The 120,918-nt window shown below is 34.8% G+C and overlaps 2 protein-coding genes across 2 annotated transcripts; one reads left to right on the top strand and one right to left on the bottom strand.

Annotated features, from left to right (window-relative positions):
- Positions 1-36,062: 36,062 nt before the first annotated feature.
- LOC138307311 (dynein light chain Tctex-type protein 2B-like) lies at positions 36,063-65,835 on the bottom strand. Its single transcript, XM_069247982.1, has 5 exons — positions 65,674-65,835; positions 53,598-53,731; positions 45,081-45,150; positions 42,343-42,406; positions 36,063-37,146 (listed from the first exon to the last, which is right to left on the bottom strand). The coding sequence occupies exons 1-5, from the start codon at positions 65,760-65,762 to the stop codon at positions 37,099-37,101; spliced, it is 405 nt and encodes a 134-aa protein (XP_069104083.1). The 5' UTR covers positions 65,763-65,835; the 3' UTR covers positions 36,063-37,098.
- A 9,916-nt stretch (positions 65,836-75,751) lies between these two features.
- Positions 75,752-113,597, top strand: LOC138307522 (dynein light chain Tctex-type protein 2B-like). Its single transcript, XM_069248312.1, has 5 exons — positions 75,752-75,915; positions 85,791-85,925; positions 96,092-96,161; positions 106,126-106,185; positions 112,513-113,597. The coding sequence occupies exons 1-3, from the start codon at positions 75,827-75,829 to the stop codon at positions 96,102-96,104; spliced, it is 237 nt and encodes a 78-aa protein (XP_069104413.1). The 5' UTR covers positions 75,752-75,826; the 3' UTR covers positions 96,105-96,161; positions 106,126-106,185; positions 112,513-113,597.
- The last annotated feature ends 7,321 nt before the right edge of the window (positions 113,598-120,918 follow it).

The raw sequence follows: 120,918 nt of genomic DNA, 5'->3' as shown, positions 1-120,918 counted from the left end.
AATTATTAGCCAATAAAACTGTCATAACAGTTCCATTTCATTGATTGTCGTTTGATTGGAATTTCTTATGTTTGAAAAAAAACAACCCCCCCTAAAGTTAATGTCAACCCCAGCTTTTCCAGTAGTCCCCAGTCATAATAGCCAAAGTAGTTAAGATTAACGAGACAATTTGAAAATAACATGTCAATTTACATAATATAATAATTGAATTATAAAAGGCGTAATACATATGTTTACTGCATCTTATATCTATCAAGGATGATGAAAAGCTTTCCTTTTTTCTCTCTCTATCAATTCGACTGAATAATCCCAATGTACCTGAACTAGTATTCAAAATCGCCAATACTGATACAAAACTTTCAGGAGATGAAGGTTATAAAATTTACCCATTTTTTTCGGTTCCGGCCCCCCCCACCAGCCGGCCTCCCAAAAACAACCCCATCCTTTTTGATTGTCGTCTTTCGCGCCCGATTCTTTCTGGGACTAATGTTGTCCTGTTGGGTTCAAGGCCTCAACAACATCGAAAGAAGATCTCCTACTTTAAAGGCCATCATCTATTAGCCCGTCTCGACCATCCCAGAAAGAAATCGAAAAAGGTCACAAGACGTCCTTCATGTCTGAGAAAAGATCAAAAAAAATTTGTTTTTGCTTTGTCATCGTTCTCAGGTAACGAAATTAACAAGATAATACAACGCATACAATTGAAAATAAAAGGCAAATAATTGTTTTTGTCATCATATTGGAAGAAAATGTTATTAACAATAAAGCCCCCGCCACACTAACTTTCCGAAACAAGACCTAAAAAGATCTTTAAAAAACAGTAATACCATTCTATGATACTATAATCGCCTAAAACGGAAAAAAATAAAAAAAAAATAATAAAAAAAAAAAAAAAAAAAAAAAAAAAAAAAAATGCAATGCACAAGTCTAAGTAGTTCCCCTCGTAATCTATTTGAACATTGAAGATTTCATTTCGCTATTTTGTCGCCAGGTGCAGTAGGATAGTCAACTATTAGGTGTTAAATAGAACGACGACGGGAAATATCAGACGACCCTCGGTATGAAAATCAAAATTCAATTTCTTTAAAATGAAAGATATTTGCCTAAGTGTAAAATGACGAAAGTGACAACTGCAAAGGGGTTCATTAAGACATGTGATATGCCTACATAGCTGTTTGATGATAGATAATAATAATTCAAACACCTTGCCTTATATAAGTTATCTGCCCTTGGAGGTACAGGTATCGATTGTTACGTCATTATTTTGTAAGCGCAATTTAAGTCGATTTCTCTGAAATGTACTAGGCGTTACGCATGCAAACACATGGCGTCGCAATCAATACCTACATGTGCACGCAAGTAATATGCAAATACAGAATGCATACATGCATATGCTCAAAATACTATCTGTAGCCAAAAAGCGTTGATTTTAAAGATAAATGAAATTTAAAATGTCCTATGTACAGCCTCTGTATTTAGTATATAAGTATGGTGGGAAACAACATGACAGCACGTGACGGACCTGGGTGACACTTGGTTTATTAGAATTTTCAATTCAATTTTAGATAAATTTTATTGACAAAAGAAAATGAAATCAGATATCAGATATTGCCGATATAGATCTTCTCCCTAAAGAAGATATTTTTATTGAGATGTATGCTTATATTAAGCAACACAATAACACAATCTATAAAACTATGTAAATTAAATTTAAAATTAGATAACCGTAAATGGCTAAACAAGCTATGTAATACATACATCGAAACGTAACTAGATATAGAATCCGTCAACATCATAACTTGTTATACACTATGGGCACAAAACCAATTAGATTTTAAATGATCTAATGGTGCAATTTTTTTAAAGTTTATAATGTCGTTCCCAGATCGCTGGACAGGAAAATCATGTACATGTAAGAATGAAAGGCCGCCCTAGTTTTGGGCTCTACAACAGTTGGCTACCAAATGCGAAAAAATGCATTACTGTAATTAGTTTTATAATGCTATTCCAGATCGTTTAGACATGATAAGCAGTCAGAAAGACGGCCTTCCACCTCGTTAGAGAAAATAGAAATTAAATTTTGACATTTTTTGGGTTGGTTAATTATTTTTATTGATTCCAATAATCGCGAAATTCGAAAGGTTCACAAGTTATTAATTGGTTAAACTGTTTCGTATCATCCTTATACACAGGTCAAATTGTGTTTTGAAAATCGATCATATTAGGGACCATTAAACATGTTTTTTTAAGGCAGGTGTTTCTGTTTCACAAAAACGGCTCACTTAGACAGTTTTTGATTCTATTGAACACTTCTTCAAGGGTAAAATTCTTACTGGTAAGATAAAACAGAAGGTTGTAAAAGCCCACCGTAGTCCCCTTATGGTAGTATTCCCTAGACCATTGTTCGTTGTTAAGAAGGAAACATGTCGACATAACAATTGTCTTGTACAAACGAGGGAACGGTTTATTTATTGAGGCGAGACGATAGAGGATAAACTAAGGTACACTATTTCCTAGTACCCGTACATTCTCTGATGGGTTTTGATCTGACAAAGATCCAGTCTTAGCAGATGAGTCCACAGCATAAATTAACCTGGTCTGAGGTTCAATATCTCCTCGACTGTTGCTAGAAATTCACTCAGGCTATAATGGTGATTTACTTCACATATCGAAATAGAAATTCTTGCAACGATTTTGCACCCATTTCTTCGCCGCCTTGGTCTTGCGCATAATCACCTTTGTGTTTTGCTTTTTAAAGAGCAATTTAGTTGTATGTAAGATCCAAACCCGCATACTATTTTCGAATTTTTCTTTCGAGATTGTATTTTTCCAAAGCTTCGTGAGTATGTGGACAAGATTATTCAGATTTATTTCAGCTTGTGAAGTAATATTGATTATATATAGTAACATACATTTTAACTTCAAGTAAAATAAAATATCCTATTCGTTTCCATACAGGGCCCAGTGGCCATGGCAAATTTTTTTTTCGGGATGCAATTAATTTTTAATAGCTTTTATCTTGAACATTAAATATAGAATACTCAAAACTTTTTCAATGCCGGGATCGTTTTGAAGAAAATAACTCTTACTTTAAGAAGAAAAATTAAAATTCCAAATGCTCCTCTGTTTGATAGGAAAATAATACCATTCGTCGGCGGGTGGAAGCATTTTTAAGAACGGAGTAACACCAATCCGATTCTATACATTGCCCTTATTGTTTTTATTTCCAAAAGAATATATCCTTGTGATACATATAATGAGCCCTTCCTAAAGGCCAAAGCAGACCTAATGTTTTATAACTGTAGTCCAATCTATGAAGTCGAGAGATAAGTTACATTTTGATATGTAAACACAACTAAGTTTTTCAATGCGAAGCTGTTCATAAATAAACATTTGATTATTTTATTTGTTTTACTATATGTAAGTGCCAAGTGCATACATAATGATTACTACAATTAATAGATTGTTAGAAGTACATGTACAACAACTTTACGAGAGCTGGGTGGGTCCTAATTTTTGAAACTTAGCAAACCGACGACAGCAAGAAGAAGAAAACAATCTCAAAATGATTAAAAATTTCTTGATAAATATTCTCTGGAACGGTATGCAAGACGGCCGGGCCAGCAGGAGGATGGGCCGAACAGACACACCAGATAGTCTTTATAAATAGTGATGTATGTAACGTCGCTTCGCACATAGCAATCATTTTACCCACAAGTTTCTGCTCCTCGCGATATATAGCTGTAGACTAAACCACATTGTTAGTTTTACTTAAGATTCAACACTACATGTCATTTATTTCCTTTACAAAGATATCAAAATCTAGTTAATGCCAGTTGTGTTTGCAAATACAAATACGAATTGCTTTGAGATAAAATTGGATAAGATACTCCTGTGATTATAGAACTGATAGAAGCAGTTTTATTAATCGAAATTCAAAGTTGGAATGAAGAACGCGTATGGCCTGGACGTTGTAGTTGATTTATTCCCTATTTTCAAGATAAAAAATGGGCAAAACGTCGGCGGCGATAACAACTCGAGATTGCGAAGAAAAGGTTTCCGTGATTTTGGCTAGGCTGCCAAGAATATTGGTTTGCTTACCACACATTTGCGTTTTGTCCCATATATAAAGCAATTTTCAACACGTCAAGTTATGATATGCAAAGGAGTGGAAGAAATACTTAATCGTCTAACTCGAATCTTTGAGACTAATATCTAAAGTTTTAAGATTACCATAGCGGTGAACTGAAGTGAAGACTTGAGATAGTCGAGACACCAGATTTGGACCAACTGTTAATATGGCAACCTTCGAGTCAGCGAGCTTCACAAAGATAGACCTTATGTTCGCACAGCTTGGGAGGGGGTGGGGAAGATTTTGTAGGGGGGGAGGGGGGAAGAAGGGGAGGGGGGCGGGAGGGGAAGCTTAAGTTAATGATAACGTTGAAATCCAATTAATAAAATGGATAATGAAGAGAATTAGTACGTGTCAACATGGAACCGCTAAAGTACGGAAAGACCTGGTTCTTTGATGACTACGTACGGTCGGCATAATGTAATTAACGTAGAAAATGAAACTGAAAGAAAAAAATATTGATAGTATGATCAGTTTAAATATAAGTTTATTTGGTGGGCAATATATGAATATCGTCTGGGGGCACTTCATCTTGGAACCTAAAATTTATAGTAGATGAATTATATCAGGAAAGTAGGATTGAGCATCTCAATGCTTCTATCTAATTATCGAGAATAGAGTTATAAAACAAAAGGCAAAACACATTGATGCTGTTTTTAAAGAGAAGTAACACAGGTGTGTCCGCATAGTAGACGATTGCAATACATAAACAGTATTGTAAAAATCAAAGTAGATAACGGAAGCCCATGGTAAAAATAAATTCAATACATGTGAGTCACCCATTCAACTAGTGTTTCAAACCTATAGCGACAACTGCCATATTCTTGAAACAAGGATAGTTAGGTATACTGTATACTAAAACTCATCGTATATTTTGACGATGCTCTTAGCAGCATTTTATCAGATTATACAATAAACAGCACGAGGGAAATAAAATGACGAAAAAATTCTCAAGGTCAGAAAATCAATTAAAAAGTTATTTTTGTCTTCCGTTAAAAATAAGAATCGTCATGTTTAACAACTGAACTCAAAATATAACACCGGGTGACTTTTTGTAGAACTTTTAGCATCGAATTACACCACTAAGTTAACCTGCTTTGCACAATGAAAGCATTTCGAATCTTGATTCTGTACGCTAAAATCAGCAAATTCCTGAATGGCCGGTGGGACAAGTTGAGAGACCAAAAGCCCTTGTTTTAAGCTTCACATCTCTGTTAAATTATCAGCCTTTAATCTAAGATTGTTTTATGATCTATTGGAGAATGGTTACCAAATTAATCATATTCGATAAACAACATTTTGTTTATCTCTTTTTGAGTTGGTTTCGATATTATTAGAAAATGTTCGCAGAATGACCATTTTGTTTTCGAAAAGAAATATTTTGATTTCCTTCTACCTTACCAATCAGTTATAGTATCGCTGTGACCAACTTCCTATCTACGATTTTTGATCTAATCCGGAAGGAAGCACTCTAGCGACAGTTGTAAAAGAGTGTGATGTAGAAATTGGTCCATTCTCTGTAAAGAGATAGAAATAAAGAATTAGGTCTGTTTGGACTATGAGGGCAATCCTTATTGACGTAATACCGTCCAAACAACCAAATACAACACAGCTCATTGGCGCGCGATCACATTATACTGACAACGGGTAAAACCAAGTCCGCCCACAACGACTTTTATGCTGAGCGCATAAGCAGGAATAAATATAGTTAGATATATTAACGTGATGTTTCGGTCAGTGGATAAAAACCGAGGGCTTAAACTCACATCAGCGAACGACTGGATTTCGACGCAGAATGTGAGTACCGTTTCAAGGAGACGTTAAGAAGAAAAAATGTTGGTTTTCTGGAAGAAAATAAAATAATCCAAAATTAATCGCCTTACACGACCATACAACTCGGGCAGCAGGTACTACCTGCAGGGCAGTTGCTTTTTTTGTAAATGCATTCGGGGAACATGTTAAACAAATAATGTTGATGTACATTTATCAAAGTGTAATTAGGGAATCTTTTTTTTGAACAATGACGTGATAGATGTCTTTATGTGTCTAGCGATCCTCTTCGAACGTTGGCAAAGTTACGTAAGATGTCGAACATCATTAGAAGCCTTAGATACCAATAGACGGCCAGGATGGATAGTACTACGTGCTACATCTCACATCCCCTCATTTATCTTTCACATCCAAACACATAGACCTAACATCTATCTTATATACTGTAAATGTGGAATTATTCACTGTGTGCAGATTTTCGATTATTTCTTTAAATCTTATTATCAATATACATGTTTATCCACCACATACGAACATAATGACAAAGCAATTGTATCATTTGTTTAGGATAAATATGATAAACCTTGCATTCATTCGATTGACAATCTGAATATTTCAAAAATGTTATGTTGAAAACTGGCATCCGTCGCTTGTGTTTATTTTTTTAATGCCAAAACATTCAAATTGGTGAAAAAAAAAGCCCATCTTTTAAATTGCCGTTCATGTCATTGACTGACCTTTTTTGTTTCGATGACGTACAAATGGAAGATCAAAAACGTCAGAGGACCATAAACAGAACTGTACAAGTGAATAGCGTAGAATAAGAGCTGTGTTCAGCATTAAAGACTATATCATATCTGTATTGTGTATTGGCTTGTGCAGAAAAGGAAACATTTCAAGTTATCATTTGCATTTTTGATTGTGATTATGATAAAAATAACATGAAGTTGAATAATTAAATTTACAACTGTATGGTTATCACTTAGAATAAGAGAATAAGTTTTTTTTTTTGAATGCTCTATACATGTAGTCGTTTGTATTGCATTCGACTTGTTAAGAAAAAGAAACATTGATTTATATATTTGTATATACATCAAATGCAAATTACGAACATTTTGATCAAAATAAAAGTAGTTTAATAATTTCATTTACAACTGCATGGTTATCTCTCGAGAGTAGGCTTTTATGTTCCTTCAGCGCATTTGTTTCCTTCGCCACCGAGCTTCGCCGCCCAAAACCAAGTTGTGTTTATCAATTGAAATCCCACCCCATCCCCATCCCATCTGCCTTCCATTTTTCGACATTAGCACGCTAATCTGATAAATCGTTTTATGTATAATGTCAACGTTCGCTGTATTTCCTCCTCTTATATGGTCGAGAGATATATCCCCTCCCGCTCTCGCGATATAGTTTTTTTCATGTCTAGTGCAATAGTACTTTATCATATCCTCTCGTTTGATGTTAGCTGAATCAATTTATATAGCATTAACTTTCACGTTCTGTAAGACATCATCAACCCGGCAGTGCTTTCAATAATTCAAAACACGGATGAAGAGGTTGAGAATATAACTTTAATACTGAATTTTTAAAATAAAAAGAAGGTTATTTTACAATTCCCGAACAAAACAACTTAAAGATATCGTTTATAAGTGACAAGAGTGCCAAATGAGTGATTGACAAATGTAAGATCTATTTAAGGATTCTTCGAGTTTTTGGCTAACAATATATTAATTACGGTTACTAATTGAGGGACAAAAGGGGGAAAATGGTTTCTGCATAATGTTGTTAAATGTCTCGACGGTAACAAAACTATTGACGGCTCAAGCAGACAGAATTTCATAAACTCTCTTTAAATCCACAGTTTCAACAATGCAATGCACTTAACACGCTTTATCGACACAACCAAAAAAAAAAAAAAAAAATCAACAGTTTATGCATTTTTAAAATTCTAAATAATAAAATAATCTATCCATTCATGGAACCCCAAGGTGCGAGCTTCCGTTTGACCCAGATGTACAAACCTAAACTGAAACCTGGCGATGGAGTCGTGGATCCGGAGACTAATGATATCCCAATTAATCTGTGATGCTGTACTTATCCTCCCGAATATATACAATGGTGAGGCCCCAAGACAGGAAAATCTATTAATATTTATCATTAAAGTATCAGCAGCCTGCATTCCAAAGTCCGAAACAGATCTGGTATGCGTTAAAGACCGACGGTGCTAGTGAAATAAGACCCACATGATTTGCCATCATGGAGATGAAATAGCACATGCCTAATCATCGAAATACACACACCCCACCTGTTAAATTTAAGAGGCCTTCGATATAAACTATAAAATTATCTATTAAAAATATTGTTTAATAACCATTTTAATCGAATAAACAATCTGTAATTTTTAACGATTCTGCTTAATTTAATGTTATACTAAAGAGAATGTTAACTCGATATCAGAGTTAAATGGGTTTTTTTTTATTTTCAGTTTTTAACATGCGTTAACTTTGGCATGTTTCACAAAAGGCATGTGTTAAACGTTTGATAAACTCGAAGCACAAGCCTCAGTGTGTTGAAACCAAAATATCAAATACTAGTACAATGTTAAAGTACCGATACCGTACAGTGCCCGCTTAAGGTAAAGAGTGAAATCTTTATAACTAGCATTTCACTGAACTTAATATATTTGGCGTCGATGCACCGAACTGTAGTAGCACATTATATAACAATAAAAAATAAAAAACCAAGAAAACTATTTCTTATCAAAATATTGTATTGTTTGGCCAACCTCGATTTCTTGCGTCGTCATTTTTTAACGTTACGCTACTTACGGGTGTATCCACAGTATCGAGGATTGCCGAAAATTACACTATTTTGAAAGAAATCGTTCTTTGAGAATATCAAGAATGCTGTTGTGGGTTCGGTACACCAAATCGCAAGACAATTAATGTAACGTTAATCACAGCACATATACTTAGCTGAAGCTGAAGTGTACGGTAAATAATAGCCACAGGCGGGTTGCAGGTTATGATCTAAATTTACTGGTGCGCTTGAAGCGCTTTTGGTAATGGGTACATATATGTATTGGTTATACATAAATTATTTGTGTTCAGAAAAGTGGCAGGAAGCAACATCATAATCAATTATTGCAATAGGCATCATGTTGGTCTATCATTCTAGGCTAATCTTCCGTGAAACCTGCTTTATCGGACCACTGAGACTTTTTACCGGTATCCTGTAATTTCCGACCACATTTGTCAGAACGAACAGGCATTTGTTATACAGAATTAGTAAACATTTTCTAATTAAAAAGTTTGGGATGTGTGAAAAATATACAAGCAACATTTGTATCGCGGGCGTGTGTTACAAAATAAGGGGTTATAATAAGAGGTGATATTTATTAAGAAATGTAACACGCCAAAAAGGCGTCGTTCTTTTTGCGAATTGAATATTGTGCATGTATTCTATACATAATCCCTTTCACCAATACAATTTATGGTATAGCCAGACTTTAAGATCAAGTCCTGAGCAATTACAATTGTATTTTGTATTTATATCTAAAAGGATTTAAAGCATTTCCAAAATATGTATCTGTCTAAAAACCCACAAGTTGTGGTGCATTTAAAATTTGTCTTATGTTTACGTGGAACATTCCAAAAGAGATGGTATTGACCCATGAAAAAAATTTATTTCTTTTCCTAACAGAAAATTATACAGTAATGGTTAGATTGTATCATACATATTTTACAACGACAACACTAAATCACGTTTCACATTAATTTCGCTTGAACCACGTGTCTATTATAAACAAATTTATCCTTTTATCATAAATATAAATACGCATGTCATAAAAAATGGAAACATCTTAATATGTCAGAATACAGATAAAAGAACATTCGGAGACGGAAAATCTCTTGAAAGTTTGGTAAACTATAAAGTAGTTGACGTTCCAAATAAACCGGCCCCAAGAGGAATGTCTTTTTAACTTTAAAACCTGCATAAAACTGTTGTGTTAGAATTAGTGCTCCGACATTTTAAAAACGCACGTTCGACACTAAATTAAACCATACATATTAATAGCTTTTGGAAAAGACTCTTAGAGTGTATACAGATTCCGTACTTTCGTTGCGATGGGTTTTCCTAAAATGAGTAAAATGAGAGTAAACACGAACTGCCATCTGCTTCAAACATCCAATTTATTCTGTATTTAAAAACCGCAAAGTGAAAACGTGTTTTCATTCTGCATGGTACCAACTCTTGTGTAGCGTAAAATACCGACACACATCAAACCACCAAACGAAAGACGGAGAAATGCATTGCCGTTTTTCACTGATATTGTGCGTTTTTAACTGTATTAATCAAATTACTTAATTGGTAATTAAAAGCACGTATATCTTGTACGTTTTGATCAGAGGAGATAAATAATACGACCATGATATTGGCAGTAAAGAAACAAGCCCAACACCAATAAATGTTATGACTATAAAGGCCTGGCTTGTTTGGCTACACTGTATAGAAAACAATATAACCCCGTGAAATGCACCGGTTTACACTTTTCTGCACTTTCTTCCGAAGCAGACTAGAGACGACATGTTTATTGCGAGATGGCTGGTATTGGGGTGATATGTAAACTAAAAGTCACAGATGTAAAAATTTTACGTTTTATTATTTATTATTTTTTTTCGAAGTTCAAATGGTCAGAAAGTCTCAAATACTTTACATTCAATCCAAATCTAATAATACAAAAAATAAAGCTCGTTTCATCGAGCAAATTAAGCGGTTAATCTATATATGTGTACATGTATGTAAGTTGTAGTTAGCATACCTTGTGCTGTCTGGTTATAACTTGTCTGATACGTACAGACTATCATAGAAACGTCACATAGAAAAGCATTTTCTAACTGATCGTGTAACAAATATCCTAACATAATACATAAAATCATAGTTCGTTTTTCAAAAATCTTACGACCTTGCCTTAGTCTATGCCTAACATGTTCATGGTAATCAGTCATAAAATGATCAGTTCATTTTTTAAAATCATTACAAAACATTATCAATAAAAAACAAATGGAAGAAGAAAAAACCCTGTCTGATCCCCTTTATATTTTTCCTGATCAATTGATTTTGCCTTACTACTGTACTATTCATCGCTTGTTCGATTTGCCCTAAAAACATGTTCCTGCATAATTTGTTTATATTAGCGCATCAACGCACATGGTGTGCCAGTTTCATTCCCACATGCACAAGTTGCGGCGTTAGATTTATAGTCTGTTCTTTTAGGCTCAGTGAAATATAAGACTTTTACCGCCATTGTTATTAATGGTTTTAACAGTTTTGATATTTTTTCAGATTCTTATTAGCCTAAATTCTTAAAATCATCACCGGAATTTAGATATACAAAAAAGATACATGTATAAGGTAAATCTAAATGTTTGACGTTTTCATTGTCTTTTGGGTTTTTTTGGTGGTTTTTTTTTTGTTGTTGCTGATTTTTTTTTTTTTTTGGAGGGGTGGGGATCAGCCTTTTTTGCAACATAAATATCAAGTATACGGAAAGATCATCTAAAAGAAACATGTACCTACACAAAAAGTTTGGCTGTTTAATTGTTTTAATTCCGACCGAACATTAAAATCGTAATTTACTACATCTTAACCTTAACGCAAGCCATCAAAGGTAGAAAAATCCGGGACGACAATGTTATAGTCTTAGAATTATACATCACCTCGTGTGTCTTTTTCTCGTATAGTTAACTAAATGCTATATTTTGGTCGCAAATTACCTCAAAAGTCACGCACCTTTTCCATGGTTAATCTCCGTGCCCTTATAAATATCATTAAAAAAAAATCATATTTATTGTAGTAAGCAAAGTTAATAAACATACTACATATTGTCGTGAACGAAAGGGTGCGATGGATGAATATACCATTTCTTCGTAAGGTATGATATGTGTCCGGAATATATCTGAGATGAGACAGATAGACTTAGGAATTCACTGGGATTTTTGTCCAGAACATTAAAAAAGCATAAAACACCAGAGAGATATTCCAATGAAAGTCTACGAAAGCTATTGTAAAGTTAAGATTCCACATAGTCGCTCAGCAACCCGCTCGCATGAGACGAGTGCATGCCGTCCTTCGATGCGTCGCGTGGAGAGAGAGTGTAAAAACCTCCAAAACTCACTTTTGAATTTCTACGCACCCCGCTGCCTGACTGAATCAGTCTGCCGTTGAAATGATGAATTGATATACCTATTCCTCGATAAAGACAAGAAAATGCAGCAGGATAAAAAAAAATATCTTCTCAAATACTTCCTAATCTCATTTGTGTGGGGTTGCGCATGAATATATTTCCATTTTGTAGGAATACTTGGTAACTTGTAATAGTTTATCCCTTTACTTTTTGGCAGAAGTTCACGTTTATAGATTCACTGTGTATTGAATCCTCGTTTCCCTATCAATCAAAATCCCCGATACAAAAAAAAAAAAATCTCTTGATTGTAGGCCTATTGATAATCTTAGAACAACAGTAAGAGCCGCGGTGACCAAGTGGTTGAAGATGTCCCGACATATTAACCACAAGCCCTCCACCTCTGGGTTGTGTTTTAATTTTTTTCGTCCTAATTAACAGCCCAGTTCATGTAAGGACGTTGCCAGGTTTGTTGTGGAGGAAATGCCGGAGTACACGGAGAATAACCACCAGCCAGCGGTCCATTAACCTGGCAACTTCCCCAACATGGGATTCGAACCCGCCACCCCAGAGGTGGAGGGCTTTGGTAATATGTTCGGGACGATCTTAACCACGTCGGCCACCGCGGCCCCTCCCACCTCTGGATGACCGGTTCGAAATCCGATGTGGGGCAGTTGCCAGTAAATGACCGGTGTTTTTCCGTACCTACTCGGCTTTCCTCCACCGAACCAAAACATGGTACCGTCCATTGCATGACCCTGGCAGTTGATAGGACGTTCATAATTTATTAAATAAAAGAACCGTCACTAATCGCATCATTTTAAAAATTAGTAAACTGGAAAATTGATGTTTAAATCAAACAAATGATTCCTACAGACTAACAGCTGGTGACTTGTATAATGGGAAATTAAACGATATAGCTAACGATAGGTACGCAAAAAGTTGCCACTGAAACACATAGCTGAAACTTCAACAACTTCAGTTTACACACTATTTAAACAAAACTAAACACCATCAGAATATTCCGCCTCAAGCATGTCCCACTTAATGACCGATACATGTCTTTCCAATGACACTAGACTAGTTCCTACAAATGTAGTCAGGTGTAAATATGTCTCAAATAATTATTTCTGAAAAATACATGTACATAACGTAGCAATTTAAAAACACTGTGAGTGCTTAAACATGATGCCCTATATAAAAGGGCCATAGGGTTTTTCTCATCAGGTTTATAATACCCATAAATATATGGATGCATTGTATTTCCTACAGTAATTCGCATTATTTCCCCCATTGGACCCTGTTCCTTCAATCCCTGGATGTCAAGTTCCTTTTTCAATGAATCGCCATTCTATTGGTACACACCAGAAAAAGAAGCTAACAAGATTCAATTAGGTAAGCCAAATTAACGGATAAGTTTATAATGACTTGCATGAAAAGTTTAAAACCAAACAAATCATTTTGTAAGCATCAACGATAGGCACTTAAACATTAACAAGCATTATAACAGACAATTTAATTAGCTAGCAAGCATCCCCAGTACAAAGTCATTTAAATTGGTTAGCAATATTTTAAGCCATTGAATGTTATTATTTTAACTGCATAGGGTTATGAAAGAAATTTTGTTTGCAAACTGTGTGAATCCTGTACGGATATCTCGCAAAATATTGCAAAGAAAATTTATTTCATAACCCTATTAAGTTAAAAAATAGTTTACATCAATGCTTGAAATTATTTTTTTCAGACTACTTGATCACATGAAATAAGTTTAAACGGAAGATTTCTACTGATTTTCCAATGGATTATTTTTTTTGTCTAAAACAATACGCAACGTCGAGAGCCTCTATTTGTGACGTCATAGATTACGTCGGGTTTTCGCGCCAATCTCGGATTTTTCTTCATAGTAATATAAAGAAAAAGGACCTGTCAAAAACAGAGAGTCGGTATATAGTAAGAAAACAAATAAAAATTAAATTATTAACATATAATTCCATTTATACGGCATCATAAACAGAATAATTTTAATGAGTTTTTGCCTAATTAACAAGTGCTTAAGCGGCCTTTTTCCTAGGCACGCTGTTCTTATGTCCTAAGCAGGCACAGACAAGACAGTTCGGCAATGTGTTTTTATACCCGATACGCCAATGTGCTTGGAGTATAAGAATTATCGAAAGATAGAGACTGTACACACCCTTCTGTATCATTCAACAGCTGTCGGACCTAACCAAACATGGGTCAGGTCATTAAGTATGAGATCTTTTCCTCTGAATTTTATCTTTAACATCCACAGGCCAAGGATATATCAACTTTTTTTCATTGAATGCAAGTTGAAGGTTACAGCTATTCAACTGTATTATAAAGGATCCGTTGTGAAACTTCTCCTGGCTAGTATTATCTCAGACGTTTCTATCTTTACAAATTCTAAAAAGTCTTCTAATGAATGAAATCATTTTCCAAAATTTTGCCATAACTTTAAAAATGTCTATTGGTAGTCTTGCAAAACATTATATCTCAATGCATAAGATTGCCAAATCTCCATGTGCACACCTTTTAATGATTCATTAATCCCATTGTTTTATTTTCAACTAAATTTGTATCAGGCGGTAATGCTGTTATTGAACAAGTCTTAAAAAACACAAAAAGTGTGTGAACAACGTTGTGGCATGTGGCTGCAATCTTTTTTTCTACGAGATTGCGCATGCCGTTCGTTTTCAGTGTGTGTGACCTTCACCTTTGCGGCGCGTGAATCAAGGTAGCCCAAACACACAGAGCATGCTATATCACTGTCTGATCAAAGTTTTTTCGTTAAAGCCCAACATCCGTCAAAAAAAATGAGGGGTTATCTCGAGAAGGGCCGTTCATCTTTGTTTTTCATTGATACTTTTATCGTTAGCCGCTCCCCGTAAAATCATCCCTCATTGTAAGGTTTTTGTTTGCATTTTTGTATTCAATATTCTTAGTAAATATGGGTCCAGGAACATCTCTATTTTCATAAATGCAAAATGGAACTAGAAATTGTTATTGGATTGGACTTTAGTCTCTGCTTTTTGTTTCGAGAATTCGGAGCCAGGTCGCTAGACTTTTCACAGAAACTTAGAAGAAGTCGATGAAAAGGTTTTGAGGTGTTTTGGACCCTGTGACCTTGAAAAAAACCTAATAGCGAAACTTCGTGGAAAAACAAATAACATAGCATATTATGTCAAACCTATATCGATATCAGCTGAATTCCAAGTCCTACAGTCTACGACTAGCAATAATACCAAACTGTACCATTAGCAGTGGTAACCACCAACTAAGATATAACCCCAGTCATATAAACCTATTATCTAAATCATCAATAACATTCTCAATTAAGAAATAGGGGTATCCATCAGCATTATAATAATAGAAAACTAACATTTTACGACATGGTAGACAAGAAAAACTACCGTCCAATCCATGCCGCTTGGACGGAGACTTTTTCGCCGGTACCCCGGTTTCCTCCACTTTCCTAAACATGGCACGTCCTATAGGACTCTGGCCATCAAATAAGGCGGATATGCCAAGCAAACTCAATCGAAACCACTGCCATCCAGTGCTTTTTTAGGCAGCAGCCACCATCATCATCGATAACAATGACAACGGCAACGTCGATGACAACAACAACAATTGTCAACAAATTCAGTCAGCAACAGAAATAATCACAACAAATCATACCATCGTATTTATAATCAGTACGCCTATTATATCGAAGAACATAAGTATAACACTGAAAAGAAGGCAAATTCCAATCGGAGCACTAATGCCTTGAACTTAGAAACAGTCAAATATGGCCTACGTGGTCTACGTCATATCTTACATATATGTTTTGTATTTTGTCGATATGTCAGGATCGAAATTGAAAGCAATACTTTACTGATTTTGCAATTGTCGCTCTTTGAACTTGACACTCAGACAAGAAAATGATTATTAAGGCCTTTTGACTATTTTTGTCAATAAAATGAAATGAAATGAAAACCATCCATACTATCACTTGTAGTCTCAAAAATTACCATTGATCGATAACCGATATCTGTAACAACTACATTCGCCACCAAAACAACAGCATCAGCAACATTATATCAACCAATTACCAGTGACCATAACAACAACAAATATATTGTTAAACCACCTGCTGCAAAAACAGCAACACTACAGCAGCCACAGCGACAAGCGTAAACAATAATGTCTATACAACAACAACAACAACAGACACACAAACAATAATCAACGATAACATTTAAATTCAACAACAATCAGTAAATAAAATCCGCAGAAAAGAGTGTTAATGGGTGATGGAGGTAAGGATACCAACGCCCTTACGGCGAAGCTCCGACATTCATGATATTTGTTTGGAGCCCCGAAAATATCAAGGCGTGTCAAACGTGAAAACTATAACATGTATACCAAAGGAATGTGCTGTGTGTTCCGCCTGGGTGTTTCTGTAATTCTAACGAGCAACAAAAATAAACAAACAACAGGCAAGATTCGCAGCTCAAGAATAAAATTATACGCCAGGTTTCGAGAGTATACTTGTATAAAAGTTTCGGTTGATAGTGCAGATTGTGGATGCTAACGTTGTTTTCGGAATGTGAATTGACATGGCGGAAGGCTTGACCGATTGAAACAGCATATTAATGACGCGCCTTAAGACTAATACTATGTGATGTACTTTACGTGAGCTGAAAATAGGAGATAACCGTTTAAAACATAACTGATGCCCTTTCTTCCAAATCGCATAAACAGAACAAAAAACTAAACAGAAAAATTTTAGACGATTTTTCTTATTTATCTATGAGTATACGAACTGACAAACTTGGCAATTTGCCCAACCAAAGGAAACTTCACATCAACCCCACACGTTGTTACCATATCCTTTTCTTTCGCTTTGTCAAAGACCGTCCCAATCTGCCCAAGTCTTTGTTTTTGAGTTATAATGTCGTAAACCAGTGCTTTCTATTTCATGATAGTTGGTGGTTAGGGGCACGATTACAACATATTGGGCTCGATTCCACGGTGAGTGGAAGGGGGAATTATCACTTACATAAACTCCACTCAGGGTATGTTGCAAGTAATTTAACAATTTACGAATTGTGATACAGGACAGCATTGAGAATTGATGAACGGAGCGCGAAACTACAATCGTTTTCATATAAAAAACATGGATTGGAGATTTGATATGGCTGAACATCGTTACTGGAAAGGTTCACATATAGAACATCGTTATACGGGGCCAGGTTTACAAATATGTGAAATCTTTATAGGGGGGTTCGGAAGTATATATAAACATCGTGGGAGTTGTTTATATATAGAATATCGTAATTGGGGGCAGTGGAGTACATATAGAACAACTTTATTGGGGATGTTTATATATGTCGTTATGAGGTTTATTGCATGGAACATCATATATTTGGGAAATATATAGAACAATCGTTATTGGGGAGGTATAATATAGAACTCCTTATTGGGGAGGATTTCACATATATAAAACATACCTTATTGGGGAGGTTTTATATATAGAAAAAAAGGTTTATAAATAAAAAATCGTTATTGGGCAGGTTTATAATAGAACATCGTTATAGGGGAGGTTTCCATGACATCGTTATTGTGAGCCCCAATATATCAAGGCGTTATTGGGGAGGTATAAAACTATACGAATATCGTTATTGGGGAGGTTTATATATTGAACATCGTTTATTGGGGAGGTTTTATAAGAGAACATCATTATTGGGGAGATTCCAGCCCAAGATTAAAATTATATAGGGGGTTACGAGAGTATACGTTTGTAATAAGGGTTCGGGCTACGGTTTTCATATATAGACATGTTATAGGGGAAGGCATTAGTTTTATTGGGCATTTAATGACGCACTAGAATAACTATTGTGAGGTTTATATATGAAAATCGGAGATAGGTTTCGTAAAAATATCGTTATTGAGGTTTGCCCATTCTTCCAAATCGCATTGGAGTTATATAAAAGAACATCGTTTTAAGGGAGTTATTTATAAACACTTTCTTGGAGTTTAATATAAAGAAACCATCATATTGGGGAGTTTTATATATATATCCATTATAGGGACTTTATAATAGAACATCCGTTATACAAAAATAGAACATAGTTTATGGGGCGTCGATATACACGGTGAGTTTAGGATAGGGTATTGGGAAATATCAGTTTGGGACATAAAACTCCAGGTTATATATAGAAACTCAGGTATGTTGCAAGTTTTAATTATATAACAATTTTACGAATTGGGAGTTTTACAGGACATCAGCATTGATAATTGAAGAACGGAGCGTCGATGAACACAAATCGTTCATAAAATTTAACTGTTTATTGGAGATAATTCATATTTAGAAACATCGTTTACCTGGAAAAGGTTCACGTATTTTTGAGATATAGAACATACGTTAATTGGGGAGGTTCAAATATAGAAAATCGTTATTGGGGAGGTTTATATATAGAACATCGTTATTGGTGAGGTTTATATATAGAAACATCAGTTATTGGGGAGGTTTATATATAGAACATCTTTATTGGGAGGTTTATATATAGAACATCGTTATTGGGGAGGTTTACATATAGAACATCGTTATTGGGGAGGTTTATATATAGAACATCTTTATTGGGGAGGTTTTTATATATAGAACATCGTTATTGGGGAGGTTTATATATAGAAACATCGTTATTGGGGAGGTTTATATATAGAACATCTTTATTGGGGAGGTTTATATATAGAACATCGTTATTGGGGAGGTTTATATATAGAACATCGTTATTGGGGAGGTTTATATATAGAACATCGTTATTGGGGAGGTTTATATATAGAACATCGTTATTGGGGAGGTTTATATATAGAACATCGTTATTGGGGAGGTTTATATATAGAAACATCGTTATTGGAGGGAGGTTTATATATAGAACATCGTTATTGGGGAGGTTTATATATAGAACCTGGGGAGGTTTATATATAGAACATCGTTATTGGTGAGGTTTATATATAGAACATCGTTATTGGGGAGGTTTATAATAGAACATCGTTATTGGGGAGGTTTATATATAGAACATCATTATTGGGGAGGTTTTATATATAGAACATCGTTATTGGGGAGGTTTATATATAGAACATCGTTATTGGGGAGGTTTATATATAGAACATCGTTATTGGGGAGGTTTATATATAGAACATATAGAACATCGTTATTGGGGAGGTTTATATATAGAACATCGTTATTGGGGAGGTTTATATATAGAACATCGTTATTGGGGAGGTTTATATATATAGAACATCGTTATTGGGGAGGTTTATATATATAACTCGTTATTGGGGAGGTTTATATATATGAACATCGTTATTGGGTGGGTTTATATATAGGTTTATTTATATGAGAACATCGTTATTGGGGAGGTTTATATATAGAACATCGTTATTGGGGAGGTTTATATATAGAACATCGTTATTGGGGAGGTTTATATATATTGATGAACATCATTATTGGGGAGGTTTATATATAGAACATCGTTATTGGGGAGGTTTATATATAGAACATCGTTATTGGGGAGGTTTATATATAGAACATCGTTATTGGGGGGTTTATATATAGAACATCGTTATTGGGGAGATTCACATATAGAACGTCGTTATTGGGGAGGTTTATATATAGAACATCGTTATTGGGGAGGTTTATATATAGAACATCGTTATTGGGGAGATTTACATATAGAACGTCGTTATTGGGGAGGTTTATATATATGAACATCGTTATTGGGGAGGTTTATATATAGAACATCGTTATTGGGGAGGTTTATATATATAGAACATCGTTATTGGGGAGGTTTACATATAGAACATCGTTATTGGGGAGGTTTATATATAGAACATCGTTATTGGGGAGGTTTATATATAGAACATCGTTATTGGGGAGGTTTTTATATATAGAACATCGGTATTGGTTTGGAGGTAAGGTTTATATATATAGAACATAGTTATTGGGGAGGTTTATATATAGAACATCATTATTGGGGAGGTTTATATATAGAACATCGGTATTGGTAAGGTTTATATATAGAACATCATTATTGGGGAGGTTTATATATAGAACATCGTTATTGGATTCCAGAAAAAGGGACGATGCAATATACATTAATACAGTGTTATTACACTTGGGAAAAGTCATTGACTCCTGCGATTTAGGACTTAACTTTCTATTTTTAAAGGGATACAAGATTCTTTTCTTCAAATGAAACCTTCAAAACACATTACGTTATATGAACATCGAAATTGTTAACCTGCCATCTTCAGATACAAGGAATAAAATAACATTAGCTGATATGCACTCAGAACATACATCAGAATAACCAAATAAAAGATTTTATCGCTTCCGACGAGAAAATAACAAACAATAAAGAAACCATTGAAATTCCTGTTATTTTTTTTCACATTCACCTCATCTTTGTAAGTGCCCAAAACATGTATTTGATTACTTGATATCTTTTGTAAAAAACACAAGGATATGCCGTTAATTGCAATTTGATTGTTATTTATAAATGCAAAGAGATTTATTATTACAACTGTTTGCTGATTGTAAGAATGTCTTGATTAATTTTATTGTCTTAGTTTGCGCTATTATTACAGATTACATACGTCATGTGGGTGGTGCTAAGCATGAGGAGTTCTATCATCTGGTTTTATTTACATTATTGCATTTTAGTCCCGCGAATCGGTGCAATGAACTTTGTAAAATGTACACACTCTAGTAAAATAATACATGTAGATAACAATAAAGGAAATGGGTTCACTTTCGTTATTTTCATAAACTTTAATGGTCAAAAGTTAATGATTTTGAAACTATTTTCCCCTACATTTACATAATTATGGAGAGCAATATCACATTTTAAAAAATGAATTAAAAAATGAAGAAAATTAGTTCATTTTCATTATTTTCGTAAACTTTTGTATTCAATAGTTGACGTGTTTGAAAAGGGTGTTTTTCTCGTGCATTTCCGTCCATCTTTTGTCCACATATGGACAACAAATGCTCATAAAAATTTGTGAAAAGGAAAACTAGTTTACAAACTAGATCAAGACCTTACTAGTTTGTAACATGTAACATTTACGACGCTAAAAACAGGTTGATATTTATACCTACTATGGTAGCGATAGAAAATGAAAATTTTTTGACAAAGGTGTCTTATTGATGTTTATTCTGGTGTTACAGCTATGGTGATTAAATTAAAATGAACTTCGTTTGAAATTGATCACTAATCCAGGCAATATACTCCTTTCCTTAAAGAAAATTGACATTCCTCTATCCTACATTATGTAGTGTCATCACTTTCAGAAACACAACAAAAATATGACGTTCATATGTCACCAAGTTTTAATATAACGAAGAGGTTGGTAGCCAATTGCAATTATAATGTATTTAAATTAAATTACACCTGTCCGTAATGCGGAGTTAAAATATCTTACCTATTGGCTCCGAGCCTCCTGCAGTACAAAAAGATAATCTTATATATAGCTGTCTTGGTATATCAAGACATTTATTATTGTGCACCGGCTGTTGTCTTAGCAATGGCGTGCGAGAGTTTGGGGGATTATCAAAAGAATATCTATAAAGTTGTGCACGTTTTTTAGTGCAGTGTTGCACTGAATCAAACATTCTTTATAATGAGTTTCTGTGCTTCAACTTAACACGTAAATTCATGGCTTAGGTGATTAATCCTGTTTGTGACAATGACGTCACTACTGGCACTTGTTACGGAATAACACTTTCGAGATAGTTATCTCCCCTTTGTAACACAATCTTAGTAAACATGTACTCAAGAATAAATATTATGGGATATGAGAGGGATTGTACATGCAATGGCGAGGATAGTTGTATAGTGTCAATATTTAGAAAGACCACTTGTTTATGTTATCTTTGCCTCCTTTCGATACAGATCTGTAACTCTAGACATTGGACTGATAACATATATAACAATCTATCATTTATATATACACATCCCGGGAGATTATTTCTTCATTTGCATTTCACTTGTGCATTCGTCTTTGCGCAAACAAACAGTCAGTGGAGAACTTCCGGTAGATTTGAAGAATTCTTAGAACGCGTGAATTGATGTGAATTTGGTTACTATGGCAACAAGTATAGCATGACCTCCCACAACATTCAACAACTAATCACATTCTCTTTGATCAACAAATGTCATATATGAGGTTGGCATTTTTAAAAATAAAACAATGCGCACGTTCTTATGTAACGAAATGTATAATATATTTCTGTGACTACTAAAACGTATGATGAGCGGTCAATAATTCCGGAAACATTTAGTTTATTGGTAAACACTAACAATACATACATTATCCACAATGAAGCACTCACAAAACTTTTAAATGCATAATTCCAATATAGCACATGGGCCTGTTTCATAATGATTAACAGAATTTTAACATGTGTATCAAAACTTAATAATATCTTTTTTTGGTGAACTCTCAGATTATTTCTCATGTGAAAGCGGTTTAAGACAAGGGGGAAATTTATCTCCTTTTTTATTTAGTCTATCTTTCCTTAACTTCATTCTTTTCATAGGAAACATTACAAGTTTCAAGTTTTATTTACTTTGTGTCTGCTGATATACATACATGTACATACATTAATACATGGACTTCAAATGGATCATATAATACATATTGTACAAAGATACAGGTAGACAATACTACATTCGGAAGAGTATAACTAATTGATTAATGAAGATCGTTTTGCATTCGCAGCTTTATATATTGCTAAGCTCTGTAATTTTTCTGTAATTTAGGAAACATTACAGAAGTTAAAAGAAAGCCCCCTAACTTAGATTTGCATATGTACTGTTTACATTTGTACTGCTCTTTCATGTACCACTTTGGGGTACATTTTGAAAAAAAAAATATGGAAATTACAGACTTATAACCTCTGACATCACTACACATCGGCTTTTGGTCATGCTACATGCAGCGTATACATCGCGATTTCACCAGGATGTTTTCAATCATATTAAGAACAATATAAACCAGTATCGATGCATTCTCGATATTTCATGGGTTACTTTCACTGTCTTGTGTATATAACTGCAGTGGCATTAACCCCTGGAATATTGATGATGCCAGCAATGCAATATCTCATCGTTCTCGATACTCAATGGGTTACTATCACTGTCGTGTGGATATATAACTGTTTTTTTTTATTAATTTACCGTCCTATTAACAGCCATTGTCATGTAAGGACTTGCCAGGTTTGTTGGTGGAGGAAAGTCAGAGTATCCGGAGAAAAACCAACGACCAGCGGTAAGTACCTGGCAACTATCCCACATGGGATTCGAACCAGCATCCCAGAGGTGGGGGGCTTGTGGTAATATTTCGGGACATCTTAACCACTCGGCCACCGCGGCCCCTATATAACAACAGTGATAGTAACCCCTGGAATACTGATGATGCCAGCAATGCAATGTTTCGTCATTCTCGATACTCCATGGGTTACAATCACTGTCGTGTGGATATACCGACATTGGTAGTAGCCGCTGGAATACTGATGATGCCAGTAATGCAATGTCTCATGATTCTCGATACTCCAGCGGTTACTATCACCGTCGTGTGGATAGTAGCTCCTGGAATATTGATGATGCCAGCAATGCAATGTCTCATCATTCTCGATACTCCAGGGGTTACTATCACTGTCGTGTGGATAGTAGCCCCTGGAATATTGATGATGCCAGCAATGCAATGTCTCATGATTCTCGATACTCCAGCGGTTACTATCACCGTCGTGTGGATAGTAGCTCCTGGAATATTGATGATGCCAGCAATGCAATGTCTCATCATTCTCGATACTCCAGGGGTTACTATCACTGTCGTGTGGATAGTAGCCCCTGGAATATTGATGATGCCAGCAATGCAATGTCTCATCATTCTCGATACTCCAGGGGTTACTATCACTGTCGTGTGGATAGTAGCCCCTGGAATATTGACGATGCCAGATGCAATGTCAATATGTCGTAATCGTACCTGTTTAATAACAAACAATACATGTAAACACCAACAACTCCTGCGAGTTAATAACGGTATTAAAGTAGATATTTAAGGTGAATATCTTTGGGAGTCAAGGTTGTGTATCAGTTCAAGAACATCAAAGACTTTTTGATGCGGTGTGCCACTTGAGGAGAAATTAATCTACCAGATACAACAGCCAGTCTGACACTAATTTACCGTGCAACAAAATAAGAAAACTTCATCAATCTATCCCCAGTATACCACATCCGTTGAAATCCTAATGGAGCATACCGTCATCGCGAGACTGTATCTAGGTCACGGGAGCTTCATTAACGCTGGAATGTTTCCCGTGGGTTAAAATTTAAATCAGAGCACTGACACGTGGTAATTTTAATTTGATTTAATTTGATTCACACGGGAAATTAACAACAAAATTGTGGAGAACACAAACACTTATACCACAGGCTATTGTTTTTATGCGAACACATCGGAATTCAATTTTTTTTACGATACAGGGTTCTGAAAGTTGATAATTTTATGCCTACACAGGGTCCTGAAAGTAAATGTTTTATGCCGATACTGGGTCCTGAATGTTGATGTTTTTGTGCCGACACGGTGTGTGCTGAAGGTTTATGCTTTTATGCCAACACGAGGTGCTGAAAGTTTATGTTTTTATGTCGACATGGGGTCCTGAAAGTTAATGTTTTATGCCGATACTAGGTCCTGAAGTCTTTTTATGCCGACACCGGATCATGAAGGTTTAAGTTTTTTTATGTAGATACACAAGGGGCTGAACAGTTGTTTTATGTCGACACAGGGTCATGAAAGCTTATGCTTTTATGCCGATACGCGGTATTGAAATCCAATGTTGTACTATAGCTAATGTTTTGTATCGACACGGGGTCATGAATAATAAATGTCATAATCTATATATGATGGATATAAATACATTTTAACTGTAAATAATTATCAGAGTCCTGTGATTTCAACCAGATCTTGATTGACTACGTAATACTCTCCATATTAACGTAGGCGTATTGGAAGCGTATTTTAATCACACGATAGTCCGAGTTTCATTTTACCCAAATACCAGGATTGAACTTTTCGGCGGACATATATTTTACCAGAATGTCTAAATCTGGTAGCAGGGTCAGAGGAAAGTCGTGTCAGGTCAATAATACGACCGTCTCATAACAATATCCAAATTTCACTTTTAAGTTCACTGCACCGTGGCGTCTTTGATACCGAACTTATGAACTATCCTCTGTAAAATTCGCCATCATCCTCCATGCACTTTTATACAGTTAATGCAAGTTCGTTCTTATTTTGTAACAGATCTACATTCGTACAGTTCCCTCCTACCGTTAGTTCAGACAGTCTGCTTTCTAATTCAACACATACTAGGTACATTTATTTCCCCAATTATCATGATTAGAAACATTTCATGTCTAGGTTTTCCCCCGAATTCACCCCCTCCCCGATCTAATCAGGATCTGCCTCATGGTACGAATGTAGATTATTTTAACATTTTAGAGATTTCATGTCATGACGAAACATAACGTATTCCATTACGTTTGTTTTTTTTCATTATATTTTTTATTTTTATTTTTATTTTGTTCTAATATGTAAATTATGTTGCTGTTCAAATGCCTTAATAATTATTATCCCGTCATTTCAAACTACTATTACGTCTTAACAATCACTGACTTCTTATGAGGTGGATACGTGGTATTATATACCCTTTAAAGAACAATGACAACCGAAACTTATCAAAAGTTTTGTGCGTTGATACGTTAAATGAATTTAAAGTTGCATTACATATTACTTATACATATGTAAAATGGCTTCATAAACACGTATTTGCGTTACTTCAGTAGAGGTGTTAATTTGCAATGTGACGTCATAATTCAAATTGCATCATACACATGTGTCCGCTCATAATTTTTTTAATTAAAAAAAAAAAAAAAACCTTGCATCAGGTTTAGCGGACTACATGTATATGTACTAATTTCTAATAATAGTAGTGTTGAGTTAATCACTGGCGATGTAAGCTAAACACGTGTAATATATCTCTAATCACGAGTGTAAACATGTAGTAATACACTGCATTAGCAGATGATAGCAAATATATGTACGCATTAGTTGGCAGAGTATAGCAAGTCAGTAGTCCGTGACGAACTTCACTGTAGTATACGTAATTATCTCCCCTTACGTAAAGAAGCTTTGAGATTAAAACGGTTAAGTTTTAATTCCTTTTAAAATGTATTGAAATGAGATATATGGGGTCAGTGAATGTATGTGATTGCAATAAGAAGTTTATCAGTGGGTGCAAATTGCTGATTTCAAAGACACGCTTATCTAAAAATGTGTATTCTAAAATTATATGTCGTAAATTATATTACCGTTCGTTTAAGCTTAATCATTAAGAAATTACTACGAGTTAAAAAAAACCCAGAAATATTTATTCATGTTTAGTATTTAATTAAGAAACACAGCAAATTTGTTTACTAATTGGTCATGGTGTTTGATTCATTTATAACAGGCATAACAAAGAAAAAAAATTTAAAACATAAATTATTTTAATGTACCAAGTATCAGTGGGTTATAATCTAGCACATCTTATTTGGTGCTAAAGAGCCATCCCCTTATTTATCAAATGCTAATCTAAAAAGGCATGAAATTCGAAACCTGAAACTCAAGAATTTGATCGATGCCAGCGTCAGATCTCCAGAGGCTGGGATAGCCAGAACGCGCTTCGTGCGTGGGCGCCGATGGGGAAATTTCATCACGAAAACATGCATAGATATACTTTGTATGTGCTTATATTATAATCATGAATGGGTGTGTTTTAAAGATTGCTTATTTCCACAGTACAAATTAAATTGGAAGTTTTTATTTGTCTTACTAGTATAACAAATTAAATAATTGGTTAGTTATGATATGCACGTGTATTGAATTTTATTTAGTTTGAAGCCAATTTAAATAATGTACATAAACAGTGTATACAGCCATTAGAAGAAGGAAACTTGTTTGTATGGAAATGATAATTTGATCGAAATAAAATTTGATAAGCATTGTACGTGCAAATACATATCATAATTTCAACCATTTTAAAACTTGTTGAGAACTAACTTAAGTGGTCATCTTTGTTAAGTATCAAAATTGGGGAAAAAGTGCTTTCAACTTAAGGTTGTATGCTTCCAATGCAAATACATTCATGTACGTTGCACGTTTAGCATTATCGAACGCGACTTAGCTTTTACGCACGTGCTCATTGTCACGTGCATTTTTTTCTACCAATGTGACAAGCATCAGTGCTGTTCACAACACCGAAGCTTTTGTTAATCTTTTAGAAAAACTATGCAGTAATATGCACAGCGAAATTTTACATCTAACTTTTTAAGCTACTTGTGACTACTTTAAACGATCTTGGATTGCATGAAAAGTTGAATGAATGCATTTTCTGTTAAACTCAATTAGTGTAGAAAATCTATATATAAGTTTAAAAGTATATACATGTTTAACTTACCATCTAAATCTGGCATACATCCGTCAGCAGACATATTGAATTTTTGCCGTTTTTACTCGGGTTAAAATCGCTTAGTCCAATATGGCTCACCAACAAACACACTCACTCCCTCTCCCGAAATCTGGGATATGGATAAAACTCCTCCAGCGGCGAGTTCGAAACGAACGCAGACTGGTCAACAGTTTATCAGAGTTTATTTCCGAGGACCAAACTGTTTATAATAGCACGGCAGGGTTTGTATCGAGACCGGGGCCTCCTCGGCAGACACAAGCGAACGCACCCTACAATCGAACGGTGGGATTCTTATCGCTTCCAGTAAGAAATTAACCGTGCTGGAATATTCCACACCACTTGAAAGTTTAGGGAAGTTAGGTTAGCGTAATAAAATACCAAAGTGAAGATCGGCCGGCCCTTAAAAAAAAAGACCTGCCCACCAGCATATCATTTATTTTTAGAAAATCACTGATATACACTTGTTAATATCTTAAAGAGAAAACAGAAAATTTAGTCGTGTGTTGAAGTTCTCAGCTTAGTGTCCGAGGATTTGTGTTTCTTACATTATGAAATGTATTTGTGACTTATGCCATTTGTTTGAGTATTTACTCCAAAGGAAAGTTTGATGGCAATTAGGACCGCATACTGATGGATTACTTTAGGCGGATTTTCGGATTATATCATAATGCGATTAACCGGTTACTTGATAGCTTTATTATCAATACAGTGCTGAGCCTTACCGGGCAAATTTCAACAGGAATAATGTTTATTGATTTAATATAGCCCCTCTAAATTCCCGAAATCTTTCCTGACACGGATACATAAGTCTAAACACAGATTAAGTTATTTTTATATTTTATTGTTAACATTAATGAAATATTTTTTTTAATGCAACGTACAGAGTATTTTTATGATATTTCCATATTCATTATTCTCTTTTTTATAATTAGCAAGGGTATAGATGCACATGCGCACGCCATGTGAAATGGATTCTATAAAAAAAACCAATTTATTTTGAATTCTTCAAATAACAGATTTTTCATAAAAAAGACCTATTCAGAGCAGCGTGTGAAGATTGTGTAAAAATTCGTAATTTGTACAGTGTACAAAACACGTGGATCGTGGATGAAATTGAGAATCTTTAATCGTATATATATACATGGTTGCATATGTATTGTAGCACACAACTATGATAACTAATTTCAGCAATGTCGCAGACCTCGTCGTGCGAAAGCGACAAATGCGCCAAGTGACAGAGTGACAATGCGATGTATACGCTGTGCATGTCGCTTGAGGCATTGTCGCACTGTCGTATGGCGGGGTCGCCAATACGACAGTGCGACGTGATCGAAATCCGTCACCATACAATATTCCTTTTGATAGGTCCGGATGCTAGTACGCGAGGAATCTAAGAGTGGGAAAAAACCGGAGTGCCCGCAGAAAGCCTACTTGATCAGACAGGTTATACCGGTAGGCTAGGATAAAGGTGAAAGTTGATTAACCGCAAATTGTTAAGAATTACAGAATGTACGTAATTATTTCACGTACTTCCTTCAATTCAGGTTAAAAGAACATTCTGCAAAGTTTGCAGGAAATTGATATTCCGCGTTAAGTTCTCGAGGATGTTTTTTAGGATATTTTATCGCAAATTAATACACAACGTATACATTCTTCTCCTAAACAATCGCGCGAATCGCTTCCTTTTCAGAAACTAATGTATTCCGCCTTTGTGTAATTCGTTGGGCGTAATTGAGATGTGGCTTTCAATTTATTGAGAGAACAATTTAGCTTCCGCTTACGTCAGAACAATTTACGTATATAATAAATGTTGTGTATTAATACGTATATACTTTATTAATTTTTATTTGTGTTGCGTAGCTATTGTTTTTGAACTATATTTAAGTCTGTATATTTCATATTAATATGTTCCGACACCAAGGTGAGTTACACGTACGGTTCATATCAATATAGACCCACCAGAGTGCCCATAGACCATTTTATACGTTTTAGGAGTCTAGATAAAAATATCAAATTCAGTATTCTATGTTCATCATGTTATATTAGTATATACTACATAGAATACGAATTTTATAAAAAAAAAATATTTAGACTAGAGTCTTTGGACACTCTAGTGGGTGCATGCTATTATAAACTGTAACTGATTCCCAGCCCCCTGTAATTGCCACTAGCCCATCACCTCTGTTTTAGAAGAAGGCATTCTCGAGATTCCAGTGGTTACTATCACTGTCGATATGTCATTATAATGACAGTGAAATTAACCTCGGGAGTAATAAGAATAATGTAGTTAGGTATTTCTCCTGGTACTCAAGCTCCAAATCACTTTACTAAAATTTAGACGCCCTTAAACGAAAAAAATATCATATTTGAACGTAAATTGTGCAACTTTATATATATTATGTATATCTTATCTTGTAAATGCCATCTTGTCTATGTAATTTGAATGTTTTATTTTTTTGGGAACGGGCTTCATATAAGTTGTATAACTTGTGCACAATGCCATTACACATTTTGCAATAACATATGTTTTAATCAAATTGTGCATTTATAGTACATGTAAAATAGTTTCTGATATTATATAACAGAACATCAACGGCATTTCAGAATATTGTTGTTTGTATGAAGTCAAAGATACTTTTTACTGCGTTTTTAGCTATTTTATTGATTTGTTTGTTCTGTGAAAGCTTACAATGCAATACTGTCTGGCGTGAAACGTATTACAAAAACATCCCCATTATATTACTCTGTTATTCAGGTAATCGTTCAAATATCATCTGATCTATTGTACAACTGATGAAATCTGACAAAATATATTTCATTATCAATGTCAATTTCGTCTGAATTGCAAAGTGTTTTATTCTGAAGCTGAAATATATTTAAAATGATTCCAGGATATTAGTTTTTCACTCATTATTAATCTAAAAAATATTCGCAAGAATATTCCATTAAGTACAGTTGAGAATGTCTTTCTTTCGGAATTATACATAAAACGAGTTATTTAGTTACTGCTACCTGCGTTCTATGAATGCATGTTATATGTGCTTATAGCGCCTAGTCTTAATAGCGAGTGAAAGAGGAAATTTATCAATTTTGCGTAGTAAAGAAGAAACACCTAGAGCGCTACATCTAAGATGCACACTGTCAGCATTACGGATCTCTATCAGTTTTAACGAAAGAGGCCCAAGACAGGGAATTGGGCGGTTCCAAGTGCCTTTTTCAAACAGATTAATTGCATTGCTATGCTTTTAATCAACAAATTAACCATTGTCTGCTAGGCAAACATTATTCTCGTGATCTTTAGCAGTTTAACGAAACGGCGAACGATACTTTAAAGTGAATTTTCAAAGAGATTAATTGTATGATTATGTCTATAATTTATAGAGCTAATCATTGTTGTTCGTCTGTTATTAAATGTCTATATACATGTGTATTTCATATATATTTTATAACCCAAGATCCATTTCAGTTCTTTGTTAAATAGTTTATGGGTGGTCTCATCCTTGATACTCTAGAGGTTACTATCACTGACGCAATCAATCCCTAGACTATCTCATAGTAAGCCTGGAGGAAGTTCATGGGGAAAACTGAACAATCACAGGGCAACAGAGATATCAGAAAGATTGACGCCCAAGTTCAAAGCCACCTAGCCACCACAGTGTACCGTTATTCGATCTTTTGAGCAAAGAACTAAAACTGCCTGTGTCTTCTCTTTACCTCCAGGTTTGCTATTGTCGGTATAGTCTAGAGGTGGATACAACGTCATTGACAATAACTCCTTGGATAAAGAGGATGGGTTGGTCTTCGGGTACCTTGCTTTCTTTGTCACTTAGTGGTCGCGGAATCGCTGCAATCCGGTGTCGCAATTTTTAAACTCCCGTATCGACCATTTCAATAAATCCTGTCGACGCTAAAAACTGACGTCCCATTATTCTGCGAATCCGAATCTTCCGACGGTCCTATATAATGGTGTAACTACATGTACAAAAGCTTGTTTCTCTTGGAATTAGGATATATAGATATGAATTTGTTATCTGTGTCGGTTTTAACCGACTCCAAAAATGAGTGCTTTACATTAAGATCTTTGACATGTCCTATAAGGACTACTGGGCCCAGTTTCATGAGCATTCCTTAACTGTAAGGAATTCCTTAACTTAAATTCCCCCACTGAAAAGCATTACAAAAGTTAAGGAAAGCATCTTAAGTTAAGGAGCCTTCCTTAAGGATGCTCCACCGCCGACAGAGCATAAATAATATTAATTATTTGAACAATAATTGGTGTTTAATCGTATATATGTATGCCTAATTAACATACAAAAAAAAAATAAATAAATAAATAAATAAAATAATTGATTTCGCTTTTGGTGCATGCGCAATCAGTACTTCATTCCATATAGGCTATAGTGTCACGGAATTTTTCGGGATGCAATTAGTTATTTTTCATATTTTTAACTTGAAGTAAAATTAGAAGCTCAAACTTTTCTATGGTGGTAATGGTGTAAAGTAAGTAACTTTTTGTAACTGAAGAAAAATACTAAATCGTCTGCTTCTGTGTTTTATAGTGAAAAAATACCATTTGTCAGCGGTGGAGCATCTTAAATTCTTTAATACTTTCCTATGGAAAATTTTAAAATAGTTAAGGGATTCCTTAACTTAAAGGAATGTTCATGAAACTAGGCCCTGTTTAGGCCTACATAGACTGGCCACCAGTCTCTAGAATATTAAACAAATCACTAAAATTTGGCTTGATTAATTTTGTCGCTACTACATGCCTGATTCTAGATTCATAAGTTAGTTTTAAACTAGGGGGAGATAATCTAGTAAAGAACTTTGCAGAGAAAGTCTTATCAGTAACTTGGGGTCTGGTGGCCAGTCTAAGGCCTACAGTGCGCACTGCACTATCTTGTGTATGTACATGTATCTAAATATGCATTCTGTATTATTAATGTATAATTGCATATAACAGGAAATCACAAATGACGAAAGATGACCAATTTTATGATTTGTATCTTAAATGCAAATGTTTGAAAATTTTTGAGCTTGTGCAATGCAATATTGAACAGATATGTTATAGCCTACGTGGTATAGAAGTATAAACCGATATCATTTAGCATTTTTTTCTCTCATAAAAATCAGATCACTTCATTTACCCTATACAGCGGTTAGAGATGAGGATTGCACTGTCTAATCTGCTTCAATAGTCTTTCTGCTGCAGAGTAAATAATAGAATTACACCATCAACTGATTAATCTTATCTTAAAACTTGACATAGGAAAACAACTGGGAATTCCGCTGCGCACGGAGGGGAATCTAAACAAAGGTTTATCTTATGTCAAATACAGATTACTATAGACTCTGTATGATAGCCGATTGATACGTTGTAAACGCTCCAGAAGCGTAGCAGAAATATTTTGACATGGAAAACCAAAACAAGGAATGTTTTGACTAATAATCTTCGGATAGCAAACACAGTGAGAGTGAAAGACCTTTCGGCAAGGTCATAACAATATCACGTGCAAAATCGACTGATGACGTCATATATTCAATGGCAGATTCACGTGAAGGCAGACATCTCGTGATGGCTCGGAGATGTCACGTGCGTCTCGCCTCAGGGACTTGGCTCCAATTCATAACACCACGATCTGTAGTTTATCATCATAGCGCTTAATGTTTAATGTATTTGTATTGCAATGGCTCTATAACTTGAGTCAAGCTCACGTGCATCTAAGAGAGTTCATATTTTTTGGGTGATGGGGTTGGAATCTTTTTTTAGATAACCGAGTTTCACTTATTTGATTTGCATTGGCTATTTCATAATTTTTTAAAGAACATTTTGCGTACAGTTTCTGCAAAAGAAAATGCAAAGCATTTTAAGAATTTTTCGATCGTGAAAACTTATGCACCAATTTATATATTGCGTTAGATTAAACGTTCAGTATATTGTATTTCGTAGGCTTATGAAATTGTGAAAAATAATTGCCATAAAATGTCCCAAGTGCGCTACATTGAATATGTTTGTATCCAATTGCGTTCATACCACATTTTACGCAATTAAAACACGGTTAATCTACATATGAATAGTAAAATGAATTCGCCTTGACAAAGAAGTTTGTAACATTATGGAAATTAAGTCACCACGAAAAGAAGCTGATTTACAATATATGATCTGTAATTGTGTAATGTTGTAGTGTAGATACCTCAAATAATCTATAGAATCAAAGTAATCACGAATAGGATTATTGGAAGTTCATGATTCAATATATGTAACTGTGCTTGCTTTTTGGAAATGTTTACTTGGGCGGTAGACATGATTTCAATGACATTTTCTTTTAAACTACATTTCGTTTTGCAATTATTTTTGTGTTATATCTCATAGTATTATGATTTATTTAAGTTAATCATTCGACCTAATAATTACGCGAAAATGTATTGTTCTTGAAGGAGATGGTTATGCCGTTGTATGAACCGATCAAAGGCAACTTTACACTGCGGTGTAATTTTTTTTCCGTTTAAGACAATGGGTGCATTATGTTAAATCGCTGATACTCCAGGGGTTACTATCACTGACGTTATATCCACCCCTGGAATATGTCATAGCAAAACTAAAATCAGTTCAGGAGAAAAAACCTGAGCAACCACAAGCCTGCACAAGATTCTAATACAGAGACGGCAACGCCCAACTACAAAGCCACAGTCAACCATAATGTACCTTTATTCCATTATTTTGTTTATGTACATTACATGTATCTGCCTCATCTGCTGTCGCACATAGTGCCTTCAGTTTTGCTCGGACTAATTCCAGATATGGATCGAACGACAGTGATTGTAACCTCTGGATTATGAGGATGTGGAGAGGATATATTTATGTTTTATGTACGTACCTACTGGTCTGTCTACAGCCTCCTTTACTGTATGTTATAACAATACTTCTAGGTATTTGTTATTGACTACAATCAGTCTTCTTCACTCATCGTAAGATTGTATAGTGGATGAGAACACGTCATCACTCGCCTCGTTATGAACAGACAACAACACTTCCTGTCAATCTGTATGATGATGGAGCTTGTCATTTCAACGTTGAGATGTTCTAAATGCAAACGCTGAAAGGAATTTCTGATGTCATACCCGGTTATTATAAATGACTACACGCTCATGTTAGATGTAAATACCATTTACTTTAAATGCTGGATATAATCTTTAATTGATTGTACTAGAAGAAAATATAAGAAAATATTTTTCGCTAGTTGATTTTTAGTGTGATGTGAATTGCATATTCAGGTCTAAGGTCAAGGTCACATACAGGAATCTTCATATCAAGGCCATACATGAATTATTTCAATGTCAATGTCATTCAGACAGAGGAATCCTCGTGTCAAGGTCACATACATAAACCATCATGCCAAGGTCTCACTTGGAATTTTTTACATCAAAAGTCAATCGGAAAATATTTCAGTCAGGTCAAACATATGAACTTTGTCCAGGTCACATGCAAATTATTTTCATGTCAAGGTTACATAAAATAAACTCAATGTGAAGGTCATAAACAAACATTGTCATGTCAAGGTCACACACAGGAAATTTCATTTCAATGTAACAAACAAAAACACAGGAATGTTTATGTTGCAGCATTAGACAGCAATTTTGTAGATATACAGAATTAATCAATCAAAATTCATATATGCAGGAATCTTTATTTCAATGTCACCTTCTGGATCTTATCACAGCGAGGAATGTTCATGTCAAGGTCATATGCATAAATCTTCATATCAAGGTCATATGCAGGTTGAAGGTTTTCCATACAAATCTACATTATGACAAGGTCACATGGAGAAACCTACATTTCAAGGACATATCAAGGAGTCTTCATATCAAGGTCAAATACAGAAATCCTAATTTTAATGTCATATTTTATTTTATTGTCTGATGTTGTTTTGACAATGGGAACTTGGCAACAGGCCAAGCTTATAAAAGTCCTTTCCTTGAAGGTCATATCCAGAAGTTTTAATGTCAAGGTCACACAAAAGGAATCTTTATCAATTGATCATGTGTGAAAATCTACTACCGGTATCAACATCAGATACAGCAACCTCAATTTAACTTAAGGTCATAAAAAAGGTCAAACATATATTCAGTGAACCCCTCACATATAATGAAATTGATTGGTCCATGAACTTTTCCTTGTTCTAGATCATTGACCAAATGTATCAAAAAAAAGAAATTTTCATTATGCAAGATATCCTGTTAACTATTATATGTGGAATTTGCTGAAATTATTTTAGTTTTGCAATAAATAATATACTAGGCGGAAAACAAGATAATGAAAGGACTTGATGAAAAGACAGTAATTAACTTGCAGCCTCCGGTTGGCTTATATATCAAGAAAAACAATAAAACCAAAGAGAAATTAATGATTTATTTAAGAACTAAAATACTTCACTTTTACACAATTACTCATACATACTGCTCTCATACATATATACAGTATTATTGTGCATTCTCTGTGTAAACAAGAATCTAATTTGATATCATTGTAGTGGTTATTATTCCCAAACATTCCTAATCATATTTAATACAAAGCTCAAACTCTGATCCATTCTTTGAAACAGTCTTGTTTGATAACAAATTCTTTTGGAAAGTGAAATTTGTAAGCTTGAGATAGCATATTTATTCCCCCCCACCCCAGAGCAATTAAACAAAGCAAACACAGCAGAAACCAAACAGCAGTGTTTAAATTTTTGATATATAACCCAGTAAATGTAAAAGTGAAGTTTTGTGTAGATTGTGGTTTGTATTGAGAATACTAGAACCTTTTAGTACAATTGGCATGCAACTGTGCACCGATTCAAAAAACACAATTCTGTCGCTTTCAGCCCTACAAACCATCGTCTGGGTTGTGTACTTTTAAACAATAAATCTGGAGCTTTAGGTATTGTTAATGTAAATGTATGTTTACATGATGATTCCATGTAGAGGTCATTAACACTTGTTCTTGTCGTAATTAATGCAGTCTACTGAATCCTTGGTCTGGGAATTTGCTGAATGGCTTCTGACGAGTTTCCATCAACCTTTGGAGTGGAAGAGGAAATAGTTTTCATCCAGTGCTAGTATGTGTAAGCCTGGTCTTCAAACAGTCATTACAATTAGCTTAAAACCACATTTTGATCTTCTCCACAGGAGTACAGAAAAGTACATCTTTTAGGAGGACTCATAGCTGGCAATCGGCCTTGTCAACTTCTCCTTTCCAATTTCTTTTTCAACATTTTATCAAAATTTGTATTGCTAATAAACAGTAATTTGAAATTGAATAGTACATAAATATTTGTCAACATTGAATTTTTCCCCATTTTATTCTTTGACATCACAGAACTAGGACATCACAGCGTTGTAAGATGTGGATGGACAATGGAATGATTTTTGCTGGTGATGATGTTCGATTCAGTAGAAGAAACATCCGAAGGCTGCGGCTACACAGAAGAGAGAGTCCTGAAAAATACCAACGGTAATCCACATTTAATACAATAAAATTAGAATATCTGAAATGATGTCATTTCTTTGTAGACATATACTTAGTTAACAAGAGCTTGTCCATGGAAATTGTTTAGAAATGTTAGAATTAGTGGTAATTGATCAGCTTGACGCAGGGTCTAACAGTATTTGTAGTAGTCGGTACCTGTCTACCTGAAATATTAGCTCACTAGATTGTTTTGAGGTTTTTGTTTTGGCAAATTTTCATGACATTTTTGTGTGCTTTTGGTATGATATTTTTATGCAATAAACATCTATGTAAGCAATTACCAGTCCCCCACCCTCATTTTATGAAGAAGTAAAGCCAAAGCACACAGATATAAAACCACCAACCTACGATGAGTAACTGTTATCGATACTACGCCTATAGTGACTTCCTCACTCCTTTAGCTGTGCAAAATGTAAAGTAAATGCACCTGTATCTGGACCAGTTTCATCCACATTCCTCATTTTAAGAAATTTTTAACTTAAAAAGAAAGCATTACAGAGGCTATGGACAAAATCTTAAGGAGGAAATGTTGATGAAAATGGGACCAGAGATATCTATATATCTTCTGTTCATGTATGTGCTGTATCATCAGTGTTGCTTAGCTATAGCTAAACACACATATTAAAAGTGCTATGTAGTCCAAAATGTGTTTTTAATGTCTTAGAGATAAACAAATTTCAGTCCCTCTGATTACAGGGTATAACTATCTTTGGAATGATTTAGAATAAATCAACACATATTAACAAATCTTTGGATTTCTCAAGACTTTTCAAGAGATAAAATTTAGAAGCAACATAGCATTAAAGGTACCATGATAAAAGAGTTGAAGATTTACGTATATGCATAGGTCGCATCTTTAAATCTTCAAAGTGGTTTAGTCGATTATAGAGCTAAAACTGTTGAAAACTTTTAAAAGTTATTGGAGTGTTACCTAACGAGAACTGGAATTTTTCCATACACCTGTACATGTAGGAGCTAGAGAGTAATTGTACTCCAGAACTTAAAAGTTTTAGCCAAGGTGAATTCTTCCTCTAGCTTTCCTCCATTAATACCTAAGAATGATGGGTATATACATGCACGCTCTGACCTACATGTCCTCTTCAAGTAAACGAGTGCAGAAATTTATTTCTTTTTCTCTTTATATTTCTCTTCACCACCATTAACATTTTGTTCAGGTAGCATATACCCCAGTGTAAATGGCTATAGTTATACCAGGGTAACCCTTACGGGTTGGGTTTTAGTCATACCCGGGTGGCAGCCATCTTGGATTTAGGATCGAACCGAAAAATAACAACACTTTGTCAGGACCATGTCAGGATCATTTCATGCAAGTTTCAGCCAAATCGCACCCGTAGAACTTGAGAAGAAGTTCAAAATGTGTTTTCAAGATGGCGGCTGTGGCGGCCATCTAGGATTTCAGATTGACCCGTTTCCCGAAAAATAACAACACTTGGTTAGGACCATGTCAGGATCATTTCATGCAAGTTCCAGCTAAATCGCACTCGTAGAACTTGAGAAGAAGTTCAAAATGTGAAAAGTTAACGCACGGCGGACGACGACAGGGTCAGATGACCTAAAAACTGTGGCAGTCTGGAACTCAAAATATCAGTTTTGTAGTGCTATCTTACTGAAACGTGCTGCCACAGATTAATATAATCAGACTGGAACTCAAAATAATTATTTTGTAGAGCAATTTTATAGAGCTTTCATTTTGCAGGTGGTTTATTTTTGCTTATTTTTATGTGTTCTGTCATGTTAAAGAACAATACTTATTATTATTATTATTATTATTACTTTAAAGAATTCAAAGATTCTATGAACCGCAGAATTTAATCTCCATGAATTTGAAGCAATAACTTGCGGAAATGTACTGTCAAGCATTATCTGGTGTTTTCAGTAATAGAATTACTAACATAGATTACCTACATATTAATGATTTAGGTACAGCAATAATTTACCGGTTATATCTATAAAAGAGTTCTACTGAAGTAATTATAGACTAACAAAGTTATTTATATACACAGGCCCTGATGCACGCTTACTTCAAATCCTGGTAATTTACAGCTATAGCTCAAGATGATGCAGATACCAATTTCATACATTTATGTTGAAAACATTATTTCGTATCAGCAGAACACAGAATAGGGATACAGCATGCAACACAGCTGTAATATGAACTCTTTCAGCTCAAGCCAAAAACCTATTTCTGTCTTTTTTTTTCTTTATCTCGTGGAGGAAAACGATTTTGAAAGAACAGGTTCTGCAAAAGCCAGACAGGGCTAACCAGAATTCACTTTGTAGCAAGTTAATAATGACATGTAGTAAGAAAAGAACCGCAAGTCTATCAATAACCGTCAGCGAAGAACATCTACTGACAAAGGCCATGGTATTTGTAAAAGATCCTGAAGTCTGCTCATTACATTTATAGAATTACTGGAAACCTACCTATATCTTTGTAGTTTTAAAACTTATAGTGAAGTTTGGTAAAACAGGAACATTGTGTTGATTATATGTATGATAAATTCTATCGTTGTAGAGGTGGAAACAAACGAAATATATTATATTTTAATTAAGGAATAATTGTTATTTTTTGTTGTTTACTGTGTAAACTGCATTTTTTGTACAGATATTTTAAATGCGCATTCCTTATATTTACATTTCGACTGACCATTTCATTAAAAATTAAGTGTTCAAATAAAATAAACTCTGTTTTTTTCAATGTTATACGATTGTTGGAATGGCCGGTCAATTGATGGAATCCCGAAACAGCTGGCTTCAATTTGGCGGGAAAGGTTGTCAAATTTAGAGAGTACACAAAATATAGTTCCACATTAACTTGATCTTTTTTCATCCCTTTTATACAATATTTGTTGAATATTTTATTTGCTGAGATATAATTTAAGATTTACGTTACATCACATTCATACATGCAGTATATTGAAGATTTGTCACAAAGATACAATAGGCCTAATCGGATGCGCATTCACACTACTAGCGGAAGTCAGTGTTCCTGTGTGTGTATTCTTGCGCAGCACCACTGCGTTTACGCAAGTGTAAACGATTTTGCAGTTAGTTACGTTATATAGCAAAGAGAAAACGGAAATGTGAATATTACAATTATATTTGAATATTAAAGATTAGCTGTATGAGTAATGTTGACGATGTATACATTTGTATCTATAATAAATCTTGATCAATGTGAATATCATCTTGTGGTGACTGAGGGGCGTGGTGGCCAAGCGGTAGTCCCAACATATAACCATCACAAGCCCTTTACCTCTGGATCACGAGTTTGAATCCCATGTGGGGTAATGCAGTAATGCCAGATACTGACCGTTGGTTGGTGGTTTTCACAAAGTGTTATTTGACTTTCCTCCACCACATAAACCTATATAGCTGTTAAAAGAACCTTAAAATGATTTAACTTAACCAAATGCAGTTCTTAAACTCCATATATATCTCAATCTTTTTAACGTAATCCATTAGTTTTTGGATATTCACACCGATAAACCTCATTATATATCCAAGTGTCCTTGACCACAATAACAATGCAAGTCGTCCAAGCATCCCACTTGAGTTTACTTGAATGCATAGTTTAATTAATTTGTTAATTAGATTAAAATCCTGCTGATATTGGGTTACATTAATGTATCTATGTAACTATTATATGTAGATAATCCATACGCTGTTGTAAATGTTGAATTTGTTTTTTAAATGGATTACTTTCCAATCCGATTAGCATCCAAAATTTGTTTGAAAGCCTATTGTGTCTGTTTGTAAGATGGTTGGAGAACTACAGAATATTTATCTTGCACTTAACCCATGAATTTATATGCTGTACTCTTGTCTTCCAAATTGATTTATTTCTGAAATCCAATAATTCCATGATTTGAAAGCCTGTTGCATCTACCTGTATTATCATTAGAGAACAGACTTATAAAATACATTTGTTATTTATCTCTAAGTTCACCTACAAAGCCTTTGCAGTTCAGAATATTTGTATATACATCCAGTTCCGCTTCCAAACATTTCATCCTGTAAATTATTTTTGGGTGTATAAGCCATTATTTCAGATCGTAATCAAATTATTCAGTTTGGAGAACATTATAATCTATCTTGCAAATCTTCTCAATTATTTTCTCTATTTACAAAAATCGGAAACAGCTTATAAATGTATAACTAGATAATTGCTTTATATTATGTAATTTTCGTTCTGGACGCCTATCTTGTAAGTTGTTCTTTGATTATGCTGTTTTAGAAGATTCGTGCTTAACACAATATAAACGGCAGCTTCTCAACACGTATATTATAGGCCTTTGATAGATGCGTTGGATCATCTGGATCTCATATGGAAATAAACATCTTGTTTATGCTGAATTTGTTTGTGTATATTCAACAAAGCACTCCAGCCGTGATAGTTTGGATACTGATGTTATGATAAATTTATTAAACATAAAAACCTCCTGCCTTCATATAAAATATGTATGGGACAAACGACAGCCTATGGGACAGGACAAACACAAGTATCACTAATGTTTTAAGCCCTTCTCTCCGATTTCATGGAGAGTGGGGGGGGGGGGGGATTTCATGAAGGGTGCATAAGAAGTTGTTTTTCTTTATTAAAAGTTCAATCTACAGCCAGGGTTATTTAAGGACATACCAGGTTATAAGAGGTGGATGAAAGCCGGAGTACTCAGAGAAAAACTAATGACCTACGGCGAGTATTTGGCAAATGGCCCACATTGGGATTTGAACTTGTAACCCATAGCTGTAGGACTTGTGGTAACATGGGGAGACATCTTTACCACCCCACCCCTCCCCCACCCCTCCCCCAACCCTCCTAACCTCAAAAAGAGAAGAAGTCTGGTAATATTATCACAATGCCCTAAACTTTAATTGAGTTGTATAGTTGTATAAATATATCAATCTACTGCATTAATCAATTTCATCATGATTTTAATATTAATAAAGATCTAACTAATCGTGCCCAATTAGTCTTGGCCATGTTCAGACATTTATATTTGCCAATCAAATTATACCTGTCCAACTTGTAAAATTGATATTGGTTTATGTTGGTGTGGTTGCTGATGTGCTATATAAAACCCTGGAAACTGTAAGTAAACTTGACATCATTAACCATGCTACACATGTACATATATACTTACATTCATAAATATATCCTGAGCATAATTATCTGTGTCAGAGTCCCAGAAACAGCGACATCCCATCCTGAAAATCAACAAAACATTGGTTATTTTATTTCATACAAAGCATATCCCTCAAGGCCAAGAGCTTTTGAAAAATTACGGCTTTAAATATCTTACCATGATCTGTCATAGAAATTTAATCGCTTGACTGGTTCCATCAAAGATCGAGGCAACCAGTAGTACAGGTATATTTTAGTTCCTGTTTAATTATTTTCAATCTGAGGTAGTATTTTAAAATGTAATGCATCAAACACAAGATAAGTCTATTTTGATATGTATCAATGTACATTAGAAAAAAATATATAATTGTACTGAAGATTCAATTATACTCAGGAATAAATATAGGTAACAGTGCAAATTTCACCTGGGACAAAGGATGCATTTGATTTCAATTAGGGCAAAGGATATAATTTACTCCAATTAAGACAAAGGATGCATTTGATTTTAATTATCTTTGAAGAATAAACTGATTAAGCAAAGGGGAAATAATATTGTCTAGATATATCCATGGGTTTTATAGGTAATGTTGTATAGGTAATTAGCTATCTTTGCTTCGAAAAATAAGCTGAATTATGCAAAGAGGAAATGGTAAAAGTCGGTCAATTGATTATATTGTTCACGGTGATCATAAACAGCAGTTATATATATATATTATCAATACAGTCCGACAGCATAAGAGAAATCATACTACTGTCATATGATCACTGGCATTTCCTATTGGATGCTATAAATAGAAAAAACTCTTCCTAGACGATATAATTATGTCTGATAGAATAATAAAAGCAAATAAATATATATATATACATGTTACTCTTTCTTACATATAGACAAAACTGAGGGGATAAAAAAGAGATAGAAGTGTTTATCATTTGTACACAACATGCATGGCTTTATACACCCATTCTCTACCTGATGTCCATTTGCATTGCATAGCCACAGCTGATAGGAATTGATAAACAATAACAAATTGTTTTGGTAACAATGCAGTGGTGCGAAAAAATATTCCTGGCAATATTTCAGGGCAGATGTTAAATGTGAATCCAAATATACTAGATGGCGAGAGTTCCAGGTAGTTCTGGCAGATAAGACCTATTATCAAGCTTCACGCTGGAATTCGGTCTTGTAGCGCAATAAGTGGCAGAAAAGTGCACAAGAAAAACAACTTTATATATATATATATATATATGCATAAATACACGCATATCTATGTTATTAAAGTGTATCAGTGATCAGTGGTTGTATGGGGAGGGGGGGGGGGGGGGGGGGGGCTGGCTGAGGAGTGTTTGTTCACAACTCTTCATTGATCAAATTTAGAAGCACAGACATTCAACACTATCTTACTTCATCCTATATAGCTGCAACCTGTTGAATTAAGTCAAACCTCTCAATAAAGACCCAAGCGATGGCTTTAAAGTCAAGTGGTCTGTATACACTGGTTGCATTATGTTGAAATTTGTCATTTGGAAAAGTGGTCATATTAACCAGGTGGTCTTTATACAGAGGTGGTCACTAAGGCAGGTTTGTAGTGGTCTTGTTAGCACTAGCAGGTGGTCATTATACAGAGGTGGTCGCTAAGGGAGGTTTTAATGTAATGAGTTCCACGGGCATATTTGCATTCCGTTTTGATTCCATGTGACAGTTGTGTTACAGGGTTAAGGTGTCCGACATGATTCAACCACTTGTCATTGCAGATCTTCCATGGTATAACTCATTTACCCCTGAGGACATAATTAGACTCTTCTAAATCAAAGACTAGACCAGTTCATTATGAAGTTCAGGGGAGAATGAATTAATGCAATACAAAGAGCACCTGTTAGCATGGACATTACTGAATGGGAACAGTGTAGATCTTTCGTTGACCATAGCTGTTCAAAGAATGTATCAATCAATAACCGTAAAAGCATTTGAGGCCAAACTATTGATAGAAAAAGAAAGTTTCTAAAAGAGGAAATTGGAGACGGACAGAAAGTTTCACACATTGCCATAAACAATCAAGGTAAACAAGCAAACCCCAGTGAAGGGCTTCAGGTCTATAAATTTCAGCCCACACTTTCTCATAAACACTTTCTCCGGCAAATGCACATGAATGTAAAAAGCTTCGACATGAATGTAATTCCTTTATCTATCCTGCCAAGAGACTTGAAGTAGAGATAAAAGATGCTGCGAAGTATTGTGCAGTGTCTATTCCTATACAACGGTACAGCCAAGTTTTAAGTCGCAAATGTACGAAAAAGATCATAAATAAAGAATTCCTTAAGGAAAATGTTGATGCCATAAATTCTTATAATTGTACAACCGTGTTCAAGATGGATGTGAGCAAAAAGCATTTGTATTGTGAAGCTTGAATAGTTCATAATGAAGTTTTAAAGGAGTCTCAAAAATGATGAAGTTTAGATACTTAAGGATTAACTTGAATAGATTTTTTATGTTATGGAGATATAACACAAAAATCTGAGTGTACTCTAAATAAACCGCGAAGATAAACTAAAGATAATCTCTTCAACATTTAAAATTCATTTTGGGACTCTTTTGTCTATGAAATTAATGCGCCGTCATCTCAGCCAATCAGAAGTGACGTTACAAAAGGCGACGCCATTATTTCCTTTATGGGCTGATAAAGTAAATTTTTAAGCCAATGAAAATGCTCGTAACAAGCAAAAATGAATTATTATGGGATAATTTTAATTTATGCTTACTTGACACCCTCTCCTCTCTGTTCTCCTATCACCACTTGGACAATGAATTTATATCGGTCATATCCCAAATCTGTAAAAAAGAATACAGTAAATTTAGCTATAAATCACAAAATATTTAATGACCTACTCATTGTACAAAGATGTCCATTACACACCTCTAAAAAAGATTTTCCAGAACTACTACATAGATAGCTACTTGGATCATGCAGGTGTTCTGAAATTAAAACATTCTCTGTTTCATCAACAACCATCTCAGGTGAAATTGAAGTCCGGTAAAAAATATGTTTGAAGGCCCTACCTGGCGGTAGATGTTTCATGGAAAAGTTTCATGACTTTGGTGTTTTGAGTTTTGCAATAGTCCAAGTTTTGCAATAGGATGTTTCCATGGCCAAAAATTCATAGAATTCCATGGAATTAAATGGATTTACATGCATGGATAGTCAATTCACCATTAATTTTGCCATGGAAAATCTAAAGCCAGGTATTATCAGCTATGATTATTTAAATGACAAAATTCAATGGAGAAAAACACATGAACTACAGCCATATTTATATTGACAACAAGAGATCAATCATTGTGGTAGAATAAGTCGATTCTGTCTTTGCATATTACTGAGTTGTCTGCCCATGCAGGTTACTTTAGGTACTGATTGTGAAATAATATTATGCTAAGGAGTCAAACAAAATTTTCGAAAACATTTGTTTAAAAGACAATGCAGGCAGGAAGTTATGGTTGAGATTTTAATCAGATTAATTACCTTTATTTAAAAATTTCATTTTGCTTTAAGCAAAGCATAATGTTCTAATTAAGTCTAAGTAATCAAAACAGATCTTTTAAGTAAGTAATGGTTTAACTGAGCTTAATTCAATTTTTTTGCTTGGCCTTCTGCTCTAGAAATAAAATCCGGTTCTGACCTTGAAACTCCTCCAATTTTCTTTTAAGCACACATTACACTGTACAGTTAATATGCCAAGAAATGTTTTGAAGAAAAAATTTCATTACCCTCGCTGTAGAGTGGTTAAGACAAAGAAAAACAGACGAGCACACATGCTTCTCCAGCACATCAGTAAACTTTCTAGAACCATCTTGATGGCTCCTGTGATCCTCTTAACCCACAAACAATAGGAGGTGCTTTGATTAATAGCACTGATTAATCTTTTCTACTCATATGTCAGTTATCTAAGTCAGAGATCCCTGGAACCTCCTCAAAGTTAGGAAAGTTATGGCTACTTAAAAGAGAATTGGTTTGTTTGTAAAACAGTCAAGATCTTGACACTGTCATACACAAAGGGCAAAGTTCAAGGTCAAAGAGTTTTTAGGAATGCAGCCAAGGGTTAAATAAGGCTGAGAATTCTATGTGGGAACTCACAAGTAGAGGTAAATAAATATACAGTAAGCTTGTAGGACCACAATCAGTAGTTCTGATATTTAACTTTCTGGGGACATTAAATATCAAAGGCAGCTGTGACACTTTAAGGTACACAGCCGTGGTCAAGGTCAAAATGGTGAAGGTCAAGATTATGTGAAATTTTTTTATGAGTATAAACATTACAGTCAGGCCTAATTTAAGGTAATTTTAGGGACACAAAAAGGTCAATGCATGCAATCAATTTCAAAGGACTCCTATGCAATATGTTAATTAAGGTCTATTAAAAAATCTTGAAGTAAGCATAGCGAAAGGTCAAGGTGACAGAATCTGAGGCCAGAGGAATGGTCAAGGCAAGAGCATCTGAAGCCAGAAGACAAAACTTTGTAAAGCTTTTTAAAGATTCATAACCAAAAGATACTTAAGATATCAAAACTGGAGACAATTTTTTTCGAAGATCAAAAATGAAGATCAAAGATTTGAAGATTTTAGGAACACAATCAAACGTTTACAACAATTGTTTTCTAAGTACAGCAATAGCCTATATTACTCATGATGACTGTTATACAGTAACTATAAACTGAAACATTAACAGCACCAAACCCAGAGATCAAATTATCAGACTATTAACCCTTACCTCACACATAACAGACACAAAATTTAATGTCTCCATCTGATGTTACCACCTACAAAGCACATCAAACCTTTGACCTAAGAGATATAAAAACGATTTTTTTTCTTGCTGCAACAAAAACATTGTGGCCTAATTTTCCACAAGAATGCAAACTGCCTCCACCATTTATAAATACAATACACAATTATAAACCAATATAAATTTCACGGTTTATTTGCATCTATTCTCCACCAAACTTTGGATTGGAATATGGATACCAGACCTGCTAGGTTCTAAGTAGATGCTCTATCTGTACTTACAATGCGTTTGATCTGTGGAATGTTGTTTATGTAAATGCTGGTTTCTGTTAGTGGACGACATTAATGGATCAGATGGAATTGGTGATGTAACTTTTAACGCCTTCCTATTTAAACACTTGTATTGATCAACACTATATCCCTGGAATGATTATATCCTAGCTTATTCAAGTACATGTAGCTATTTGACCCAATAAACACCTACGTTCTTGAAATTAATTAACAGCATATCAATCCTGGACCGCCTATCTTCTATGGCTTCTTAAACATGGTGACATATGTATGTCACCTGCTGATTTACTGCAGGTTTCAGCAGTTTGACTTTTTTAGTATGCGTAAAACTTCATAAAAGAATAAAAATTAAACTTTCAATCTACTTCCTACGATGGCCGAAAGCGACCGGACACATTTGGGTGATATTTTAATCGTTTGGGTATCAATTTTAACATTCAGTTGAGGACATCTCTGTGTATTCATTTGGAATTCCAGGAAACAAAAACAATATATCAATGTGTATACCTGGTATTAATTGTTTAGAACAACAAGAAAGAGTTAGTAAATATTGCTATTTGGAAATGGTACTCAGATAATCAAAATTTCTTGCTAAACATGTATGTAAATCTCCTTAAAATAAATACTTGGTGTATTTATAGGAAAGAATGCGTAGAAAACATTGCATTGGCTTTGTTATTGATAATTTACAAGTATGTTAAATCTTGATATCATTTATGTTCATACGATATGAATTTAATGTTGCAGAAGTCAGCCATTCAAATTAATACACAAGCATGGAAGAACATGAAATTGCATGTGCTGGGTTAGGATACCGTATGTGAAACAAATATGGCGTACCGATACATTAAGAAAGGAATAACCCATTAGCAAAATCAGTTACATATGAATTATTCAAGAGGATAAAGTATAAATACCATTTTATCATCACCCATGGTGGTAAAACAATAAATACATTCTAAATTAGATTCACTCCTCAAAAACTTGTGTACATTCAAATGAAATTATATTCCATTAACAGTTCTTAATTATTTCACAATTCAGGTTTAATGCCGAAGATAATCCTGGACTTTTTTGAAAGTTGAAACTGCATGGCCAAAGTAAAAAAGCATATTTTGCTCAGACACATTTAAATAGAATTCAAAGCATTAATATGTAAAATTAGATGCCTAGTCCCCACCTCGGCATATATAACAAATTCCAGGTAGACAAGAAAAGATATGATGCAAAAGTCAACATCATAATTCTCTCCCTTCCACACAGACATTTCATAGGTTCCTGGGGTGGACGAGAGGACATATAATATTAATGTAGATAACAGCAGATTTTTTAGAACTTTGTAGGATATTTGCTGGTTTTTCACTTGCATAGAATTTTAATTAGACCATTTGGAACAGTAGTTAAAAATGACTCAGCATGCCACATAATATCAGTACCCTGGGCCTTCGGGTCTTGAGAAGAAAGTCATTAAAGATTTTAGTCAGTTGTCCAGGTCATTCATTTGGAATATCTTGTGTGTAAATTGTCTGCCCTTCATCCAGCATGTACATGAAAAATACACTGGTTCCAACTTTAAATATTTAGCCTTTTTGGATCCAAACACTTCAATTTTACATCAAACCGACCCTGGCTCCTTCTGGTTCTTGATGTATCCACTTGCTTGACAAGAGGCCCTTTCATGCCCAGCATGCATAAGAAGTTATTCACAAGCTTTTCGACCCATGTCCTTGAGAATGTCATCAATTGGTAGCCCTACAAGTAATCTGTAACCTGGGACTACACTGACCCTAGAGAATGAAGGTCGATACCGATGATGTACAAGGCCTTATATCAGTGGCCTCTTAGTTATTCTGCAACTTAGCAAGTTCATTTATTTTGACATTTTAGCCCTACTATGACTAAAAAGTTGTTTAAGATTTAGCACACCTTGAATGCAAGGTCAACCCCTTGGTAAGATAATATTTTAAAAGAATAAGTTGAAAGGTCTGATGTATCCTAGCATCTATAATATAGGGCTACTTCACATCTGTACAACACTTGAGTGAAAGATGTCGGAAAAGTTGTCCTAATCAGAAATGGAAATGATGATCCTACAGGCTGAACCTTCTGGTTCTTGATGTTTAATGATTTAGCCGACCTCGAGACCTGAGGTGCTTGTAAAAGAAATAATAGGCCTAATGTGTCTTATTTATTCACAGATGTTTCAAAGGATTTTAGCTCACTTGAGAAAGATGCTTGTCGGAAAAGTTTAAAAAAACAGCATGAAGCATCACTTTTTTCTTCTTTCATTTTATATGCAATCTATCATAACCACACTTCTTCATTTTACGTCAAGATAAAAACTTTTTCTCTTGTATCAAATCTTAACACCAAATTAGAAGCAGAGTCATATGAACGTTTGATAGAGATGAGTGGAGGATGAAGCAGGAAGCTCTGAAGACTAAGAACAAGAGAGAAAGAGATGTGCATTATATAACCCAGGAAAACAGAAAGAAAATCACCAAATCTAACAACTGTATACTGTTTGATGTTTGTTGATGTAAGGATAGCAGTACAAACAGGATGGTGGCTAGCATAGGAGTCCAGAATAGAGAGATACAATCACACTTAGAGAAATATCTCTCAGATATTGGTGAATAGCCATGAGGAAGTCGGCTGGGAGCTTAGGGTGCTGGGGAGGGTGTATGGGGATCGAGTGAGGGTGTCTGAGGAGGGAGGGTTTTTGGGGAATGTTATAACTTTTTATTCCTGGAAATCATATCCAAAAGCAACACCCCCCCCCCCCAAACACTTTCTTTTACATTGTCCTTAAAAAATACTTTTGCCCTTTTTGATGGTATGGGTCATGTTCACAAGAGTAGTGCCATTTTTAAGTGGTTGAAAATACGGAAACTTGGAGAAAAACCACCCACCCAGTCTGTTCCTGGCAACTGCTTGGCATGTGAGATTCCAACCCCAAACTCAGAGTTTAATGGTTATAGTTGTAATATGTCAGAAATAATACTTTAACCATGCATTTATTTGATTTGTTTCTTTAACAGCCAGGTTCATACCTGGTTTGTTGGTGGAGAAAGCTGGAGTACCCAGAGAAAAAACACCGACCAGCAGTCAGTACCTGGCAACTATCAGGATATCTTGGCCACGCGGCGCTAAATTGCATTCAAAATTTCTCTATATGCCAGATGTTGTGTATTACATAATTTAGCAAAACAAATGAAAACATTATCTATGAAAACAGATGTACAAATTAACATGAATGTCATTAAATATATCAGAGAGCAAATTACAAGATACATATATACAAAGCAAAGTTTGGAGATCAAGATATTGCATCTGTAAACGAAAATCTACAGGAAGTGGCCAGCGAGATCAGGCAGCTATATGCTTGTTTTTATCTTGGTAAGAAGCAAAAATTTTTTTTATCCTGTTGTGCCTTGACTGTTCCAAGCTGATTTAATCAGTTTATGCAGCTATAGACATGTAACTTGTGTTTACAAACCAACATGAACATGTACATGACCTTCAAATACACATGGTTTTGTAAATTTAAACATCTGCAAAGATAAACCTTGTAATATTAAGAGAGTGATTTTTTGTCCAACATTTGTTAGTTTTTCCATCTCAGTATGTATACTTGCATCTGGATTTCCCATAAATGAAACAACCTTTCATTCAATAAATATGTTACAATTGTCGCAAAAGTTAAACAAGAGGCCCAGCAATAAAATGCATAAAATATTTTTATTATGCTCAATTCAATATAAATATATTCACCAAAATACCAATAAGTTAAAGTGTATGTTTATTTGTTGCACCAAGACTATGGATCCTTTCTGCATGATTGAGCTAGGTCATACAGATTGAACCCTGCATGTCTTAACTCATGCATGTATCTAGCAATTAAAATGAAAACTATTGTTCAAGCCGGAATATAAAATATACGTCCAAGTTTGCATCTTAACTACATACATAGTGCACTATTAAGTATACATTCGACCCAATAAGCGCCCAGGGTGTTTAAAAATTGAAAAAGTGCTATTAAGACAAAATTATTGCAAATCTGTACAGTTTTTGGTCTTTATTTATGCCTGGGCAATTGAAATCTAGGCCTTAAAAATGGGGAGGGGCTCTTATAGGGACATGGGCATCTATTGGGTCGAATACAGTATGCTATGTTTTCCAAGAAATATACATATCTCATGATCATAATATTACAAATTTTCAGAGAGATTATTACAATTATAGCACACTAGCACACTGTGAAGTCTTCAATAAATTCTAGATGACCACCAGAAATAACTCTGTCCTCATCAAAGTTCTTAAATACAAGATTATTTCCCTTTGACAACACATTATATACCGCATACCGCAGTCTCCTAAAACATACACGTCAGCACACTACACACATGCTGCACATCACATGCATGGGAAGACAGTCCATACAAGACCCTGGATGCAGAGGATGTTGAATAATTAAACAAATAAAAAAAAAACATTTGTACAAAATTTTGCTTAGACACACAAATACCAATTTTAGCAAAAAAAGATGTGTACTTGGTCGCGACCAGATATTGTGATTAGTAGCTAGATTTCCAAATAGAAAGGAAATGCAATTTTAAAAAACATGCTTATTGCACCAAAACCTACTTTAAGTTTCATTAAAGCGACCAATATCTATTTGATATCTTTCAGTGGAATGCATATGCATGGTTACTCTGGGATCCAGTGACTGATCGAAAGCATCACGGAAAAAAGGACTGTCTAAAGGTGCATTCGATAGGTGACCAGGGAATCACTAAAAACAGGATTCAGCTCTGGGCAGGAGTAAATTTAGACAAAACAAAGGTGTAAACGACCTAAAACTTACAGAAATTCAATAAAAACATAAATTAATTTATTTTGTTTGAAAAAAAGTAAACACAAGACGAATGCACCAGGTAAAAACTACCTTCTGTTTTACGATCCTGTCCATCCATGCCCGATCGGTAACTTGCCGTACACCCATTATTTTGCATACTTTGACCTAATTTGATGCAGATAATTTTTGAAAACGAGTGACAAAAAAAAATAAACGATGATTTCATGATTATCGTTTCATTTCATGAAACTTTAAACATGATATTTCATGAAATTTCATGATTAATATGCAAGTAAGTTATGACTTCATGCTATCCCCCGCTGTGAGTGTTGCAAACTTTGATTTCAAAAGGAAAACGTAGATGTGTTGGCAATATCGGTTGAAAATAAACAATTTTTTGTTGAATGATCACTTACTTGGCTACCATGATTTAGCTGTTCAATTTTTTTTTTTTAAATTGTGCAGGAGATAAAGCGTTTGCATAAATCATGGTAACTGGTGACGACCCAGTAAAACAAGTTTTTGCTTTAGAACCAATCACAAATGACCTAACTTTTTGTAAAGCCATCTGTGATTGGCTGACTTAGACTGTTTTAGACTTAAAGCCGTGTCATGATCTTGGACCCTGGTCTTTAGGGGATTCCATGTCTACCTGCAGTTTAATTGGTGGACAGACCACTTGAACGCTGGCTGGTTAAAGATAGACTTAAGTGATACAGATAGAGAGAAACGAGAGAGTATAAAGATATAAGCCACATATATCATATCAGGAAAAAACATTGGCTGAAACACCAGTGAGATACACATCACTTCAAGCTCTGGCTACTGAGAGTATAACTACATATTACAACTACAAATATATTAGTGGTATCAGTAAAACTGACTCTGGGCGAAGTAGTGCACACTGATTTATATGGCTCTGATAAAGGGAGGAAGTGCGTACAGGTCAGAGTTAGAACATCTGTACTCTAAAATCCCTTCAATTCCAAAGATATACCTCCAAAGACTTTTAGTTACCTGAGAATTACAAAAAGTTCTACTTTTTTGCCTGAGCAGTACACTGCAGGCACTTTATTTTTTTTTTACAACTGCTTTGTGTAAATAACAGTACCATTATCCTGCAAAATTACAAACAATTTTACCAGGTATGTAATGTTATTAATTGTATCATAGAACACTAAATTTACATGTTAAAAATAAAAATTAACCAGATTATTCTTGGGGTAAAAAACTGAATTATAATAAAAAAAAAATAAAATAATAATAATATGAAAAAAAATAGAATGACATAAAAAACTAAAACCAAACCGGAGCAACAACAAGTTTGTACTTTGGAAACAACCTACTGACCTTTTAACCTTTGTTTAATGTCGTCTGAGATAATTTTTGTCCATTCTATTGTTTCCTCTGCATCATAGTTTTTCCCGGTCAAATGGTCAGCAAGAGCATTGTGTATACATTCCTTTACAATAACGGGACGGAATCTGAAAATACAAAATCAATATTCACTGATCATTATTTCTGGATGTCTATACATTATACAGTAAAACCTGACTTAGCAATCACCTCTGTATAAAGATCACCTGCTTAATAAAATCATCTGCTTAATCAAACCACATTTCTATGTTCCCAAACGACGTTAAGCCACCTAGCCGGCCGGGGTTTGATCCCCTGCACGGATGTGAAAAGGTCAGGGGTCACCTGCCCGATCACATGGGTTTTCTCCAGGCACTCCGGTTTCCTCCCACACTAAGACCCCTCCCGCGCTTACATCCGGGCCATCGAGAGTGATTTACATAAGTTGAATAACTTGTTTCTCAATCGATCTAAAATAAATAAAGTTTATATATATATAAAGACCTCCTGGCTATTAAGACAATTTTTCCTGTCCCTTGGGTGGCCTTTATAGACAGGTTCAATTGTGATGCAAGACAAACCAACCTGATTAAAATCATCTGTTCTTGGCTTATCTCACCTGAACATCTGGAGGGTCAACATCATGAACATCATTTGATATTGACCAATTAAAAACTCTTTAATTAGATAAATTTCAGAAACAGCCTAATGTACGTACAGTATGTAGAATAATATCTTTCTGGATATTTATAACTCTTTAGAAAATTTTCCTCTTTTTTTTTGCTCTTTTCGAAATTGTAATCAAGCAAAATGTGATAAATCTTCCAACTATATCAAGGAATAGTTAAAGATGCTCCATCGCCGACAGAGCATAAACGATGTTCATCATTTGAACAATATTTTGTGTTTATTCGTGTGTATATATGTCTAATTAACACAATAAGTAATATAAAATAATTCATTTTGTTTTTGATGCATGCGCAATCAGTAGTTTATTCCATACAGGACATAGTGCCAGGGAATGTTTTTGGGATGCAATTAATTATTTTTAATATTTTCTATCTTGAAATAAAATTAGAAGCTCAAACTTTTCCAAAGGTGTTAATGGTGTAAAGTAAGTATTTTTTGTAACTGAAGAAAAATACTAAATCCTCTGTTCCTGTTTTTGCGAGTGAAAAAATACAATTTGTCAGCGGTAGAGCATCATTAAACTAATACTCAATGAAGGAACTTTAAGTATAATCACATAAAGGCCATTTCATACTGACCAAGTGGTGTAGTCAGTCAAGTGACTCTGGTGGTTCACTATAAAACTGAACATTATTATTTTTCATAGACAACAACAGCAGATTTATTACATTTATTATACATTAACGTGTTTTGATATCTTTATTATACAGAAACAACAATTTATGTAGGGTTTTTTTTTTAAAGTGAGCACAGAACACTATTTGATAAAACTTTCAAAGTTAGATGATCATGACTTCCAGTACAAATATATATACAGATCTAGAGGGTTCTCAAAGTTTTAGTGAGTCCCACAGGAAAATCGAAAGTCCTGAGGACTTTCATCAAATAATCCCAATAATCATTTCATAAATTAATTACCGTATGAAAAGATTAATTGTTAAAAAGAATATTAATTAGACAGTATAGTGACACTATCGGGATGTTCAGTACACTATATATTGTATTAATATATGTACGCCCGTGTATATTTCTAATTATAAACCTATTCATCCTCTCCTTGCACCAAAGTTCTTACTCCAAAAAAAAACATAGTTTATACCTTCAGTCTGAAAACTTCATGATCAGGTGCCTGTGTGTTTCATGGCTACAACAGTGTCTTCCATGTAAGCCGAACGTGACGACATAAACAAAAAAATATATTTAAGATCAGGGCTAAATATCCTCTTGAATGTATCTATACTGGTAGTGAAACAAGAGCGAAAAAGCATCTAATGTAAATTTATACACAGTATAGTCAGAGAAATCAAAGGACAAATTATCCTTTTCTGATCGGAACAAGATGGCAGTCCCCTTCATCAATAAATCTTTTCATTAATATCTCATTATAAGCATGTTTCCCTTGGAATTTGGCATCGTACATGCCATCCGCTTCATTATAAAGCTTGTAAAGGAAGCGACTTCAGGAACACAACACCAAACATTTTCCTTTCATGCATGCATGTGCCATGTACCTGACATGTTATCATGAATTTTTGAAGAAGTTGAAAGACTGAGCCAAATTTTTCACAATGTTACATGTTCTGTAAGGCCTTTTATAAATCTCAGTTTTATGGTGTTTGTATATATCTTTTAGAAAACTTACAAAATTTTACACTGTGTAGGCAGAGTAGTATGTTAAATAAACTTCATTTATTTTATGTAAATTGCAAAACAAGTTATACAACTTTATAATTACAAATCACTTTAGGTGGCCCAGAGGAGTCTTAAAAGTGCAGAGGAGGAATAGTCCAGTAAAGATAGGGTGTTACCCTAAAATAATTGCAACAGAATCATACAGATCTGACTTTGTTTTATACAGGTAAAAAAGTGTTTTTCTTGACCAAAAAAATCAGAAAAATAGGGATATTTGCATAATTTACCAACCCAAAAAACAGAAAACAAATTCTGTTGCAATTATTTGGAGGTTAGGTCCCTATTTTTTGTATTTTTACTGGACTAGAAACCGGAGTGCCCAGATAAAACCCATGTGATCGGGCAAGTGACCCCTGACCTTTTCATGTCTGTGCCGGCTAGCTAGGTGTAGGTCCACCACCCAACAAGAGGATATCTAAATTGTTATATTGATCTGCAGAAACACGTACTTCCTTTATATTTTACAATTACCCAATTTCCCAAAATGACCATAATGGTAAATTAATCACTATATCTACATTTTATCAAAATATTGTAGACAGACACCCATTAATTGAACATCATTACTATCAGGTTGCTGAATCTATTAAATCATATTTAGAATGTTCAATAATTGAAATTTTATTGACCACTATAATTTTTGTTGGTAGATTATAACATTCCTCTGATTAAGGTTATCAGTTTTTAGAACTGATGACACTGTTAGAAGTATACACACTTAAATTATGACCTAATTTCTGTAACAAGACAATTTAACCTTGGCCTAACTATAGTAAAGTACATTTTGTCTGGATCTTGTTATATTTCCCATCGGTACACTACTTAAGTAATTACTGGCATCATAATACTTTACATTACAACTTCATCAGCCAGACTCGCCTCCTGTTGTACATATAAATCAGGAAATATTTCATCATTATCATAATGTCGGTGGGATCTATGATGTTTTTATACCGATGTAAACGTTGATACCTTGTAAGAATTATGTAACCAGGTAATCTGAAATGAAGGCTGATTTATGGTCAATCTATATAAGTGTCCTGACATATGTCCAGTATAGTCCAGTGTTTATATAGCGATAGGTTGTCTCCTAGACTGGCCACCAGACCCTAAGTTGTTGATAAGATTTTCTCAGTAGAGTAGAGTTCTTTAGTAGATTATCTCCCCTTAGTTTGAAACTAGAATCAGACATGTAGTAGAGACAAAAATAATCAAGCCAAATTTTAAAGATTACAAGTATTTTAAATATTATAGAGACTCTGGCCATTTTAGTTGTGTCTCTAAGGCTCTGAGGTATAACTGAACAAGGATACTTAAGCTCCATTAATCAATCATCAAGGTCTCTTTTAAGGTTAGGACTATGCATGGTCATGTGTTGACTGTAGGTTGGTGGTTTTTTCCCTGGTTACTCTGGCTATCCTTCGATCATCTCCCTTTTTCACACCCATAAAAATAAATTACTGTTTTGGAAAATCTATTCCAAATTTCAATTTCCCTTCGCTAAAACCATTCAGTACTTTATAGCCTGATTGATCATGTATGATTATGGAAAACAAAACCAAATACAACAGCCTCAATGCCACTGACATAAACTCATTAAGTTATTTGATTGTGAGTTATATTACTTATACAAATCACTTTTGATGGCCTCAATGTTTACAAGTGAGCGAGGGGTCTTAGAATTGGAGAAAAACCAGAGTACCAAGAGAGAGATTTCCTGTGATCGGGCAGATGACTCCTGACTTTTTATATCTGTGCTGGATATCGAACCAAAGTCGACTAGACAAAAGGCAACTGGCTGAGCCACTACACCACCTAATCATCACTAAGTCTATAGTAGAATAAGACATTTTATATAAGTCTTCACCATTAAGTCTATAGTAGAATAAGACATTTTATATAAGTCTTCACCATTAAGTCTATAGTAGAATAAGACATTTTATATAAGTCTTCACCATTAAGTCTATAGTAGAATAAGACATTTTATATAAGTCTTCACCATTAAGTCTATAGTAGAATAAGACATTTTATATAAGTCTTCACCATTAAGTCTATAGTAGAATTAGACATTTTATATAAGTCTTCACCATTAAGTTTATAGTAGAATAAGACATTTTATATAAGTCTTCACCATTAAGTCTATAGTAGAATAAGACATTTTATATAAGTCTTCACCATTAAGTCTATAGTAGAATAAGACATTTTATATAAGTCTTCACCATTAAGTCTATAGTAGAATAAGACATTTTATATAAGTCTTCACCATTAAGTCTATAGAAGAATAAGACATTTTATATAAGTCTTCACCATTAAGTTTATAGTAGAATAAGACATTTTATATAAGTCTTCACCATTAAGTCTATAGTAGAATAAGACATTTTATATAAGTCTTCACCATTAAGTCTATAGTAAAATAAGACATTTTATATAAGTCTTCACCATTAAGTCTATAGTAGAATAAGACATTTTATATCAGTCTACACCAATAAGTCTATAGTAAAATAAGACATTTTATATAAGTCTTCACCATTAAGTCTATAGCAGAATAAGACATTTTATATCAGTCTACACCATTAAGTCTATAGTAGAATAAGACATTTTATATAAGTCTTCACCATTAAGTTTATAGTAGAATAAGACATTTCATATAAGTCTTCACCATTAAGTCTATAGTAGATTAAGACATTTTATATAAGTCTTCACCATTAAGTCTATAGTAGAATAAGACATTTTATATAAGTCTTCACCATTAAGTTTATAGTAGAATAAGACATTTTATATAAGTCTTCACCATTAAGTCTATAGCAGAATAAGACATTTTATATAAGTCTTCACCATTAAGTCTATAGTAGAATAAGACATTTTATATAAGTCTTCACCATTAAGTCTATAGTAGAATAAGACATTTTATATAAGTCTTCACCATTAAGTTTATAGTAGAATAAGACATTTTATATAAGTCTTCACCATTAAGTCTATAGCAGAATAAGACATTTTATATAAGTCTTCACCATTAAGTCTATAGCAGAATAAGACATTTTATATAAGTCTTCACCATTAAGTCCAAGTAGAATAAGACATTTTATATAAGTCTTCACCATTAAGTCTATAGTAGAATAAGACATTTTATATAAGTCTTCACCATTAAGTCTATAGTAGAATAAGACATTTTATATATAAGTCTTCACCATTAAGTCTATAGTAGAATAAGACATTTTATATAAGTCTTCACCATTAAGTCTATAGTAGAATAAGACATTTTATATAAGTCTTCACCATTAAGTCTATAGTAGAATAAGACATTTCATATAAGTCTTCACCATTAAGTCTATAGTAGAATAAGACATTTTATATAAGTCTTCACCATTAAGTCTATAGCAGAATAAGACATTTTATATAAGTCTTCACACATTAAGTCTATAGTAGAATAAGACATTTTATATAAGTCTTCACCATTAAGTCTATAGTAGAATAAGACATTTTATATAAGTCTTCACCATTATAAGTCTATAGTAGAATAAGACATTTTATATAAGTCTTCACCATTAAGTCTATAGCAGAATAAGACATTTCATATAAGTCTTCACCATTAAGTCTATAGTAAAAAGACATTTTATATAAGTCTTCACCATTAGTCTATAGAATAAGACATTTTATATAAGTCTTCACCATTAAGTCTATAGCAGAATAAGACATTTTATATAAGTCTTCACCATTAAGTCTATAGTAGAATAAGACATTTTATATAAGTCTTCACCATTAAGTCTATAGCAGAATAAGACATTTTATATAAGTCTTCACCATTAAGTCTATAGTAGAATAAGACATTTTATATAAGTCTTCACCATTAAGTCTATAGCAGAATAAGACATTTTATATAAGTCTTCACCATTAAGTCCAAGTAGAATAAGACATTTTATATAAGTCTTCACCATTATGTCTATAGCAGAATAAGACATTTATATAAGTCTTCACCATTAAGTCTATAGCAGAATAAGACATTTTATATAAGTCTTCACCATTAAGTCTATAGTAGAATAAGACATTTTATATAAGTCTTCACCATTAAGTCTATAGTAGAATAAGACATTTTATATAAGTCTTCACCATTAAGTCTATAGTAGAATAAGACATTTTATATAAGTCTTCACCATTAAGTTTATAGTAGAATAAGACATTTTATATAAGTCTTCACCATTAAGTCTATAGTAGAATAAGACATTTTATATAAGTCTTCACCATTAAGTTTATAGTAGAATAAGACATTTTATATAAGTCTTCACCATTAAGTCTATAGCAGAATAAGACATTTTATATAAGTCTTCACCATTAAGTCCAAGTAGAATAAGACATTTTATATAAGTCTTCACCATTAAGTCTATAGTAGAATAAGACATTTTATATAAGTCTTCACCATTAAGTCTATAGTAGAATAAGACATTTTATATAAGTCTTCACCATTGAGTCTATAGTAGAATAAGACATTTTATATAAGTCTTCACCATTAAGTCTATAGTAGAATAAGACATTTTATATAAGTCTTCACCATTAAGTCTATAGTAGAATAAGACATTTCATATAAGTCTTCACCATTAAGTCTATAGTAGAATAAGACATTTTATATAAGTCTTCACCATTAAGTCTATAGCAGAATAAGACATTTTATATAAGTCTTCACCATTAAGTCTATAGTAGAATAAGACATTTTATATAAGTCTTCACCATTAAGTCTATAGTAGAATAAGACATTTTATATAAGTCTTCACCATTATAAGTCTATAGTAGAATAAGACATTTTATATAAGTCTTCACCATTAAGTCTATAGCAGAATAAGACATTTCATATAAGTCTTCACCATTAAGTCTATAGTAGAATAAGACATTTTATATAAGTCTTCACCATTAAGTCTATAGTAGAATAAGACATTTTATATAAGTCTTTCACCATTATAAGTCTATAGTAGAATAAGACATTTTATATAAGTCTTCACCATTAAGTTTATAGTAGAATAAGACATTTTATATAAGTCTTCACCATTAAGTCTATAGTAGAATAAGACATTTTATATAAGTCTTCACCATTGAGTCTATAGTAGAATAAGACATTTTATATAAGTCTTCACCATTAAGTCTATAGTAGAATAAGACATTTTATATAAGTCTTCACCATTAAGTCTATAGTAGAATAAGACATTTCATATAAGTCTTCACCATTAAGTCTATAGTAGAATAAGACATTTTATATAAGTCTTCACCATTAAGTCTATAGCAGAATAAGACATTTTATATAAGTCTTCATCATTAAGTTTATAGTAGAATAAGACATTTTATATAAGTCTTCACCATTAAGTCTATAGTAGAATAAGACATTTTATAGAAGTCTACAGTGTGGAGACACTCTGACATAAGGTCTTATATGCATCTGAATTTTTTTCTGGGCATTCGAGTAACACAATAATCTAAGAATGGCAAAAAGCCTTGGAATTTCTCCCGCCCATTACAAACTAAAATAAACATAATCAGTAAAATACAGCTCCTGTAAGGGCAGATAATGTACATCTAGTCTTTCTATTATATCTATCATCATATTAAAACTTTGGTGGTTTTCCTGAAAATTGTAAGAACAGATGAATTTCTCGACTTCCAAGGGAGACTTGATAAAGGTGTGTGATAGGAATGTCTGTATATTTTGTGAGGTGTTACGGTGGCCATAGATATATAAAAGTTTATCGCACAGACAGACACAAGTTTAGTCTGTATTACATACATCTGACATAGCTGTGTACGTAGTTTAACATCAGGTGCCGAAATTTACACACAATTTTACAATTTGTGAATTTCATAACAAATTTCTAGATCAGAAGTGAGAAGCATTACACTAGTTATATTTGTTTTTATTTTGAAGTAGAAATTAAATATTTAGATTTTTTTTTAAATTGGTCATATATACACTACATACCGTAGTTCTGACATCATTCAAACAAATAGTTTATCACTATATCAGTGTTCGATGAAGTTTATTATTATAAAATTGACTTGCTTACTATTCCACATGAAGTTATTGAAAATGGCCATTATTATCATCAAGTTAGTATAGTGTGAAACTTTAATGAAGGCATTTTCATAATATTGATATTTGGTTTAGAAATCTGAACCAAAAACTTTGATATGTGTTACTATAGGAATTATTTCAATTAAATCATCTTTTTGAGAAACCATTCGATAAAATCTATAGTTATACATTCAATTCCTAATACCAATTTATTAATAGTTGATGTAAGAAATGCTATTATTTTGATCAATACTTTTGTAAGTAATGAGGATAGGAAGCCTTGTACTGTAGGGAAGGTTTTGATAGTTTTAAAAAAAATCTGGAAATTTGAAAGGATCAACCAACTGGCTCCATATCAGCTGCATTCTACACCCCCAACTGAAGATTAGAAAGGAGATGCTGGAGTTAATTCAATTTAAATTACAACTGCTGAGTAATTCATTAACAATAATGCATTCCTTATAGTTAACTCAACACAAGGCGACTTTACTATAAATTCAAAAGATAAAAAGTAACAACAGCGATACATACACATGCTCCCTTAATTCTAGCTCGCTGAAACTCAATGTTAACAGAACTAAATTCTTTCAAACTACTAATATATAACAGCTGTAGTTTGTTCCATCTAAGTTGGTGCGCCAATAACCTTCTCCATAACTCTTTGCTTCCATATAACCCTTGTACATCCCTTTTCAGAGACAGGTGCCTCGCTCATCTAGGCACCAATAAGTATAGCACAGCTGGTGTGCTCTCCACGGTGCGGTTTTGAAATCACTTCCATCAACACAGTAAGCTTCCCTTTTGGCTGGCCAAATGTACTTTGTACTATCTCTTGTATCCCAAAATAAGAATATGGGTCAGATAACGTAAATTTACTTTATGATAATTTCATATTAAGGATATATTAAGTTAGTCACTTATTCATTAGGAATCACTAATAATTTTCTAATTAAAAATTGCTGCTAGCTCACATACTGGTATTTTATCAACAAGTAAAAATATCTCATCATGTTCAGATAATTGTTTCTAATAAAGCAAGCATATGATTTTGACCACCAAACATATCGTATCTATTTGATAATGACCATCTAATTTGCTTCTTTATAAGATAGTAAATTATAGTAAATTATACACTATCTCAGAATGAATTATAAACTTTTGACTTTGTCTTAACAATCTCATGCCATCATAGTGACTCAAACATAAGAAATTCCAATTACAAGTTAATGTTGAGGATATTGAGATGGGGTCTAGACAAGATAATTTGTAAAAGATTTCCTCGATATATATGATATAAAATTGTAGTAGCTATCTCCCTCTTGGAACTGAAAGGTCCTGTGGGCTTATCAATCAGGTCCTTTATTAAGCAAATTCATGCATTATTTCAGAGGCAAATGGTCTTTGTGTTGATCTGCTTTACCAGAAAACATATATGGTAAGGGAGATAACTGTGATCCATGACCACAAAACTTTGACTTTCTATCAAGATAGCATGCACATGCAGTTTCAGTTAAGTTGTTATAAACAAAAGGGTTTATTTTTTTTGAAAGTTAAATAACAAACACCTGGTAGACATTATATACTCAACATCTTCAGCCATTAACAGAGATTTTCAATAGAGGTGAATTACACTTCAGATACATTTTTTTCACTTAAGCATTGAAGTCACTATTTTTTAATTTCATCAGGGTATGACAGAAATTTTGTTTGCAAACTGTGTGAATCCGTGTTGAATGAATAGACCGATCAGAAAGCCAGAAACAAAGAAAAATTAATTATATTAATATATTATGAATAAAAGTGTTTACGGTATAGCTAGTGATGCAATTTTATCATAATACTTTTTATATTTGGTCAGGCAATAATCTAATCAGAAGAGCAAATATGTATGGATTATGGATAGTTTAACTTTTTTTAGAACAGCATTTTGGGCTTTTTAGTTTAACGTCGATCCTTTTAACAGCCAGGGTCATGTAATTAAGGACGTGCCAGGTTTGTTGGTGGAGGAAAGCCAAAGTATCTGGAGAAAAACCACTGACCAGCGGTCAGTACTTGGCAACTGCCTCACATAGGATTCATCAGAAGTGGAGGGCTTGTGGTAATATGTCGAGACATCTTAACCACACGGCCACTACACAACCACCCCCCCCCCCCTTTTTTTTAGAACTAGAAAAAACTAAATTTATATGTATGTAAAAAGATTAATTTTAATGAACAAAAAAACTGATCAAGGGCTGGGTCACATCACTTGCATACTGTAAATTGTAGGTGAATTGAACATATGGAACATATCTCTTAGCTTTTAGCTTTAAATTATCTGAATTAAAAGAGCTTCACCTGTTTTGTGTTTATCAATAAGTGTTAGTTTACAATGTTCATCCTGCTAAGTTGCTAACTGCCTGTAAAATAAGCTTTTAATTGGTCCAGTGTCAATGATTGTACCAGTACTTACAGACTGTGAAGTCACTGGTACACAGAGATTTATAACAACAATATAACAAAATTCCTATTTTTCATTCTAGCAATATTTTCATTTTGCATCGTTTTTTAAAACATATCAACTTAATTCTTTTATTAGAACTTCATGTTATCTAATAATTATCATTGATATTATAAACTATTAAGCAGTTATTTTCTTACTCAATAATTCCATGGTCCTGTACATTTTAAAACTGTAAAACAATACATTGCATCTTTCTTTAAACATGTATATATTTTTAGAGAGTCTTTCTTTATTTGAAATTGGGATTAATTGAAAATTACAGCAAAATTTCTCTATGGGGAGAGGCCTTTATTTGGACCCAAATGTATCTAACAAAATCACTGTCAAGTGATGACCAATCCTAAATAATAACGAAAAACTGATGTCCACCACCAAGATAGCTACACAGAGTGTTAAACTGGGCCGTTTTCGATTATTTGGAACAACCGGTTCGACTGTTTGTAAAAGTCTTTATTTTAAGTATAAATCCTGATGGACCTGCAGTTTATGATACAGGCCTGTGAGGGCTTTGTCAAGGCTCGTCTGAAAACAATATAAAATCAGTAGGTCCATCCTTAATTCATAAACGAACAACTAGGTCCAACCAGTCAAACCCCATAATCGAAAACAGTCCTGGCTATCAGATGCTAGAATAAGATTATCTCCCCCTATTTTGACAAATACTAGATTATCTTCCCTTGTTTATAATTTTCAGACATACACATATCTTTATTAGTGACCAAAAATATACATTTTTTTCAAGTTGATAATTGTAATTATCTACAGATTATTGGTCAGACTAACTTGGAGCATAAGCCGTCATTGATGCAAAATGTTCGTTTTTTTGTTTTGGAGTTGCCTCCCTTATACCCCATATCTTGTACTAAAATCATTTACACGATTGAAAAAAACAACAACAAAACTTTACAGATTAATCGAAGAACACATTTTCGTTAGTTCTTTTAAAGTTTTAGAACAGGTATTTTATCAGAAAAATAATAATAATGTTAACTTGCCTAGAAGTCTACCACACTAAAAAGTACCTGTTCATCCATGCTGCATGCATGTGGTCGGTTATTATGTTATGATATCAACTGGCTCCAATTTCATTTTGGACAAATGAACAATAATTTTGGGTTATCGTATAAACTTACTTATGTTGGAAATTTGGACGAATCACATAGGTATTCCCTGCCTGTGTTTGTGTTGTTGGAGGCGGCTGTTCAACAGCAACATCAGCCATTTTCGTACTTGACAAACTATCGATTCACCAACCAAAACATCCAATATGGCGCCTTGACAACAATGGATTGTGGGAAATAAACCTTATTGTGACCTCTCAACTTTCCACTTTGACACAGGGTTATTTTCTAATATTCGCGAAATTTAAAGGTGTGAACGGGTCGATATATGTAAAGCTTGTTGTAAACCGGATTATAATTAGTCTTTTTAAACGAACGGAGAAAAGATATTGTTTTAAACGCACAATTGAAGAAACTAATTAACTCGCTACCTGTACAGGTGTGCTTATCATCAAGCTAACGGAATATTATATCGTGACATCATCAAAGTATGGCGGAAGTCACAAATACCTACAACCTTCATCAGCTGTGATTCGGATTTTTACTTTTCATCGGTTACAAAGGTAAGTTCTGGTTTATTTTTAACTTATGAAGCGTCCTTTAGAAAAATTACCAGGTGGATGAGAACGTTTAAATGTTATATTTCCCAATGGCCACATGTAAGACACGTTGACATTTATTATGACATGTAGGATTCAGTCTTTGACAGTGTTTTTGAGGGAAAGAGTGTGTGCTATCAGATGTTTATTTAGCGATTAACCTATAACTATAATAGCATGCTCATGATAAACACGTGCTCCCATTGTAATGCCACTCTAATCTTATCTTGGCATCCTTATTAGTTAATTACAATTAGTAATTGATATTATGAAGTGTTGACTTTTATATAGATAAGATCTATGAGGGCTATGGGTTATCAGTGGGCGTTACCAACTTACATGTACATGTATACCACATAAATGTGTATTATAAACATGTATACATGTACAATGTAATATGTATGCAATAAAACGTATTTTTAACTTCAGGAAAATGTTATTCCTTTTCTTAAAACCTTTTTTTTATATATGCATTATGATATGTGTTTATAAAAAAAACCCACTGGAAATGAAATTATTTATATTGTATATTTATATTGTATACATTCATGTACATGTATATATATACATATACAATGTATATCTAAAAGAATTTTGGAAGAATGTTCATTATAAATCTATTAATCTGATTGTCATTTCGATTCATATATCCTAAAAAAACACCTGAGTTAAACCATGCCTTTTCAATGTACATGTAGAAATCAAATTAAAATTAAACCACCTCATCCGTATCGCAATCATAAGACTATTCTCTTTAATGGAGACACAAATGAAGGATAAAGTTTGATGATATTCCATTAGCCTGACCTGTGTATAAAGACCACCTGGTTATATAAAAGGCCAATCAGAAGTCTTTATTTCAATTTCAATCTACTAAAACAACTGATTGAATTAAACCGTGCTGTCTATATTATAATTATAATGGAACCTCCATTATCATCTTTTAGGACCACCTGCTTGATTGATTGTAGGCCATATTGTCTTTGGATCTCAAATGGGCAACCATTAATGTTTGGGTTTTTGTTAGTTTAATGTACGTCCTATTAACAGCCAGGGTCATTTAAGGACGTGCCAGGTTTGTTGGTAGTAGAAAGCAGGAGAACCTTGAGAAAAACCACAGACCAATGGTCAGTACCTGGCAACTGCCCCACTTGGGATTCAAATTCGTGACCCAGATGTGGAGGGCTTTGTACATGTGGTAATATATATGTTGAGACATCTTAACCAGCCGACCACTGCAGCCCTCACTCCATTTAACCTGTGTACAAAGACCACTTGGCTATATAAAGACCATTTTTTCTCGATTCCTTCGATGAACAAGTCATAACAATGAAGAGGCCATAACACAATGATGTATAATATATATATATATATATATGTACTCTTTTCTTTTATAATGATGTTAAGATCAGATCATCTTTTGTTGACATAAATAATGCTGTGGAGCGAGCCATATTCTCTATACTGATATTGTTTGTTGTATTGATCAATCAGTAGCATAGGAAAACATGAATTATGTATACATGTATACTTGAACAAAATGCAGGCTTTAAAACCTCCAAGCAACATATATATCAGGTCACCGTTTTTATACTTCTATTTTCTATATAGGACTAATTTACCTGTGCATCACACTAACAAATATGTAAAACCTTTTTCTTTACCTAATGCTCAGTAGCTATTAACTATATAAACTAGCTTTTAAATCAATAATATGTAACATTAATATTCTATTACTTAGTCTGTATAACTTGTTCTGTACCTGTCCTAGGACCATTGATTAAAACACCCACCGCTATGTAATTTACATGTCATTATTGATCCATAAATAGGATTGGCCAGATTTAGCTCAGATGGGAAAATGCTATATATCAATCTTTTATATTTTGTATTAAATGTAATTTGGGTGTGGCGACATAACTAATGGAATCAATATTTTAAAATCAAATGGTTGCAGGTCTTAAAAACAATTACCGTATTCGACCCTAAGAAATTGATAAAAATGAAAAGGTGCTAATAAGTCGAAATTATTGCAAATCGATACCGTTTTATGTAATTTTGGTCCTTATTTATACATGGGCAATTGAAATTGAGGCCTCAAAAAGGAGAAGGGGCGCTTATAGGGACATGGGCGCTTATTGGGTCGAATATGGTATACAGAAAGTTTGGAAAGGTTTAATTTTATTATTCAATTACAGCTGTAATAAATGTTATTTCGGTCATCTTATTAGCCTTCATCAAAGTATTTAATTAAATCATAATTATGTACTGTATTGTCTCATTGAAATTTTATAATTACTGAATATAAAAGTCTCGTTTGACATTCATCATTCCTTCCCTGCATTTACTGGAGATGTTGAATGCAGGGAAGGAAAAATGCTAACAACTTTATGTATGCAATGAAGTACATTATTGCATCTAAAATTAAGACTGACCACTATCAGGTTTTCATAGAGAATTCCTTGTAATTCCTAGATTATCTTGCCTTATAGTGTTTGAATTTAATGCTAAAAAATTAAAAAAAAACCATATGGTATAAAAGGGTTTATCTTAATAGAGAATTCCTTGTTAATCTGGATTGTGCATCTCCCCTGATTGCTGTTTAAATCTTACTAAATTGAAGAAAAAAAAAACAAATAATCATAATAATGTATATATATATTGATCTTATTGAGAATTCATTGTAAAACTAAATTATCTCCCCTTGTATAGTGCTTAAATTACTTTATTGCTAAAATGAAAAAAAGAAACCATCATAGAGGATTCCTTGTAAAACTAAATTATCTCCCCTTGTATAGTATAGTCCTTAAATTACTTTGTTTCTAAAATAAAAAGGAACCATCATAGAGAATTCCTTGTAAATCTTGATTATCTCCCTTTAGTGTTGAAAACTAGCTGACTGTAGGTTGTTGGATTTACTCTTGGAATTCTATATTATACCACAAAAGCCTATAGCTAGGCAATTATCCATTTTGTACATTAATTACCAACTATTTATATCTATGATTGTGTATTTTAAAAAATGCATACCATTGTTTTCCTCCTCTAATTAGGGCGCCCCCACGTTTTTTGCTGAAAAAAATCTACTAATTTCATACAATTTTTGTGCCAGATTGTGACGATTTGTCTTTGCAGATGCTAATAAAATACTTTTTCACATCAGTTTGATGCTTAACATATATCTGATCATTCTGTATAAGAACTAAATTTATTGTAGTGGACAACTTAGGACATCTTTGCCAAGTGTTGACAAACAGAAACAGTGAGAACGCCATGTTCAAAACAAAACGTGTCATTTGAATGTCCCACACACATGTGTGGATGAAGACTAACTGGCAACAACATTTTAGCGATGTCTATACAAGATTTATGAATACTTACTGTATATCTATGACAAAGGTTCCTAAATAACAGGAATGCTATCATTTCTAAGCGTTTTAATGTGTGCTTATATCTTGTCAGTATTTACGATCTGTCACAAAACGAAAGTAGTGATCAAAAACACCGTCCGCAATTTTTAGTACGCATGGTAAACAAACAGGCTAACATGAAATGCCAAAATTCCGTGAAATAGACACATTTAATCAATGTTAAATACTTCTGGTGCATACATTTCTTCATAATTATGTAATTTCAATACTTACTTGACTTCAAAACTGAAGTTGGTGATAGTAAGTTTCAGAAAAATACAAAACTAAAAGCAAGATGACTATAGTCCGTTTCAGAAAAAAACCCATCTAAAAATGGTCTCAAAGAACGACGCCCCCTCGGCCAATTACCTGCGCTCGGTGCCCTTATTAGGAAAAATATGGTACATAAAAATCATTCATACAATGTAATATTGAAGTTATCCATGCACAATTTTGATATGTGTTTGCTTCGTGATTATGAAGAAGTAATAAATCATTATACAAAAATAAATACCATCTATCATGGGATATTTATAAATGCAGGTACTAGTAGCTTTCACATTCATCATATGTCTACATGCACACCTGATGTGAACTCTAGATGACTGCGATAAAGTATGTCTTCTTACAAATTTTTAACCTTTTACATATAGCTATATATATATATATATATATAGTCTACTGATTGACCCACAGGTGTTCGTTTCTAATATAAGTATAAGTATAATACTGGGTCAAGGTCTATAACTCGGCCGGCCATATAACACTACCCAATTTCAGAAAAAGTATGATTATTATCCAACCGTATAGGATATAATAATAGAAATACTCTCAATCGACAGCCAGATAATTTATCTTTAATTTGGTATATGATACAATATATATCATGCCGTATAAATGTCACTAGGTATCCAGAAACATCGGAAAACAGCCAGATTTCAACTGGTCGGACACTGTGGTGTCCTCCGATAAACACGCCAGGGCTCTAATGGGTAGTTCAAAAACCACTGCATGTCAACACTTCAGCTTCATAGGAATTAAAGTTTGGTAAAAAAAAAAAAACCGATATGTTAAAAAATTTGCGCAAATACAGCAAATATTTCAAAAGGGCAGTATTGCGCGTAGTTCTACTAGATAGACCACTGGACCATATCTAAAGTTAGTTTTTTATTTTACCACTTATTTTATTTATTCCTGAATACGGACTATAGTGGTTTTTTTTGAACTACCCCATTAGAGCCCTAGCGTGTTATATTCTGAAGGACAGTACTATCGACCAGTTGAAATCTGGCTAGTTTTCCCCTAGTGACATTTATACAGCGGCATGATATATAATTGAAAATCATATACCAAATTAATTAGAGATAAATTATCTGGCTGTCGATTGAGAGTTTCTATTATTATTAGAATACGGTTGGATAATAATGTCTAATTACTTTTTCTCTGAAATTTACCAGACGTTATGGTAAGGTGTTATATGGCCGGCCGAGTTATAGACCTTGACCCAGTATTATACCTTATACTTTATTAGAAACGAACACCTGTAGGGTCAATCAGTAGACTAATATATGTATATATATAAATTAGCTACAATATGTAAAAGGTTGCCAAAAATTTGTAAGAACCGAAGACATACTTTATCGCATGTCATTCTAGAGTTCACATCAGGTGTGCATAGGTAGACATTTGATGACATGTGAAAGATAAAGAATACTAGTACCTGCATTTTATAAATATCCCATGATAGATGAATACATTTTATTTATTTATGTTGTTAATGATTTATTATCCTTCATAAATCATAAAGTGGGGGAAGCAAACAACATAAACACATATCAAAATTGTGCATGGGATAACTTCAATATTACATTGTATGAAATGATTTTTATGTACCATATTTTTCACTAATAAGGGCACCGAGCGCAGGTAAATTGGCCGAGGGGGGGCGTCGTTACTTTGAGACCATTTTTAGATGGGTTTTTTTTTCTGAAACGGACTATAGTCATCTTGCTTTTAGTTTTGTATTTTTCTGAAACTTACTATCACCAACTTCAGTTTTGAAGTCAAGTAAGTATTGAAATTACATAATTATGAAGAAAAATGCACCAGAAGTATTTAACATTGATTACAAATGTGATTGTATATTTCACAGAATTTTGGCATTTCATTGTTAGCCTGTTTGTTTACCATGCGTACTAAAAAATTTGCGGACGGTGTTTTTGATCACTACTTTCGTTTTGTGACAGATCGTAAATACTGACAAGATATAAGCACACATTTAAATGATAGCATTCCTGTTATTTAGGAACCTTTGTCATAGATATACAGTAAGTATATTCAAAATCTTTGTATAGACATCGCTAAAAATGTCTGTTGCCAGTTAGTCTTCATCCACACATGTGTGTGGGACATTCAAATGACACGTTTTGATTTTTGAACATGGCGTTCTCACTGTTTCTGTTTGTCAACACTTGGCAAAGATGTCCTAAGTTGTCCACTACAATAAATTTAGTTCATCTTATACAGAATGATCAGATATATGTTAAGCATCAAACTGATGTGAAAAGTATTTTAATTAGCATCTGCAAAGACAAATCGTCACATCTGGCACAAAAATTGTATGAAATTAGTAGATTTTTTTCAGCAAAAAACGTATGGGGGCCCCCTAATTAGAGGAGGAAAACAATGGTAGGCATTTTTTAAAATACAATCATAGATATAAATAGTTGGTAATTAATGTAGACAAAATGGATAATTGCCTAGCTAAAGAAGGCTTTTAATGTGGTATCAATATAGAATTACCAAGGAGTAATCCAACAACCTACAGTCAGCTAGTTTTCAACACCAACTTAGGGAGATAACTCAAGATTTTACAAGGAATTCTTTTTGGTTCCTTTTTATTTTAGAATTTAAAGAGTAATTTAACCCCTATACTACAAGGGGGACAATAAATTTAGTTTTACAAGGAATCCTCTATTATGGTAGTTTCTTTTTTTCATTTAGCTAAATAAAGTAATTTAAGCACTATACAAGGGGATTAATTTAGTTATTACAATGAATTCTCAATTTTCAATATATATATACATTTATTAAGTAAGTTTTTTTTTTCTCAATTTACAAGGGTGAGATTTAAACAGCAATCAGGGGAGATGCACAATCCAGATTAACAAGGGAATTCTTCTATTAAGATAAACCCTTTTATGACCATATGGTTTTTTTTTTTTAATTTTTTAGCATTAAATTCAAACACTATAAGGCAAGATAATCTAGGAATTACAAGGAATTCTCTATTGAAAAACCTACATATGTCAGTCTTAATTTTAGATGCAAATAATGTACTTCATTGCATACATAAAGTTGTTAGCATTTTTCCTTCCCTGCATTCAACATCTCCAGTAAATGCAGGGAAGGAATGATGAATGTCAAACGAGACTTTTTTTTTTTTTATATTCAGTAATTATAAAATTTCAATGAGACAATACAGTACATAATTATGATTTAATTAAATACTTTGATGAAGGCTAATAAGATGACCGAATATAACATTTATTACAGCTGTAATTGAATAATAAAATTAAACCTTTCCAAACTTTCTGTATACCATATTCGACCCAATAAGCGCCCATGTCCCTATAAGCGCCCCTTCTCCTTTTTGAGGCCTCAATTTCAATTGCCCATGTATAAATAAGGACCAAAATTTACATAAAACGGTATCGATTTGCAATAATTTCGACTTATTAGCACCTTTTTTCATTTTTATCAATTTCTTAAGGGTCGAATACGGTAATTGTTTTTAAGACCTGCAACCATTTGATTTTAAAATATTGATTCCATTAGTTATGTCGCCACACCCAAATTACATTTAATACAAAATATAAAAAAAAAGATTGATATATAGCATTTTTCCCATCTGAGCTAAATCTGGCCAATCCTATTTATGGATCAATAATGACATGTAAATTACATAGCGGTGGGTGTTTTAATCAATGGTCCTAGGACAGGTACAGAACAAGTTATACAGACTAAGTAATAGAATATTAATGTTACATATTATTGATTTAAAAGCTAGTTTATTATAGTTAATAGCTACTGAGCATTAGGTAAAGAAAAAGGTTTTTACATATTTGTTAGTGTGATGCACAGGTAAATTAGTCCATATATAGAAAATAGAAGTATAAAAACGGTGACCTGATATATATGTTGCTTGGAGGTTTTAAAGCCTGCATTTTGTTCAAGTATACATGTATACATAATTCATGTTTTCCTATGCTACTGATTGATCAATACAACAAACAATATCAGTATAGAGAATATGGCTCGCTCCACAGCATTATTTATGTCAACAAAAGATGATCTGATCTTAACATCATTATAAAAGAAAAGAGTACATATATATATATATATATGTTATACATCATTGTGTTATGGCCTCTTCATTGTTATGACTTGTTCATCGAAGGAATCGAGAAAAAATGGTCTTTATATAGCCAAGTGGTCTTTGTACACAGGTTAAATGGAGTGAGGGCTGCAGTGGTCGGCTGGTTAAGATGTCTCAACATATATATTACCACATGTACAAAGCCCTCCACATCTGGGTCACGAATTTGAATCCCAAGTGGGGCAGTTGCCAGGTACTGACCATTGGTCTGTGGTTTTTCTCAAGGTTCTCCTGCTTTCTACTACCAACAAACCTGGCACGTCCTTAAATGACCCTGGCTGTTAATAGGACGTACATTAAACTAACAAAAACCCAAACATTAATGGTTGCCCATTTGAGATCCAAAGACAATATGGCATACAATCAATCAAGCAGGTGGTCCTAAAAGATGATAATGGAGGTTCCATTATAATTATAATATAGACAGCACGGTTTAATTCAATCAGTTGTTTTAGTAGATTGAAATTGAAATAAAGACTTCTGATTGGCCTTTTATATAACCAGGTGGTCTTTATACACAGGTCAGGCTAATGGAATATCATCAAACTTTATCCTTCATTTGTGTCTCCATTAAAGAGAATAGTCTTATGATTGCGATACGGATGAGGTGGTTTAATTTTAATTTGATTTCTACATGTACATTGAAAAGGCATGGTTTAACTCAGGTGTTTTTTTTAGGATTATATGAATCGAAATGACAATCAGATTAATAGATTTATAATGAACAACATTCTTCCAAAATTCTTTTAGGATATACATTGTATTATGTATATATATACATGTACAATGAATGTATACAATATAAATATACAATATAAATAATTTCATTTCCAGTGGGTTTTTTTCTATTATAAACACATATCATAATGCATATATAAAAAAACAGGTTTTAAGAAAAGGAATAACATTTTCCTGAAGTTAAAAATACGTTTTATTGCATACATATTACATTTTACATGTTACATGTTTATAATACACATTTATGTGGTATACATGTACATGTAAGTTGGTAACGCCCACTGATAACCCATAGCCCTCATAGATCTTATCTATATAAAAGTCAACACTTCATAATATCAATTACTAATTGTAATTAACTAATAAGGATGCCAAGATAAGATTAGAGTGGCATTACAATGGGAGCACGTGTTTATCATGAGCATGCTATTATAGTTATAGGTTAATCGCTAAATAAACATCTGATAGCACACACTCTTTCCCTCAAAAACACTGTCAAAGACTGAATCCTACATGTCATAATAAATGTCAACGTGTCTTACATGTGGCCATTGGGAAATATAACATTTAAACGTTCTCATCCACCTGGTAATTTTTCTAAAGGACGCTTCATAAGTTAAAAATAAACCAGAACTTACCTTTGTAACCGATGAAAAGTAAAAATCCGAATCACAGCTGATGAAGGTTGTAGGTATTTGTGACTTCCGCCATACTTTGATGATGTCACGATATAATATTCCGTTAGCTTGATGATAAGCACACCTGTACAGGTAGCGAGTTAATTAGTTTCTTCAATTGTGCGTTTAAAACAATATCTTTTCTCCGTTCGTTTAAAAAGACTAATTATAATCCGGTTTACAACAAGCTTTACATATATCGACCCGTTCACACCTTTAAATTTCGCGAATATTAGAAAATAACCCTGTGTCAAAGTGGAAAGTTGAGAGGTCACAATAAGGTTTATTTCCCACAATCCATTGTTGTCAAGGCGCCATATTGGATGTTTTGGTTGGTGAATCGATAGTTTGTCAAGTACGAAAATGGCTGATGTTGCTGTTGAACAGCCGCCTCCAACAACACAAACACAGGCAGGGAATACCTATGTGATTCGTCCAAATTTCCAACATAAGTAAGTTTATACGATAACCCAAAATTATTGTTCATTTGTCCAAAATGAAATTGGAGCCAGTTGATATCATAACATAATAACCGACCACATGCATGCAGCATGGATGAACAGGTACTTTTTAGTGTGGTAGACTTCTAGGCAAGTTAACATTATTATTATTTTTCTGATAAAATACCTGTTCTAAAACTTTAAAAGAACTAACGAAAATGTGTTCTTCGATTAATCTGTAAAGTTTTGTTGTTGTTTTTTTCAATCGTGTAAATGATTTTAGTACAAGATATGGGGTATAAGGGAGGCAACTCCAAAACAAAAAAACGAACATTTTGCATCAATGACGGCTTATGCTCCAAGTTAGTCTGACCAATAATCTGTAGATAATTACAATTATCAACTTGAAAAAAATGTATATTTTTGGTCACTAATAAAGATATGTGTATGTCTGAAAATTATAAACAAGGGAAGATAATCTAGTATTTGTCAAAATAGGGGGAGATAATCTTATTCTAGCATCTGATAGCCAGGACTGTTTTCGATTATGGGGTTTGACTGGTTGGACCTAGTTGTTCGTTTATGAATTAAGGATGGACCTACTGATTTTATATTGTTTTCAGACGAGCCTTGACAAAGCCCTCACAGGCCTGTATCATAAACTGCAGGTCCATCAGGATTTATACTTAAAATAAAGACTTTTACAAACAGTCGAACCGGTTGTTCCAAATAATCGAAAACGGCCCAGTTTAACACTCTGTGTAGCTATCTTGGTGGTGGACATCAGTTTTTCGTTATTATTTAGGATTGGTCATCACTTGACAGTGATTTTGTTAGATACATTTGGGTCCAAATAAAGGCCTCTCCCCATAGAGAAATTTTGCTGTAATTTTCAATTAATCCCAATTTCAAATAAAGAAAGACTCTCTAAAAATATATACATGTTTAAAGAAAGATGCAATGTATTGTTTTACAGTTTTAAAATGTACAGGACCATGGAATTATTGAGTAAGAAAATAACTGCTTAATAGTTTATAATATCAATGATAATTATTAGATAACATGAAGTTCTAATAAAAGAATTAAGTTGATATGTTTTAAAAACGATGCAAAATGAAAATATTGCTAGAATGAAAAATAGGAATTTTGTTATATTGTTGTTATAAATCTCTGTGTACCAGTGACTTCACAGTCTGTAAGTACTGGTACAATCATTGACACTGGACCAATTAAAAGCTTATTTTACAGGCAGTTAGCAACTTAGCAGGATGAACATTGTAAACTAACACTTATTGATAAACACAAAACAGGTGAAGCTCTTTTAATTCAGATAATTTAAAGCTAAAAGCTAAGAGATATGTTCCATATGTTCAATTCACCTACAATTTACAGTATGCAAGTGATGTGACCCAGCCCTTGATCAGTTTTTTTGTTCATTAAAATTAATCTTTTTACATACATATAAATTTAGTTTTTTCTAGTTCTAAAAAAAAAGGGGGGGGGGGGTGGTTGTGTAGTGGCCGTGTGGTTAAGATGTCTCGACATATTACCACAAGCCCTCCACTTCTGATGAATCCTATGTGAGGCAGTTGCCAAGTACTGACCGCTGGTCAGTGGTTTTTCTCCAGATACTTTGGCTTTCCTCCACCAACAAACCTGGCACGTCCTTAATTACATGACCCTGGCTTTTAAAAGGATCGACGTTAAACTAAAAAGCCCAAAATGCTGTTCTAAAAAAAGTTAAACTATCCATAATCCATACATATTTGCTCTTCTGATTAGATTATTGCCTGACCAAATATAAAAAGTATTATGATAAAATTGCATCACTAGCTATACCGTAAACACTTTTATTATTATAATATATTAATACAATTAATTTTTTTTCTTTGTTTTCTGGCTTTCTGATTCGGTCTATTCATTTAACGCGAATTCACACAAGTTTGCAAACAAAAATTTCGACCCCGTTGAAATTAAACAAAAAATAGCAGACACTTCAAAATGTATTGCTGAATGTGTAATTCACCTCAATATTGAAAATCTCTGTTAATGGCTGATGATGTTGAAGTATATAATGGTCTACCCAGGTGTTTGTTATTTAACTTTCAAAAAAATCAACCTTTTTTGTTTATAAACAACTTAACTGAAACTGCATGTGCATGCTATCTTGATAGAAAGTCAAAGTTTTGTGGTCATGGATCACCAGTTATCTCCTTACCATATATGTTTTCTGGTAAAGCAGATCCAACACAAAGACCATTTGCCTCTGAAAAAATGCATGAATTTGCTCTAATAAAAGGACCTGATTGATGAGCCCTTAGGACCTTTCAAGTTCCAAGAGGGAGATAGCTACTACAATTTTATATCATATATATCGAGGAAATCTTTTACAAATATATCATTGTCTATCCCCCATCTCAATCAATCCTCCAACATTAAACTGTGTAAATGGAAATTTGTCTTATGTTTGAGTCAATATGATGGCATCGAGGATAGTTATGAAAACAAGTCCAAAAGTTTATTATTCATTCTGAGATAGTGTATATTATATCTATAAGTTACTTTCTTACAAAGATACCAAATAATAAAAATAGTGGTTCACCCAATTACTCAATATAGATACGATATGTTTATGGTTAGGTCAAAATCATATGCTTATGCTTTAATAGAAAACTATTATCTGAACATGAAGAGTTATTTTTACTTGTTGAGAGAATACCTCTCTATGAGAACAATAGAAGTAGCAGCCAATTTTTAATTAGAAAAAATATTAGTGAATTCCTAATGATTAATTTGACTATCCATATCAGATTCTAAAAATGTATTTATCATTAAGTTAATTGATGTTAATCTGACCCCATATTCTTAGTTTTGGGTTACAAGAGGATTGTACAAAGTACATTTGCCGCCAAAAGGGAAGCTTACTTGTGTTGATGGAAAGTGATTCAACCGCACGCGTGGAGAGTCACACCAGCTGTGCTATACTTATTGGGTGCCTAAGATGAGCGAGGCACCTGTCTCTTGAAAAGGGGAATGTACAAGGGTTATAATGGAAGCAAGAAGTTATGGAGAAGGTTATTGGCGCACCAACTTAGATGGAACAAACTACAGCTTTTATATAAATTAGAGTTGCGTTTGAAAGAATTTAGTTCTCGTTAACATTGAGTTTCAGCGAGCTAGAATTAAGGGGAGGCGTGTGTATGAATCGCTGTTGTTACTTTTTATCATTTGAATTTATAGTAAAGTTGCCTTGTGTTGAGTTAACCTGTAAGGAATGCATTATTGTTAATGAATTACTCAGCAGTTGTAATTTAAATTGAATTAACTCCAGCATCTCCTTTCTAATCTTCGGTTTTGGGGGTGTAGAATGCAGCTGATATATATGGAGCCCTGGTTGATCCTTTCAAATTCCAGATTTTTTTAAAAAACTATTAAAACCTTTCCTACAGTACAAGTCTTCCTGTCCTCAATACTTACAAAAGTATTGATCAAAATAATATCATATCTTACATCAACTATTAATAAATTGGTACATGTATTAGGAATTGAATAGATAAAATGACTGGGAATCCCAGTTTTATCCGAATTAAGGCATTGATCCCGACACAATCTGATGTATGCAACCAGTGTATCCAGTTGTGTTCCCTACCTCTTATGTTATACATGTTGAGGAGGAAGGGTCAGGATCAAATTGAATACTGAATAGTATTGGTGACCTGACTATGAAGGCATACATTATGAAAATGCCTTCATTTAAGTTTCACATTATACTAACTTGATGATTATAATGGCCGTTTTCAATAACTTCAGTGTGGAAAGTAAGCAAGTCAATTTTTAGCTCGCCTATTTGAAGAATAGGGGAGCTAATGTTGTCACCCCAGCGTCGGCGTCAGCGTTGGCGTCCCATTTCATGTTAAAGTTTTTGAGCAAGTTTCTGTTTCGTCAATTGTTTTAAGCTTAAGTCATCATAAATGTTTATGATTTTATTTTCCTAATGTGTATGTATGCTGAACGTGATAATACAACCAATTTGAGGCCCTTTAGGGGTTTTTTGAGTCTGTTAATTTGTCATATTTGCATGTTAAAGTTTTTGAGTAAAGTTTCTATTTTGTCTATTGTTTAAGCTTAAGTCATCATAAATGTTTATGATTTTATTTTCCTAATGTGTATGGATGCTGTACAATCCTAACAAACTTCTGTTGGAGGCAAAATAATATAGACTGAGGGCACTGCTTGATATTTTCAAATAGTAAATACTTGAACATCAACTTCTTCTGAATAGGCGAGCTTTGCTGTTCTCCAACAGCTCTTGTTTAATAATAAACTTCATCAAACACTGATAAACTAATTGTTAGAATGATGTCAGAACTGTGTAGTGTATATATGACCAATTTAAAAAAAATTCTAAATATTTAATTTCTATTTCAAAAATAAAAACAAATATAACTAGTGTAATGCTTCTCACTTCTGATCTAGAAATTTATTATGAAATTCACAAATTGTAAAATTGTGTGTAAATTTCGGCACCTGATGTTAAACTACGTACACAGCTATGTCAGATGTATGTAATACAGACTAAACTTGTGTCTGTCTGTGCGATAAACTTTTATATATCTATGGCCACCGTAACACCTCACAAAATATACAGACATTCCTATCACACACCTTTATCAAGTCTCCCTTGGAAGTCGAGAAATTCATCTGTTCTTACAATTTTCAGGAAAACCACCAAATTTTTAATATGATGATAGATATAATAGAAAGACTAGATGTACCATGTCTTATCTGCCCTTACAGGAGCTGTATTTTACTGATTATGTTTATTTTAGTTTGTAAAGGGCAAGAGAAATTCCAAGGCTTTTTGCCATTCTTAGATTATTGTGTTTACTCGAATGGCCAGAAAAAAAATTCAGATGCATTTAAAGACCTTATGTCAGAGTGTCTCCACACTGTAGACTTACATAAAATGTCTTATTCTACTATAGACTTAATGGTGATTAGGTGGTGTAGTGGCTCAGCCAGTTGCCTTTCGTCTAGTCGACTTGGGTTCGATATCCAGCACAGATTTAAAAAGTCAGGGGTCATCTGCCCGATCACAGGAAATCTCTCTTTTGGTACTCTGGTTTTCTCCAATTCTAAGACCCCTCGCTCACTTGTAAACATTGAGGCCATCAAAAGTGATTTGTATAAGTAATATAACTCACAATCAAATAACTTAATGAGTTTATAATGTCAGTGGCAATGAGGCTGTTTCATACACGATCAATCATATACATGTATGCTATAAAGTACTGAATGGTATTAGCCAAGTTTGGTCTTAAAACATCCGAAGGGAAATTGTAATTTGGAATAGATTTTCAAGGATAGCCAGAGTAACCAAGGAAAAAACCACCAACCTACAGTCAACACATGACCATGCATAGTCCCAACCTTAAAAGAGACCTTGATGATTGATTAATGGAGCTTTAGTATCCTTGTTCAGTTATACCTCAGAGCCTTAGGGACACAACTAGAATGGCCACGAGTCTCTATAATATTTAAAATACTTGTAATCTTTAAAATTTGGCTTGATTATTTTTGTCTCTACTACATGTCTGATTCTAGTTTCAAACTAAGGGGAGATAATCTACTAAAGAACTCTACTGAGAAAATCTTATCAACAACTTAGTGTCTGGTGGCCAGTCTAGAGAGACAACCTATCGCTATATAAACACTGGACTATACTGGACAATATTGTCAGGACACTTATATAAATTGACCATCAATCAGCCTTCATTTCAGATTAATTGGTTATACATAATTCTTACAATGTATCATCGTTTACATCTGTATAAAAAACATTATAAATCCCACCGACATTATGATAATGATGAAATTTTTCCTGATTTATATGTACAACAGGAGGCGAGAGTCTGGCTGATGAAGTTGTAATGTAAAGTATTATGATGCCAGTAGTGTACCGATGGGAAATATAACAAGATCCAGACAAAATGTACTTTACTATACAGTTAGGCCAAGGTTAAATTGTCTTGTTACAGAAATTAGGTCATAATTTAAGTGTGTATTCTTCTAACAGTGTCATCAGTTCTAAAAACTGATAACCTTAATCAGAGGAATGTTATAATTTACCAACAAAAATTATACTGGTCAATAAAATTTCAATTATTGATCATTCTAAATTACTTGTAATATAACTATATGATTAATCTAAATCCTTTGTTTACTCATTCAGGCTTAATGGATTCAGCAACCTGATAGTAATGATGTTCAATTAATGGGTGTCTGTCTAAAATGTTTTGATAAAATGTAGATATAGTGATTCTTTTACCATTATGGTCATTTTTGAAAATTGGGGAATTGTGAAATATAAAGGAAGTATGTATTTCTGCAAATCAATATAACAATTTAGATATATCCTCTTGTTGGATGGTGTACCTATATAGCTACACACCTAGCTAGCCAGCACAGACATGAAAAGGTCAGGGGTCACTTGCCCGATCACATGGGTTTTATCTGGGCACTCCGGTTTCTAGTCCAGTAAAAATACAAAAAATAGGGACCTAACCTCCAAATAATTGCAACAGAATTTGTTTTCTGCTTTTTGGGTTGGCAAATAATGCAAATATCCCTATTTTTCTGATTTTTTTGGGGGTCAAGAAAAACACTTTCCTAAATTTTTATTTGTGGCAACTTTTTTACCTGTATAAAACAAAGTCAGATCTGTATGATTCTGTTGCAATTATTTTGGGGGTAACATCTATCTTTACTGGACTATTCCTCCTATTGTACTTTTAAGACTCACCTGGGCCACCGAAAGTGATTTGTAATTATAAAGTTGTATAACTTGTTTTGCAATTTACAAAAAAATAAATGAAGTTTATTTAACATACTACTCTGCCTACACGGTGTAAAATTTTCTAAAAGAAATATATATATACAAACACCATAAAACTTCGATTTATAAAAGGCCTTACAGAACATGTAACATTGTGAAAAATTTGGCTCAGTCTTTCAACTTCTTCAAAAATTCATGATAACATGTCAGGTACATGGCACATGCATGCATGAAAGGAAAATGTTTGGTGTTGTGTTCCTGAAGTCGCTTCCTTTACAAGCTTTATAATGAAGCGGATGGCATGTACGATGCCAAATTCCAAGGGAAACATGCTTATAATGAGATATTAATGAAAAGATTTATTGATGAAGGGGACTGCCATCTTGTTCCGATCAGAAAAGGATAATTTGTCCTTTGATTTCTCTGACTATACTGTGTATAAATATACATTAGATGCTTTTTCGCTCTTGTTTCACTACCAGTATAGATACATTCAAGAGGATATTTAGCCCTGATCTTAAATATATTTTTTTGTTTATGTGGTCACGTTTGGCTTGCATGGAAGAAACTGTTGTAGCCATGAAACACACAGGCACCTGATCATGAAGTTTTCAGAGTGAAGGTATTACTATAAACTATGTTTTTTTTTTGAGTAAGAACTTTGGTGCAAGGAGAGGATGAATAGGTTTATAATTAGAAAGGTACACAGGTGTATACATTATAATACAATATATAGTGTACTGAACATCCCGATAGTGTTACTATATATTGTCAAATTAATATTCTTTTTTAACGATTAGTCTTTTTATATGGTAATTAATTTGGGATTATTTGATGAGTCGTGGACTTCTGATTTTCCTGTGGGACTCACCAAAACTTTGAGAACCCTCAAGATCTGTATATATATTTGTATTGGAATCATGATAATCTAACTTTGAAAGTTTTTATCAAATAGTGTTCTGGACTCACTACATAAATTGTTGTTTCTATATATAATAAAGATATCAAAACACTTTAATGGATAATAAATGTAATAAATCTGCTGTTGTTGTTGTCTTTGAAAAAAATAATAATGTTCAGTTTTATAGTGAACCACCAGAGCCACTTGACTGACTACACCACTTGGTCAGTATGAAATGGCCTTTAGGTGATTATACTTAAAGTTCCTTCATTGAGTATTAGTTTAACTATTCCTTGATGTAGTTAGAAGATTTATCACATTTTGCTTGATTACAATTTCGAAAAGAGCAAAAAAACAAAAAGAGGAAAATTTTCTAACGAATTATAAATATCCAGAAAGGTATTATTCTTCACATTGTACGTACATTAGGCTGTTTCTGAAATTTATCTACTTAAAGAGTTTTTAATTGGTCAATATCAAATGATGCTCATGATGTGACCCTCTAAATGTTCAGGTGAGTAAGCCAAGAACAGATGATTTTAATCAGGTTGGTTTGTCTTGAATCACAATTGAACCTGTCTATAAAGGCCACCCAAGGGACAGGGAAAATGGTCTTTATAGCCAGGAGGTCTTTATATATGTATATAAACTTTATTTATTTTAGATCGATTGAGAAACAAGTTATTCAACTTATGTAAATCACTCTCGATGGCCCGGATGTAAGCGCGGGAGGGGTCTTAGTGTGGGAGGAAACCGGAGTGCCTGGAGAAAACCCACGTGATTGGGCAGGTGACCCCTGACCTTTTCACGTCCGTGCCGGGGATCGAACCCCGGCCGGCTAGGTGAAAGGCGGGTGGCTTAACCACTACACAGGTCTTTATACTCAGGTTCACTGTTGACTTTACTTGAAATTTGTCGTTTGGGAACATAGAAATGTGGTTTGATTAAGCAGATGATTTTATTAAGCAGGTGATCTTTATACAGAGGTGATTGCTAAGTCAGGTTTTACTGTATAATGTATAGAAGTTGCATTCAGAATATATGACTCTTTCATATGTACATATGTTGGATAGAACTATTCCACCCGAGGGTACAGAATTTTGGGTCAGAACCGAGGCTTGCCGAGGTTTCTGACCCAAAATTCTGTACCCGAGGGTGGAATAGTTCTATCCTACATAATTTACATATGAAAGAGTTATTTTCTCACATTGCTTGTCGAGTTACTTGCACGAAAGGTGAGGCAGCCATTGTGTGACAAAATCTTAACTTCTTAAATAATAGATCGATTTTAAAAATAGAACGCCATTCGAAAGAGCTCATCGAAGTTTGGTTTATATTAATAAATATAAACAAGAAATCTTAGGTAAAACGGTTGGAAATGCAAATTAAACAAATGAAATGGTAAATAAATCCGGCAAATCAATCGAAATAGAAGAAAAATGACGTCAACTTTGGCTGATATGACGTCATCTGATTGTTCGGCAATTGTGACGTCACAGCTATGTAAGATAGATTTATCTTACATAGCTGTCTTTCATGGGACAACTTTTTCTCACATAGCTAGCCATGTAAGATAGAGTTGTCCCATGAAAGACAGCTATGTAAGATAAATGTATCTTACATAGCTATGACGTCACAATTGCCGAACAATCAGATGACGTCATATCAGCCAAAGTTGACGTCATTTTTCTTCTATTTCGATTGATTTGCCGGATTTATTTACCATTTCATATGTTTAATTTGCATTTCAAACCGTTTTACCTAAGATTTCTTGTTTATATTTATTAATATAAACCAAACTTTGGTGAGAGCTCTTTCGAATGGCGTTCTTATTTTTAAAATCGATCAATTATTTAAGAAGTTAAGATTTTGTCACAAAATGGCTGATTCACCTTTCGTGCAAGTAACTCGACAAGCAATGTGAGAAAAATAACTCTTTCATATGTAAATTATGTAGGATAGAACTATTCCACCCTCGGGTACAGAATTTTGGGTCAGAAACCTCGGCAAGCCTCGGTTCTGACCCAAAATTCTGTACCCTCGGGTGGAATAGTTCTATCCTACATATGTACATATGAAAGAGTCATATAATCTTACATGGTTAGCTATGTGAGAAATAATTATCAGTGAATATTGATTTTGTATTTTCAGATTCCGTCCCGTTATTGTAAAGGAATGTATACACAATGCTCTTGCTGACCATTTGACTGGGAAAAACTATGATGCAGAGGAAACAATAGAATGGACAAAAATTATCTCAGACGACATTAAAACAAAGGTTAAAAGGTCAGTAGGTTGTTTCCAAAGTACAAACTTGTTGTTGCTCCGTTTGGTTTTAGTTTTTTAGCCCACCATCATCAGATGGTGGGCTATTCAAATCGCCTTTCGTCCGTGGTCCGTCGTCCGTCCGTCCGTCCGTCCGTCCGTCCGTCCGTCCGTCCGTTAACAATTCTTGTTACCGCTATTTCTCAGAAAGTACTAAAGGGATCTTTTTCAAATTTCATATGTAGGTTCCCCTATGGCCCTAGTTGTGCATATTGCATTTTGGGACCGATCGGTCAACAAGATGGCCGACAGGCGGCCATCTTGGATTTTGATAGTTAAAGTTTGTTACCTCTATTTCTCAGAAAGTACTGAAGGGATCTTTCTCAAATTTCATATGTAGGTTCCCCTAGGACCCTAGTTGTGCATATTGCATTTTGGGACCGATCGGCGAACAAGATGGTCGACAGGCGGCCATCTTGGATTTTGATAGTTAAAGTTTGTTACCGCTATTTCTCAAAAAGTACTGAAGGGATCTTTCTTAAATTTCATATGCAGGTTCTCCTAGGACCCTAGTTGTGCATATTGCATTTTGGGACCGATCGGTCAACAAGATGGCTGCCAGGCGACCATCTTGGATTTTGATAGTTAAAGTTTGTTACCGCTATTTCTCAGAAAGTACTGAAGGGATCTTTCTCAAATTTCATATGTAGGTTCCCCTAGGACCCTAGTTGTGCATATTGCAATTTGGGACCGATAGGTTAACAAGATGGCCGACAGGCGGCCATCTTGGATTTTGATAGTTAAAGTTTGTTACCGCTATTTCTCAGAAAGTACTAAAGGGATCTTTTTCAAATTTCATATGCAGGTTCCCCTAGGGACCTAGTTGTGCATATTGTGTTTTGATACTGAATTGTCAACAAGACAGACGGCCATCTTGAATTTTGGTAGTGGAAGTTTGTTACCGCTATTTCTCAGAAAGTATTGAAGGGAATTCAAGCAAATTCCATACATAGGTTCCCCTAGGGCCCTAGATATGCATATTGCGTTTTGGGACCAATCAGTCAACAAGATGGCCGTCTGGCAGCCATCTTGGATTTTGATAGTTAAAGTTTGTTATTGCTATTTTTTAAAAAAGTACTGAAAGGATGTCTCTCAAATTTTATATGTAGGTTCCCTTAGGGCCTTAGTTGTGCATATTGCATTTTGTAAACTGATAGGTCAACAAGATGGCTACACGGCCGCCATCTTGGATTTCATTGTTGAAGTTTGTTGCCACTATTTCTTAGAAAGTGCTGCAGCGATCTGTCTCAAATTTTATGTGTAGTCGTGTTTGAAAAAGTTTGAAAAGCAGGGAAAAGATCCCTCTTTCCATTGTCAGACATAGATCATTCATTGGTGGGCGCCAAGATCCCTCTGGGATCTCTTGTTATGTCATTCTATTTTTTTTCATATTATTTTATTTTATTTTTTTATTATAACTCAGTTTTTTACCCCAAGAATAATCTGGTTAATTTTTATTTTTAACATGTAAATTTAGTGTTCTATGATACAATTAATAACATTACATACCTGGTAAAATTGTTTGTAATTTTGCAGGATAATGGTACTGTTATTTACACAAAGCAGTTGTAAAAAAAAAAAAAAGCTAGTGCCTGCAGTGTACTGCTCAGGCAAAAAAGTCGAACTTTTTTGTAATTCTCAGGTAACTAAAAGTCTTTGGAGGTATATCTTTGGAATTGAAGGGAATTTAGAGTACAGATGTTCTAACTCTGACCTGTACGCACTTCCTCTCTTTATCAGAGCCATATAAATCAGTGTGCACTACTTCGCCCAGAGTCAGTTTTACTGATACCACTAATATATTTGTAGTTGTAATATGTAGTTATACTCTCAGTAGCCAGAGCTTGAAGTGATGTGTATCTCACTGGTGTTTTCAGCCAATGTTTTTTCCTGATATGATATATGTGGCTTAATATCTTTATACTCTCTCGTTTCTCCCTATCTGTATCAAAGTCTATCTTTAACCAGCCAGGGCTCCAGTGGTCTGTTCACCTTTTAAACTGCAGGTAGACATGGAATCCCCTAAAGACCAGGGTCCAAGATCATGACACGGCTTTAAGTCTAAAAACAGTCTAAGTCTAGACTTAGCCAATCACAGATGACTTTACAAAAAGTTAGGTCATTTGTGGTTGGTTCTAAAGCAAAACTTGTTTTACTGGGTCGTCACCAGTTACCATGATTTATGCAAACGCTTTTATCTCCTGCACAATTTTTAAAAAAAAATTGAACAGCTAAATCATGGTAGCCAAGTAAGTGATCATTCAAAAAAAATTGTTTATTTTCAACCGATATTGCCAACACATCTACGTTTTCCTTTTGAAATCAAGAAGTTTTGCAACACTCACAGCGGGGGGATAGCATGAAATCATGACTTACTTGCATATTAATCCTGAAATTTCATGAAATATCATGTTTTAAAGTTTTCATCTGAAATGAACCGTTAATCATGAAATCATCGTTTATTTTTTTTTGTCACTCGTTTTCAAAAATCATTTTGCATCAAGTAGGTCAAAGTATGCAAAAATAATGGTATACGGCAAGTTTCCGTATAGTCGTGGCCCCCCCATGGATGGACAGGATCGTACAACAGAAGGTAGTTTTTTTTTACACCTGGTGCATTCGTCTTGTGTTTTACTTTTTTTCAAACAAAATAAATTAATTTATGTTTTTATTGAATTTCTGTAAGTTTTAGGTCGTTAACACCTTTGTTTGTCTAAATTTACTCCTGCCCAGAGCTGAATCCTGTTTTTAGTGATTCCCTGGTCACCTATCGAATGCACCTTTAGACAGTCCTTTTTTTCCGTGATGCTTTCGATCATACACTGGATCCCAAAGTAACCATGCATATGCATTCCACTGAAAGATATCAAATAGATATTGGTCGCTTTAATGAAACTTAAAGTAGGTTTTGGTGCAATAAGCATGTTTTTAAAATTGCATTTCCTTTCTATTTGGAAATCTAGCTACTAATCACGATATCTGGTCGCGACCAAGTACACATCTTGATTCAGAACATTTTCTTTTTTTTGCTAAAATTGGTATTTGTGTGTCTAAGCAAAATTTTGTACAAATGGTTTTTTTTATTTGTTTAATTACTTGTATGGACTGTCTTCCCATGCATGTGATGTGCAGCATGTATGTAGTGTGCTGACGTGTATGTTTTAGGAGACTGCGGTATATAATGTGTTGTCAAGGGGAGATAATCTTGTATTTAAGAACTTTGATGAGGACAGATTTATTTCTGGTGGTCATTTAGAATTTATTGAAGACTTCACAGTGTGCTAGTGTGCTATAATTGTAATAATCTCTCTCTGAAAATTTGTAATGATATGATCATGAGATATGTATATTTCTTGGAAAACATAGCATACTGTATTCGACCCAATAGACGCCCATGTCCCTATAAGAGCCCCTCCCCATTTTTAAGGCCTAGATTTCAATTGCCCAGGCATAAAATATAAAGACCAAAAGCTGTACAGATTTGCAATAATTTTGTCTTAATAGCACTTTTTTAATTTTTTAAACACCCTGGGCGCTTATTGGGTCGAATGTATACGGTATACTTAATAGTGCACTATATGTATGTAGTTAAGATGCAAATTTGGACGTATATTTTATATTTCGGCTTGAACAATAGTTTTCATTCTAATTGCTAGATACATGCATGAGTTAAGACATGCAGGGTTCAAACTGTATGACCTAGCTATATATATAGCTCAATCATGCAGAAAGGATCCATAGTCTTGGTGCAACAAATAAACATACACTTTAACTTATTGGTATTTTGGTGAATATATTTATATTGAATTGAGCATAATAAAAATATTTTATGCATTTTATTGTAAATTAGATATTGTGTATAGTTCTTATTCCAAAGTATCCATAATCACAGTTGATTTTGTTTTTAATTCAATAATTTTCTTTTTCAACTTTTGCGATAATTGTAACATATTTATTGAATGAAAGGTTGTTTCATTTATGGGAAATCCAGATGCAAGTATACACATACTGAGATGGAAAAACTAACAAATGTTGGACAAAAAATCACTCTCTTAATATTACAAGGTTTATCTTTGCAGATGTTTAAATTTACAAAACCATGTGTATTTGAAGGTCGTGTTCATGTTGGTTTGTAAACACAAGTTACATGTCTATAGCTGCATAAACTGATTAAATCAGCTTGGAACAGTCTAGGCACGACAGGATAAAAAAATTTTTGCTTCTTACCAAGATAAAAACAAGCATATAGCTGCCTGATCTCGCTGGCCACTTCCTGTAGATTTTCGTTTACAGATGCAATATCTTGATCTCCAAACTTTGCTTTGTATATATGTATCTTGTAATTTGCTCTCTGATATATTTAATGACATTCATGTTAATTTGTACATCTGTTTTCATAGATAATGTTTTCATTTGTTTTGCTAAATTATGTAATACACAACATCTGGCATATAGAGAAATTTTGAATGCAATTTAGTGCCGCCTGGCCAAGATATCCTGATAGTTGCCAGGTACTGACTGCTGGTCGGTATTTTTTCTCTGGGTACTCCGGCTTTCTCCACCAACAAACCAGGTATGAACCTGGCTGTTAAAGAAACAAATCAAATAAATGCATGGTTAAAGTATTATTTCTGACATATTACAACTATAACCATTAAACTCTGAGTTTGGGGTTGGAATCTCACATGCCAAGCAGTTGCCAGGAACAGACTGGGTGGGTGGTTTTTCTCCAAGTTTCCGTATTTTCAACCACTTAAAAATGGCACTACTCTTGTGAACATGACCCATACCATCAAAAAGGGCAAAAGTATTTTTTAAGGACAATGTAAAAGAAAGTGGGGGGGTGTGATGCTTTTGGACATGATTTCCAGGAATAAAAAGTTTTAACATTCCCCAAAACCCTCCCTCCTTAGACACCCTCACTCGATCCCCATACACCCTCCCCAGCACCCTAAGCTCCCAGCCGACTTCCTCATGGCTATTCACCAATATCTGAGAGATATTTCTCTAAGTGTGATTGTATCTCTCTATTCTGGACTCCTAGCTAGCCACCATCCTGTTTGTACTGCTATCCTTACATCAACAAACATCAAACAGTATACAGTTGTTAGATTTGGTGATTTTCTTTCTGTTTTCCTGGGTTATATAATGCACATCTCTTTCTCTCTTGTTCTTCGTCTTCAGAGCTTCCTGCTTCACCCTCCACTCATCTCTATCAAACGTTCATATGACTCTGCTTCTAATTTGGTGTTAAGATTTGATACAAGAGGAAAAGTTTTTATCTTGACGTAAAATGAAGAATGTGGTTATGAAGATTGCATATAAATAAAAGTGATGCTTCATGCTGTTTTTTAAGCATCACACATTATTATTTCTTTTGCACCTCACCGGCATGTTCAGCTCATCATTTCCATTTCTGATTAGACTTTTCCGACATCTTTCACTCAAGTGCTTCTTATACTGATAAGTACTTATAGATACACCTTTCAACTTATTCTTTTTATATAAATCTTATAGGGGTTGGTGTGTTTTTTAGTCATAGTAAAAATGTCGGCTAAGTTGCAGCTCACTGTCATATCGGTATCGTTCTCATCAGCGTACACTTGTAGATTGAGACATTCTGACAGCTTTCTTATGGGGCCTCTTGTAAGCAAGTGGATCATTCTGTTTGATGTATAAATTGGTTTGGATAAAGTTGGAATCATTTCATTTGTGGAGAATGCATCTATAGCATCGTTGGTGTTTTTGCACTCTTTACATGTACAGTGTCATTTTATTTATTTTTCATTTACATACAACTGTTATGGTCTAATTAAAATTCTATGCAAGTGAAAAACCAGCAAATATCCTACAAAGTTCTAAAAAAATCTGCTGTTGTCTACATTAATATATGTCCTCTCGCCCACCCCAGGAACCTATGAAATGTCTGTGTGGAAGGGGGAGAATAATGATGTTGACTTTTGCATCATATCTTTCCTTGTCTACCTGGAATTTCTAGCTCGCCTGTTTGAAGAATAGGCGTCGGAGCGTCAGCGTTGGCGTCCCATTTCACGTTAAAGTTTTTGAGCAAGTTTCTGTTTCGTCAATTGTTAAGCTTAAGTCATCATAAATGTTTATGATTTTATTTTCCTAATGTGTATGGATGCTGAACGTGATAATACAACCAATTTGAGGCCCTTTAGGGGTTTTTTGAGTCTGTTAATTTGTCATATTTCCATGTTAAAGTTTTTGAGCAAGTTTCTATTTTGTCTATTGTTTAAGCTTAAGTCATCATAAATGTTTATGATTTTATTTTCCTAATGTGTATGGATGCTGAACGTGATAATACAACCAATTTGGGGCCCTTTAGGGTTTTTTTGAGTCTGTTAATTAGTCATATTTCCATGTTAAAGTTTTTGAGCAAGTTTCTATTTTGTCTATTGTTTAAGCTTAAGTCATCATAAATGTTTATGATTTTATTTTCCTAGTGTGTATGGATGCTAAACGTGATAATACAACCAATTTGGGGCCCTTTAGGGAGTTTTTGAGTCTGTTAATTTGTCATATTTCCATGTTTAGATAGTAAATACTTGAACATCAACTTCTTCTGAATAGGCGAGCTTTGCTGTTCTCCAACAGCTCTTGTTTATATATGCGGAGGTGGGGACTAGGCGTCTAATTTTACATATTAATGCTTTGAATTCTATTTAAATGTGTCTGAGCAAAATATGCTTTTTCACTACACTATAGTATGTACATCTTTAGAAGTTACTTTGACCACATGCAGTTTCAACTTTCAAAAAAGTCAAGGATTATCTTCAGCATTAAACCTGAATTGTGAAATAATTAAGAACTGGTTATAATGGAATAAAATTTCATTTGCATGTACACAAGTATTTTTGAGGAGTGAATCTAATTTATTATGTATTTATTGTTTTACCACCATGGGTGATGATAATATGGTATTTACACTTTATCCTCTTGAAGAATTCATATGTAACTGATTTTGCTAATGGGTTATTCCTTTCTTAATGTATCGGTATCCATGTTTCACATACGGTATCCTAACCCGGGCCAGCACATGCAATTTCATGTTCTTCCATGCTTGTGTATTAATTCAAATGGCTGACTTCTGCAACATTAAATTCATATCGTATGAACTTAAAAAGTTAACATAAATGATATCAAGATTTAACATACTTGTAAATTATCAATAACAAAGCCAATGCAATGTTTTCTACGCATTCTTGTCTATAAATACACCAAGTATTTATTTTAAGGAGATTTACATACATGTTTGGCAAGAAATTTTGATTATCTGAGTACCCGTGATTTCCAAATAGCAATATTTACTAACTCTTTCTTGTTGTTCTAAACAATTAATACCAGGTATACACATTGATATATTGTTTTTGTTTCCTGGAATTCCAAATGAATACACAGAGATGTCCTCAACTGTATGTTAAAATTGATACCCAAACGATTAACTATCACCCAAACGTGTCCGGCCGCTTTCAGCCATCGTAGGAAGTAGATTTAAAGTTTAATTTTTATTCTTTTTATGAAGTTTTACAGATACTAAAAAAGTCAAACTGCTGAAACCTGCAGTAAATCAGCAGGTGACATACATATGTTACCAGGTATGTCACCATGTCTAAGAAGTCATAGAAGATAGGCGGTCCAGGATTGATATGCTGTTAATTAATTTCAAGAACGTAGGTGTTTATTGGGTCAAATAGCTACATGTTCTTGAATAAGCTAGGATATAATCATTCCAGGGATATAGTGTTGATCAATACAAGTGTTTGAATAGGAAGGTGTTAAAAGTTACATCACCAATTCCATCTGATCCATTAATGTCGTCCACTAACAGAAACCAGCATTTACATAAACAACATTCCACAGATCAAACGCATTGTAAGTACAGATAGAGCTTCTACTTAGAACCTAGCAGGTCTGGGACCCATATTCTAATCCAAAGTTTGGTGGAGAATAGATGCAAATAAACCGTGAAATTTATATTGGTTTATAATTGTATATTATGTGTTTATAAATGGTGGAGGCAGTTTGCATTCTTGTGGAAAATTAGGCCGCTATGTTTTTGTTGCAGCAAGAAAAAAAATCGTTTTTATATCTCTTAGGTCAAAGGTTTGATGTGCTTTGTAGGTGGTAACATCAGATGGAGACATTAAATTTTGTGTCTGTTATGTGTGAGGTAAGGGTTAATAGTCTGATAATTTGATCTCTGGGTTCGGTGCTGTTAATGATTCAGTTTATAGTTACTGTATAACAGTCATCTTGAGTAATATATGCTATTGCTGTACTTAGAAAACAATTGTTGTAAACGTTTAATTGTGTTCCTAAAATCTTCAAATCTTTGATCTTCATTTTTGATCTTCGAAAAAAATTGTCTCCAGTTATGATATCTTAAGTATCTTTTGGTTATGAATCTTATGAAAGCTTTACAAAGTTTTGTCTTCTGGCTTCAGATGCTCTTGCCTTGACCATTCCTCTGGCCTCAGATTCTGTCACCTTGACCTTTCGCTATGCTTACTTCAAGATTTTTTAATAGACCTTAATTAACATATTGCATAGGAGTCCTTTGAAATTGATTGCATGCATTGACCTTTTTGTGTCCCTAAAATTACCTTAAATTAGGCCTGACTGTAATGTTTATACTCATAAAAAAATTTCACATAATCTTGACCTTCACCATTTTGACCTTGACCACGGCTGTGTACCTTAAAGTGTCACAGCTGCCTTTGATATTTAATGTCCCCAGAAAGTTAAATATCAGAACTACTGATTGTGGTCCTACAAGCTTACTGTATATTTATATACCTCTACTTGTGAGTTCCCACATAGAATTCTCAGCCTTATTTAACCCTTGGCTGCATTCCTAAAAACTCTTTGACCTTGAACTTTGCCCTTTGTGTATGACAGTGTCAAGATCTTGACTGTTTTACAAACAAACCAATTCTCTTTAAGTAGCCATAACTTTCCTAACTTTGAGGAGGTTCCAGGGATCTCTGACTTAGATAACTGACATATGAGTAGAAAAGATTAATCAGTGCTATTAATCAAAGCACCTCCTATTGTTTGTGGGTTAAGAGGACCACAGAAGCCATCAAGATTGTTCTAGAAAGTTTACTGATGTGCCGGAGAAGCATGTGTGCTCGTCTGTTTTTCTTTGTCTTAACCATTCTACAGCGAGGGTAATGAAATTTTTTCTTCAAAACATTTCTTGGCATATTAACTGTACAGTGTAATGTGTGCTTAAAAGAAAATTGGAGGAGTTTCAAGGTCAGAACCGGATTTTATTTCTAGAGCAGAAGGCCAAGCAAAAAAATTGAATTAAGCTCAGTTAAACCATTACTTACTTAAAAGATCTGTTTTGATTACTTAGACTTAATTAGAACATTATGCTTTGCTTAAAGCAAAATGAAATTTTTAAATAAAGGTAATTAATCTGATTAAAATCTCAACCATAACTTCCTGCCTGCATTGTCTTTTAAACAAATGTTTTCGAAAATTTTGTTTGACTCCTTAGCATAATATTATTTCACAATCAGTACCTAAAGTAACCTGCATGGGCAGACAACTCAGTAATATGCAAAGACAGAATCGACTTATTCTACCACAATGATTGATCTCTTGTTGTCAATATAAATATGGCTGTAGTTCATGTGTTTTTCTCCATTGAATTTTGTCATTTAAATAATCATAGCTGATAATACCTGGCTTTAGATTTTCCATGGCAAAATTAATGGTGAATTGACTATCCATGCATGTAAATCCATTTAATTCCATGGAATTCTATGAATTTTTGGCCATGGAAACATCCTATTGCAAAACTTGGACTATTGCAAAACTCAAAACACCAAAGTCATGAAACTTTTCCATGAAACATCTACCGCCAGGTAGGGCCTTCAAACATATTTTTTACCGGACTTCAATTTCACCTGAGATGGTTGTTGATGAAACAGAGAATGTTTTAATTTCAGAACACCTGCATGATCCAAGTAGCTATCTATGTAGTAGTTCTGGAAAATCTTTTTTAGAGGTATGTAATGGACATCTTTGTACAATGAGTAGGTCATTAAATATTTTGTGATTTATAGCTAAATTTACTGTATTCTTTTTTACAGATTTGGGATATGACCGATATAAATTCATTGTCCAAGTGGTGATAGGAGAACAGAGAGGAGAGGGTGTCAAGTAAGCATAAATTAAAATTATCCCATAATAATTCATTTTTGCTTGTTACGAGCATTTTCATTGGCTTAAAAATTTACTTTATCAGCCCATAAAGGAAATAATGGCGTCGCCTTTTGTAACGTCACTTCTGATTGGCTGAGATGACGGCGCATTAATTTCATAGACAAAAGAGTCCCAAAATGAATTTTGTAAATGTTGAAGAGATTATCTTTAGTTTATCTTCGCGGTTTATTTAGAGTACACTCAGATTTTTGTGTTATATCTCCATAACATAAAAAATCTATTCAAGTTAATCCTTAAGTATCTAAACTTCATCATTTTTGAGACTCCTTTAAAAACTTCATTATGAACTATTCAAGCTTCACAATACAAATGCTTTTTGCTCACATCCATCTTGAACACGGTTGTACAATTATAAGAATTTATGGCATCAACATTTTCCTTAAGGAATTCTTTATTTATGATCTTTTTCGTACATTTGCGACTTAAAACTTGGCTGTACCGTTGTATAGGAATAGACACTGCACAATACTTCGCAGCATCTTTTATCTCTACTTCAAGTCTCTTGGCAGGATAGATAAAGGAATTACATTCATGTCGAAGCTTTTTACATTCATGTGCATTTGCCGGAGAAAGTGTTTATGAGAAAGTGTGGGCTGAAATTTATAGACCTGAAGCCCTTCACTGGGGTTTGCTTGTTTACCTTGATTGTTTATGGCAATGTGTGAAACTTTCTGTCCGTCTCCAATTTCCTCTTTTAGAAACTTTCTTTTTCTATCAATAGTTTGGCCTCAAATGCTTTTACGGTTATTGATTGATACATTCTTTGAACAGCTATGGTCAACGAAAGATCTACACTGTTCCCATTCAGTAATGTCCATGCTAACAGGTGCTCTTTGTATTGCATTAATTCATTCTCCCCTGAACTTCATAATGAACTGGTCTAGTCTTTGATTTAGAAGAGTCTAATTATGTCCTCAGGGGTAAATGAGTTATACCATGGAAGATCTGCAATGACAAGTGGTTGAATCATGTCGGACACCTTAACCCTGTAACACAACTGTCACATGGAATCAAAACGGAATGCAAATATGCCCGTGGAACTCATTACATTAAAACCTCCCTTAGCGACCACCTCTGTATAATGACCACCTGCTAACAAGACCACTACAAACCTGCCTTAGTGACCACCTCTGTATAAAGACCACCTGGTTAATATGACCACTTTTCCAAATGACAAATTTCAACATAATGCAACCAGTGTATACAGACCACTTGACTTTAAAGCCATCGCTTGGGTCTTTATTGAGAGGTTTGACTTAATTCAACAGGTTGCAGCTATATAGGATGAAGTAAGATAGTGTTGAATGTCTGTGCTTCTAAATTTGATCAATGAAGAGTTGTGAACAAACACTCTTCAGCCAGCCCAGCCCCCCCCCCCCCCCCCCCCCCCCATACAGCCACTGATCACTGATACACTTTAATAACATAGATATGCGTGTATTTATGCATATATATATATATATATATATAAAGTTGTTTTTCTTGTGCACTTTTCTGCCACTTATTGCGCTACAAGACCGAATTCCAGCGTGAAGCTTGATAATAGGTCTTATCTGCCAGAACTACCTGGAACTCTCGCCATCTAGTATATTTGGATTCACATTTAACATCTGCCCTGAAATATTGCCAGGAATATTTTTTCGCACCACTGCATTGTTACCAAAACAATTTGTTATTGTTTATCAATTCCTATCAGCTGTGGCTATGCAATGCAAATGGACATCAGGTAGAGAGAATGGGTGTATAAAGCCATGCATGTTGTGTACAAATGATAAACACTTCTATCTCTTTTTTATCCCCTCAGTTTTGTCTATATGTAAGAAAGAGTAACATGTATATATATATATATTTATTTGCTTTTATTATTCTATCAGACATAATTATATCGTCTAGGAAGAGTTTTTTCTATTTATAGCATCCAATAGGAAATGCCAGTGATCATATGACAGTAGTATGATTTCTCTTATGCTGTCGGACTGTATTGATAATATATATATATATATAACTGCTGTTTATGATCACCGTGAACAATATAATCAATTGACCGACTTTTACCATTTCCTCTTTGCATAATTCAGCTTATTTTTCGAAGCAAAGATAGCTAATTACCTATACAACATTACCTATAAAACCCATGGATATATCTAGACAATATTATTTCCCCTTTGCTTAATCAGTTTATTCTTCAAAGATAATTAAAATCAAATGCATCCTTTGTCTTAATTGGAGTAAATTATATCCTTTGCCCTAATTGAAATCAAATGCATCCTTTGTCCCAGGTGAAATTTGCACTGTTACCTATATTTATTCCTGAGTATAATTGAATCTTCAGTACAATTATATATTTTTTTTAATGTACATTGATACATATCAAAATAGACTTATTTTGTGTTAGATGCATTACTATTTCAAAATACTACATCAGATTGAAAATAATTAATCAGGAACTAAAATATACCTGTACTACTGGTTGCCTCGATCTTTGATGGAACCAGTCAAGCGATTAAATTTCTATGACAGATCATGGTAAGATATTTAAAGCCGTAATTTTTCAAAAGCTCTTGGCCTGGCCCGAAGGGCCGGTGAGCTTATGTCATGGCGCGGCGTCCGGCGTCCGTCCGTCCGTCCGGTCCGTCCGTCGTCCGTCCATCTGTCCGTCAACATTTCCTTTAAATCGCTACTAGTCATAGAGTTCTGCATGGATTGTAACCAAATTTGGCCACAAACATCCTTGGGGGGAGGGGAAACAGAACTTGTATAAATTTTGGCTCTGTCCCCCCCCGGGGCACGAGGGGCGGTGCCCAATAGGGGAAATAGAGGTAAATCCTATAAATCGCTACTTGTCCTAGAGTTCTGCATGGATTGTAACCAAATTTGACCACAAACATCCTTGGGGGAGGGAACAGAACTTGTATAAATTTTGGCTCTGGTCCCCCAGGGGCAGGAGGGGCGGGGCCCAATAGGGGTAATAGAGGTAAATCCTTTAAATCGCTACTTGTCCTAGAGTTCTGCATGGATTGTAACCAAAATTAGCCACAAACATCCTTGGGGGGAAGGGGAACAGAACTTGTTTAAATTTTGGCTCTGATCCCCCCGGGGGCAGGAGGGGCGGGGCCCAATAGGGGAAATAGAGGTAAATCTTTAAAATCGCTACAAGTCATAGAGTTCTGAATGGAATGTAACCAAATTTGGCCACAAACATCCTTGGGGGAAGGGGAACAGAACTTGTATAAATTTTGGCTCTGACCCCCCGGGGGCAGGAGGGGCGGGGCCCAATAGGGGAAATAGAGGTAAATCCTTTAAATCGCTACTAGTCATAGAGTTCTGAATGGATTGTAACCAAATTTGGCCACAAACATCCTTGGGGGAAGGGGAACAGAACTTGTATAAATTTTGGCTCTGGTCCCCCTGGGGGCAGGAGGGGCGGGGCCCAATAGGGGAAATAGAGGTAAATCCTTTAAATCGCTACTAGTCATAGAGTTCTGAATGGATTGTAACCAAATTTGGCCACAAACATCCTTGGGGGAAGGGGAACAGAACTTGTATAAATTTTGGCTCTGACCCCCCCGGGGCAGGAGGGGGCGGGGCCCAATAGGGGAAATAGAGGTAAATCCTTTAAATCGCTTCTTGTCATAGAGTTCTGAATGGAATTGTAACCAAATTTGGCCACAAACATCCTTGGGGGAAGGGGAACAGAACTTGTATAAATTTTGGCTCTGGTCCCCCTGGGGCAGGAGGGGCGGGGTCCAATAGGGGAAATAGAGGTAAATCCTTTAAATCGCTACTTGTAATAGAGTTCTACATGAATTGTAACCAAATTCTGGCCACAAACATCCTTGGGGGAAGGGGAAACATAACTTGTATAAATTTTGGCTCTGGTCCCCAGGGGGCAGGAGGGGCGGGGCCCAATAGGGGAAATAGAGGTAAATCCTTTAAATCACTACTTGTCATAGAGTTCTGAATGGAATGTAACTAAATTTGGCCACAAACATCCTTGGGGGAAGGGGAACAGACCTTGTATAAATTTTGGCTCTGACCCCCCGAGGGCAGGAGGGGCGGGGCCCAATAGGGGAAATAGAGGTAAATCCTTTAAATCTCTACTTGTCCTAGAGCTCTACATGAATTGTAACCAAATTTGGCCACAAACATCCTTGGGGGAAGGGGAACAGAACTTGTATAAATTTTGGCTCTGATCCCCGAGGGCAGGAGGGGCGGGGCCCAATAGGGGAAATAGAGGTAAATCCTTTAAATCGCTACTTGTAATAGAGTTCTACATGGATTGTAACCAAATTCTGCCACAAACATCCTTGGGGGAAGGGGAACAGAACTTGTATAAATTTTGGCTCTGGTCCCCCGGGGGCAGGAGGGGCGGGGCCCAATAGGGGAAATAGAGGTAAATCCTTTAAATCGCTACTAGTCATAGAGTTCTGCATGGATTGTAACCAAATTTGGCCACAAACATCCTTGGGGAAGGGGAACATAACTTGTGTAAATTTTGACTCTGGTTCCCAGGGGGCAGGAGGGGCGGGGCCCAATAGGGGTAATAGAGGTAAATCCTTTAAATCACTACTAGTCATAGAGTTCTGAATGGAATGTAACCAAATTTGGCCACAAACATCCTTGGGGGAAGGGGAACAGAACTTGTATAAATTTTGGCTCTGACCCCCCGGGGGCAGGAGGGGCGGGGCCCAATAGGGGAAATAGAGGTAAATCCTATAAATCGCTACTTGTCCTAGAGTTCTGCATGGATTGTAACCAAATTTGGCCACAAACATCCTTGGGGGAAGGGGAACAGAACTTGTATAAATTTTGGCTCTGATCCCCCAGGGGCAGGAGGGGCGGGGCCCAATAGGGGAAATAGAGGTAAATCCTTTAAATCACTACTTGTCATAGAGTTCTGAATGGAATGTAACCAAATTTGGCCACAAACATCCTTGGGGGAAGGGGAACAGAACTTGTATAAATTTTGGCTCTGATTCCCCGGGGGCAGGAGGGGCGGGGCCCAATAGGGGAAATAGAGGTAAATCCTTTAAATCGCTACTAGTCATAGAGTTCTGCATGGATTGTAACCAAATTTGGCCACAAACATCCTTGGGGGAAGGGGAACAGAACTTGTATAAATTTTGGCTCTGGTTCCCCGGGGGCAGGAGGGGCGGGGCCCAATAGGGGAAATAGAGGTAAATCCTTTAAATCGCTACTTGTCATAGAGTTCTGAATGGAATGTAACCAAATTTGGTCACAAACATCCTTGGGGGAGGGGGAACAGACCTTGTATAAAATTTTGGCTCTGACCCCCCGCGGGCAGGAGGGGCGGGGCCCAATAGGGGAAATAGAGGTAAATCCTTTAAATCTCTACTTGTCCTAGAGCTCTACATGAATTGTAACCAAATTTGGCCACAAACATCCTTGGGGGAAGGGGGAACAGAACTTGTAAAAATTTTGGCTCTGATCCCCGAGGGCAGGAGGGGCGGGGCCCAATAGGGGAAATAGAGGTAAATCCTTTAAATCGCTACTAGTCATAGAGTTCTGCATGGATTGTAACCAAATTTGGCCACAAACATCCTTGGGGAAGGGGAACAGAACTTGTATAAATTTTGGCTCTGGTCCCCCCAGGGGCAGGAGGGGCGGGGCCCAATAGGGGAAATAGAGGTAAATCCTTTAAATCGCTACTTGTAATAGAGTTCTACATGAATTGTAACCAAATTCTGCCACAAACATCCTTGGGGGAAGGGGAACATAACTTGTATAAATTTTGGCTCTGGTCCCCCAGGGGCAGGAGGGGCGGGGCCCAATAGGGGAAATAGAGGTAAATCCTATAAATCGCTACTTGTCCTAGAGTTCTGAATGGAATGTAACCAAATTTGGCCACAAACATCCTTGGGGGAAGGGGAACAGAACTTGTATAAATTTTGGCTCTGATCCCCCCCGGGGGCAGGAGGGGCGGGGCCCAATAGGGGAAATAGAGGTAAATCCTTTAAATCGCTACTTGTCATAGAGTTCTGAATGGAATGTAACCAAATTTGGCCACAAACATCCTTGGGGGAAGGGGAACAGAACTTGTATAAATTTTGGCTCTGACCCCCCGGGGGCAGGAGGGGCGGGGCCCAATAGGGGAAATAGAGGTAAATCCTTTAAATCGCTACTTGTCATAGAGTTCTGAATGGAATGTAACCAAATTTGGCCACAAACATCCTTTGGGGAAGGGGAACAGAACTTGTATAAATTTTGGCTCTGGTCCCCCGGGGGCAGGAGGGGCGGGGCCCAATAGGGGTAATAGAGGTAAATCCTTTAAATCGCTACTAGTCATAGAGTTCTACATGAATTGTAACCAAATTAGGCCACAAACATCCTTGGGGGAAGGGGAACAGAACTTGTATAAATTTTGGCTCTGACCCCCCGGGGCAGGAGGGGCGGGGCCCAATAGGGGTAATAGAGGTAAATCCTTTAAATCGCTTCTTGTCATAGAGTTCTGAATGGAATGTAACCAAATTTGGCCACAAACATCCTTTGGGGAAGGGGAACAGAACTTGTATAAATTTTGGCTCTGGTCCCCCGGGGGCAGGAGGGGCGGGGCCCAATAGGGGAAATAGAGGTAAATCCTTTAAATCGCTACTTGTAATAGAGTTCTACATGAATTGTAACCAAATTCTGCCACAAACATCCTTGGGGGAAGGGGAACAGAACTTGTATAAATTTTGGCTCTGGTCCCCCGGGGGCAGGAGGGGCGGGGCCCAATAGGGGAAATAGAGGTAAATCCTTTAAATCGCTACTAGTCATAGAGTTCTGAATGGAATGTAACCAAATTTGGCCACAAACATCCTTTGGGGAAGGGGAACAGAACTTGTATAAATTTTGGCTCTGATCCCCCAGGGGCAGGAGGGGCGGGGCCCAATAGGGGAAATAGAGGTAAATCCTTTAAATCACTACTTGTCCTAGAGTTCTGAATGGATTGTAACCAAATTTGGCCACAAACATCCTTGGGGGAAGGGGAACAGAACTTGTATAAATTTTGGCTCTGACCCCCCAGGGGCAGGAGGGGCGGGGCCCAATAGGGGAAATAGAGGTAAATCCTTTAAATCGCTACTTGTCATAGAGTTCTGAATGGAATGTAACCAAATTTGGCCACAAACATCCTTGGGGGAAGGGGAACAGAACTTGTATAAATTTTGACTCTGGTCCCCAGGGGGCAGGAGGGGCGGGGCCCAATAGGGGAAATAGAGGTAAATCCTTTAAATCGCTACTAGTCATAGAGTTCTGAATGGATTGTAACCAAATTTGGCCACAAACATCCTTGGGGGAAGGGGAACAGAACTTGTATAAATTTTGACTCTGGTTCCCAGGGGGGCAGGAGGGGCGGGGCCCAATAGGGGTAATAGAGGTAAATCCTTTAAATCGCTACTTGTCATAGAGTTCTGAATGGAATGTAACTAAATTTGGCCACAAACATCCTTGGGGGAGGGGGAACAGACCTTGTATAAATTTTGGCTCTGACCCCCCCGGGGGCAGGAGGGGCGGGGCCCAATAGGGGAAATAGAGGTAAATCCTTTAAATCTCTACTTGTCCTAGAGCTCTACATGAATTGTAACCAAATTTGGCCACAAACATCCTTGGGGGAAGGGGAACAGAACTTGTATAAAATTTTGGCTCTGATCCCCGAGGGGCAGGAGGGGCGGGGCCCAATAGGGGAAATAGAGGTAAATCCTTTAAATCGCTACTAGTCATAGAGTTCTGAATGGAATGTAACCAAATTTGGCCACAAACATCCTTTGGGGAAGGGGAACAGAACTTGTATAAATTTTGGCTCTGGTCCCCGGGGGGCAGGAGGGGCGGGGCCCAATAGGGGAAATAGAGGTAAATCCTTTAAATCGCTACTAGTCATAGAGTTCTACATGGATTGTAACCAAATTTGGCCACAAACATCCTTGGGGGAAGGGGAACAGAACTTGTATAAATTTTGGCTCTGACCCCCGGGGGCAGGAGGGGCGGGGCCCAATAGGGGAAATAGAGGTAAATCCTTTAAATCGCTACTTGTCATAGAGTTCTGAATGGAATGTAACCAAATTTGGCCACAAACATCCTTGGGGGAAGGGGAACAGAACTTGTATAAATTTTGGCTCTGATCCCCCGGGGGCAGGAGGGGCGGGGCCCAATAGGGGAAATAGAGGTAAATCTTTAAAATCGCTACAAGTCATAGAGTTCTGAATGGAATGTAACCAAATTTGGCCACAAACATCCTTGGGGGAAGGGGAACAGAACTTGTATAAATTTTGGCTCTGACCCCCCGGGGGCAGGGGGACGGGGCCCAATAGGGGTAATAGAGGTAAATCCTTTAAATCGCTACTTGTCATAGAGCTCTGAATGGAATGTAACCAAATTTGGCCACAAACATCCTTTGGGGAAGGGGAACAGAACTTGTATAAATTTTGGCTCTGGTCCCCCGGGGGAGGAGGGGCGGGGCCCAATAGGGGTAATAGAGGTAAATCCTTTAAATCGCTACTAGTCATAGAGTTCTACATGAATTGTAACCAAATTTGGCCACAAACATCCTTGGGGGAAGGGGAACAGAACTTGTATAAATTTTGGCTCTGACCCCCCGGGGCAGGAGGGGCGGGGCCCAATAGGGGAAATAGAGGTAAATCCTTTAAATCGCTTCTTGTCCTAGAGAGCTCTGAATGGAATGTAACCAAATTTGGCCACAAACATCCTTGGGGGAAGGGGAACAGAACTTGTATAAATTTTGGCTCTGGTCCCCCGGGGGCAGGAGGGGCGGGGCCCAATAGGGGAAATAGAGGTAAATCCTTTAAATCGCTACTTGTCATAGAGTTCTGACATGGAAATTGTAACCAAATTTGGCCACAAACATCCTTGGGGGAAGGGGGAACAGAACTTGTATAAATTTTGGCTCTGACCCCCCAGGGGCAGGAGGGGCGGGGCCCAATAGGGGAAATAGAGGTAAATCCTTTAAATCGCTACTTGTCCTAAGAGTTCTGCATGGATTGTAACCAAATTTGGCCACAAACATCCTTGGGGGAAGGGGAACAGAACTTGTATAAATTTTGGCTCTGATCCCCGAGGGGCAGGAGGGGCGGGGCCCAATAGGGGAAATAGAGGTAAATCCTATAAATCGCTACTTGTCCTAGAGTTCTGAATGGATTGTAACCAAATTTGGCCACAAACATCCTTGGGGGAAGGGGAACAGAACTTGTATAAATTTTGGCTCTGACCCCCCGGGGGCAGGAGGGGCGGGGCCCAATAGGGGAAATAGAGGTAAATCCTTTAAATCGCTACTTGTCATAGAGTTCTGCATGGAATGTAACCAAATTTGCCACAAACATCCTTGGGGGAAGGGGAACAGAACTTGTGTAAATTTTGACTCTGGTTCCCAGGGGGCAGGAGGGGCGGGGCCCAATAGGGGAAATAGAGGTAAATCCTTTAAATCGCTACTAGTCATAGAGTTCTGCATGGATTGTAACCAAATTTGGCCACAAACATCCTTGGGGAAGGGAAACAGAACTTGTATAAATTTTGACTCTGGCCCCCCGAGGGCAGGAGGGGTGGGGCCCAATAGGGGAAATAGAGGTAAATCCTATAAATCACTTCTTGTCTTAGAGTTTTGTTTGGATTGTGACCAAATTTGGCCATAAACATCCTTGGAAGAAGGGGAAACAGAACTTGTATAAATTTTGGCTCTGACCCCCTGGGGGCGGGAGGGGTGGGGCCCATAGGGGATTTAGAGGTTAATATTAAAATTCCTTCAGAAAAGAAACAATGAACCTGTATCCAGAACATTACTTGGCATTACAAACCAGGTGAGTGATACAGGCCCTCTGGGCCTCTTGTTCAAAAGCTCTTGGCCTTGAATATGTTTTTGTATGAAATATTTGTTTTGTTTGATTTTCAGGATGGGATGTCGCTGTTTCTGGGACCCACAGATAATTATGCTCAGGATATATTTATGAATGTAAGTATATATGTCCATGTGTAGCATGGTTAATGATGTGAAGTTTACTTACAGTTTCCAGGGTTTTATATAGCACATCAGCAACCACACCAACATAAACCAATATCAATTTTACAAGTTGGACAGGTATATTTGATTGGCAAATATAAATGTCTGAACATGGCCAAGACTAATTTGGGCACCATTAGATCTTCATTAATGTAGACTTAAATCATGATGAAATGGATTAATGCATTAGATTGATATAATTATATATACAACTCAATTAAAGTCTAGGGCATTGTGATAATATTACCAGACTTCTTCTCTTTTGGAGGTTAGGAGGGTTGGGGGGGGGGGAGGGGGGGGTGGGGTGGTAAAGTCTCCACATGTTACCACAAAGTCCTACAGCTATGGGTTACAAGTTCAAATCCCAATGTGGGCCATTTGCCAAATACTCGCTGTAGGTCATTAGTTTTTCTCTGAGTACTCCGGCTTTTCATCCACCTCTTATAAACCTGGTATGTCCTTAAATAACCCTGGCTGTAGATTGAACTTTTGATAAAAGAAAAACAACTTTTTATGCCCCGTCGTGAAATCGGGGAGGAGGGCACTCTCCATGAAATTGGAGAGAAGGGCTTAAAACATTAGTGATACCTGTGTTTGTCCTGTCCCATAGGCTGCCGTTTGTCCCATACATATTTTATATGAAGGCAGGGGGTGTTTATGTTTGATAAGTTTATCATAACATCAGTATCCAAACTATCACGGCTGGAGTGTTTTGTTGAATATACACAAACAAATTCAGCATAAACAAGATGTTTATTTCCATATGAGATCCAGATGATCCAACGCATCTATCAAAGGCCTATAATATACGTGTTGAGAAGCTGCCGTTTATATCGTGTTAAGCACGAATCTTCTAAAACAGCATAATCAAAGAACAACTTACAAGATAGGCGTCCAGAACGAAAATTACATAATATAAAGCAATTATCTAGTGATACATTTATAAGCTGTTTCCGATTTTTGTGAATAGAGAAAAATAATTGAGAAGATTTACAAGATAGATTATAATGTTCTCCAAACTGAATAATTTGTTACGATCTGAAATCTGAAATAATGGCTTATACACCCAAAAATAATTTACAGGATGAAATGTTTGGAAGCGGAGCTGGATGTATATACAAATATTCTAAACTGCAAAGGGCTTTGTAGGTGAACTTAAAGATAAATAACAAATGTATTTTATAAGTCTGTTCTCTAATGATAATACAGGTAGATGCAACAGGCTTTCAAATCATGGAATTATTGGATTTCAGAAATAAATCAATTTGGAAGACAAGAGTACAGCATATAAATTCATGGGTTAAGTGCAAGATAAATATTCTGTAGTTCTCCAACCATCGTACAAACAGACACAATAGGCTTTCAAACAAATTTTGGATGCTAATCGGATTGTAATGTAATCCATTTAGAAAACAATTTCAACATTTACAACAGCGTAAAGATTATCTACATAATAGTTACCTAGATACATTAATGTAACCCAAAATCAGCAGGATGTTAATCTAATTAACAAATTAATTAAACTATGCATTCAAGTAAACTCAGTTGGGATGCTTGGACAACTTGCATTATTATTGTGGTCAAGGACACTTGGATATATAATGATGTTTATCGGTGTGTATATCCAAAACTAATGGATTACGTTAAAAATGATTGAGATATATATGGAGTTTAAGAACTGCATTGGTTAAGTTTAATTATTTTAAGGTTCTTTTAACAGCTAGGTGTTTATGTGGTGGAGGAAAGTCAAATAACTTTGTGAAAACCACCAACCAACGGTCAGACCTGGCATTACTGCACCCCACATGGGATCAAACTCGTGATTTAGAGGTGAAGGGCTATGATGGGTTATATGTTCGGACTACCGCTCGGCCACCACGCCCCTCGTCACCACAAGATGATATTCACATTGACAAGATTTATTATAGATACAAATGTATACATCGTCAACATTACTCATACAGCTAATCTTCAATATTCAAATATAATTGTAATATTCACATTTCCGTTTTCTCTTTGCAATATAACATAACTAACTGCAAAATCGTTTACACTTGCGTAAACGCAGTGGTTGCCGCGCAAGAATACACACACAGGAACACTGACTTCCGCTAGTAGTGTGAAATGCGCATCCGATTAGGCCTATTGTATCTTTGTGACAAATCTTCAATATACTGCATGTATGAATGTGATGTAATGTAAATCTTAAATTATATCTCAGCAAATAAAATATTCAACAAATATTGTATAAAAGGGATGAAAAAAGATCAAGTTAATGTGGAACTATATTTTGTGTACTCTCTAAATTTGACAACCTTTCCCGCCAAATTGAAGCCAGCTGTTTTGGGATTCCATCAATTGACCGGCCATTCCAACAATCATATAACATTGAAAAAAACAGAGTTTATTTTATTTGAACACTTAATTTTTAATGAAATGGTCAGTCGAAATGTAAACATAAGGAATGCGCGTCATTTAAAATATCTGTACAAAAAATGCAGTTTACACACAGTAAACAACAAAAAATAACAATCATTCCTTAATTAAAATATAATATATTTCGTTTGTTTCCACCTCTACAACGGTAGAATATATACATACATATAATCAATACAATGTTCCTGTTTTACCAAACTTCACTATAAGTTTTAAAACTACAAAGATATAGGTAGGTTTCCAGTAATTCTATAAATGTAATGAGCAGACTTCAGGATCTTTTACAAATACCCTGGCCTTTGTCAGTAGATGTTCTTCGCTGACGGTTATTGATAGACTTGCGGTTCTTTTCTTACTACATGTCATTATTAACTTGCTACAAAGTGAATTCTGGTTAGCCCTGTCTGGCTTTTGCAGAACCTGTTCTTTCAAAATCGTTTTCCTCCACGAGATAAAGAAAAAAAAGACAGAAATAGGTTTTTGGCTTGAGCTGAAAGAGTTCATATTACAGTTGTGTTGCATGCTGTATCCCTATTCTGTGTTCTGCTGATACGAAATAATGTTTTCAACATAAATGTATGAAATTGGTATCTGCATCATCTTGAGCTATAGCTGTAAATTACCAGGATTTGAAGTAAGCGTGCATCAGGGCCTGTGTATATAAATAACTTTGTTAGTCTATAATCACTTCAGTAGAACTCTTTTATAGATATAACCGGTAAATTATTGCTGTACCTAAATCATTAATATGTAGGTAATCTATGTTAGTAATTCTATTACTGAAAACACCAGATAATGCTTGACAGTACATTTCCGCAAGTTACTGCTTCAAATTCATGGAGATTAAATTCTGGGGTTCATAGAATCTTTTTAATTCTTTAAAGTATTTTTCTTGAACATGACAGAACACATGAAAATAAGCAAAAATAAACTACATGCAAAAATGTAACCTCTATAAAATTGCTCTAGAAAAAATTATTTTGAGTTTCAGTCTGATTACATTAATCTGTGGCAGTATGTTTCAGTAAGATTGTACTACAAAACTGATATTTTGAGTTCCAGACTGCCACAGTTTTTAGGTCATCTGACCCGAAGTGTCAGGATGACCTAAAGTCGTCATGTTTCGTATGTCGTCAACTTGAAAACACATTTTGAACTTCTTCTCAAGTTCCTACTGGTGTTGTTATTTTTTGGGTCGCTCCCAAATCCAAGATGGCCGACACAGCCGCCATCTTGAAAACACATTTTGAACTTCTTCTCAAGTTCTACCGGTGCAATTTGGCTGAAACTTGCATGAAATGATCCTGACATGGTCCCGACAAAGTGTTTGTTTCATTTTTGACGGTTTTGATCCTAAAATCCAGGATGGCAGCCACTGCCGCCATCTTGAAAATACATTTTGAACTTCTTCTCAAATTCTACCGGTGCTATTTAGCTGAAACTTGCATGAAACGATCTTTACATGGTCCCGACAAAGTGTTGTTATTTTTCGGGTCGATAGGAAATCCAAGATGGCCGCCACAGCCGCCATCTTGAAAATACATTTTGAACTTCCTCTCAAGTTCTACCAGTGCAATTTGGCTGAAACTTGCATGAAATGATCCTGACATGGTTCCGACAAAGTGTTGTTATTTTTCGGGTTGATCCCAAATCCAAGATGGCCCCACAAGCCACATCTTGAAAATATATTAATTAATTCTTCTCAAGTTTACCGGTGCAATTTTGGCTGAAACTTGCATGAAGATCCTGACATGGTTAAGACAAAGTGTTGTTACATCTCTGGTTGATTTTTTTGTCATGAAGACATTGTTGTAATGGCTGTTCCATCAACCTGATTGATATGTAAAAAATTAGGGCTATAATGGGTACAAATTTTCGTCCCGGATACCTGACTGTTGCAACCCGACCCATAACCAGTTACCCTAGCTTAAAAGAGTAATTAAAGACATTGATAGTAAGATCAACAAGTAGTATATTCTTCTTCTTATAAAAAATCACCTTAAAGAACTCTTTCATTACTAAAAATATAATGATTTGAACTGTCATGGTAATATCCAGAAGATGGAAACGATACTGATATGGGCCTTTCATGGATTCACCGAAGCCTTATTGATTGCTGTTTGTGCGCATGAACGAAAGTACTGCCTACTTCCTTTTAGTGCACAGGAAAACGATAAAAATATTTTAGGAAATGCTTCATGGTTTTCACAAAGTGTTAAATTTTTATACACACTATTAATTACTTACAATATCTACATTTAAAATCAATAGTTTTCTGTTGTCCAGTCAATGTTTCTCTAGTACGTATTAAGCATTTACTGTACATTGCTGTAAGCCAAGCTTACGTTGTGGATTCTCGCGATCGACAATCATTCATGAGCAGATGCTAACATCATGTGAAACATCGTAACAAAAAATCACTGAAACACTGTTTATAACTATCACAAAGTGTGTCAGAAGAAGGTACCATTCTAAAATACTTCATTTGTACTGATCATTCGAAAGTAATTGCTAAAAATATAAAAACTGCTTCGGGTTTCGGGTACACATTTTCCGACCGGGGTATGACTAAAACCCGACCCGTAAGGGTTACCCTGGTATAAATATAGCCATTTACACTGGGGTATATGCTACCTGAACAAAATGTTAATGGTGGTGAAGAGAAATATAAAGAGAAAAAGAAATAAATTTCTGCACTCGTTTACTTGGAGAGGACATGTAGGTCAGAGCGTGCATGTGTATACCCATCATTCTTGGGTTTAATGGAGGAAAGCTAGAGGAAGAATTCACCTTGGCTAAAAACTTTTAAGTTCTGGAGTACAATTACTCTCTAGCTCCTACATGTACAGGTGTATGGAAAAATTCCAGTTCTCGTTAGGTAACACTCCAATAACTTTTAAAAGTTTTCAACAGTTTTAGCTCTATAATCGACTAAACCACTTTGAAGATTTAAAGATGCGACCTATGCATATACGTAAATCTTCAACTCTTTTATCATGGTACCTTTAATGCTACTTGCTTCTAAATTTTACCTCTTGAAAAGTCTTGAGAAATCCAAAGATTTGTTAATTTGAGTTGATTTATTCTAAGTCATTCCAAAGATAGTTATACCCTAGTAATCAGAGGGACTGAAATTTGTTTATCTCTAAGACATTAAAAACACATTTTGGACTACATAGCACTTTTAATATGTGTGTTTAGCTATAGCTAAGCAACACTGATGATACAGCACATACATGAACAGAAGATATATAGATATCTCTGGTCCCATTTTCATCAACATTTGCTCCTTAAGATTTTGTCCATAGCCTCTGTAATGCTTTCTTTTTAAGTTAAAATTTCTTAAAATGAGGAATGTGGATGAAACTGGTCCAGATACAGGTGCATTTACTTTACATTTTGCACAGCTAAAGGAGTGAGGAAGTCACTATAGGTGTAGTATCGATAACAGTTACTCATCGTAGGTTGGTGGTTTTATATCTGTGTGCTTTGGCTTTACTTCTTCATAAAATGAGGGTGGGGGACTGGTAATTGCTTACATAGATGTTTATTGCATAAAAATATCATACCAAAAGCACACAAAAATGTCATGAAAATTTGCCAAAACAAAAACCTCAAAACAATCTAGTGAGCTAATATTTCAGGTAGACAGGTACCGACTACTACAAATACTGTTAGACCCTGCGTCAAGCTGATCAATTACCACTAATTCCAACACTTCTATACAATTTCCATGGACAAACTCTTGTTAACTAAGTATATATGTGTCTACAAAGAAATGATATCATTTCAGATATTCTAATTTTATTGTATTAAATGTGGATTACCGTTGGTATATTTCAGGACTCTCTCTTCTGTGTAGCCGCAGCCTTCGGATGTTTCTTCTACTGAATCGAACATCATCACCAGCAAAAATCATTCCATTGTCCGTCCACATCTTACAACGCTGTGATGTCCTAGTTCTGTGATGTCAAAGAATAAAATGGGGAAAAATTCAATGTTGACAAACATTTATCTACAATTCAATTTCAAACTACTGTTTGTTAGCAATACAAATTTTGAAAAAAATGTTGAAAAAGAAATTGGAAAGGAGAAGTTGACAAGGCCGATTGCCATTTATGAGTCCTCCTAAAAGATGTACTTTTCTGTACTCCTGTGGAGAAGATCAAAATGTGGTTTTAAGCTAATTGTAATGACTGTTTGAAGACCATGCTTACACATACTAGCACTGGATGAAAACTATTTCCTCTTCCACTCCAAAGGTTGATGGAAACTCGTCAGAAGCCATTCAGCAAATTCCCAGACCAAGGATTCAGTAGACTGCATTAATTACGACAAGAACAAGTGTTAATGACCTCTACATGGAATCATCATGTAAACATACATTTACATTAACAATACCTAAAGCTCCAGATTTATTGTTTAAAAGTACACAACCCAGACGATGGTTTGTAGGGCTGAAAGCGACAGAATTGTGTTTTTTGAATCGGTGCACAGTTGCATGCCAATTGTACTAAAAGGTTCTAGTATTCTCAATACAAACCACAATCTACACAAAACTTCACTTTTACATTTACTGGGTTATATATCAAAAATTTAAACACTGCTGTTTGGTTTCTGCCGTGTTTGCTTTGTTTAATTGCTCTGGGGTGGGGGGGAATAAATATGCTATCTCAAGCTTACAAATTTCACTTTCCAAAAGAATTTGTTATCAAACAAGACTGTTTCAAAGAATGGATCAGAGTTTGAGCTTTGTATTAAATATGATTAGGAATGTTTGGGAATAATAACCACTACAATGATATCAAATTAGATTCTTGTTTACACAGAGAATGCACAATAATACTGTATATATGTATGAGAGCAGTATGTATGAGTAATTGTGTAAAAGTGAAGTATTTTAGTTCTTAAATAAATTATTAATTTCTCTTTGGTTTTATTGTTTTTCTTGATATATAAGCCAACCGGAGGCTGCAAGTTAATTACTGTCTTTTCATCAAGTCCTTTCATTATCTTGTTTTCCGCCTAGTATATTATTTATTGCAAAACTAAAATAATTTCAGCAAATTCCACATATAATAGTTAACAGGATATCTTGCATAATGAAAATTTCTTTTTTTTTTTTTTTTTGATACATTTGGTCAATGATCTAGAACAAGGAAAAGTTCATGGACCAATCAATTTCATTATATGTGAGGGGGTTCACTGAATATATGTATGACCTTTTTTATGACCTTAAGTTAAATTGAGGTTGCTGTATCTGATGTTGATACCGGTAGAAGATTTTCACACATGATCATTTGATAAAGATTCCTTTTGTGTGACCTTGACATCAAAACTTCTGGATATGACCTTCAAGGAAAGGACTTTTATAAGCTTGGCCTGTTGCCAAGTTCCCATTGTCAAAACAACATCAGACAATAAAATAAAATATGACATTAAAATTAGGATTTCTGTATTTGACCTTGATATGAAGACTCCTTGATATGTCCTTGAAATGTAGGTTTCTCCATGTAACCTTGTCATAATGTAGATTTGTATGGAAAACCTTCAACCTGCATATGACCTTGATATGAAGATTTATGCATGTGACCTTGACATGAACATTCCTCGCTGTGATAAGATCCAGAAGGTGACATTGAAATAAAGATTCCTGCATATATGAATTTTGATTGATTAATTCTGTATATCTACAAAATTGCTGTCTAATGCTGCAACATAAACATTCCTGTGTTTTTGTTTGTTACATTGAAATGAAATTTCCTGTGTGTGACCTTGATATGACAATGTTTGTTTATGACCTTGACATTGAGTTTATTTTATGTAACCTTGACATGAAAATAATTTGCATGTGACCTTGACAAAGTTCATATGTTTGACCTGACTGTGAAATATTTTCCGATTGACTTTTGATGTAAAAAAAAATTCCAAGTGAGACCTTGACATGATGGTTTATGTATGTGACCTTGACACGAGGATTCCTCTGTCTGAATGACATTGACATTGAAATAATTCATGTATGGCCTTGATATGAAGATTCCTGTATGTGACCTTGACCTTAGACCTGAATATGCAATTCACATCACACTAAAAATCAACTAGCGAAAAATATTTTCTTATATTTTCTTCTAGTACAATCAATTAAAGATTATATCCAGCATTTAAAGTAAATGGTATTTACATCTAACATGAGCGTGTAGTCATTTATAATAACCGGGTATGACATCAGAAATTCCTTTCAGCGTTTGCATTTAGAACATCTCAACGTTGAAATGACAAGCTCCATCATCATACAGATTGACAGGAAGTGTTGTTGTCTGTTCATAACGAGGCGAGTGATGACGTGTTCTCATCCACTATACAATCTTACGATGAGTGAAGAAGACTGATTGTAGTCAATAACAAATACCTAGAAGTATTGTTATAACATACAGTAAAGGAGGCTGTAGACAGACCAGTAGGTACGTACATAAAACATAAATATATCCTTGTCACGTTTACCTCCACATCCTCATAATCCAGAGGTTACAGTCACTGTCGTTCAATCCATATCTGGAATTAGTCCGAGCGAAACTGAAGGCACTATGTGCGACAGCAGATGAGGCAGATACATGTAATGTACATAAACAAAATAATTGAATAAAGGTACATTCTGGTTGACTGCGGCTTTGTAGTTGGGCGTTGCCGTCTCTGTATTAGAATCTTGTGCAGGCTTGTGGTTGCTCAGGTTTTTTCTCCTGAACTGATTTTAGTTTTGCTATGACATATTCCAGGGGTGGATATAACGTCAGTGATAGTAACCCCTGGAGTATCAGCGATTTAACATAATGCACCCATTGTCTTAAACGGAAAAAAAAATTACACCGCGGTGTAAAGTTGCCTTTGATCGGTTCATACAACGGCATAACCATCTCCTTCAAGAACAATACATTTTCGCGTAATTATTTGATCGAATGATTAACTTAAATAAATCATAATACTATGAGATATAACACAAAAATAATTGCAAAACGAAATGTAATTTAAAAGAAAATGTCATTGAAATCATGTCTACCGCCCAAGTAAACATTTCCAAAAAGCAAGCACAGTTACATATATTGAATCATGAACTTCCAATAATCCTATTCGTGATTACTTTGATTCTATAGATTATTTGAGGTATCTACACTACAACATTACACAATTTCAGATCATATACTGTACGTAAATCAGCTTCTTTTCGTGGTGACTTAATTTCCATAATGTTGCAAACTTCTTTGTCAATGCGAATTCATTTTACTATTCATATGTAGATTAACCGTGTTTTAATTGCGTTAAATGTGGTATGAACGCAATTGGATACAAACATATTCAATGTAGCGCACTTGGGACATTTTATGGCAATTATTTTTCACAATTTCATAAGCCTACGAAATACAATATACTGAACGTTTAATCTAACGCAATATATAAATTGGTGCATAAGTTTTCACGATCGAAAAATTCTTAAAATGCTTTGCATTTTCTTTTGCAGAAACTGTACGCAAAATGTTCTTTAAAAAATTATGAAATAGCCAATGCAAATCAAATAAGTGAAACTCGGTTATCTAAAAAAAGATTCCAACCCCATCACCCAAAAAATATGAACTCTCTTAGATGCACGTGAGCTTGACTCAAGTTATAGAGCCATTGCACTACAAATACATTAAACATTAAGCGCTATGATGATAAACTACAGATCGTGGTGTTATGAATTGGAGCCAAGTCCCTGAGGCGAGACGCACGTGACATCTCCGAGCCATCACGAGATGTCTGCCTTCACGTGAATCTGCCATTGAATATATGACGTCATCAGTCGATTTTCCACGTGATATTGTTATGACCTTGCCGAAAGGTCTTTCACTCTCACTGTGTTTGCTATCCGAAGATTCTTCGTCAAAACATTCCTTGTTTTGGTTTTCCATGTCAAAATATTTCTGCTACGCTTCTGGAGCGTTTACAACGTATCAATCGGCTATCATACAGAGTCTATAGTAATCTGTATTTGACATAAGATAAACCTTTGTTTAGATTCCCCTCCGTGCGCAGCGGAATTCCCAGTTGTTTTCCTATGTCAAGTTTTAAGATAAGATTAATCAGTTGATGGTGTAATTCTATTATTTACTCTGCAGCAGAAAGACTATTGAAGCAGATTAGACAGTGCAATCCTCATCTCTAACCGCTGTATAGGGTAAATGAAGTGATCTGATTTTTATGAGAAAAAAAATGCTAAATGATATCGGTTTATACTTCTATACCACGTAGGCTATAACATATCTGTTCAATATTGCATTGCACAAGCTCAAAAATTTTCAAACATTTGCATTTAAGATACATATCATAAAATTGGTCATCTTTCGTCATTTGTGATTTCCTGTTATATGCAATTATACATTAATAATACAGAATGCATATTTAGATACATGTACATACACAAGATAGTGCAGTGCGCACTGTAGGCCTTAGACTGGCCACCAGACCCCAAGTTACTGATAAGACTTTCTCTGCAAAGTTCTTTACTAGATTATCTCCCCCTAGTTTAAAACTAACTTATGAATCTAGAATCAGGCATGTAGTAGCGACAAAATTAATCAAGCCAAATTTTAGTGATTTGTTTAATATTCTAGAGACTGGTGGCCAGTCTATGTAGGCCTAAACAGGGCCTAGTTTCATGAACATTCCTTTAAGTTAAGGAATCCCTTAACTATTTTAAAATTTTCCATAGGAAAGTATTAAAGAATTTAAGATGCTCCACCGCTGACAAATGGTATTTTTTCACTATAAAACACAGAAGCAGACGATTTAGTATTTTTCTTCAGTTACAAAAAGTTACTTACTTTACACCATTACCACCATAGAAAAGTTTGAGCTTCTAATTTTACTTCAAGTTAAAAATATGAAAAATAACTAATTGCATCCCGAAAAATTCCGTGACACTATAGCCTATATGGAATGAAGTACTGATTGCGCATGCACCAAAAGCGAAATCAATTATTTTATTTATTTATTTATTTATTTTTTTTTTGTATGTTAATTAGGCATACATATATACGATTAAACACCAATTATTGTTCAAATAATTAATATTATTTATGCTCTGTCGGCGGTGGAGCATCCTTAAGGAAGGCTCCTTAACTTAAGATGCTTTCCTTAACTTTTGTAATGCTTTTCAGTGGGGGAATTTAAGTTAAGGAATTCCTTACAGTTAAGGAATGCTCATGAAACTGGGCCCAGTAGTCCTTATAGGGCATGTCAAAGATCTTACTGTAAAGCACTCATTTTTGGAGTCGGTTAAAACCGAAACAGATAACAAATTCATATATATATCCTCATTCCAAGAGAAACAAACTTTTGTACATGTAGTTACACCCTTATATATAGGACCGTCGGAAAATTCGGATTCGCAGAATAATGGGACGTCAGTTTTTAGCGTCGACAGGATTTATTGAAATGGTCGATACGGGAGTTTAAAAATTGCGATACCGGATTGCAGCGATTCCGCAACCACTAAGTGACAAAGAAAGCAAGATACCCGAAGACCAACCCATCCTCTTTATCCAAGGAGTTATTGTCAATGACGTTGTATCCATCTCTAGACTATACCGCACATAGCAAATCTGGAGGTAAGAGAAGACACAGGCAGTTTGGTTCTTTGCTCAAAAGAATCGAATACCGGTACACTGTGGTGGACTAGCTATAGGTGGCTTTGAACTTGGGCGTCAATCTTTCTGATATCTCTGTTGCCCTGTGATTGTTCAGTTTTCCCCATGAACTTCCTCCAGGCTTACTATGAGATAGTCTAGGGATTGATTGCGTCAGTGATAGTAACCTCTAGAGTATCAAGGATGAGACCACCCATAAACTATTTAACAAAGAACTGAAATGGATCTTGGGTTATAAAATATATATGAAATACACATGTATATAGACATTTAATAACAGACGAACAACAATGATTAGCTCTATAAATTATAGACATAATCATACAATAAATCTCTTTGAAAATTCACTTTAAAGTCTCGTTCGCCGTTTCGTTAAACTGCTAAAGATCACGAGAATAATGTTTGCCTAGCAGACAATGGTTAATTTGTTGATTAAAAGCATAGCAATGCAATTAATCTGTTTGAAAAAGGCACTTGGAACCGCCCAATTCCCTGTCTTGGGCCTCTTTCGTTAAAACTGATAGAGATCCGTAATGCTGACAGTGTGCATCTTAGATGTAGCGCTCTAGGTGTTTCTTCTTTACTACGCAAAATTGATAAATTTCCTCTTTCACTCGCTATTAAGACTAGGCGCTATAAGCACATATAACATGCATTCATAGAACGCAGGTAGCAGTAACTAAATAACTCGTTTTATGTATAATTCCGAAAGAAAGACATTCTCAACTGTACTTAATGGAATATTCTTGCGAATATTTTTTAGATTAATAATGAGTGAAAAACTAATATCCTGGAATCATTTTAAATATATTTCAGCTTCAGAATAAAACACTTTGCAATTCAGACGAAATTGACATTGATAATGAAATATATTTTGTCAGATTTCATCAGTTGTACAATAGATCAGATGATATTTGAACGATTACCTGAATAACAGAGTAATATAATGGGGATGTTTTTGTAATACGTTTCACGCCAGACAGTATTGCATTGTAAGCTTTCACAGAACAAACAAATCAATAAAATAGCTAAAAACGCAGTAAAAAGTATCTTTGACTTCATACAAACAACAATATTCTGAAATGCCGTTGATGTTCTGTTATATAATATCAGAAACTATTTTACATGTACTATAAATGCACAATTTGATTAAAACATATGTTATTGCAAAATGTGTAATGGCATTGTGCACAAGTTATACAACTTATATGAAGCCCGTTCCCAAAAAAATAAAACATTCAAATTACATAGACAAGATGGCATTTACAAGATAAGATATACATAATATATATAAAGTTGCACAATTTACGTTCAAATATGATATTTTTTTCGTTTAAGGGCGTCTAAATTTTAGTAAAGTGATTTGGAGCTTGAGTACCAGGAGAAATACCTAACTACATTATTCTTATTACTCCCGAGGTTAATTTCACTGTCATTATAATGACATATCGACAGTGATAGTAACCACTGGAATCTCGAGAATGCCTTCTTCTAAAACAGAGGTGATGGGCTAGTGGCAATTACAGGGGGGTGGGAATCAGTTACAGTTTATAATAGCATGCACCCACTAGAGTGTCCAAAGACTCTAGTCTAAATATTTTTTTTTTATAAAATTCGTATTCTATGTAGTATATACTAATATAACATGATGAACATAGAATACTGAATTTGATATTTTTATCTAGACTCCTAAAACGTATAAAATGGTCTATGGGCACTCTGGTGGGTCTATATTGATATGAACCGTACGTGTAACTCACCTTGGTGTCGGAACATATCAATATGAAATATACAGACTTAAATATAGTTCAAAAACAATAGCTACGCAACACAAATAAAAATTAATAAAGTGTATACGTATTAATACACAACATTTATTATATACTTAAATTGTTCTGACGTAAGCGGAAGCTAAATTGTTCTCTCGATAAATTGAAAGCCACATCTCAATTACGCCCAACAAATTACACAAAGGCGGAATACATTAGTTTCTGAAAAGGAAGCGATTCGCGCGATTGTTTAGGAGAAGAATGTATACGTTGTGTATTAATTTGCGATAAAATATTCTAAAAAACATCCTCGAGAACTTAACGCGGAATATCAATTTCCTGCAAACTTTGCAGAATGTTCTTTTAACCTGAATTGAAGGAAGTACGTGAAATAATTACGTACATTCTGTAATTCTTAACAATTTGCGGTTAATCAACTTTCACCTTTATCTTAGCCTACCGGTATAACCTGTCTGATCAAGTAGGCTTTCTGCGGGCACTCCGGTTTTTTCCCACTCTTAGATTCCTCGCGTACTAGCATCCGGACCTATCAAAAGGAATATTGTATGGTGACGGATTTCGATCACGTCGCACTGTCGTATTGGCGACCCCGCCATACGACAGTGCGACAATGCCTCAAGCGAAGAGCGACATGTTGTCACTCTGTCACTTGGCGCATTTGTCGCTTTCGCACGACGAGGTCTGCGACATTGCTGAAATTAGTTATCATAGTTGTGTGCTACAATACATATGCAACCATGTATATATATACGATTAAAGATTCTCAATTTCATCCACGA

This window comes from Argopecten irradians, chromosome 14 (genome assembly GCF_041381155.1).
Source record: "Argopecten irradians isolate NY chromosome 14, Ai_NY, whole genome shotgun sequence".
NCBI lineage: Eukaryota > Metazoa > Mollusca > Bivalvia > Pectinida > Pectinidae > Argopecten > Argopecten irradians.
The sequence above is the reverse complement of the archived record's forward strand: the minus strand, read 5'-3'. Positions and strand labels throughout refer to the sequence as shown.

Bases quoted from the DNA above. Each gene is read 5' to 3' on its own strand.
- LOC138307311 (XM_069247982.1), bottom strand. From the start codon at position 65,762: ATGGCTGATGTTGCTGTTGAACAGCCGCCTCCAACAACACAAACACAG. The intron at 53,732-65,673 runs GTAAGTTTATAC...TTGTATTTTCAG, and splicing joins CGTCCAAATTTCCAACATAA to ATTCCGTCCCGTTATTGTAA. The intron at 45,151-53,597 runs GTCAGTAGGTTG...TCTTTTTTACAG, and splicing joins CATTAAACAAAGGTTAAAAG to ATTTGGGATATGACCGATAT.
- LOC138307522 (XM_069248312.1), top strand. From the start codon at position 75,827: ATGGCTGATGTTGCTGTTGAACAGCCGCCTCCAACAACACAAACACAG. The intron at 75,916-85,790 runs GTAAGTTTATAC...TTGTATTTTCAG, and splicing joins CGTCCAAATTTCCAACATAA to ATTCCGTCCCGTTATTGTAA.